At 40.1% G+C, this 144179-nt stretch overlaps 7 protein-coding genes across 12 annotated transcripts in view; 5 read left to right on the top strand and 2 right to left on the bottom strand.

Annotated features, from left to right (window-relative positions):
• Positions 1-24394, bottom strand: part of LOC133655504 (transforming growth factor beta-1-induced transcript 1 protein-like) — a 28939-nt gene extending 4545 nt beyond the window's left edge. The window contains exons 1-8 of one of the 2 annotated variants that reach the window (XM_062055732.1): positions 24171-24394; positions 16510-16560; positions 16243-16391; positions 13053-13108; positions 12797-12948; positions 11059-11122; positions 4675-4759; positions 3063-3278 (exon numbers count right to left, since the gene is read on the bottom strand). In XM_062055732.1, the coding sequence (XP_061911716.1) occupies positions 3063-3278; positions 4675-4759; positions 11059-11122; positions 12797-12948; positions 13053-13108; positions 16243-16391; positions 16510-16560; positions 24171-24183 (786 nt within the window). In that variant the 5' untranslated portion in view covers positions 24184-24394. The remainder of the gene's footprint in view (positions 1-3062; positions 3279-4674; positions 4760-11058; positions 11123-12796; positions 12949-13052; positions 13109-16242; positions 16392-16509; positions 16561-24170) is intronic. The other variant, XM_062055733.1, reaches the window with a different exon arrangement.
• A 6472-nt stretch (positions 24395-30866) lies between these two features.
• Positions 30867-56444, bottom strand: LOC133655496 (elongin-B-like). Of its 2 annotated transcripts, none has more exons than XM_062055723.1 (4): positions 56267-56444; positions 36827-36961; positions 36654-36762; positions 30867-31711 (listed from the first exon to the last, which is right to left on the bottom strand). In XM_062055723.1, exons 1-4 carry the CDS (start codon positions 56267-56269, stop codon positions 31599-31601), a joined length of 360 nt encoding a protein of 119 aa, XP_061911707.1. In that variant the 5' UTR covers positions 56270-56444; the 3' UTR covers positions 30867-31598. The 2 variants fall into 2 exon arrangements, with proteins under 2 accessions (XP_061911707.1, XP_061911706.1); XM_062055722.1 differs by lacking the exon at positions 56267-56444 and adding an exon at positions 56077-56151.
• Positions 55940-74524, top strand: pkmyt1 (protein kinase, membrane associated tyrosine/threonine 1). 2 transcript variants are annotated; one of them, XM_062055721.1, is made up of 8 exons: positions 55940-56244; positions 65204-65601; positions 65672-65909; positions 70613-70892; positions 70979-71082; positions 73426-73598; positions 73670-73884; positions 73969-74524. In XM_062055721.1, exons 2-8 carry the CDS (start codon positions 65239-65241, stop codon positions 74294-74296), a joined length of 1701 nt encoding a protein of 566 aa, XP_061911705.1. In that variant the 5' UTR covers positions 55940-56244; positions 65204-65238; the 3' UTR covers positions 74297-74524. The 2 variants fall into 2 exon arrangements, with proteins under 2 accessions (XP_061911705.1, XP_061911704.1); XM_062055720.1 differs by lacking the exon at positions 55940-56244 and adding an exon at positions 56386-56539 and having other exon boundaries at positions 73969-74523.
• Positions 74525-76042: 1518 nt separating this feature from the next.
• On the top strand, positions 76043-91888 carry LOC133654985 (kelch-like protein 7). Of its 2 annotated transcripts, none has more exons than XM_062054865.1 (5): positions 76043-76345; positions 80218-80320; positions 87772-87865; positions 91409-91533; positions 91607-91888. In XM_062054865.1, exons 1-5 carry the CDS (start codon positions 76289-76291, stop codon positions 91621-91623), a joined length of 396 nt encoding a protein of 131 aa, XP_061910849.1. In that variant the 5' UTR covers positions 76043-76288; the 3' UTR covers positions 91624-91888. The 2 variants fall into 2 exon arrangements, with proteins under 2 accessions (XP_061910849.1, XP_061910848.1); XM_062054864.1 differs by having other exon boundaries at positions 76086-76372.
• A 280-nt stretch (positions 91889-92168) lies between these two features.
• On the top strand, positions 92169-114455 carry LOC133655493 (sesquipedalian-1-like). Of its 2 annotated transcripts, XM_062055718.1 has the most exons (5): positions 92169-92267; positions 101066-101147; positions 101581-101693; positions 108678-108981; positions 113721-114455. In XM_062055718.1, the coding sequence occupies exons 3-5, from the start codon at positions 101613-101615 to the stop codon at positions 114137-114139; spliced, it is 804 nt and encodes a 267-aa protein (XP_061911702.1). In that variant the 5' UTR covers positions 92169-92267; positions 101066-101147; positions 101581-101612; the 3' UTR covers positions 114140-114455. The 2 variants fall into 2 exon arrangements, with proteins under 2 accessions (XP_061911702.1, XP_061911701.1); XM_062055717.1 differs by lacking the exon at positions 101066-101147 and having other exon boundaries at positions 92171-92267.
• Positions 114456-116051: 1596 nt separating this feature from the next.
• Positions 116052-121663, top strand: mylpfb (myosin light chain, phosphorylatable, fast skeletal muscle b). The gene is made up of 6 exons (XM_062055719.1): positions 116052-117032; positions 117134-117232; positions 118993-119173; positions 119272-119350; positions 120716-120764; positions 120836-121663. The coding sequence occupies exons 1-6, from the start codon at positions 117030-117032 to the stop codon at positions 120935-120937; spliced, it is 513 nt and encodes a 170-aa protein (XP_061911703.1). The 5' UTR covers positions 116052-117029; the 3' UTR covers positions 120938-121663.
• A 7374-nt stretch (positions 121664-129037) lies between these two features.
• On the top strand, positions 129038-139620 carry pgap3 (post-GPI attachment to proteins phospholipase 3). Its single transcript, XM_062055716.1, has 8 exons — positions 129038-129503; positions 134162-134259; positions 134357-134509; positions 134590-134652; positions 134789-134850; positions 136108-136244; positions 136338-136542; positions 136620-139620. Exons 1-8 carry the CDS (start codon positions 129281-129283, stop codon positions 136681-136683), a joined length of 1005 nt encoding a protein of 334 aa, XP_061911700.1. The 5' UTR covers positions 129038-129280; the 3' UTR covers positions 136684-139620.
• Positions 139621-144179: the final 4559 nt, after the last annotated feature.

Raw genomic sequence — 144179 nt, 5'->3', positions numbered from 1 at the left:
CTCTAAGCAACTTCAAAGCCCTCCATCAACATTTTATACAACACTGCTAGTAAATATATAATGTTGTAACAGACACGTTCATAACAATATGTAATGTGTACAATGTTTATTGTGCAGATCATTGTTTTCTCTGTGTAGGGTTATTTTTGTATCAATTGATGAGCACATAGGTTGATGACCTTGTTCACATTTTCCGGAAGTGCCTCGACCTCAAAACTTTTGGGTCTGTATGAAGACCAAAAAATAACTAGGCAAAAGTACATGAAGATAAGAATATTTCTATTTATTTTTTATATACCAGCGTTTGTGTATATGTCTGTCTTTAAAATCCTGAAATATGAAGTCAGTCTGTAAATTAAATCCTAGTTTTTGAATGTCCTTTGAGGCGACAGCCATAAAGCTCGCTGCCATCATTTGTCACATTTTATTCAGAAAAAAACGATGGTCAGATTGTATCATAGTATAATGTGCAGTTATTCGCTCTATCTAAATGGTGTTTTTATGATGTTTTGTTTTTTTTAGCAATAGATTGTATTTAGATTGCCTTTTCAAAAAGGTAACATCTGTTGAAAACCCCATTTGAAAATTCAAAGAAATATGGACATTAAGAGCTATTTTTCTTGTAATTGTAATGTTGCTACTTTGATAAAAAATTTTAACTTAATTAAAAATCAAAAAAATAACCAATCAAATTAAGCCTGGACCTAGAACATGATGATTTTATATGTTAGACTGCAAAAAAAACAACCTTGTGTCTTCTTGTCTCTCATAAGGATAGGCAAAAAAAAAAAAGTGGCCCTTTTAGACTAAAAAAAGCCTTCTTTCATTTCTGCAAGATCGCAAAAATGTGTCCCATTTTATCCACCAGTAACCCTAACATCATTATTCATGCGTTCGTTACGTTTCGTCTCGATTACTGTAATGTATTCTTTTCGAGTCTCCCTATGTCTAGCATTCAAAGATTACAATTGGTACAAAATATGGCTGCTAGACTTTTGACAAAAACAAGAAAGTTTGATCATATTACGCCTATACTGTTTATACCTTTATTTATATATATATACTAGCTCACCTGCACTGGCTTCCTGTGCACTTAAGTTGCGACTTCAAGGTTTTACTACTTACGTATAAAATACTAAACGGTCTAGCTCCATTCTATCTTGCTGATTGTATTGTACCGTATATCCTGGCCAGAAATCTGAGTTCTAAGAACTCCGGCTTATTAGTGATTCCCAGAGCCCAAAAAATGTTTGCGGCCGTTTTCTATTCGGGCTCCAGTACTCTGGAATGCCCTACCGGTAACAGTTACAGATGCTACCTCAGTAGAAGCCTTTAAGTCTCATCTTAAAACTCATTTATACACCCTCACTTTTAAATAGACCCTTTTTAGATCTGTTGATCTGCCACCTCTCTTTTCTGCTCTATCCCCCTCTCCTGCATGGAGAGATTATCAGGTGGCCACGGATCAGTTTCCACGGAGGATCCAAGTGGACCACTCCTCTGTGCATCAGTTGGTGACGTCTCTGTGCTGCTGACTTGTCTCCACTCAAGATGATCCCCTGCTGACCTCCCAATGGACTCGACTCTCACATTATGAAGTTGGGACCAGGGGAGGACCACTTCTTTATGCATCAGTCTGTGACGTCTCGGCGCCCTGACTTATCAAGAGGATCCCACATCTGCGGTCTCTTCCAAGGTTTCTTTTTGTTCTAATTAGGATGAGTTTTTTTCTCGCCCAGATGCGGGATCAGAGCCGAGGATCTCATTGTGATTTGTGAAGCCCTTTGAGGCATTTGTGATTGAGGGCTATATGAATAAACTTTGATTGCCTGATTGATTTATAATTAATGATTGATTGATTGATTGAGACTTTTATTAGTAGATTGCACAGTACAGTACATATTCCGTACAATTGACCACTAAATGGTAACACCTGAATACGTTTTTCAACTTGTTTAAGTCGGGGTCCACGTTAATCAATTCATGGTTCATTCATACGTTGCGGAAATTGTCCGGACCCAATTAACAACAATAAACAAGGGATTATTGTACTTCTATCCCAAATATACATCAGATATTGATTCTATTTTGGTCAGTATGTTTGCACACATACATTTTGAATATAAAAAAACAATAGAACCAAACAAAGCAGATACATTTTGCTGCATGGTTTGAAAGGGAAAATGTTGCGCCCTCTGGTGGAAAAATACAAAATTAATTTAAAAAAAAGAAAGCCAACAGTTCAGATTGCAATCTTAACATAAATGATTGCATTAGTTTATGTTGCGATAAACTTGGGATATAAAAAATGAGCTTTTCAATGGAATACTTTTGGTCACAAAGAATAAATATGTTGCTTTTTGTGTAGCTTTGACATTGATAATAATAATATTTTTATATTTAGAAGGGCCTTTCCAAAAACTCAAGGCACATTAAAAGGTTCATTGAAGGAACACAGATGACAATTCGAGAATTCTTTAAAAAATAAATATCCTCTGCCAGCCACAATTGCATGAAAATGAAAAGCGGAGTGGCACTGCCAGGATCAATATTAAATAGGGCTGTGAATCTTTGGGCACTGCACGATTCGATTCGATTCTTGGAAATTAACGATCGATTCAAAACTATTCTTGTTTCAAAATCTATACTTTTTATTTACATTGGGTGCCAGTTATGTGGTTAACTACATTCCTCTGTAAAATAGATCAACAGCTGTGGTACATTTATATATTACTTAAAAAAACTGGTTTTGTTGAATAAAATTCTACCCAAACATTTAAAAAAGTCAAATACAAATAAGGCAACATGAGAAGTATTCCACACTTCTCTTTTTTAAAGTAAATCAACAAAAATGATTTGCTTGAGTGGCTGGACAGAACAGGTTTAAAAAAAGATACAAATGAAATAGTTTTTATTTTTTAATTTTTTTAATTGATTAAGAATCGTTACAAAAAAGAATCACGATTTATTCAAAAATCTATTTTTATTGACATCCCTAATAATAAAGCCACTATAATAAACTGCTGCAGGTATGCCTAATGTTGCAGCATGTGCACACTCACCTGTCCCACGACCGGCTTCTGACAGGCTGAACAGTTTCCTTTGGAAGAGGTTTGAACTCCTTGCCTTGTCAAATCTGATTGGAGGAGCCCCAGCATGCTGTCCAATGAGCCGCCTGATGAAGACTGTGGCGGGACGGCCGGCTGCTGTGGGGCTGCTGCTGCTGTTGTTGTTGTTGTTGTTGTTGCTGTTGCTGTGATGACTGGACTGACAGTTGGCTGCAGCGAGACAGTTGGACAATTAACTGTTTTTAAAAATGGTGAGGGAGAACATTTTGCATTATTCAGGACACGCAATCTAAAAAAAAAAAAGAATACTTTCTTTAGTGCTGGTTGGCCCCTTGATTAATAACAATGTGGATGCACATTGTCTGAGACTAATTGCTGTCATCTGACACTGTCTGGTGACAGTGAACGCATCGCGAGGTCAAGTGAGGGCCTTTACCAGTCTCACAACCTTGACTGGAGGGACAGACAGATTTATCCAGATAATTATAGTATCGATATAAGGGGTAGTATCACTATCACATTGATACTACTTCGATTTTCAGTTCATCATTGTACTGTTTGTACTCACAAATATCTATGTTTTTTGTGTGAATGGGGAAAACAGTGAATACCTTTTTGGACATTGGAGGCTTTTGAGGGCAAAAAGCAATTTAATGAGAGTAGTTTCTACTTTTGTTTACTTAATATGGATTTTTTTCCCGGTCAAACAGTTGTATGTAATGAAAGGGAATAATGTAATCATTGTATAATCGTGATGATATAGTTACGTTGTTCATATTGTTTCCCACGGGACTGCAATCTATCTGTGGCTGTGGGTGGGTGCACATTGGCAATGACACATATCATGTTTATAGATTTTACCTGTCAACATTTGCATTTGAAAATAAAGGAACTTTTTTTGAAAAATTGAGAATTCTCAACAGGTAGCGACAAATCTATTTGGTGGTTAAATAAATGAATGTGTGGGAAATACTACTAAATAAATAATGTTTGTTCATCAAAACATGTTTGCTTAAAATGTAAGGCAAAATCATTCAATGATCCTGAAACATTATCGTTTTAAAACCCGTGGAGACCTGGCATTCCAGGCTATAGCTCCCAGACTCTGGAACAATTTGCACCAGTCCCTCTGTGATCTTGACTGTGTTGAAACTTTTAAAAAACATTTGAAAACTTATCTTTTTTAGTAAAGCTTTTAGTTAATGCACCTTTTAACTATTCATTTTAATCCACTTTGTATCGTTTTTATGATGTTGCCCCTGTTGTTTTACTTGAATTGTTGTTTTACTTCACCTATGTTTTGTACAGCGCTTTGTGATTTTATCTGTGAAAAGCGCTTTATAAATAAAATGTACTTACTTACTATCACATCAGTATCGGTATATCAGCAATACTGGCTCTGGATTTGTTTGGTATCAGATCAGTACTAAAATTAGCGGTATCGTCCACATCTATTTGACTGACAATGCAATATAATGTATTTGCTGTGATACTAACAGTGTTACTATTCTGGTCTCTGAATGGAATCCACTTCGATGCAGAGAGAGTACACACCCAGAAGATGCAAACAAAGTTATATATATAATCTAATTATGGCATGCCTTACCGTGCTCTGAACTCGGAAGTCGGACAGCGACGCCATCAGTTTGTCCAACTCCAGCGTGGCGGTTGTTGCGGATGGCTTTGCAGAGCTGAAAGAAAACACAAAACTACAATAACAACCAGACATACACAGGTTTTCTTCAAACAAACGTTATGTGAAGGAAAAGGGTCAAAGGTCGTGTTAGCATGTGTTCCTTGTTAGCATCCATCATGACAAAACCAGTCTTCCGATGTTAGGTAGCAAGAAACACTGTTTAAACCTGATTGATTTAAAGGATATCTACCCTGGAATGATTTTGAATGACAAGGTCAAATGTCAACAAAACAATGGTGACATCATATCTGCAGTAGTTTACCTAAATATAATGGTAATGGACTAGAAAGTGAAATACAGCAAATTTTCCAATTAACTTCTTCCTCTATTCAATTAAGTATTCTATAGTCACTAGTGTGTGGTGTCGTCAAAAAAATTGATTAAACACTAGGTAAAAAAACTAACAGCTGTGGCTGTAGGCAACCCCCCAATTGTAATTTTTTTTTGTATGAACACCGCTAGATGACAGTAGCTGCATGGTCAGCGCTAACATCCTTAGCTACCTCTGCATGCACTTTAAAATGTTGTCAACTCTTGAATTCATCTGCTGTATTAATGCTGGCTCAGCAGTTTGCTCCTCATTTCCGGGCCCTAAATGGCTGTCAAAGTGTACCAACTTGTCGGAATACCTCCTCAGACTTCTTCTGTCCAGGTGAGACGCAGGATTTAAACAGAATAAACTTCCAAGGAGCAAGGAAACGAGAAAGCAGCAGACCGCTCAATGATGTAAACCAGGGGGCTCCAAACTGGCGGGCCGGACAACGTCCAAAATGCGGCCGGCGTCCAAAATCCGGCTGGCGGGAAGTCCCAAATTTTCTATTTATTTATTTTTTTTTTTTTAAATCTGTCCTTTTGTAATCCATTTTCTACCGCTTGTTACTCCCGGTGTTTCTTAGCCGCTCAGGCAAATCATATTGTCTAAAAATGCATTTTCCCATCGATAACGTGTAATACTTGGTTTATATTCATGTCACGAAAATGTAAATTGAGTATTGTTGCTGGTTTTTGAATGGTTATTTATTGGGTTTTAGGAGCGAAATAGAGGACCTCCAATTGGCTCCGCTGTAAGTGGACTTTTATTGATGTTTATTTAGAAGTTAAAATGCATTTTAAAAAATCCATCTGTTGTCATGTCTTTCACAATGATTATGAACAATAGGAACATTTCCAAAAGAAGCACAGTTCCCCTTTAACCTAAGCCCTCGCCTAAGTAATAGATATAAATAATTTGAGGTTCTTACTATAAGGTCGGTTGCACCTTCACCGCTCCACCTGGCTGTTATATACCGCCCCTCTGGACATTATTCAGACTTTATCAACAAATTATCCAAATTTGTTGCTAACCTAGTGACTTATGCATATAATATATTTACCATGCGCAGTTTTAATATACACATAATTACCCATTAGACCAGCTCTGTGCAAATTAAGGCCGGGGGGCGGCATGCGGCCCGTTAAGCTTTTCAATCTGGCCCGCCGGACATTCCCAAATATTTTTTTTTAAGATGGAAATTGTAGCTGCCTTTATGATGTGCAGTAATGTTTTCAAATTACCGTAAGTCTTGAACTATACAAAGTATTTCAATGGTTGGAATGTGCGCTTTTGCATCATATACTAGTTACTATGGTAATCTAAGTCACAGCAGCTCAGACTAGGCACCAAGCAGTGTGGGTGGGGAGTGTTTCCACAGAGTGTTTCCAGAGCAGCCAGCCTGAGATGCGAATGTCAGGGACAGACACAGAAGGAGATTTTTACAACCAGTTCTAAAGCCCAGTGATGTATCAGATATATCAGATTGTAGGTTGTTTTTTTTAACCTTCACGTTCATATTTGGCTATTTGTTGCATTTTTGTTGCGTTTCGCTTGATTGTAAAATATTTTGTTCATATGTTGTCGATATTCAGTGTTTTATCGTTCATAGTTAATAGTGTGAATCCCACATTCTTTATTTTCATGTACATTCTGGGTGTCTCATTCAGTAGAAAATTTACAATTTCATTCCTTTTTTTAAGGCGGTCTGTCATAACGTTTTTAGCATTCAATCAGACATTATAGTGAGGTTTTGCATTAGTGTTCCTAAAAATAAATATACCGGCCCCCAGACACATTTGTTTCTCTAAATTTGGCCCCCGAGTCAAAATAATTGCCCAGGCCTGCATTAGACCCTTCGAGCGTGGCACTCCAAACTATAATCGACAGTTGTGGTCTCACACAACGCATCGTAACGGTAATAGGATCGAGTTATTCCTTGTCAGGAGTATCACCGCCACTAAAGTTATACTACTCCAGTGCACAAAAGTAATGTCAGATCACTACTTAATAAAATTTGCAATTCCATTTGTCAACAAATTGTTATTAACAAATGCTTTATCAGCCATAATATTAGCGATGCTACAGCTATGACTCTCTCCGGCCTACTGCCCTCAGTAATGGCGGCGTTCCCAAATTATGCGGGCTCAATTGACAGCCTCACTATCAACTTTAATGACACCTTGCGCAACCCCATTGATGGGAAAGCACTGGTAGTCTAAAAAAGGCTCCTGAGAGACACATCCCTTGGTTTATGGAAGGAACCAGAGCTCTTAAACAATCATGTATAAAGGCAAATGGCGTACGACTAAACTAGAGCTCTTCCATCAAGCAATCACGGAGTGATAGTTTAATAACCTATAAACCTATGCACGCTCTTACCTTAGCTACAACTAATTACTTTTCTTATCCTTTTCGCCACAGAAAAACGATCCTAAATATTTGTTTAACACCGTAGAATTGCAAACCCAACCAGGGTCTCCACCCACACAGTTGATGACTGTATACAATTATTTATTTAAAAAATGAAGCTTATTAAAAAGGAGGTTAAAGACATCACGTCCCAGCTCCAACTGGGTTCCATAATATAAATATATGCATTACGGCAAATGCTTCCAAAAATAATCTCTCATTTTAAAGAAGTAACATTAGAGGAACTCTAGTTAATGGGACAAAATAAGCATCATGTCTACTTGAACGGCTTCCTGGGAAACTTAAGGCGCTGTTTGAAATATTAGGACCATCAGTGCTAAATATAATTAATCTATAATTCTCTTCTGGTACTGTTCCCTTAGCATTCAAAACAGTGGTTATTCATCCTCTCCTTAAAAGACCTAACCTCGATTCTGACATCCTGCTGTACAGGCCGCTGTCGCACCTCTCGTTTATCTCAAAAATCCTAGAAACAATTGCTGCACAGCGGCTACATGAATACTTAGTGTCTAACAATCTTTGTGAACCCTTTCAGTCAGGGTTCAGGGCAAATCACTCCACTGAAACGGCCCTCGTAAAAGTGACTAATGATTTGTTGTTAATAGGGATGTCCGATAATATCGGACTGCTGATATTATCGGCCGATAAATGCTTTAAAATGTAATATCGGGAATTATCGGTATCGGTTTAAAAATTATCAGTATTGGTTTCAAAAAGTAAAATGTATGACTTTTTAAAACGCCGCTGTGTACACGGACGTAGGAAGAAGTACAGAGCGCCAATAAACCTTGAAGGCACTGCCTTTGCGTGCCGGCCCAGTCACATATCTACGGCTTTTCACACACTCACAATTGAATGCAAGGCATACTTGATCAACAGCCATACAGGTCACCCTGAGGGTGAACGTATAAACAACTTTAAGACTGTTACAAATATGCGCCACACTGTGAACCCACACCAAACAAGAATGACAAACACATTTCAGGAGAACATCCGCACCGTAACACAACATAAACACAACAGAACAAATACCCAGAACCCCTTGCAGCACTAACTCTTCCAGGACGCTACAATATACACCCCCCGCTACCCCCTAACCTCCCCCCACGCCCCCCACCTCATCCCCGCCCCTCCAACCCCGCCCACCTCAGCCTCCTAATGCTCTCTCAGGGAGAGCATGTCCCAAATTCCAAGCTGCTGTTTTGAGGCATGTAAAAAAAAAATGATGCACTTTGTGACTTCAATAATAAATATGGCAGTGCCATGTTGGCACTTTTTTCCATAACTTGAGTTGAAGTTGTTCTCTTATTTTGGAAAACCTTGTTACATTGTTTAATGCATCCAGTGGGGCATCACAACAAAATTAGACATAATAATGTGTTAATTAACAACTGTAAATATCGGTATCAGTTGATATTGGTATCGGTAATTAAGAGTTGGACAATATCGGAATATCGGATATCGGCAAAAAAGCCATTATCGGACATCTCTAGTTGTTAATTATGGATGCTGATGCGTCATTCGTGTTGCTGCTACTTGATTTTAGCGCTGCTTTCAATACCGTTAATCATAACATTGTATAAGAACGCATCAATTCATGTGTTGGTATGTCAGACTTGGTCTTTTTTTGGTTTAACTCCTATCTCACTGAAAGGATGCAGTGTTTCCCATAATAACATGACCTCTGTATTAGTTTTCATTGTTATGATGATGACAGCCAACTGTACATGACCCTAAAGCAGACCAACATGCTAGATTGTAGTCATCTGGAGGCATGTCGTAAATTAAATCAAACAATGGATTTCCAGCAACGTCCTGCATCTCACCGCTAGGAAAAGAAAATGTTGATAATCGTTCCTGCAAGACTCAGGCACGTGTTTAAAGATACCACACTGAAATTTGATAATAAAACTGTCGCACAAAGCAACTCGATGAAGAATTACTGTATTATTTTCGACCCAACTCTCTTGTTGGAGCTGCACATTAAAAGTTTTACGAAAACAGCCTTCTTTTATTCCCGTAATATCGCTAACATCCGTCAAATTTTGTCCATCAGCTACGCTAAGATCATTGTACATGCATTCGTTACATCTCGTTTCGATTACTGTAACATATTATATTCAGGTCTCCCCAAGTCCAACATGAAAAGATGACAGTTCAAAATGCGGCTGCTTGACTTTTTAAAAAAAAATTTAATTTTAATTTTTTTAATTTAATTTTTTTAAATTTTATTTTAATCAACATAAAAAACATAAGATACTCTTACCATTTGTGCATCAACCCCCAAAAAAACTCCCTCCCCCATCCACAGTCATCCACACTCATTTACACAAAAAGGGCTGTCTCTTTCCGTTATTAAAAACTTCTGGTTCCTACAATATAGAATAATATAGTCTGCAGGGGTTACAGTCCTTAAAGTACACCTGATTGTGTGTGCTGCTGGTCCACTAACATTTTCATTAATTACTATTTTTTATGTAATTTTTTAAATATTGTTTTACTTTCTTTTTTATTCAAGAAAAAGTATTTTTTTAATCTATTTTTCTTATTCTGCTGCTTGACTTTTGACTCGGACAAGAAAGTTTGATCATATTACGCCTATATTGGCCCACCTGCACTGGCTCCCGATACACCTAAGATGTGACTTTAAGCTTTTATTACTTACGTACAAAATATTAAACGGTTTAGCACTATATTATCTTGCTGATTGTATTGTACCCTACGTTCCAAGAACGTCAGTTTATTAATGATCCTCAGAGCCCCAAAAAAGTCTGCAGGCTTAGAAAACTACTCTGGAATTGGCAACAGTTAGAGATGCCATCTAGGTAGAAGCATTTACGTCCCACCTTAAAACTAATCTACTGTATATACTGTAGTTTTTAAATAGACTCTGTTTTAGACCAGTTGACCTGCCGCTTCTCTTTTTTGCCCCCCCTCTCATGCAAGGAGAGGTTACCAGATGGCCATGGATAATCCCTGGTGAGTTACCAGTCTAGAGGAGGTACTGGCTGTTCTAAGTCATGACCAAGTGTAAACCACTCCTCTATGCCCTGAATGGAGATCTCCTACGACCCTCTGCTTGCCCCAGTGGACTGAACTCTCACATTATCATGAATGATGTCATTGTGGTTTTTGTGCAGCTCTTTCGAGACACCTGTGATTAAGGGCGATACAAACAAACTTTGATTGATTGACTGATGAACTACTATAGTTGTTAGTAGTAATTCTATTTTTTTTTTCAAACAATATTTCTTGTGTCAAGGTTTTCTTCTTTTTAATATGCATGTTACATGTTAAAATTGTTCTGTTTTCAGGGGCAAGCAACAATTAAATTGATTTTGATTCATTTCAGTGGGAGACGATTATTTGAGATAAAAGTGTTTAAAGTTAAGAGCTTTGTCACAGAACCAATTAAGACCATAAATTGACGTACTTCTGTTCTGAGTTAAATGTTTTATAAATAACCTCTCACCAATTATCAACTGCTTTTGAATAACAATGAATTACAATTTGAGTATTATTGGTCCATATAAACATGCATGTGTTGTTACTTGGAATCTTTATCCTTGGTCCTGTCATCTTTCTTAGATGTTGGAAACTGGGCCAAGATTTCATCTGAAAGCAAAACAAGGTGATAAGAACAGATTAGCTCATCTCCACGACTCACACACACATACACACACACATTCACCAAACACACACATACTGGTTATCATTTGGAATGGGGACCAAGTTTTTGATCATCACTTGTGGGGACCACCCTTCCTACAGGTTGTGGAGGCATAAAAAAAATTAAGTAAAATGTAGGGATGTCCGATAATGGCTTTTTGCCGATATCCGATATTCCGATATTGTCCAACTCTTAATTACCCATACCGATATCAACCGATACCGATATATACAGTCGTGGAATTAACACATTATTATGCCTAATTTGGACAACCAGGTATGGTGAAGATAAGGTCCTTTTTAAAAAAAAATTATAAAATAAGATAAATAAATTCAAAACATTTTCTTGAATAAAAAAGAAAGTAAAACAATATAAAAACAGTTACATAGAAACTAGTAATTAATGAAAATGAGTAAAATTAACTGTTAAAGGTTAGTACTATTAGTGGACCAGCAGCACGCACAATCATGTGTGCTTACGGACTGCATCCCTTGCAGACTGTATTGATATATATTGATATATAATGTAGAAACCAGAATATTAATAACAGAAAGAAACAACCCTTTTGTGTGAATGAGTGTGAATGAGTGTAAATGGGGGAGGGAGGTTTTTTGGGTTGGTGCACTAATTGTAAGTGTATCTTGTGTTTTTTATGTTGATTTAATTAAAAGAAAAAAAACAAAAACAAAAAAGCTCATACACGTCTTTAAATCTCTGGATTGATGAAGTAATGTGCTGATCATTCTTACTGGGGGCCCTGGGGAAAAAGAGTTAATATAGTTCATGGGGACCAAATTTAAATAATTTTGCATAATTCACGCACATTTGTAGGTGACTACTGAGGATCCTTTAAAAAAAAAAAAAAAAGTTCAAATTAAATATGACATGATCCTCAGAATACAGCACTACAGCTGTCCTCTTATAGGAAGTTTCACCAGGTGGAAGTGATTAACTATACACGGAAGAAGTGTGAGCAGAGCAGCGAGTGCAGTACTAGCTACAGCCCGATGAGGGGGCTGCTGTGCAAATGTCTCACACTCAAACTAACCAGTAAACATGTTTTATGGGCCAAAGCTTAAAAATCACTTAGGCATCTTCAGAATGGATCTGACTATCATTTAAAAAGGTTTCCCTTTAGGGGACCTGTTTTTTGGTCCCCATACCGTCAGAGGTCCCCTAAAGGTGACTGTGTAAACAGAGCAAGTAAATAAGCATTGCCAGAACGCACGCACACATACACACAGTAGTACATTTTAAATGTTTTAAATTTTTTTGTAATTGGTTTTTAATCTTCATTATTTACTTCAAGATATTACAGTATGTCTCTATATACTGGGTGCATTTCAATTTCTTACACACACTTGTTATTACATGTTTGCCAGAGGGGGAGCACTTTTAAAACCGACACATAGTCAATTTGAAAAATCCCTACTTTTTGTGACCACCCTAATTTTGATAGATTTCACCACCAGGGGTGCAAATGAGAAATTCTCTATTAGATGCAATGGTTTTCTGTATTGGGACCATGATTTCGATCCTAACTTGTCCTCATATGGAAGGTGCTTTTCCTCGTTGATGTCTAAAGAAGGGTAGAAATACAAGAACACACACGCACACACCTGTGATGTTGAACTGGGTGGCATTGAGCTCCTGCAGGAGATGGTCCAGTTCACTCAGACCTCCCCCTAACAACGAGGAAGAGGAGAAGGCTGCAGGGGCCACATGTGGAGGAGGATCAGCTGAGCGGGGAGAGCGTGATTTACACACTGTGCTGGAGGAACAACAAGAACACTTCATGAGCACATAAATGAAGACACGTTGCAGGGAAAAAATGTAGAAAAACAGAGCATGCACGAGTCCACGAATGCAGATTACCTGTATAGTTTGTCTGGGTTGGAGTTTTGGGACGACTTCATCGCTGCAGAAACAGTCTAATACAACATGATATCATTAAAGATAGTTATGAATATACACTGGTGGGTGACAAAATACTGTAATGACCCGGATATAAGACTCTTTTTCAAGATCTGTTTTTGGGAAACATTTTTTAAATAAAAACTTGAAAAACTGATATTTCTTAGACGCTCATAAGTGTTATTATTATTATATATGTATGTAAGTACATATATTATCTTAGAATTAGCATCATAATGGCAGCGCTCCAATAATTTCTTATCTGTCAAACTCCGCTATCAAAGTCAGTGGGCGGGGCTAACTGGGATCTAGTCCAATGATTGCTTTGGTCTGACAGGCTGCCAGGAAGTCACCACTCAGGTGATAGGATCAGTCCACAGACTTTGACAGATAAAATTAATTCATGAAGCGCTGTCGAACAGGTTCATGAAATAAATCATTAAATAATACATTAAATCATGAACCAATGAAATCGTTAATATATTAAATAATTGATAAAATAATTAAACAATTAAATGTGTTTATAAATTGAATAAATGAATGAAGCATTTAGTAACGTTTATGTACCTAATACCAATTATAATGAATTAATGACACATTTAAGTTATTATTTGAAGATTTTGTCATGCTCTGATCATGTTTGATCACAATAAAGCGTTCTATTCCATTCTATTTATGTATTTAATTTTGTCCCATTTCACCCTCCATCCCATACTGACACACATGTTCATGTAATAATTAATTAAATTGTGAAATAATTAACTACATCATTAAATAATCAATTAAATCTTTTAATCAATAACTAATTAAATTCTTAAATCATTATTTAAATATTTGGAATAATTAAATGATCAAATAATTAAATGTACTTTTACAAAAAATAAACAATAGCACATGCATATATTTATGACATATTTAATTCCAATTATAAATAAATAATAACAAATTCAACAAATTATTTGAAGATTTTTTTTTTTTACAATTTGGTCCCATTTGACCCTTCATATGCATACTGTCACACATGTTCATTAAAATAATTACATCATTAAATTAATAATTAAGTAAACCACAAATTACCTAAATATTTAAAAAAAATAGTTAAATAATAACATTTACTTTTACATTAAATAATTAATGTAAATCAAGGTCGTGACACAGTGAGTTATATATTTATACTATTCAGCATTATTCAATTATAATTGAATAATGACACATTTAAGTAAATATTTAAGAAAATATTCAATCATATTATTTAATTTAATTAAATTATGTCCCCAATTGCCTACTACACTCTCGGTTTTCTCTTTTTTTTCTTTTTTAAAGGTTACTAACGCATCTCTCGGGGTCACGGGTATGTGTGAGCGACAGGAGGAAAAGCTCTGATTCGCTTGATGGAAATGTCATTTGGCATCACCTTTTGGTACAAATTGCTAAAAATCTCAGAAAATAAGAAGACACATTTTATCCAAATTTTGTTAAGTCGTTTGGCACCACCTGGTTTTTTTTGCATGTATAAATTGCTAGAACCTTAGTCTTAAGGTTCTAGCAATAGTCTTGAAAAGTCATTTCGTCTTATAGTCTTATAAGACGACATGACTTTTCAAGACTATTTTTTTGTCGGGGAAAAACAACATCTTATATTCGGGTCAATATTCTGCAAATATGTGTGAAATGGGCAATGACAGTGATACTTGGCCTGCGTGATTGGGAGGAACGGTCTCCCTGATCTGAACCTGAGTGGTGGATTGTTATTGGACTTCTGTGCTCGTCATGGACTTATGGATAACAAACACCATGTTCAAGTATAAGGATGCTCATAGGTGTACCTGGTACCAGTGCACACTAGGCCAAAGATCAATGATCGATTTTGTTATCGCATCAGCTGATCTGAGGCCGCATGTTTTGGACACTCGGGTGCAGACAGGGGCTGAACTGTCAACTGATCACCATCTGGTGGTGAGTTGGGTCAGATGGCCGGGGAAACCTCTGGACAGACCTGGCACACCCAAGCGTGTAGTGCGAGTGAACTGGGAACGTTTGGAGGAGTCCTCTGTCCCGAAGGACTTCTCTGCCATCCCTGTGGAGGTTGGGGACACTGAACAGGAATGGGCAATGTTCAAAGCCTCTATTGCTAAAGCTGCAGCTGCAAACTGTGGCCAGAAGGTCTTAGGTGCCTCAAGGGGCGGTAACCCTCGAACACCCCGATAGACAGTGGTGGTCAGGGAAGCCGGCCGACTGAAGAAGGAGTCTTACCGGGGTATGTTATCCCAGGGGACTCCGGAGGCATTTGCAAGGTACCGACAGGCCCGAAGGGCAGCGGCCGTGACTGTGGACGAGGCTAAGCAGAGGGTGTGGGAGTAGTTCGGGGAATCCTTTGAGAAGGATTATTGAGCGGCACCAAAGCTGTTCTGGATGACCATACGGCACCTCAGGAGGGGGAAGCAGGGAACCATCCAAGCTGTGTTCAGCAAGGATGGGACTCTGCTGACTTCAACTGAGGAAGTCGTAGGGCGTAGAGCATTTTGAGGAACTCCTGAACCCAACTACATCAGACACAGCCTCCCTGACAGGAGCCGAGCCTGAGGATGATGGGGGATTGATGTCGATCTCTCGGAGTGAAGTCACTGAGGTAGTTAGACAACTCCACAGTGGCATATCCTCTCTGTCCTGGGAACGCTTTGGGATCCCCTAGGAGGAAGTTGCTAATGTTGCTCTGGAGAGGGAAGTCTGGGGGTGTCTGCTGGAGCTGTTGTCCCCGCGACCCGATTCCGGATAAGCAGTTGAAGATGGATGGATGGATGGACATTGTTTTTGCACCTCCTAATTCTCGATCTACCAAGATCGGCCAAAAAAAAGGCCACCAATGGAATTACTGTACTAAATACTAAAATTGGGAAAAAACAATCCACGAGTTAACTTTGTTATAGGCTTTAAAGTCATTATTATGTTTAATAGTGAAAGTGAGTGCATAATAAGAGGAAAATATGCTTTGTAAGAGAGACTGTGGAACAATGGAAACTTGTCATGTGATCCGGAAAGAGGAGCATATGAAGAAAAGAGATACTTCCTATTATCATCTGGTAGTTATGGATCATGTAGTTATGAATGCAACATGAAGTCAGTTGAAGAAATGGCAAAGAGTGGACATTACCTGTTGAGGGGTGTAGGCTGGCGGCGGCGGTCGGGCCTCAGCGGGGATCTGTGAGTCCGGATCAGCTTTCAATGGTGGATCGGATGTAAGGAGGACGGGACACCGAGCCAGAGGTGACCCTGTGTTCTCCAAATCTGCGAGGAGGGCGTCTGTATATGGTGGTGACGAGAGGGAAACAGTTTTAATAGACGAATACCAGGCCATGCAACATACTGCAGACAGGAAGTAGTGGGAAAAGAAGAAGCACATGCACAGACAGTTACGTACCAAAGACAACAATACGAGGATTGAGAGGGTAGTTAAGTGTCTCAGGCAATCCTGAGGAGAAACGACACATATATAGAGCAGCTATAAGAGGTCACACATATTTCATAATCCAGACATGCCAGCGTGGAAAGGATGCAGAGGAGGAAGCGTGTTGGCCAGCTGATATATTTTAACCCCACCCACTTTATTATTTTTTTGCTTTTGTTTTATCAGCAGCTGCATGACATCATCCCTGTGAACGAATGCTTTGAATTCTCAATAAACATCATTACAGTCGTCAATAAAAGTGTCATCGTCTGCTCTAAAGAGAAGAACACGAGTCATCAGCATATTTTTAATATTGTGACAGAATGAAAGCCGTGAGACATGAAAACAGTTGGGATGGTTTATTGTCCTGATTAACTTCGCATCCAGCAAAAAAGTAGCCAAGATGGAATGGAGCAAAAAATATCGGTATTTTTTTTCACTTAAGAAACTGTGTAAAAAAGATTGGCTTGTTTTATGTTCAAACAGAGCCTTTCTTCCTGTCACTCAGACAAACAACAGTGGATTTAGGACTGCATGATTTAAAAGAGATCAGTGGTTCTTAAACTGTTTTCCACCACGTACCACCACAGAAAACACTTGGCTCTCCAGCTACCGCCATAACGACCAACATTAAAATACAGTAGCGTAGAAAGCCTAAGTATTCATCAATAACAAGGCAGGTGTTTTATTGAACAAGTATGTTTAATATTTTTGTCAGTGATTCTCTATAAGACAGGAGAGCTCTGCTGTTTTAAGGACCTATGGCAAAAATCTAAGTCAAAAATCCTGTATAGGACAAGTGTGCACTGCTGTTTTTGAGGACACACTAAAAAACACCATTTAAAGATTCTCTATAAGACAGGAGTTCTTTGCTTTTGTTGAGTACACGCTAAAAAACACCATTTAAAGATTCGCTATGAGACAGGAGTTCTCTGCTGTTTTTGAGGACACGCTAAAAAAAACACCATTTAAAGATTCTCTATAAAACAGGCGTTCTCTGCTGTTTTTGAGGACCTATGGAAAAAATGCTGGTCAAAATCCTGTCAAGAGTGCTCTTCTGTTTTCGAGGACACGCTGAAAAAACACTATTTAAAGATTCTCTACAAGACAGGAGTGCTCAACACGCAAAAAACCCCACAATTTAAAAATCACCTAACTGACACGAGTGCATGCTCCTATGTTTTTAAGGACATATGGCAAGAACACTTGTCAAAGATCCTTTATATAACAGGAGTGATCTGCTGTTCTTGAGGACATATGGCCAAAACACTAAAAAAGATTCTCTCAAAGAGAAGACTGCCTGCTGTTATTGAGAACCTATACTGTGAAAAATCTAATCAAAGATCCTCTTTTTAAAAAGAGTGCTTTGCTGTTTTTGAGGACGTAAGGGGAAAACTATAAAATATTCTCTACATGACAGGAGTTGCTCTGCTGTTTTTGTGGACCTTCTGCAAAAATGCTAGTTATAGGACAAGAGTGATCTGCTGTTCATGAGGGCACGCTTGAAAAAACACTATTTAAAGATCCTCTATTTGACAGGAGTGCTCAGCTGTTTTTAAGGAGCTATTGAAAGACATAGTCAAATATCCTATATGACAGGAGTTGGTCTGTGGTTTTTGAAGACATGCTTAGAATCACTAATCAGAGATTCTCTATTGGACAGGAATGCCTGCTGTTTTTGTGGACCTGCTGCAAAAACACTAATATAAGATTGTCTATTAGACAGGAGTGCCTGCTGTTTTTGTAGACCTGCTGCAAAAAGGCTAGTTAAAATCTTTATGACAGGAGTGATCTGCTGCTTTTGAGGGCAAACTGAAAAAACACTAAAGTTTTTTATATGACAGGAGTGCTCTGCTGTTTTAAGGAGCTATGGAAAGAAATAGTCAGAGATCCTATATGACAGGAGTTACTCTGCTGTTTTTGTGGACATGCTGGTAAACATAATCCAAGACTGACTATAAGACAGGAGTGCCTGCTGTTTTGTCAATCTACTGCAAAAACACTAGTCAAAGATCCTCTTCATAATAGGAGTGTTCTGCTGTTTTTGAGGACCCTCTGAAAAAACACAAAGAAAGATCCTCTTCAAAACAGGACTGCCTGATGTTTTTGAGGACCTACTGCAAAAATGCTAGTGAAAGATACTCTATATCAGTGGTCCCCAACCTTTTTGTAACTGCGGACCGGTCAACGCTCGAAAATGTGTCTCACGGACGAGGGCGGAGTTTTATTTTATTTTTATTTTTTGTCATAAAAAAATACAATGATGTGTGCTTACGGACTGTATCCCTGCAGACTGTATTGATCTATATTGATATATAATGTAGGAACCAGAAATATTAATAACAGAATGATTTAATAAAAATAAAATAAAAGAAATATAAATTAATTTCTTGTGCGGCCCGGTACCAATCGATCCACAGACCGGTTCCCGGGCCGCGGCCCGGTGGTTGGGGACCACTGCTCTATATGACAGGGGGGCTCTGCTGTTTTTAAGTACATACAGCAAAAAGGCTTGTCAAAAAGGCTCTATATGACAGGAGCCGCCTGTGGTTTGTAATTACCTTTTGCAAAAAGGCAAGTCAAAGATCCTTGATATGTAAAGAGTGCTCTGCTATTTTTGAGGACAAACTGAAAGAAGAGTAATCGAAGACTCTGTAAGACTGCTGCTTTTGTGGATCTACTACAAAACTGTCAAATATCCTCAATATACACAAGGTACTTACTACATAAGTACTATATGAGTACTTTGCAGTTTTTCAGGACCTACTGAAAAACAATAATCAAAGATCCACAATGTGACAGAAGGAGTGTCTGCTGTTTTTGAAGACCTACTGCTAAAAACACCAGTCAATGACGCTTTACATTGGTGTTTCTTAACCGTAGGGCCGCTCAACTATGGGCCCCTTGGAGGGCCACCAAAAATATCTGTTTCTGGTCAGTTGCAATACACTCTTCCACCATTTGTGGCAGTATTGTCTCAGTCAGTTGAATAAGTCGGGGATTCTCAAACTGTGGGCTCCATCTAGTGGTAAAGAATCACTTGATTAAAGTACAATGTTTTATTTTCCTATATTCAAACTGTGTGTAGTGTTACCGCGGCCAAAAATATGCCTTGTTTTTCCCATGAATACTTAGGCCTACTACGCTACTGTATTTTAAAGTTGGTCATTATGGTGGTACTTGGAGAGCCAAGTGTTTTCTGAGGTGGTACTTGTTGAAAAAAAATTGAGAACCACTGGAGTAAGTGATACATGACAAGCTATAAACAATCACAAGAAGTCTGGTGCAAAAAATCATAGTTTCTTTTAAGCGCAAAAATTATGACTAAAGCGATGACAGAGTTCATGTTTACTTGTCACATAAATTACGAACAACTTTTGGCTCTGACATGGAATAGTTCAAACTGGTTTGAAGGGTAAATTTGGAGATTAAAAGGCTGCGTTTTCATTTTCATGTTGATTTTATCTAAATGTTATTGAAGAACCATTTTCATTATCTACTATTATAATTTATTATTAATTTTGTTAATTTATTGAACTGCTGCAAAATTGTATGTTAATTTATTTTATAGGGATTTATGAGTTTAATTAAGTTTTTATGTATTTAATAGAGGGACAGTTAGCTATATAGAGCTCATTTTCCACTGTAGACCCTGGGCAAGGTACAAAAGTCTCTTTTGTATCTCTTTTGCAAAACATTTTAAAATGTTTTTATTTTTATCATATCATATCCTATTATTTTATAATAACAATAATCAACTTTTCCAGCAGAGGAAACTCGTATTTGTAATCATATTCAATAACTCAAAAAGTTTCGGAACACCTGTTATACATGACAGTACTCTGCTGTTTCGATGACCTAATAAAAGTCAGAGATCTATACAACAGGGCTATTCAACTGGGGGCCCGGGGGCCAAATCCGAGTTCAGTTCAAAACATCGGAGACAAACATTTTTACATAACTGAGGCGTTCCTCAAGGCTCCCCTTTAAGTCCTCTATTTTTTGCTGGTTACAATTTTTTTTTCATATTGTAATTTATATAACTAAGGTGCTGCTGTAGCTTGTTTACTTCCGATGCAGTCGTTTGATCAATTTCTTTAGTTATGCTAGTGGTGTTCCTCAAGGTTCCAATTTAGGTCCTCTTTTTTCCATCATTTGGGTTATTTAACTGATGGCCCGCGAGTGAAGTTGGAAAAACTTGTGAAAGACTCACATTTTAGCAGCGGATTCTTAAAAACATGAAAGGAAAACACCAGAGTACTCCTGGAACAAAATAAATAGGCCAACATGAAAGGACGCTGGTTCTTTGAAATATACACAAAACAGTGAAGGGAGAAGTCCGGCCCTCAGGTCCTTACTGGAAATGTGGCCCCTAAAAACATAACTACATAAATATTATATGAGTACTTTGCTGTTTTTCAAGACCTACTGACAAACAATAGTCAAAGATCCACAATGTGACAGAAGGAGTGTCTGCTGTTTTTGAGGACCTACTGCTAAAAACACCAGTCAATGACGCTTTACATTGGTGTTTCTTAACTGTAGGGCCGCTCAACTATGGGCCCCTTGGAGGGCCAGCAAAAATATGTTTCTGGTCAGTTGCAATATCTTCTTTCACCATGTGTGGCAGTATTGTCTCAGTCAGTTGACTAAGTCGGCCAACATAAAAGGACGCTGGTTATAAATAAATGATAAATGGGTTATACTTGTGGTTCTTTGGAATATACACAAAAAGTGAAGGGAGAAGTCCGGCCCTCAGGTCCTTACTGGAATTGTGGCCCCCAAAAATATTTTAATTAACGATCCCTGTTTACAATAAGGCTATGTCTACACTAAGCCGGATAACCCCTTAAACGAATAATTATTTAGCCTAATCCCGGTTTCAGCCACACAACATCAGCGTTTAAGGTCCCCCTCCTCGGACAATTTTTTACACGGGCAAGTCAGCCGTGTATTTCTTCAATCTCCGGCTCTTAGCTTTGTATGGACTCATTTATCGTTTACAAACTGAGTCCGGAGAGGAAGTGACGCCAGGAAGGCTGCGCCCCACACAGGAAGTGACATCAGAAAGAACGCGCCACAGCCTGCTTCATAATAAAGCGGTTTCGTAACCACTGGAAATATGGAGGCGAGTCATCCAGACATGCCCATGTTTCTCCTTCTTCTACATGTACAGCTTGTGGAAATCACACATGAATACCTTAAGAGAAAGCAATTGCAGCTATTTCAGATACAACACTTCTCAGACGGCAAGAGAACTTTCGAATGTCCGGGTCAGCCGTGATTCTACTTACCGAAAAACTTTGTCCATTTGTCTAAGGAGAGACAAGGAGAATGCAGGCTCCTGTGGACGTGATTTAAAAAAAGGGTAGCGCGTGCTTTGTATTACCTGGCCATCGAGGGAAGACTACGGAAAACGGCGAATGCTTTAGGACTGGCAAAGCAGACTGTTATCAGTTATTTTCAGCCATGTATGTCGTGGAATCAACGTCTATGTCCAGAGTATATAAAGTCACCAAAAACGAATGGACAATGAAGGTGAAGGCAAAAGAGTGAGGAGTGTCCTGACCAGATCTTAAACGACCATTGTGTGTGTGTGGACAAGGATAAGGTTGGGTGGGATTTACCCTGGATAATAGGTGACTGGCAACACTAAATTAGCCCTAGTGAGTGAATGTGAGTGTGAATGTTGTCTGTCTTATCTGTGTCGGCCCTGTGATGAGATAGCGACTTGTCCAGGGTGTACCCCGCCTTCCGCCAGAATGCAGCTGAGATAGGCTCCAGCACCCCCCGCGACCTTGAACGGGACAAGCGGTAGACAATGGATGGATGGAACCTTAGCCGGCTTAGTGTAGAAGTTAAAGTTAAAGTTAAAGTACCAATGATTGTCACACACACGCTAGGTGTGGTGAAACTTGTCCTCTGCATTTGACCCATCCCCTTGTTCACCCCCTGGGAGGTGAGGGGAGCAGTGGTCAGCAGTGGCGCCGCGCCCGGGAATCATTTTTGGTGATTTAACCCCCAATTCCAACCCTTGATGCTGAGTGCCAAGCAGGGAGGTAAAGGGTCCCATTTTTATAGTCTTTGGTATGACTCGGCCAGGGTTTGAACTCACAACCTACCAATCTCAGGGCGAACACTCTAACTCAGTGGTTCTTAACCTTGTTGGAGGAACCGAACCCCACCAGTTTCATATGCGCATTCACCGAACCCTTCTTTAGTGAAAAATTAAAAAAAAAAAATTTCTTAAATTCAAGACGAAGTTATATGTTTTTTTTTACTGGTGCACAAAATGTACCGTGCATGAACATCATCTTGTTCAAAGAACAAAACCAACACAGTGCATGAACTCACAACAAATTACACACCTGCGAATCAGATGGAAAATTAGAGGGAACATTGTTTGGGGGTATCCATAATACGGCGATAGGGAGAAGTTTTTATCTACACGATGAGTCGGGTGTGTCTCGACCTCCGCGGCGGACGCTCCGCCGAAACCCTAGGGTTCGATCGAACCCAGGTTAAGAACCATTGCTCTAACCACTAGGCCATTGAGTAGGTTAGGTTAGAAGGGGCCTAAGACTAGTGCTCTGCTGTTTTTGAAGACCGGCTGCTAAAACACTGATCAAAGATCCTCTTTCTGTCCCGAGTGCTTTGCTGTTTTTCAAAATCTGCCACTTGACATCGGGACTGATGTCATGAATGTGCCCCCATATGACTTCTTACTACATAAGTACTCTGTATGAGTACTTTTCTGTTTTTGAGTACCTACTGACAAGCAATAGTCAAAGATCCACAATGTGACAGAAGGAGTGTCTGCTGTTTTTGAGGACCTACTGACAAACAATAGTCAAAGATCAGCTATAGATGCCGAGTACAGCGTTACTTCGTGTAACGTTTCCATGCCCTCGCTGTGTCACTTTTGGTGAACATTTGAAGCGTAACGCTGGCTTCTATAAACAACCCGGGTGATGATTCACAGTTGTGGTGAAGATCATCTACAACTCAGCCCCCTCTTCCTCAGGCCCTACACTTAGACTGCTCATATAAGGAGGTGTTTTCCTCCCAATGGGAATGATGACCATATTTAGAGCGAGTCCGTCTTGACTGTTTGCGTTGGGCCTCCTGGTTCTCAACACACTTCCAACGTACGACAAAGAGCCTTAAAAAAAAAAAGAAAAGTGAAGCGAACATGGCCACTGCATCAATCTAATCCAGATGTGTTCCAAGTTTTGCTTATGAATCCCACACATTTTGCTGGAACCAGCAGCATGGCCTTGGGCTATTTGAGGGCACAATCTGGCAAGGTTCCTCCCAAACATAATGTGTTTTTTTTGTAGGAAGAGGAACACGTAATTATCATAGGAGTGTGCTCCAACTAAACTTGTTGGTATCAAAGGATTCCACAATCGCATGCTTGACAAGCCCTTAAGGCAGGGATGAGTGTTCACAAGCTATCAATAGACGGACTTATGCAGTCACTGTTAACTCTCAAACACGCAACATCGCTGTCCTGCATGGAAAAAAACAGCACAGAGCCAGCAGAGAGCTTATTTCCTGCAGCACAGAAGCCCTTCCCATAAAAAAATAAAAATAAAAACATCCCCCCTCATGATTCCTCCCCCTATACTCACCCAAATCCTCCATAGTGGATTAGCCCAGCCTGGGTGTGATGTACAGTAGTCCTCAATATGAATGTATGGACTAGCTGCTATTGTCTGGCTGCAATAACTTCTCCAGCGCCGTTATTCGCCCACACGGGAGGGAGGAAGAGGAGGAGGGCGTCCAGTCTCCTTTCCCCCCCTCCCTCCTTCTTCTTCCTGTGTAATGCCTTCTCTCAGTAGGGAAGGAGGAGGGAAAAGAATGCGGTTCCATGCCCGCATTCCCTGGACATGTGACGTCACCAGACATTCCCATGTTAGTGAGATAATTGTGTTTTAAATGAAGTACCTCCAAAGGATGAATACTGGATATATGTTTTTAAGTCATGGTTTAAAAAAATGTGAACGTTTGATGTAAAACAAACAAATTGACGTACTTTGATTATTTTTATTTAGCATTTAAGTCCCATCATAAAACTCATTTGTATACTCCAACCTTTAAATAGACCCCCTTTTTAGACCAGTTGATCTGCCGTTTCTTTTCTTTTCTCCTCTTCCCCCTTCTCCCTTGTGGAGGGGGAGTTACACAGGTCCGGTGGCCATGGATGAAGTGCTGGCTGTCCAGAGTCGGGACCAGGGGTGGACCGCTCGCCTGTGCATCGGTTGGGGACATCTCTGCGCTGCTGACCCGTCTCCGCTTGGGATAGTTTCCTGCTGGCCCCACTATGGACTGGACTCTCACTATTATGTTGGATCCACTATGGACTGGACTTTCACAATATTATGTCAGACCTACTCAACATCCATTGCTTTGGGTCTCCCCTGGGGGGGAGGGGTTACCCACATATGCGGTCCTCTCCAAGGTTTCTCATAGTCATTCACATCGACGTCCCACTGGGGTGTTTTACCTTGCCCTTATGTGCGCTCTGTACCGAGGATGTCGTTGTGGCTTGTGCAGCCCTTTGAGACACTTGTGATTTTAGGGCTATATGAATAAACATTGATTGATTGATGTTTTCTAATCATCAATTAGCCTTCTGAGCCAATGAGCAAACACATTGTACCATTAGAACACTGGAGTGATAGTTGCTGGAAATGGGCCTCTATACACCTATGTAGATATTGCACCAAAAACCAGACATTTGCAGCTAGAATAGTCATTTACCACATTAGCAATGTATAGAGTGTATTTCTTTAAAGTTAAGACTAGTTTAAAGTTATCTTCATTGGAAAGTACAGTGCTTTTCCTTCAAAAATAAGGACATTTCAATGTGACCCCAAACTTTTGAACGGTAGTGTATGTCCCGCCCCCCTGCAACTTAGTGAACTGATTTAAGTTTTATCCGTACAATTTGTGGAAAAGGCATTTTTTTTAAAAATCGGCTTCAGATAGACTTTTGGAAAAGTTGAAAAAAAAAAAACGCTGTAAATGTCGCTAAAATCCAATATGTACTTTGTATATTGTTAAAAATAATGAGTTATCTCGCGATGAAGCACAAAAAAAAATCACGTTAATTATCCATCCATCCATCCATTTTCTACCGCTTGTACCTTATGGGGTTGGGGGGCGGGGGGGGTACACACAGGACAAGTCGCTACCTCATCGCAGGGTCACGTTAATTATATACATATACAAACCCCGTTTCCATACGAGTTGGGAAATTGTGTTAGATGTAAATATAAACGGAATACAATGATTTGCAAATCATTTTCAACCCATATTCAGTTGAATATGCTACAAAGACAACATATTTGATGTTCAAACTGATAAAAACATTTTTTTGTGCAAATAATCATTAACTTTAGAATTTGATGCCAGCAACATGTGACAAAGAAGTTGGGAAAGGTGGCAATAAAGACTGATAAAGTTGAGGAATGCTCATCAAACACTTATTTGGAACATCCCACAGGTGAACAGGCAAATTGGGAACAGGTGGGTGCCATGATTGGGTATAAAAGTAGATTCCATGAAATGCTCAGTCATTCACAAACAAGGATGGGGCGAGGGTCAGCACTTTGTCAACAAATGCGTGAGCAAATTGTTGAACAGTTTGAAAAACCTTTCTCAACCAGCTATTGCAAGGAATTTAGGGATTTCACCATCTACAGTCCGTAATAATGTCTAAGGGTTCAGAGAATCTGGAGAAATCACTGCACGTAAGCAGCTAAGCCCATGACCTTCGATCCCTCAGGCTGTACTGCATCAACAAGCGACATCAGTGTGTAAAGGATATCACCAAATGGGCTCAGGAACACTTCAGAAACCCACTGTCAGTAACTACAGTTGGTCGCTACATCTGTAAGTGCAAGTTAAAACTCTCCTAAGCAAGGCAAAAACCATTTATCAACAACACCCAGAAACGCCGTCGGCTTCGCTAGGCCTGAGCTCATCTAAGATGGACTGATACAAAGTGGAAAAGTGTTCTGTGGTCTGAGGAGTCCACATTTCAAATTGTTTTTGGAAACTGTGGACGTCGTGTCCTCTGGACCAAAGAGGAAAAGAACCATCCGGATTGTTATAGGCGCAAAGTTGAAAAGCCAGCATCTGTGATGGTATGGGGGTGTATTAGTGCCAAAGACATGGGTAACTTACACATCTGTGAAGGCGCCATTAATGCTGAAAGGTACATACAGCTTTTGGAGCAACATATGTTGCCATCCAAGCAACGTTACCATGGACGCCCCTGCTTATTTCAGCAAGACAATGCCAAGCCACGTGTTACATCAACGTGGCTTCATAGTAAAAGAGTGCGGGTACTAGACTGGCCTGCCTGTAGTCCAGACCTATCTCCCATTGAAAATGTGTGGCGCATTATGAAGCCTAAAATACCACAACGGAGACCCCCGGACTGTTGAACAACTTAAGCTGTACATCAAGCAAGAATGGGAAAGAATTCCACCTGAGAAGCTTAAAAAATGTGTCTCCTCAGTTCCCAAACGTTTACTGAGTGTTGTTAAAAGGAAAGGCCATGTAACACAGTGGTGAACATGCCCTTTCCCAACTACTTTGGCACGTGTTGCAGCCATGAAATTCTAAGTTAATTATTTGCAAAAAAAAATAACGTTTTGAGTTTGAACATCAAATCTCTTTGTCTTTGTAGTGCATTCAATTGAATATGGGTTGAAAAGGATTTGCAAATCATTGTATTCTGCTTATATTTACATCTAACACAATTTCCCAACTCATATGGAAACAGGGTTTGTATATATATATATATATATATATATATATATATATATATATATATATATATATATATATATATATATATATATATATATATATATATATATATATTTATATATATATATATATATATATATATATATATATATATATATATATATATATACATGCAGATTAATCACACAGTTTTTGTTTTCCGCTTATGGAACTGTTACAAAGTTGTGATGGAATAAATGACGCACAACAAACATTTGGAAAATGTTCCTGGATGCCATTCGGACAGTTGTATCGCATGTTTCCAAATATTAGATACTTTATTGATTCAGGATTTAATATTGGGGTCTTTTTTGAGTTAACTGAAATTTTGCAAGGGAGTGGTTGCAATGAATCACTTACCTGTGATTAATAAATAATCCGAATTTGAGTGTAATTAAAAACCGTTTGCATTTTACACTCAGGTTGAATATTTTTTATAACACTCACATGCATAACAATTTAAAAATACACAAATGTTAAAATATAAACGTATATAAAATGTAAAAAAAATGTTATATGAAAATGTTAAATATATAGATGTTAAAAAATGAATATAAAAATGTTATATACACTACCGTTCAAAAGTTTGGGGTCACATTGAGATGTCCTTATTTTTGAAGGAAAAGCACTGTACTTTTCAATGAAGATAACTTTAAACAAGTCTTAACTTTAAAGAAATACACTCTATACATTGCTAATGTGGTAAATGACTATTCTAGCTGCAAATGTCTGGTTTTTGGTGCAATATCTACATAGGTGTATAGAGGCCCATTTCCAGCAACTATCACTCCAGTGTTCTAATGGTACAATGTGTTTGCTCATTGGCTCAGAAGGCTAATTGATGATTAGAAAACCCTTGTGCAATCATGCTCACACATCTGAAAACAGTTTAGCTCGTTACAGAAGCTACAAAACTGACCTTCCTTTGAGCAGATTGAGTTTCTGGAGCATCACATTTGTGGGGTCAATTAAACGCTCAAAATGGCCAGAAAAAGAGAACTTTCATCTGAAACTCGACAGTCCATTCTTGTTCTTAGAAATGAAGGCTATTCCACAAAATTGTTTGGGTGACCCCAAACTTTTGAACGGTAGTGTATATACTGTATATATATATATGTTAAAAAGGAATATTAGTCAAATTAATCATATTAGATTAACTATGATTAATCATAGGTTATTGATTACTTGCTTGCATAACTAAACTTTGCTAAAGAAAAAAAATATTGTACACAAGTGCAATTTAGTTATCAGAATGTCATCCAGGGATAAGTTAAACTTGAATGCATGTAAAAAAAATGTTTTACCAATATTTGGTAACAGTTTTATCTGAAGTTTTAGCAGGCCATATTTAAGAGTGAAATTTGCCAGCGAGCACACCAGTCGGAGTCTCCTCGCTATACTGACGTACAGTCGTGCTCATAAGTTTACATTTATGATTTCTTGGCCATTCTTCAGAGAATATGAATGATAACACAAAAACCGTTCTTCCACTCATGCTTAATGGTTGTGTGAAGCTATTTATTGGCAAACAACTGTGTTTACTCTTTTTAAATCAAAATGACAAAAGAAAGTACCTAAATGACCCTGATCAAAAGTTTACATACCCCAGTGACTTTGATCTGATAACATGCACAAAAGTTGACACAAACAGGTTTGAATGGCTAATCAAGGTTCCAATCCTCACTTGTGACATGTTTGTTTGTAATTAATGTGTGTGTATAAAAGGTCAGTGAGTTTCTGGGCTTCTGATAGACCATTGCATCTTTCATCCAGTGCTGCACAGATGTTTATGGATTCTGAGTCATGGGGAAGGCAAAAAAATTGTCAAGGATCTGCGAGAAAAGGTAATTGAACTGCATAAACAGGAAAGGGATGTAAAAAGATATCCAAGGAATTGTGAATGCCAATCAGCAGTGTTGAAACGCTGATTAAGAGGAAAATGAGGGATTCAGGTAGACCAGCAAAGATTTCAGCCACAACTGCCAGGAAAATTGTTCGAGGTGCAAAGAAAAATCCACAAATAACTTCAGCTGAAATATAGGACTCTCTGAAAAATTGTGGCGTGGCTGTTTGAAGATACACAATAAGAAGGCACTTAAAGAAAAATTGGCTGCATGGTCGAGTCGCCAGAAGAAAGCCATTTCTGAGCAAATTTCACAAAGTATCCTGCTTACATTACGCCAAACAGCACAGAGACAAGCCTCAAAACTTCTGGAACAAAGTAATTTGGAGTGATGGCTTTCTTCTGGCAACTCTACCATGCAGCCCATTTATCTTCAAGTGCCTCCTTATTGTGCATCTTGAAACAGCCACACCACAATTTTTCAGAGAGTCCTGTATTACAGCTGAAGTTATTTGTGGATTTTTCTTTGCACCTCGAACAATTTTCCTGGCAGTTGTGGCTGAAATCTTTGCTGGTCTACCTGAATCCCTCATTTTCCACTTCTTAATCAGCGTTTGAACACTGCTGATTGGCATTCTCAATTCCTTGGATATCTTTTTATACCCCTTTCCTGTTTTATGCAGTTCAATGACCTTTTCTCGCAGATCCTTTGACAATTATTTTGCCTTCCCCATGACTCAGAATCCAGAAACATCTGTGCAGCACTGGATGGAAGATGCAAGTCTGTCAGAAGCCCAGAAACTCACTGACCTTTTATACACACACTTTAATTACAAACAGGTCACAGGTGAGGATTGGAACCTTGATTAGCCATTCAAACCTGTTTGTGTCAACTTCTGTGCATGTTATAAGATCAAAGTCACTGGGGTATGTAAACTTTTGTTTAGGGTCATTTGGGTACTTTCTTTTGTCATTTTGATTTAAAAAGAGTAAACAGTTGTTTGCCAATAAATAGCTTCACACAACCATTAAGCATGAGTGGAAGAAAGGTTTTTGTGTTATCATTCATATTCTCTGAAGAATGGCCAAGAAATCATAAATTCTCCCAGGGTATGTAAACTTATGAGCACAACTGGAAGTATTGATCTGATCACTGACCGTACAGCTGTTAAAATAAAAAAAGCTTGTACGGTCAAAATAAATTGCATGATTAATGCGATAATTCTGTGTGATTAATCATGAGTTAAAGTGTTAATTTTGACAATAATTAAAACATATGTAAAATTTAAAAAAAAAAATATATATATATAAAAAAATAAAAAAATTCATGATTCAACCTGCATCCCCAGTTTATAAACATTTAGTACATAGTTGTAACAAACAACCCGAATAGGTCAACACATTTTAAATTGTCATTATTTTTTAAATTAAAAATAGGCAATATATTGAAACTTAAATGTAATTATGGGCTATACCAATTATCACAAAATTGGATGTACTTTTGAGGACAAGGACGTGCAGAACATTTAACATTTAATCAAGATTGGTTGAAAAAAATTAGCGGCCATTAATGGTTTCCTATAGTCTGGATGCCCATTAGTGGATTTTCTACAGCAAATCCGGATGAGAGTAAAAACCCGTTTGAAAAAAAAAAAGGGAGAAGTGTAAAAAACTAAAAAGGAAAACCTTTAATTAAGCAAGCTCACAGTTACAGGGTATTATGTGGATTTCAGGGGCTTACAATGGTGCTAAAAAGGATGACTTGTGATTGAAAGACTTTCGAAAATAACTTTCCTCTTGGGTCCGAGGTGTACCTGGCTTTGGCCTCGGGTGGGGAAATGAAACAAAATAACTGACGCAGTGATGACACAAAAAGACAACAATAACTTGAACAAAAGTATTTTTTAGACATGTACCACATGACGTATAAGGAAACTATAACATGTGAAGATAAAGCCCTCTCGGTCATGCAGTACCCACCCCCACCCCAACCCCCATTTACACACCACACTGCTTACCCATGCATTTGACTTCTACACTACTACACCTTCACTTTTTCCAAAATATTAATGAAAATAATTATAACAAGTCTCACACACACACATACATACACACACACACACTCACACTTTCAAAACCACTCAAGAGATTGGAGCCAAAGTGGAGGAGGAGAACCAAAGTGGAAATTTACTAAAAAAAATAAAATAAAAAAGACCTGACGTGTGAAGTAAATGAGGGACTGCTGCGGTGATAGCATGAAGGTAACATGGACAAGAGTGGTTACCCATAATGTCCCCATCCATCAAGTGAAATGACACTACATATCCTCCACCCACTATTCCTTCAATGCAGTTAATCCACATACACACACACATTCTTCCAGGACTCTGGGCAATCACTGCACAGCTTGTTCATTGGCAGTGCTACTCGAGTCCTGAGGCTTCATCACATCGGGGAGTTCAGGGGGGCTGGAGAAGGCCTCGATGTGCAGCTGCTCAAACATCTCATCTGGAAGGGAGAGGAGACCCGGTAAAAGTTCTGATATATATCAGGAGCCCTCACTGCAAAAAGACAAGTCAAAGACCCACTATATTGTTCATTGATGTCGAAGCTCCGACTTGTCTACATGCATTATTACCAAACCCACTCGGCATCCATTCCTCACATCTGCAGTCCCACCAAGGTATCTCATTGTTCCCATTGGGTTGAGTTTGTGGGATCAGATCCAAGGATGTCGTTGTGGTTTGTGAAGCCCTTTGAGGCATTTGTATTTAAGGGCTGTATAAATAAACTTTCATTGATTGATCGATTGATTGAAATATGACCGGACTACCATGCAGGTTTTAAGCTAACGGCTGCAAGAAGACTAGTCATAGATCCTCGATATGACAGGTGTGCTCTGCTGTTTTCAAGGAGCTACCGCGAAAAGGCAAGTCAAAGATCATTGATATGACAGGAATGCTCTGTTGTTTTTTTAAGGACCTACTTCTAAAATGCAAAGTCAAAACCTTTTTGAAGATGCGGACCGGTCAACGCTTGAAAATTTGTCCCACGGACCGGGGGAGGGGGGTCTGTCATAAAGAAATACAATCATATGTGCTTATCCCTGCAGACTGTATTGATCTATATTGATATATAATGTAGGAACCAGAAATATTAATAACAGAAAGAAACAACCCTTTTGTGCAAATGAGTGTGAATTGAGTGTAAATGGGGGAGGGAGGTTTTTTGGGTTGGTGCACAAATTGTAAGTGTATCTTGTGTTTTTTATGTTGATTTAATTAAAAAAATAAAAAATGTTTTGTTTTTTTCTTGTGCGGCCCGTTACCAATCGATCCACGGACCAGTACCGGGCCGTGGCCCGGTGGTTGGGGACCACTGCTCTATAAGACGCTTGCTGTTTTTAAGAACCTTCTGCAAAATGAATCCTTTATTTGACTGAGGTGCTCTTTGGTTTTTCTGAACCCGTTACAAAAAGGCAAGTCAAAGATCCTGAAATGACAGGACCGCTTTGGTGCTGGGGGATCTGCTAAAAAAAGAAAGGCAAGTCAAACATCCTCTATATGCTCGGAGAGCACTGCTGTTTTTAAAGGCCTACTGAAATGATTTTTTTTTATTTAAATGGGAATAGCAGATCCATTCTATGTGTCATACTTGATCATTTCGTGATATTGCCATATTTTTGCTGAAAGGATTTAGTAGAGAAAATCGACGATAAAGTTGGCAACTTTTGCTCGCTGATAAAAAAAAAGCCTTGCCTGTACCGGAAGTAGCGTGACGTCACAGGAGGCAATATTCCTCACAATTTTCCTTTGTTTACAATGGAGCGAGAGAGATTCGGACCGATAAAGCGACGATTACCCCATTAATTTGAGCGAGGATGAAAGATTCGTAGATGAGGAACGTTACAGTGAAGGATTAGAGAGGCAGTGATGGACGTATCTTTTTTCGCTCTGACCGTAACTTAGGTACAAGCTGGCTCATTGGATTCCACACTCTCTCCTTTTTCTATTGTGGATCAGGAATTTGTATTTTAAACCACCTCGGATACTATATCCTCTTGAAAATGAGAGTCGAGCACGCGAAATGGACATTTAAAGTGACTTTTATCTCCACGACAATACATCGGTGACACACTTAGCTACTGAGCTAACGTGATAGCATCGTTCTCAAATGAGGATAGAAACAAAATAAATAAATCCCTGACTGGAAGGATAGACAGAAGATCAACAATACTATTAAACCATGTACATGTAACTACACGGTTAAAAATTCTCAGCCTGGTAAGGCTTAACAATGCTGTTGCTAACGACGCTAAGGCTAATTTAGCAACTTAGCAACCGGTGTTGTGCCTGAAACCTCACAGAACTATGATAAAAACATTAGCGCTCCACCTACGCCAGCCAGCCCTCATCTTCCCATCAACAGCCGTGCTCACCTGCATTCCATTGATCGACGGCGCGACGAAGGACTTCATCCGTGGGTTTGGCGGCAAGCATCGGCTAGGCGTAGTAAGTAGTCCTTGTTGTGTTGCTGTAAGTATTGTACTTAGCCGCTAATACACCGATCGATCCCACCTACAACGTTCTTCTTTGCAGCCTCCATTGTTCATTAAACAAATTGCAAAAGATTCACCAACTCAGATGTCCAGAATACTGTGGAATTTTGTCGAAGAAAACAAGAGGTTTCTGTATCGGGTTCGACGGGGTACAACCACTTCCGTGGATTCTGTGATATCACGCGCATAAATCATATCCAAAGGAGTTTTTCAACCGGAAGTGTGGCGGGAATTTTAAAATTGCACTTTATAAGTTAACCCGGCCGTATTGGCATGTGTTTCAATGTTAAGATTTCATCATTGATATACAAACTATCAGACTGCGTGGTCGGTAGTAGTGGGTTTCAGTAGGCCTTTAAGGGCCTTGTGCATAAAGGCAAGTCAAAGATCATTGATATGACATAAGTGCTCTACTGTTTTTAAGGACCTACTGCAAAAAGGCAATTCAAAGATTCTCTAAATCAAAAGTTCTTAACCTTTTCGACCTCTGGGCCCAACTTTTCCACTACAGAGGGCCCTGGGACCTAATCAAATGTTAATACTGAATTAGTAATAATAATAATATATATATTTATGCATCACAACTGAGTACTGCTGCGATCCATACAGACCACAGCTGAGAAAGATATTTTTTGGCGGCCCTCTAGGGGGTGCTCGCAGCCCAATAGCGGGCCCCGGCCCTATGGTTAAGAAACTCTGCTCTATATGAAAGGCCTGTTATACTGTTTTCAAGGGCCTTCTGCTAAAAAAGGCAAGTCAAAGTTTCTCTAAACGACAGAACATTATGCTGTTTTAAGAACAGACTACAAAAGGGAAGTCAAAGATGCTGAATATGACAGGAGCACTCTGCAGTTGTAAGGACCCACTGCAAAAAGGAGTGCACTGCTGTTTAGAGACCTAAACTACAAGAGCACTTCTTCTTTAAACCCAGTTTTAAAAGACAAGCCAAAGATCCTTTATGTGACATGAGAAGTTTACTGTTTTAAAAGGACGCAGTATAAAAACATTTGTCAAAGAGCTGAAGGTCTTGTCACAAGGCCTCAGCGTGCTTCACCACACAACATACAGATCCACAAGCAAGACTAGATTAACTTTGCCCTATTTACGCTTTTTCTTTGGGTGTTTTGTTTGGTGACAATAACTTAATATACAGACTTAAGTTATGACATCCCTTATCAGGCATGTAAGGCAGAATTTTTAGCACATAACTTTTTTTACATTTGCGTGGCAAGCAATTTTTAAATTTGCTTAACGCTTTTATCATATAAAGCTAAAACTCAAGTGTTATTGTTATTAATAAATACCAACTTTTTTTCTTCATACATGTATTTCACTTAAAGGCCTACTGAAATGATTTTTTTTTATTTAAACGGGAATAGCAGATCCATTCTATGTGTCATACTTGATCATTTTGCGATATTGCCATATTTTTGCTGAAAGGATTTAGTAGAGAAAATCGACGATAAAGTTTGCAACTTTTGCTCGCTGATAAAAAAAACCTTGCCCCTACCGAAAGTAGCGTGACGTCACAAGCGGTAGTGCTGCTCACAATTCCCCGTTGTTTACAATGGAGCGAGAGATATTAGGACCGAGAAAGTGACGATTACCCCATTAATTTGAGCGAGGATGAAAGATTCGTGGATGAGGAACTAACGTGATAGCATCTGTCTCAAATGCAGATAGAAACAAAATAAATAAATCCCTGACTGGAAGGATAGACAGAAGATCAACAATACTACCGGTACTATCAGGCGACACCGAACCAAACACTGGACATGTAAATACACGGTTAATGTGTATTCGACGCCTGTCGAAGCCCAGCAATGCTGTTGCTAACGACGCTAACCTAACAACGGGACCTCGTCAGAGCTATGATAAAAACATTAGCGCTCCACCTACGCCAGCCAGCCCTCCTCTGCTCATCAACACCCGTGCTCACCTGCGTTCCAGCGATCGACGATGCGGTCGGCGGCCCGGAGACGTAGGAAGTCAAGGTGAGTTTGCCGCTAGCGCGTCTGCTATCCAAGTCAAAGTCCTCCTTGTTGTGTTGCTACAGCCAGCCGCATACACCGATCCCACCTACAACGTTCTTCTTTGCAGCCTCCATTGTTCATTAAACAAATTGCAAAAGATTCACCAACACAGATGTCCAGAATACTGTGGAATTTTGTCGAAGAAAACAGAGCTCTGTGTATTGTGTCCAAAAGGGTCCAAACACTTCCGTGGACCTCGCGACGTCACGCGCATACGTCATCCTCCAAAGGCGTTTTGAACCGGAAGTTCCCCGGGAAATTTAAAATTGCACTTTATAAGTTAACCCGGCCGTATTGGCATGTGTTGCGATGTTAAGATTTCATCATTGATATATAAACTATCAGACTGCGTGGTCGGTAGTAGTGGGTTTCAGTAGGCCTTTAAGAATATATTTTCTGATAGTGACAGTTTGACTGTGGAACAGATTATTTTCATTTCAATTATTTACAATAGGTAGAATTGCTTAAAATATATATATTTTAAAAAAAACAGCATCACACATATTGACCGAAGGAGCCTCCACAACAGCGCAGGCTGCACCATTTTGCACCCAACAAGTTTGCTGCCTAAACAGGCTGCAGAAATGTAAACAAAGTAGACTGGAAGTCAGACACCCCCCCCTAACAAAAAAATTGCACATTTTCTTGTAAATACCACAACACACTATACAAAAAAAATCTATTTGTGGCGGTCCAAATTTTTTTGTGGCGGGTTGCTACAAATAAATGAATGTGTAGGAAACCCAGAGGCAAGTGAAAGTAAATGGAGTGAGATTCCCCAGACTGGTTAAGCTAACATGTCAGCATTCTCTCAACTTTTTGAGGGGTAGTTTGCAATCTCTACAAAATGTTTACTTGCCGTTGATTCGGAAAGCCAGACCAACTGTAGCTGGGGCCTGTGGTCTGGCGGTCTGGTTGGTAAATCCACTGTCACCCAGAGTTTTGCTGTCCTCTAGCAACTTGTCATCCTGTGAAACAACTGCTACATCAGCCACAGACTTCTTACAAATTCATTCTTTTCAGTTAACTCACTTTGTAGAGCCGCTGGTCCTCGGGCGGTCTCTTAAGAATTCCCTCGACAATACGCTTTAGTTCATAGACTGTGGTGGACTCCTTGGCATCTGTGAAGATTGTGGTCTTGTGACGCCGGATCATTAAGAACACATCCTGGAAGAAAAAGCAGAAGGGTGAAAGGCGACAGGATGGAATATTCATGGGGATAGAGCCATAATCTGGATGTAAAAGGAGGGATTAAGGAGGCCCTGGGACACAGATGGACATTTTGTGTCATCTAGTTTTTCATTTTCAAGCTATGTATATGCAAGGTGGTAATTTATTTTCAAAATTGAGCTCTTTAGATTATTATTAGTCGAAACAGGCAACACTGCACACAAACGTCCCATTAAAATGCATTTTTAAAATCCCACATTCATCTTCAACTGTTACAATTAAAGCTGCAGCTATCGATTATTTTAGTAATCAAGTAATCTAACGGTTTGTTTGATTATTCAAGTAATCGGATAAGAAAACTTTATTTTCAATCCGGGAAAATATTTGAAATAGGAATGTAATGATATGAAGATTTCACAGTTTCACAGTTATCGTGACCAAACTTATCACGGTTATCATTATTATAGTGGTATTGTTGAATGTGTACAAAAAGTACTTATAAACACACTGAAATCTTTTCAAAGTTTTTTTTTTTAGGTTAAGCCTAACCCTAAATAACAAATAAATTTACACACTATAAAAAAACAACACTAGTTTGCATGTTTTCTGTTTTTTTAATGATTCACTGATAGTGTTTTAGTCTTAGTATCACATCTGTTTTATGGCTAAGCCTTTATCATTTCAAATATTGGTTTGTACTGTAGCACTATAAGATTTATTTCAATGAAAAGTGCGTAGAAAATAAAATCTATTAATTATAATTTCCGGCAGTTGTTGTGGCATCCTACTCTGTCCAGCGGTCCTTGAACGCACCCGAAGAACACCTCATTCTTGTATTCTTCCAAGTATAGAACGATCGCTCTCTACTAAAAGAGCACAGCTTGTAGGTTTAAAGAGCAAAACTGAATATCTAAGTTGCTCAGGCAGAAATGTGTTCATAAAAGTAGTAACATAAGTTTAGATTGGGTTATGTCATTTCTTAATGGGGAAAGACGTTAATATCTCTTGTATTTATGTTAGCATTTAGGCTAGCATGCTGGCTCGAGTCAATCCGTGAGTTTGTCAAAGTGCAGTTATCATTCACGGTTTTTCGATGATTTTCATTTAAAATGGTAACACTAACCGTCAGGACTTTTACCGTGGTTATCATTATTACAGTTTATCTTTACAACATTTTCAGCTTACCATGACCTTCATTCTTTTCTTAATAAATGCAAATCATCAAAATTTAAATTGCACTTTTTACATGTGTGCAGTAATTAAAACCCCCCAAAAATCCGCGACTCAGATTGCGGCAAATAGGGCCGTCTTAACCTGAGAGAGGGCCCCGGGGCTAAAGGGGGATATGCTAATTAGTTAATGATCACATCTACTTTGCGACGGACGCATGCACATGTGTGCGAGTGTAATAGATCTGGGAGACTGCCTGTGCTTTTAGCTCAGTAGTAGTACACTGGCCTTACACACCAACAACCTGGGTTCACGCCCCGCTCGGAGCAGAAAGAAAAACAACGCAGCCGAGAGAGCTGAGCTGTTTGTGATTGACACCTATGAACACAAATCATTGCATTCCGCTGTCAAAATCGGGGGCCCCTGATTGGGTGGGGCCCCTGGGCTTGAGCCCAAGTCAGGGTTGCACGGCACCCACACACCAGCAGAGCGCTCTATTGCAGCAGGAAATTATGTCCAAGTATTTAAAATGCCAGGTTTCAATAATGTTTATTAATTACACTAGTTAAACAATTAATCAAAGCAATAGAATATAAATTAAAGCTTTTTTTATTTGAATGAATCGGTTAAACGTTGCAGCTAGGGCTGGACGATATGGCCTTTTTTTAATATCTCAATATTTTTAGGCCATATCGCGATACACGATATATATCGCGATATTTTGCCTTAGCCTTGAATGAACACTTGATGCATATAATCACAGCAGTATGATGATTCTATGTGTCTACATTAAAACATTCTTCTTCATACTGCATTAATATATGCTCATTTTAAACTTTCATGCAGAGATGGAAATCACAACTAAGTCAATTTACCAAAACTATATTTATTAAACAGTTATTAAGCAGTGGCACAAACATTCATGTCATTTCAAAACAGAACGTGCAAGATTGTCAGAGACATTTTAAAACAAGCTATAAGTGCACTTTTGTGCATGATGTCCTCAAGATGATAAATCAAAACAACACTAAATGAAAGTGCACTTTTTGTACAAAACGCCACTACAATAGTTTAAAACAAATAAAGTGCACTTTTGTGCATGATGTCACACAAGATATTTCAATAACTGTCAAATAAAAATTAACTGCATAATAGGAAATCAAATTGTGTACGTCCTTCGCTTTGTGGTAGGTTCCTGCGGACGTTATCTCCTTATGTCATGGACTATTTTTTTCATACCGTGTTAATGTGGAAATGGTTGCCTCGGCATTTTGTTGGTGTGGCACCGAACGGAGATGTTGACGTGCAGAGTTTCAAGCACTCTTCATTCTCTAGCGGGTGACTTTTCAAATGATGCTACATATTACCAGTAATGCTACTTTTTGTAGCAACGCTTTCGCCCCAAATTGACAAATTACGGTTGTCTGTTTGACATATTCCCACTTGAAGCCAAACCACCGCCAGACCATGGACCCCGTGCTGTTTTTCTTAGGAATTAATTCTTCCTTCATTTGTTACCAGATTCGCAACTTCTTTCTCTCGTATTAGCCCTCGCACCACAGCTAACTTTAGCCATGCTGCTACCTCTCTGCTCAGCGAGGGCATATACGTATGTGACGTATGTAAGAAGGTGCGCTTGTTTATGTCTCTGTGAGAAGGAGAGCCTAGAAAGAGTGAGAAGAGCCTGTAGTGTAATGCCTACAGCTAAAAGCAACTGCGTGAGAACGTATACTCAAATATCACGATATAGTCATTTTCTATATCGCACAGAAACAAACCCGCGATATATCGAGTATATCGATATATCGCCCAGCCCTAGTTGCAGCCCTAGATAGAATGCATTAGGTTAAGATTTTACGTCTACTTTTTTCCATTCAAAGCGTGCAGTTAATTTCCAGTTCTGTTGCTACATTTTGCACATGTATCTGATCTTTTAATGTCCACGTGAACAGTTCAATTCTGTATTTTTTTCAAATCCGACCCATGTCTCTTTTTTAAGTAGATATAAACTGTATATGTATCTGACGGCAGTCTAAACATTCAGGTCATGTTTATCTGACCTATATGTCATCAAAAGGTGACAACACAATTATACACCAAAACAAACAGGAACAAATATAAATGCTGGACAAAGAATCCGAAAACACTCAGTGGCGAAAAGATGATGCTTTAAAAGTGATTAAAACAAAGAACATTGTCAGCCTGTTCCACCGCTCTGTCTCCTCATCCACACACTCCTAGGCACAGATGCCGCAACAAGAAAATACCATTGTTAAAATGATTGCCCTCTTTCCTAATCTCCTACATGAAAGAATAATGGTTGACACCGGTTGCACAAACTCTTTAAAGGCCCACTGAAACCCACTACTACCGACCACGCAGTCTGATAGTTTATATATCAATGATGAAATCTTAACATTGCAACACATGCCAATACGGCCGGGTTAACTTATAAAGTGCACTTTTAAATTTCCCGCGGAACTTCCGGTTGAAAACGTCTATGTATGATGACGTATGCGCGTGACGTCAATCGTTGAAACGGAAGTATTCGGACACCATTGTATCCAATACAAAAAGCTCGGTTTTCATCACAAAATTCCACAGTATTCTGGACATCTGTGTTGGTGAATCTTTTGCAATTTGTTTAATGAACAATGAAGACTTCAAAGAAGAAAGTTGTAGGTGGGATCGGTGTATTAGTGGCTGGCTGCAGCAACACAACCAGGAAGACTTTGACTTGGATAGCAGAAGCGCTATCCGACGCTAGCTGCCGACTGCATCGATGATCGGGTGAAGTCCTTCGTCGCTCCGTCGATCGCTGGAACGCAGGTGAGCACGGGTGTTGATGAGCAGATGAGGGCTGGCTGGCGTAGGTGGATAGCTAATGTTTTTAGCATAGCTCTGTGAGGTCCTGTTGCTAAGTTAGCTTCACTGGCGTCGTTAGCAACAGCATTGTTAAGCTTCGCCAGGCTGGAAAGCATTAACCGTGTATTTACAGGTCCATGGTTTAATAGTATTGTTGATTTTCTGTCTATCCTTCCAGTCAGGGGTTTATTTATTTTGTTTCTATCTGCAGTTAAGCCAGATGCTATCACGTTAGCTCCGTAGCTAAAGTGCTTCGCCGATGTATTGTCGTGGAGATAAAAGTCACTGTGAATATCCATTTTGCGTTCTCGACTCTCATTTTCAAGAGGATATAGTGTCCGAGGTGGTTTAAAATACAAATCCGTGATCCACAATAGAAAAAGGAGAGTGTGGAATCCAATGAGCCAGCTTGTACCTAAGTTACGGTCAGAGCGAAAAAAGATGCGTCCTGCACTGCACTCTAGTCCTTCACTCTCACGTTCCTCATCCACGAATCTTTCATCCTGGCTCAAATTAATGGGGTAATCGTCGCTTTCTCGGTCCGAATCGCTCTCGCTGCTGGTGTAAACAACGGGGAAATGTGAGGAGCCTTTCAACCTGTGACGTCACGCTACTTCTGGTACAGGCAAGGCTTTTTTTTTATCAGCGACCAAAAGTTGCGAACTTTATCGTCGATGTTCTCTACTAAATCCTTTCAGCAAAAATATGGCAATATCGCGAAGTGATCAAGTATGACACATAGAATGGATCTGCTATCCCCGTTTAAATAAAAAAATTCATTTCAGTAGGCCTTTAAAGGCCTACTGAAACCCACTACTACCGACCACGCAGTCTGATAGTTTATATATCAATGATGAAATCTTAACATTATAACACATGCCAATACGGCCGGGTTAACTTATAAAGTGACATTTTAAATTTGCCGCTAAACTTCCGGTTCGAAACGCCTCTGAGGATGACGTATGCGCGTGACGTAGCCCGGGGAACACGGGTATGCCTTTCACATTGAAGCCAATACGAAAAAGCTCTGTTTTCATTTCATAATTCCACAGTATTCTGGACATCTGTGTTCGTGAATCTGTTGCAATCATGTTCATTGCATTATGGAGAAAGAAGCTGAGCAAGCAAAGAAGAAAGTTGTCGGTGCGAAATGGACGTATTTTTCGAACGTAGTCAGCAACAACAGTACACAGCCGGCGCTTCTTTGTTTACATTCCCGAAAGATGCAGTCAAGATGGAAGAACTCGGATAACAGAGACTCTAACCAGGAGGACTTTTGACTTCGATACACAGACGCCTGTAGAGAACTGGGACAACACAGACTTTTACCAGGATTACTTTGATTTGGATGACAAAGACGCAGACGTGCTACTGTGAGTATGCAGCTTTGGCTTCTAAACATTTGATCGCTTGACCGTATGTGCGCAACTTTTTTTTGCGTATGTACGTAACTTTTTTAAAATATATAAGCTTTATGAACCTTGGGTTAGGTGAACGGTCTTTTGGGCTGAGTGATTGTGTGTGTTGATCAGGTGTTTGAATTGTATTGGCGTGTTCTATGGAGCTAGGAGCTAGCATAGGAGCTAGGAGTTAGCATAACAAAGACTTAGGTGTTTTTATGCAGGATTAATTTGTGTCATATTAAATATAAGCCTGGTTGTGTTGTGGCTAATAGAGTAAATATATGTCTTGTGTTTATTTACTGTTTTAGTCATTCCCAGCTGAATACCAGGTACCGTGAGTATGCAGCCTTGGCTGCTAAACATTTGATAGCTTGACCGTACGTGCGCGTCACGTACGTAACTTTTTAAAAATATATGAGCTTTATGAACCTTGGGTTAGGTCAGGGGTCGGCAACCTTTACCACTCAAAGAGCCATTTTGGCAAGTTTCACACATTAAAGAAAGTAATGGGAGCCACAAAAAAAAAAATTTAATTTAAAATGAAAAACATCGCATACAAAGCTTACATGCTTTGTGCTATGTTAACCAGGGGTCTCCGACACACGCACCGGCACGCACTTTAATGTGGAAATTTGATGTTAGTGCAGCCCGCGAGTTTTGAATGAATGTCGCTTGATAGCGTCACACTTGCCAACCCTCTCATTTTTCCCGGGAGACTCCCGAATATCAGAGCGTGATGACACTGCATTTGGCGCCCTCTACAGTCTGCCCAATCAGTGTACCTGCTCGGCCACAAGTGGAATGTAGCTTTAGCTTGCTCACGTAAGAGACAGCAAGGCTACTAACTCAGCAGCCACACATCTTACACTGACGGTACCAATACCCAGAATCCCATGCAGCCCTAACTCTTCCGCTCAACCAACGCACGGAGAGGGGGGGGGGGTTGATGTGTGGGGGGATTTGGTGGTAGCGGGGGTGTATAATGTAGACCGGAAGAGTTAGGGCTGCATGGGATTCTGGGTAATGGTTGTGTTGTGTTTATGTTGTGTTACAGTGGGATGTTCTCCAGAAATGTGTTTTTCATTCTTTTTTGGTGTGGGTTCACAGTGTGGCGCATATTTGTAACGTAACAATGTTAAAGTTGTTTGATACGGCTACCGTCAGTGTAAGCTGTGTGGCTGATGAGTAAGTATGCTTTGCTGTCTCCCACGTGTGCAAGTAATAACAACATGCAACATGTGGCTGGACTGGCACGCTGCATGTAAATGCTATAGAGGACAATTACTGCAGTGCAATTAGGGCACGCCCTTTATATAGTAATTAGAGTGTAAATAGGATTATTTGTCCCTGGGAGTAGTCTATGAGAGACACTGACATCCATAAGTCTCCTGGGAAAATCAAGGGGGTCGGCATGTATGTAGCTGAGCCGCATCAGAGTGGTCAAGGAGCCGCATGCGGCTCCGGAGCCGCGGGTTGCCGACCCCTGGGTTAGGTGAACGGTCTTTTGGGCTGAGTGATTGTGTGTGTTGATCAGGTGTTTGAATTGTATTGGCGTGTTCTATGGAGCTAGGAGCTAGCATAGGAGCTAGGAGCTAGCATAACAAACACGCAGGTGTTTTTATGCAGGATTAATTTGTGGCATATTAAATATAAGCCTGGTTGTGTTGTGGCTAATAGAGTAAATATATGTCTTGTGTTTATTTACTGTTGTAGTCATTCCCAGCTGAATATCAGGTACCGTGGGTATGCAGCCTTGGCTGCTAAACATTTGATAGCTTGACCGTATGTGCGCGTCACGTACGTAACTTTTTAAAAATATATAAGCTTTATGAACCTTGGGTTAGGTGAACGGTCTTTTGGGCTGAGTGATTGTGTGTGTTGATCAGGTGTTTGAATTGTATTGGCGTGTTCTATGGAGCTAGGAGCTAGCAGAGGAGCTAGCATAACAAACACGTAGGTGTTTTTATGCAGGATAAATTTGTGGCATATTAAATATAAGCCTGGTTGTGTTGTGGCTAATAGAGTATATATATGTCTTGTGTTTATTTACTGTTGTAGTCATTCCCAGCTGAATATCAGGTCACCCCCGGCTCTCACAGCATCTTCCCTATCTGAATAGCTTCAACTCTAAGGCTGAAACGACGCGTCGACGTAGTCGACGTCATCGGTTACGTAAATACGTCGACGCCGTTTTTGTGCGTCGACGCGTCGCATAATGACGTCACACTACCGTCATGGCGAAGCGCAAAGCAGACGATCAAAGAAGACGATGCGAGCGGTGCGAGCGAGGGGGGAAAAGCATGCCAAAAGTGGTCAAAAGTGTGGGAGTATTTCAATAAACGGCCTAATAATGTTGTTGTATGCACACTGTGTCGAGCGGAAATGGCCTATCATAGCAGCACAACGGCTATGAACGAACATTTGAAAGAAAACCATCAACTAGTCAATCGTCCGCGCGAGCATACGTTGTCATCATTACACAAAAACATGAATGTGTCATTTGTATCTGCTAGGGGTGTAACGGTATGTGTTTTGTATTGAACCGTTTCGGTACGGGGGTGTACCGAACGAGTTTCTAAGCTAAAGTCTTAGCAAGCTGCTTTGCTCCGTCTGCCTCTGTCTCAGCACGCAGCATTGTCCCACCCACACAACCATCTGATTGGTACACACGCAGCATTGTCCCACCCACACAACCATCTGATTGGTACACACGAAGCATTATCAGCCAATCAGCAGTGCGTATTCAGAGCGCATGTAGTCAGCGCTTCAGCGTGGAGCAGATAGGTCAGGGGTGTCAAAGTCAAATGGACGGAGGGCCAAATAAAAAATTTAGCTACAAGCCGAGGGCCGGACTGTTCGAATGTTCATTGAAAAATTTTTAAATGACGCATATAGTCTAGTGAACCTAATTGAACCTACTGAAAACCTAACAAATATATTCCAATATGATCAGATAAATAAAGCAATATTTTCTTATGGCTCTGTCAGTAATCTTTAATTTTCAACAGACACAAAAGACAAATTTCCTTTATATAAAAATCCCCATAACATGAACATTAAATGAAAGAAACCGGTATTCAAGGCACCATCAGTAGCCTATATTTTCTATTTTAGCAAAAGTGGGCTAAATTTACTTCAAAGAAAAAAACAATAATAGCAATTTTCTATCATCCACTCAACTGAAATATTTTTAAAATATAATTAAATTGAAATACAATAAAATAAAGTGCAAAAATCTATAAATCAAAAACAACACTTTGTTTAAGGAGAAGTAACATGCAGTGAAAACAAATATTAAACTTTAACTTTTAAACTTGAATTGAGTAAAAACTCTAAATATGTGATTGCACAGTAATGTTCACATTAAACCCCCCTCCTCCCTCCGTGGGAGGGAGGCGAGTTGGGTGCCCGAAACCCCCCGCTGGTTTCGGCCCGCCCCTTGGCGCGCGTGGCACGGCGGGCTCCGCGACCCGACGGCTGGCCCTCGTGGCTTGACGGCGGGCGCGTCCCGACGGGCCGCGCGTAGGGGTCAAACGCAGAAGTCTCAGGGCCTCGTGGTGAGGGGGTGGCCTGCGGGTTTCGGCCCGCTTGACCCCCCCGCTCCGCTTGGCGCGCGCGGCACATGACGGGTTCCGCCACCGACGCTCGGGCTGCAGCCCGACGGTGGTGCGGGCCCGGCGGTGACGCGCGGTTTGGGGAAACAAAGCAGAAGTCTCAGGGCCTCGGGGCCGGGTTTCGGCCCGCCCCCTTGGCGCGCGTGGCACGGCGGGCTCCGCGACTGACGGCCGGGCTGCAGCCCTTCGGCCGGCAGGCGCGTCCCGGCGGGCCGCTCGCCCCCTTTCGGAACCTTGGACCGGCATCCGCTTGGTGCGTGTAAAAGATCTGCGGTCTGCGGGCCGGTTCTAATAATAAATCAAGATCATCCCAAGGGCCGTAAAAAACCTTCTCGCGGGCCGGATATGGCCCGCGGGCCTTGACTCTGACATATGTGAGATAGGTGTTTAGCAGGTGAGCATCAGGCAGCGGACTCTCCCCAAATGATAATAAACACCTCCCAGTCAACTACTAGTAACATCACTATGAGCCCGTTGACCTTCTAGAAACTTAAACTGCAGCTCAGCTCACTCGCAGTCCTGGCTTGAGGTGAAGGCTAATTAGCTCTCAGTTCCAGCCACATCGACCCCTTCTGAGCGCCTATTTTCAGCTGCTGGGAATATTGTAAATAAGAAAAGAACCAAAGCATGTAGACATGCTAACCTTTCTTCATTACAACTGTTAGACACTCACTGGAATGAGTAGAATTGGTTATTGTGTACTGTGTTGGACTGGATGTTTATTTTGCACATTTTAAAAGCAATACTTAATGTTTACAGTGCTCCAGAATATTTAGATTGGCACTTTTTTGTATTGGATGTTTATCTTTATTTTTGCACATTTTAGCAAATAAGCAATACTTTCACTTTTGTTGAAATGTTTACACTGTTGTTACAGAATATTTCGTTTTGCACTTTTTTGTATTGGATGTTTATCTTTATTTTTGCACATTTTAAAGCAAAATAAGCAATACTTTTACTTTTGAAATGCTTATACTATTGCAGAATATTAAGATTTGCACTGGATGTTGACTCTTATATTTGCACATTAAAAAGCAAATAAGCTACTTTTAATTTTGTTGAATTTTAAAAGTTTTAAATGTTTACATTGTTACAGAATATTTAGTCATGTTGTTGTCAATGTTGACTGGGTGGCCATACTTCTTTTTTTTTGTAAATAAAAGCCATGCCTTTTGAAAAAACGGGCCTACATTTATTTTTTCATCTTCATTTTGAATAAAAAAATAATCGGTAAAAGGAAAAATAATCTATAGATTAATCGAAAAAAATAATCTATAGATTAACCGATTAATCGAAAAAATAATCTATAGATTAATCGATAGAAAAATAATCGTTAGCTGCAGCCTTATTCAACTCCCCACTAGTCCTTCACTTGCACTTTACTCATCCACAAATCTTTCATCCTCGCTCATATTAATGGGGAAATTGTCGCTTTCTCGGTCCGAATCTCTCTCACTTCATGCGGCCATCATTGTAAACAATAGGGAACTTTGCGTATATGTTCAACTGACTACGTCACGCTACTTCCGGTAGGGGCAAGCCTTTTTTTAATCAGATACCAAAAGTTGCAATCTTTATCGTCGTTGTTCTATACTAAATCCTTTCAGCAAAAATATGGCAATATCGCGAAATGATCAAGTATGACACATAGAATAGATCTGCTATCCCCGTTTAAATAAAAAAAATTCATTTCAGTAGGCCTTTAAAGTTGCCATAAATGTGCAAGGACTGACTCCAACAGGAATCGGGGCCATGTTGGGGCCCCGCGTGCGACACCATTTTCATGCACATGTGTACAGGTTTTACGGATGTATTTATTTCACATTAGACATATGTAGAAGTAACATAGTTTTTCGTAAACCACATCAAAAGATTGGATTGAACAAAAATATGAATTGGGCCTCAAACACTGCAGTGTGAACATAGTCTAAGTCGGGGGCCAGAAACCTGCGGCTCTAGAAGCGCCTCCCTAGTGGCTCCCTGGACTTCTTTCAGAGATGTATGAAAATGGAAAAAGATGAAGAAAAAAATGTATTTTTGGTTTTAATACATTTTATGTAGAACAAACATGACACATACCTTGCTAATTTACACTTTTCAACCGATTCAAACAATTCCACCTTCAACATATTCCACTCCTCCTGGACATCCAAACTATTATTTTTCCAAGTTAAAATAAATTCCAGGAATTCCTAGAATTCCCGTTTTTTTCAAACCCTTTTTTGAACCGTTTTTCAACCCACTTCAACCGTTCCACCGTCAAATAATTTCTCTTAATCAGGACAAAAACAAAGTTGTTTTTTGAACTGGAAAAATTCCTGTTTTCACGAAATTCCGCAATACCATTTCTCATTTAAAAATGTTACTACTTCAGCAGTTCTCAACCAGTTTGAAAAATTCCAACACCAACCATTCAGAACATTTAATTTTTTAGCATTTTCAAAAAAATTCCCACTTTTCCCGAAAAATTTCCATGAAATTCCCTTTGAAAAGAATGGGACATTTTTCAAAGTTCTACAACTCCCACATTTTTTATCCGATTCAAACCGTTCCAACTTCAAAATAATCAGCCTGTCCAGGAATTGCTTGCTCCATTTCAACAATTATTAAAAAAATTCCCGGATTTCATAGAATTCCCAGTTTTTGAGGACATTTTCCCCATTCAAAATGAATGATCAATTTTTCAAACTTCCACTATTCCCAAATTTTTCAACCGATACAAACCATTCCACCTTCAATTCATCCTGGAAATTCAATTTTCCACGTTCAACAAATTTCTAGGAATTTCTGTTTTTTTCTAATCTTATTTCCAACCTTTTTAGTGCGATGACTCCTTCCACATTTTTCAACCCATTTCAGCCGTTCCACTGTCAAAACATTCCTCTTAGTCAGGACACACAACCAAGTTGGTTTAAGAACTTGAAAAATTCCCGGTTTTCCCAAAATTCCGTAATACAATTTTTTCTATTAAAAAACTGTTAGTACGTCAACATTTCATGACCGATTTAAACAATTCCAACACCAACCAATTCAGCTCATTCAGGAAATTCATGCTCCTAATAATTTTTTTTTTTAAATCCCTCTTTTCCCAAAATTCCCAAATTTCTAGGAAGTTCCCATTGAAATGAGTAGGACATTTTTCCAAATTCCACAATTCCCACATTTTTCAACCTATTCAAACCATTCCAACATCAACACATTCCACTCATCCTAGACATTCAAACTAACACTTTCCCAAGTTCTAAACCAAATTCCGGTTTTCCTAGAAATTCACGAATTCCTGAAATTCTGTAACACTATTATACATTTCTTCATCGATTCAAACATTCCAAAACTAACCAATTCAGCTAATTTAGGACATTCAGTCTATTTAACACTTTCAAGTAATTTCCGCTTTTTCTGAAATTCCCAAATTACCATGAAGGTCCCATTGAAATGAGTAGAAAATTTTTCGGTGGCCACGGATGAAGCGCTGGCTGTTCAAAGTCCGGACCCGGGATGGACAGCTCGTCTGTGCATCGGTTGGGGACGTCTCTGCGCTGCTGATCTGTCTACACTCGGGATGGTCTCCTGCTGGCCCCACTATGGACTGGACTCTCACTATTATGTTAGATCCACTATGGACTGGACTCTGGGGGGGGTCCCCAAATCTGCAGTCCCCTCCAAGGTTTCTCATTGTACCATTGGGTTGAGTTTTTCCTTGCCCTGATGTGGGATCTGAGCCGAGGATGTCGTTGTGGCTTGTGCAGCCCTTTGAGACACTCGTTATTTAGGGCTATATACCGTATTTTCCACACTATAAGGCGCACCTAAAAACCTCCAATTTTGTCAAAAGCTGACAGTGTGCCTTATAATCCGGTGCGCCTTATATATGGACAAATATTTAGCCACAACAAACTTCATTTTCATAAAGTTTAGGTCTCGCAACTACGGTAAACAGCCGCCATCTTTTTTAAGCAGCTGCCCCCGTAGAAGAAGAAGAAGAAGCGCGCGGTGCATGCTGGGATATATGACGTTTCATTTCCATTTGTGTGTTTATGTAAAGATCCTAAAATGGCTCCTATTAAGTGTGTTGTCTGTCTAACTATAAATAATGCAGACGAGGCGTGTTGGCTGAGTTTTCAACGTTTAGTCACAGCGTGCTCATAACCACATTCTAACTGCCGGCATGACGACATACAACAACGCTTCTCAGGGCTACCGCGCATGCTCGTCACTCACGTTGCATGCTGGGTAGTGTAGTTGTTATATTCGCTAGCTCATAACATCACATTAAGAGACACGCTTACGCACTTAATTCAATACTCGCCGTCATTCCGGGTGGATTGACAAAAGAACTCCAGCCGCTAGATTTTGGTGTCAACAGGGCATTCGAAGCTAGACTGCTAACTGCGTGGGAACAGTGGATGACAGAAGGCGAACACACGTTCACCAAGACGGAGACAGCGCCGGACGACATACGCCACTATCTGCCAGTGGATCGTAAATGCCTGGGCTGATTCAGTGTCAACTGTGGTCCGAGCTTTCAGGAAGGCAGGAATTGTCACTGAATTGCTAGACAACAGCAGCGACACTGACTCCATTAATGACGACTTCGACGAGACGGAGCCGGCCATTTTGGATGCCGTATTCGCTCAACTGTTTAATTCGGACACTGAAGAAGAAGAATTCGAGGGATTCGTGGATGAGGAATAACTTCATAAAGTGAGCTTTACATGTTTATTTTGTGTGTTGTGTTGTGTGACATTAACGTTTGAGCAACGTTGAGTTATTGATATATTGTTATTGCTCTGCACTATTTCCAGTGTTACTATATTGTGATTGCACTAACGTTCGATTTACCGTAATACGAGTAAATGAGCTGTTTATTCATTTTGGGAGTGAACAGAGTTGTCAGAACGCTGGTTTGTAATCTATTAATAAAGTTTGACTGACCTATCTGACTGTTTTGTTGACATTCCCTTTAGCACAGTTCCATCTAATGAATGCATAGGTGCGCCTTATATATGAACAAAGTTTTGAAATATGCCATTCATTGAAGGTGCGCCTTATAATCCGGTGCGCCTTATAGTGCGGAAAATATGGTAAGTAATAGAGATGCGCGGTTTGCGGACACAACTGCGGAGTCCGCGGATAATCCGCGGGTCGGGCGGATGCATGACGAAAAAAATAGATTTTAAATAGATTCGGGCGGGTGGCGGTTGAACCAATTCGGAAATGTACACTACCGTTCAAAAGTTTGGGGTCACCCAAACAACTTTGTGGAATAGCCTTCATTTCTAAGAACAAGAAAAGACTGTCGAGTTTTTTTTCTGGCCATTTTGAGCGTTTAATTGACCCCACAAATGTGATGCTCCAGAAACTCAATCTGCTCAAAGGAAGGTCAGTTTTGTAGCGTCTGTAACGAGCTAAACTGTTTTCAGATGTGTGAACATGATTGCACAAGGGTTTTCCAATCATCAATTAGCCTTCTGAGCCAATGAGCAAACACATTGTACCATTAGAACACTGGAGTGATAGTTGCTGGAAATGGGCCTCTATACACCTATGTAGATATTGCACCAAAAACCAGACATTTGCAGCTAGAATAGTCATTTACCACATTAGCAATGTATAGTGTATTTCTTTAAAGTTAAGACTAGTTTAAAGTTATCTTCATTGAAAAGTACAGTGCTTTTCCTTCAAAAATAAGGACATTTCAATGTGACCCCAAACTTTTGAACGGTAGTGTATATACATAGTTAAATGTTGTTACCCACATACGAAAAACGAGCAGCGCTCTTTGAAACAGGCAATTCATCAGGCACTGCTGCAGCTGTCACGCCAAATTTCTTCCCCCTACAAAAGCCTTCCCCCCATTTACTTCCGGGGCTGCGTCCAATAAAGTCATAAAGTTGCCGGGGGTCCTTAACCCGCACGTGACTGTCCTGTTTCGCGCCTGTACAAAAAAAAACAATCGATTTCTACAGATTCCAGCAGCTGTCAAAGACGAAGTATCCTTCCAGCGACGGGTAGTCAAAGCTGAAGTGCTATCGATCGCTGTCAATGACGTAAGAGGAAACATGACCACGGAAGTAAATGGGGGGGGGGGGGGGGGGGGGTTTGTAGGGGGAAGAAATTTGGCGTCACACAGCACACCACAACACAACACAACAGAAGAAGAAAAAAATAAAAAGATGGCAACGCCGGCAGCAAACGTGGTACGCGACAAACTAAAAAAGGGAATACTAAAGACCAGGGGAAAAAAATAACAATAATAGTCAACACTTTCTTAATGGAAATGACAATAATATTATAATAATGATAAATAATATTATCACGCATTAATATCTCTTAGCCTCTAATGCGTGGCCAAGAGATATTAATGCGTGGCACGCATTGAATGTCTCTGCTGCATTGGATCAGTCTCCTTACTTTAACAGGAATGCCTTGCATTGTCTATATAAGATATATAACAACGGGTGGGTGGCGGTGGCGGGCGGTTGTGGTTTTGATAAAATGTTAGTTCGGGTGGATGGCGGGTGGATGACGACTTTTGTGATGCGGTTGCGGATTAAATAATTGCCTATCCGCGCATCTCTAGTAAGTAAACATTGATTGATGATTGATTGATTCTATTTCAACTTTCAAACCATTTCTAAATTTCACTAGTATTTCAGTTTAGCGTAAGCTTTTCAATATTTTAACATTCAAACCATTTCTACATTCAAACTATTCTTACCTTCATACTAAATTCTATCAGCATTTCAGTTCAACTTCAGCATTGGAGCGTTCACACGCAGTTCCTTCAGGAATTGCCTCATCTACTTAAATAATTGAGGGTTCAATGTAGGGCTGGGCGATATATCGTTATACTCGATATATCGCGGGTTTGTCTCTGTGCGATATAGAAAATGACTATATCGTGATATTCGAGTATACGTTCTTACACAGTTGCTTTAAGCTACAGGCATTACACTACAGGCGTTTCTCCCTCATTCTTGTCTCTCCTTCTCACAGAGTCTTAAACAAGCGCACCTTGTTACATACGTCATGCGTGCAACGTCACACGCCCTCCCCGAGCAGAGAGGTAGCTACATGGGTAACATTAGCTGTGATGCTAACGGTGCGTTGCGAGTGGTAATACGAGAGAAAGAAGGTGTGAATCTGGTAACAAAAGGAGGAAGAATTAATTCCCAAGAAAAACAGCACGGGCTTCAAGCGGGAATATGTTGAACAATTATGCGACAAAAGCGTTGCTGCAAAAAGTAGCAGCACTGCTAATTTGTAGCATCATTTGAAAAGTCACTCGCTACAGAATGAAGAGTGCTTGAAACTGCATGTCAACATCTTCATTCAGTGCCACACCCACAAAGTGCCGAAGCAACAATTTCCACATCGACACCGTATGAAAAAAAAATCAACAACAGAAGTAGATAACGTCCGCAGGAACCTACCACAGAACGAAGGACATATACTATTTGATTTCCTATTATGCAGCTTATTTTTATTTGACAGTTTTTGAAATATCTTGTGTGACATCATGCACAAAAGTGCACTTTATTTGTTTTTTCAACTATTGTAGTGGCGTTCTGTACAAAAAGTGCACTTTTATTTAATGTTGTTTTGATATGTCATCTCAGTGACATCATGCACAAAAGTGCACTAATAGCTTGTTTTGAAAATGTCTCTGACAATCTTGCACTTTCTGTTTTGGAAATGACATGAATGTTTGTACCACTGCTTAATAACTGTTTAATAAATACAGTTTTGCTAAATTGACTTAGTTGTGATTTCCCTCTCTGCATGAAAGTTTAAAATGAGCATATATTAATGCAGTATGAACAAGAATGTTTTAATGTAGACATATAGAATCATCCTACTGGTGTGATTATATGCATCAAGTGTTCATTCAAGGCTAAGGCAAAAATATCGCGATATATATCGTGTATCGTGACATGGCCCAAAAATATTGAGATATTAATAAAAGGCCATATCGCCCAGACCTAGTTCAATGTGTAAGTTTTAAGTGTTTGCCTAAAATTATGTTTACAAATAAGGTTGTTGACTAGGTATGCAGAAGGTAGACTTTTTTCAGAGAATAAATAAGTAATGTGAATTAGGGCTGGGCGATATATCGATGTACTCGATATATCGCGGATTTGTCTCGGTGCGATATAGAAAATGACTATATCGTGATATTAGAGTATACGTTCTCCGGCAGTTGCTTTTAGCTGCGGGGCATTAAACTTAATGCGTTTCCCACTCTTTCCTGTCTCTCCTTCTCACAGACACTTAAAACAAGCGCACCTTCTTACATACGTCACATACTGTCACGTGAGCAACGTCACACGCTCCCGTGGAGCAGACAGCGACATGGTAACGTTAGCTGCGATGCTAACAGCTAACGGTGTAGTTTGAGTGGTAATACGAGAGAAAGAAGGTGCGAATCTGGTATCAAATGGAGGAATAATTAATTCCCAAGAAAAACAGCACGGGGTCCATCGTCTGGCGGTGGTTTGGCTTCTAGCGGGAATATGTCTTTACATGTCAACATCTCCGTTCGGTGCCACACCAACTAAATGCCGAAGCAACTATTTCCACATCAACACCGTAGGACATATACTATTTGATATGCAGCTCATTTTTATGTGACACTTATTGAAATATCTTGTGTGTAATCATGCACAAAAGTGCACTTATAGCTTGTTTTGAAAATGTCTCTGACAATCTTGCACTTTCTGTTTTGGAAATGACATGAATGTTTGTGCCACTGCTTAATAACTGTTTAATAAATACAGTTTTGCTAAATTGACTTAGTTGTGATTTCCCTCTCTGCATGAAAGTTTAAAATGAGCATATATTAATGCAGTATGAACAAGAATGTTTTAATGTAGACCAGTGGTTCTTAACCTTGTTGGAGGTACCAAACCCCACCAGTTTCATATGCGCATTCACCGAACCCTTCTTTAGTTAAAAATAAAATGTTTTTTTTTTTTTTTCAAATTCAAGACAAAGTTATGTTTTTTGGTAACACTTTAGTATGGGGAACATGTTCTAAGTAACAAAGACTTAATTTAGAGTGTTTTGGACACTAGGGGAACATATTCTAAGTAACAAAGACTTAATTTAGAGTTATTTGGTTAGGGTTAGGGTTAGAGAGTTAGGGTTATAATAAGGCCATGCGAAATAAGGCATTAATAAGTACTTAATAATGACTAGTTAAGAGCCAATATGTTACTAATTTGCATTTTAATAAGCAACTAATTAATGGTGAATATGTTCCCCATACTAAAGTGTTACCATGTTTTTTTACTGGTGCACAAAATGAACCGTGCATGAACATCACCTTGTTCAAACAACAAAACCAACGCAGTGCATAAACTCACAACAAATTACACACCTGCAAATCAGTCTGACTTCTGCTGTTGCCGTATTCGTAATACGCTGATAGGGAGAAGTTTTTATTTACACGATGAGTCGGGTGTGTCTTGACCTCCGCCGAACCCCTGAGCCCGACTCACTGAACCCCTAGGGTTCGATCGAACCCAGGTTAAGAACCACTGATGTAAACACATAGAATCATCCTACTGGTGTGATTATATGCATCAAGTGTTCATTCAAGGCTAAGGCAAAATATCGCGATATATATCGTGTATCGTGACATGGCCCAAAAATATCGAGATATTAATAAAAGGCCATATCGCCCAGCCCTAGTTCAATGTGTAAGTTTTAAGTGTTTGCCTAAAATTATGTTTACAATAAGGTGGTTGACTAGGTATGCAGAAGGTAGACTTTTTTCAGAGAACAAATAAGTAGTGTGTATTAATACATTCATACCCGTGACAAATCTGCTTACCGGAAATTACGGTTTCTGGCATTATTCCAAAAGCTAGCAACAGTGAGCTAATGGTGACAAGCAGCTGACGCAAAATGCAAACTTGAGTCCTACCGGGGTGATGTTTCGCGGCTAAAAATACATTTTATGACAGCGAGAGTATAAAGTTAGTCTATTTCCCAAAGATGAGTGTCTAACTTGAGTGAAATTATATCACCCCCAAGGTTAGCCAGGCTAACTTACCTCGCTGTTGGTTGACGGGAAGGCGAAGCTAAGATAGCCAAACTTAGCACAAGCTCGCATTTAATTACTTATTTGCCTGTTTTTATGTGCCGCTCGCGTCGTTGTTTGGACACCGACCACTGAAGGTTAACGCCGGGAATCTATCCATGGTACTAATATGACACAAAAGTGAGTAAAAACATGCACTTACCATCTCAAGTAGTCAGCTAGCTAGCCCGATGCGCCAGCCCAGTAGTGCAGCAGAACCCCCCCAGACTGCGCCGGCGCGGCTTACGGCGATTGCGCAATTGAAATGAGCACGCTGTATTCACGAAAGACCAGAGCGCGTCCACGTACGATTATTTTCAGAATTTGGCGCGAGCGCGCTTTGATGCGTCACTCCGGCAGAAGACGGGATGATTGCTCGGTGGGCGCCACTGTCTTGGAAGACGCCCTCGCCTGTTGTGATTAATGCTGGATTATGGTCAGTGTGAAACGTCCTTTACTTGCACACATACACTTAAAGTAGGTATAAATGTGACTTACTCGTGGGCGGAGACTTTAAGATAATATGTTTGCTACGTGACGTGTTGACTGTACTTTGACGTGCTAGCGCCGCGGTTAATGTTTTTGAAAACGGCCGCGGCTCAACGTTAGCTTTTGCGCGCTATTTTACTTATTCGGACAATTGTCAAGTTCTTCAACCGAAGCGTTGACATTGAATTCGGTGACGTCATATTGCTACATCATTGTTTTTTGCGCCAATATAAATACAACAGATGCTAGTAGAGTGGTTCTTAACCTGGGTTCGATCGAACCCTAGAGGTTTTTTGATTGATTGAAACTTGTATAAGTAGATTGCACAGTGAAGTACATATTCCGTACAATTGACCACTAAATGGTAACACCCGAATAAGTTTTTCAACTTGTTTAAATCGGGGTCCACTTAAATTGATTCATGATACAAATATATACTATCAGATATATACTATCATCATAATACAGTCATCACACAAGTTAATCATCAGAGTATATACATTGAATTATTTACAATCCGGGGTGTGGGATGGGGAGGGGGGGGGGGGGGTTAGGTTGGTTGTTATCACTTCAGTCATCAACAATTGAGAACAGAGAAATGGACATTGAAACAGTGTAGGTCTGACTTGGTAGGATATGTACAGCAAGTAGTGGACATAGAGAGAGAGAGAGAGGGAGATCAGAAAGCATAAGAAAAAGTATCTACATTTGATTATTTACAATCAGGGGAGAGTGTTACTTTGGGGTTGAAGTTGCCTGGAGGTGTACTTTTATTGCGGTTTTGAAGGAGGATAGAGATGCCCTTTCTTTTACACCTGTTGGGAGCGCATTCCACATTGATGTGGCATAAAAAGAGAATGAGTTAAGACCTTTGTTAGATCGGAATCTGGGTTTAACGTGGTTAGTGGAGCGCCCCTTGGTGTTGCGGTTATGGCGGCCATTTATGTTAAGGAAGTAGTTTGACATGTCCTTCGGTATCAGGGAGGTGTAGCGGATTTTATAGACTAGGCTCAGGTTCGGTGAGTCGGGCTCAGGGGTTCGGCGGAGGTCAAGACACACCCGACTCATTGTGTAAATAAAAACTTTTCCCTATAGGCGTATTACGAATACGGTAACAGCAGAAGTCAGACTGATTTGCAGGTGTGTAATTTGGTGTGAGTTTATGCACTGTGTTGGTTTTGTTGTTTGAACAAGGTGATGTTCATGAATGGTTCATTTTGTGCACCAGTAAAAAAACATAGTAACACTTTAGTATGGGGAACATATTAACCATTAATTAGTTGCTTATTAACATGCAAATTAGTAACATATTGGCTCTTAACTAGTCATTATTAAGTACTTATTAATGCCTTATTCGGCATGGCCTTATTATAACCTTAACTCTCTAAGCCTAACCCTAACCAAATAACTCTAAATTAAGTCTTTGTTACTTAGAATATGTTCCCCTAGTGTCCAAAACACTCTAAATTAAGTCTTTGTTACTTAGAACATGTTCCCCATACTAAAGTGTTACCAAAAAACATATAACTTTGTCTTGAATTTAAAATAAAAACAAAACATTTTATTTTTCACTAAAGAAGGGTTCGGTGAATGCGCATATGAAACTGGTGGGGTTCGGTACCTCCAACAAGGTTAAGAACCACTGTGATTGTATCAATATTCTGAACTTGTCAGTATCAGAAGTGTTTACATGCCTGAAGAGTGCATGTAAACAACCTGTCCAGCATGATGGTTAGGTAGGGCAGTTTTTTTCAACCTTTTCTGAGCCAAGGCACATTTTTTTCATTGAAAAAATTCTGAGGCACACCACCAGCAGAAAACACAAAAAAATGAAACTCTGTAGCCGATATTGACAGTAAAAAGTCGTTCTCGCAATTGTTGGCTTTGAATTCAAACCATAACTAACTATAGCTCTAGTCTCAAATATAATATCACTATAGCTCTTGTCTCAAAGTAGGTGCACTGTCACGACCTGTCATATCACGCCGTAACTTATTTTGAGTTTTTTGGTGTTTTCCTGTGTGTAGTGTATGAGTTATTGTCTTGCGCTCCTATTTTTGTGGCTTTTCCTCTTTTGTTGGTATTTTCCTGTAGCAGTTTCATGTCTTCCTTGAATGCTATTCCCCGCACCTGCTTTGTTTTCGCAATCAAGACTATTTAAGTTGTGCTGACGCAATCCTTCTTTGTGGGGACAATGTGGATTGTCATGTCATGTACGGATGTACTTTGTGGACGCTGTCTGCTCCACACGCTGTAAGTCTTTGCTGTCGTCCAGCATTCTGTTTTTGTTTACTTTGCAGCCAGTTCAGTTTTAGTTTCGTTTTGCTTCAATGCCTTTTCGTAGCGGCACTTGCCTTTTGTTTATTTTTGGTTTAAGTGTTAGATACCTTTTTACCTACACACTGCCTCCCGCATATTGTGATCACGACAAACCATGTTCCAGACATCTACAAAGCAATTAGCTACCTGCTGCCACCTACTGATATGGAAGAATATTACACGGTTACTCTGCCGAGCTCTAGACAGCACAGACACTCAACAACGGCACATTTGCGGATTATAATTACTGCTTTGCACAAAATATTTTTAACCCAATTAGGTGAAATTACATAATCTCCCACGGCACAGCAGACTGTATGTCACGACACACGAGTGTGCCGCGGCACAGTGGTTGAAAAACACAGAGGTAGGGGATATACAAAGGACGTGAAGTGTACTTACTTAAACAGTTCTGTAATGGTGTAATGTAGTGGTTTTACACCAGATAACGACCAGAAGAAAAAAGTTTTTTTGCTCCTGCAATGTAATATACTGTAGTGTTGCTAGGAAGTACTTTCCGGTTTTCATCATGCCTTGCGGTGCTTATTAATGAGGTGTATTTGAAGCACCGTTGCCTCCTGAATGTCCCTCTGTGTGCCCTTTTTGATGATGTGCCTTAGATATCAAGGTGTTTTTTCTGGTTTGTCATTGCATCTTAGTGATGATGCAATAAAGAGTGGTCCCTTACAACAGTTTTTTTCAACCTTTTTTGAGCCAAGTCACATTTTTTGCGTTGAAAAAATCCGGAGGCACACCACCAGCAGAAATAATTAAAAAACGAAACTCGGTTGACAGTAAAAAGTCGTCTTTGCAATTGTTGGATATGACTTTAAAACATAACCAACCATTCATCAATATAGCTCTTGTCTCAAAGTAGGTGTACTGTCATGACCTGTCACATCAGGCTGTGACTTGTTTTCTGTTTATTGCTGTTTTCATGTGTGTAGTGTTTTAGTTCTTGTCTTGCGCTCCTATTTTGGTGGCTTTTTCTCGTTTTTTGGTATTTTCCTGTAGCAGTGTCATGTCTTCCTTTGAGCGATATTTCCCGCATCTACTTTGTTTTAGCAATCAAGAATATTTCGATTGTTTTTATCCTTCTTTGTGGGGACATTGTTGATTGTGATGTCATGTTCGGACGTACATGGTGGACGCCGTCTTTGCTCCACAGTAAGTCTTTGCTGCCGTCCAGCATTCTGTTTTTGTTTACTTTGTAGCCAGTTCAGTATTAGTTTCGTTCTGCATAGCCTTCCCTAAGCTTCAATGCCTTTTCTTAGGAACACTCACCTTTTGTTTATTTTTGGTTTAAGCATTAGACACCTTTTTACCTGCACGCTGCCTCCTGCTGTTTCCGACATCTACAAAGCAATTAGCTACCGGCTGCCACCTACTGATATGGAAGAGTATTACACGGTTACTCTGCCGAGCTCTAGACAGCACCAACACTCAACAACAACACATAATTTGCAGACTATAATTACTGGTTTGCAAAAAATATTTTTAGTAGACTCATTCATTAGAAGCTGTAAATCAGTGGTCCCAAAACCCAGATACAAGGCCGGCTCTAGATCATTTGATGACCCAGGCGAAAGTTGCTCCCCAAACCCCCGGAGAAATGTTTATATGCAGCATTACACAGTTGGTAATTTTTTATTTTACTTTTCAAGACAAACAAATGCAATCTGAAGAAAAAAATTAAGCCATTTAATTAATTAGTTAATTAGATAAGATCATAACACACCACCTACAAATGTAGTGCAAATGGCATGGGGGAAAACATGAGTCATGTTCTCTTAATTTTCTCTCCATTCACTGAATATTTAGTACGCGCTTCTCCTGACACACAACAACACTTCCTCATTCTCTGCCAATCACCTTTAAAGCACGGACGCTGTGTTTGCAAACATGGGAAAAACTAACATCAAATCCAAACCACACGAACATAAAACATTAATACCAGCTGGTCAATACAGTATGAATCGATATAGGGCTGAGCAATTATATGATCGTGATCGTTGACCGCGATTTATTTGAGTTCGATCACGGTGATCAGCTGTTAGTAGGGTTGTAACGGTACACAAAAGTTTAGGTTCTGTACGTACCTCGGTTTAGAGGTCACGGTTCGGTTCATTTTCGGTACAGTAAGAAAACAACAAAATATACATTTTTTGGTTATTTATTTACCAAATTTGTAAACAATGGCTTTATCCTTTTAACATTGGGAACACTATTATAATTATGCCCACGTTAATCAACATTGCCTCAAGTTGTTGCTCAGATTAAATACAATGACAAAACTTTTCTTCTACATATGAAAAATGCAACATTAAACAGTTTCAAGTCAACTCATCATGCTTAATTTATTACAGCATTTGGGAAGCCTGTAGTTGATTTTTATTATGTAAATGTTATATTTTTATCAACATGTGATAGCTGGGACCCTGCCATTCAAAACTAGGCTGCTGCATTAATCTAATGATTAATGTAACTATAGCCGAAAAAATGGTACAATAGCAATAGGAGAGACTATTCATTCCTGAACACCATGGAGTTCATGTAGGCTTAATGATGCAGTTACATTATCATATCAACTATCAGAGACAGAAACTCTTCATAATGTCCTTTTTTGCTGCTTCAACACAGAAAAAGTTGAAGTGAAATAACAGACAGACAGGGCTTTGCTGTCCGTAACACACACACGCACACACACACACACACTACAAAATGAGCTAACGTTACGCTAAAAGCGAATTATCCTTCACCTCAAGCCAGGACTGCGAGCGAGCTGAACTGCCTTTTATACTTCTAGAAGGTCAACGGGCTCATAGTGATGTTACTAGTAGTTGACTGGGAGGTGTTTATTATAATTTGGGAAGAGTCCGCTGCCTGATGCTTACCTGCTAAACGCTAAGCACTGACTACATGCGCTCTGAATACGCACTGCTGATTGACTGTTACTGCTCTGTTTGTAACCAATCATATGTTTGTGTGGGTGGGACAATGCTGGGTGCTGTGTAGAGTACTGACAGAGGCAGAAGGAAGCGGAGGCGGCTACTTAATATGTTCGTGTGGAAACTCGTTCGGTACACCTCCGAACCGAACCGAAACCCCCGTACCGAAACGGTTCAATACAAATACACGTACCGTTACACCCCTAGCTGTTAGCATATTTCCTCGATCAAACATGGCGGAAATGTCTTTTCAAAGTCACCACAGTAGGGAAGCAACAATGCTTGGTATAATCTTGCACGGAATAATCCACCTTTATTGACCGTGATCCTCTGTGTGAAAGTGTGTCCGTGTGCACGAACATCACGTTCCACCGTTGCAAAAGTCGACGTAATTAATTTTAATTACACAGCTGAATGTGCGAACCAAAAGAACAAAATGAAGAAATATGACTAATATTAGCATGGAAATTGAAACACAACATTTAAAAGGAGCAGCGACTTCAGTTTCACTATCTGCTGCAGCTCCCCAGTAATCCTGCCCCGAATGCAGACTTGCAGGCACTCCGAGAACATCTATATGACTGTATTGGTCCCGACTGGGAGAATTAACTCACCCACTAATTTAATCTGTAAAGGCATTTTTATATATCAATATTTTTCAATCAGACTTTTTGTTTAAGTGTCTGCAAACATTCCACTTCTCTGATATAACATGTACTAAAAGAAAGGTGTCCCTGCTGTTGGAGTAACAGGCACAATAGTACCCGTATACCGGTATAAAAGAAAAAGTCTGCAGACACTTTGTGTTCTTTTTGTTTGTTTGTGGATAACAAACTTTTTTTTCCTGACATTATCATTAAACTTGTTTTATGTGTTTGTACATATTATTTTACAGCACTTAAATTTAAATCTGCACTTTAATGTATTTTCATTCAATATAAGATACAAAATTTGAATTTTAAAAACTCCACAATGTGGGTCACTGCTTGTTGTTTGCCAAAGCACTGGTGAAAAGCACTGATGTGTACAAGTAATTAAAGAATACAAATAATAATAAACCGTTTGAAAGTGTTGTTTACTAAATGTTAACTTGAAATAAAATTATTTTAGTATTCACTACAGCAATCGTACTTAAATAATACTTCCATCGATCCATCCATTCATCCATTTTTCCGCCACTTATCCAAGCCCGGGTCGCGGGGGCAGCAGTCTAAGCAGAGATGCCCAGACCTCCGTGTGCCCGGCCACCTCCTCTTGTTCCACAGTGGGGGATTCCGAGGCGTTCCCAGGCCAGCTGTGAGACATAGTCCCTCTAACATGTCCTAGGTCTGTCCCAAGGACTCCCCCCAGCAGGACATACCCGAAACACTTCACCAGGGAGGCGTCCAGGAGGCTCCTCTCGACGTGTGTCTCCCGTATGACCGAGCTCTTCACCCTATCTTTGAGGGTGATCCCAGACATCCTGCGGAGGAAACTAATTTCTGCCACTTGTATTCGTGACCTTGTCCTTTCGGTCATTACCCAAAGCTTGTGACCATAGGTGAGGGTAGGAACAGAGACTGACCAGTAAATCAAGAGCTTTACCTTCTGGCTCGGCTGCTTCTTCACCACAACAGACCGGTACAATGACTGCATCACTGCAGTCACTGCACCAATCTGTCTGTCAATCTCTCGTTCCATTCTTCCCTCACTCGTGAACAAGACCCCGAGATACTTGAACTCCTCCACTTGAGGCAGAACTTCGCTCTGGACCCGAGGGGTGCAGTCCACCCTTTTACGACTGAGAACCATGGCCTCAGATTTGGAGGTGCTGATCCTCATCCCAGCAGCTTCACACTCGGCTGAAAACGGCCCCAGTAGACGCTGAAGGTCCCAGCCTGTTAAAGCCACCAGGACCACGTCATCTTCAAAAAGCAGAGATTCGATCCTCTGGCCACCAAACTGGAAACCCTCCACACTCTGACTGCGCCTAGAAATTCTGTCCATAAAGATAATGAACAGGACCGGTGACAAAGGGCAGCCCTGACGGAGTCCAACATCCACTGGGAGCATGTCTGACGTACTACCGGCAATGCGAACCAGACTCCTGCTCCGCTTGTACAGGGACCGTATGGCCCGTAGCAACGGACCCTGGACTCTGTGCTTCTGGAGCACCCCCCTCAGGACACAGCGCAGTACACGATCAAATGCCTTTTCCAAATCCACAAAATACGTGGACTGGCTGAGAAAACTCCCATGCCCACTCCAGTACCCTAGCGAGGGTATACATCTGGTCCTGTGTTCCACGACCAGATTTTTGAAATTACAATAATACTTAATAAACAGAATAGCTTTGAGAGGAAAAGAGCCTTTTCTCTTGACCCCCACAAAATGTACCATAAAAGAAGCAGAACCGTGGCCCTAAAACCAGGTACGGACCGTAGGGTGGGTTACCTGTTCTGTTGCACCTCTGTTAAACAGCTGTTGGCATATGTCACCTCAATCAAACAGGAGGAAAGTAGTAAACAGTAAGGATGCAGTACTGGGTATAATCCTGCATGATACAATCCGCTTTAATAAAAATTAAAAAAAATGGTGATATTAGTCAAGATCGGATGATATGAATATATTAATTGTGATCTTCTTTTTTTTTTTTTTTGCAATAGCGCTCAGCCCTAGGTTAAGACACGATGTGCCTGTCTTCTTGTTAAGCTTGTGAAGTCTTGCTAGTCGCACCGAAGACGCCAGTGGACCAAATGCGGCTGGCGGGCCGTAGTTTTGACACTCCTGCACGAGACGCACTATCTGTTATATCTTTGGTACATGGGACAATGCACATTAATGACCATATAAAATGTAAATGATGTACCAGATTGTAGTGAAAGGCTAATTTCCACTGCAGGCCCATGAAAAGTTTATGTTAGACAGCACCAACATCAGACAAACAGTATAATAAAACACAGATATAGTAATACAAATTAAATAAATTGGATACCCTTATAAAACAGTAGGTTGGTGCATGACCTCAGCTCAGGACATATCATGAATAAAGTCACTGCAGGTGTTATTCTGCACAGATAAATTATATAGTGTTAAAGTGCAAGTGTTGCATATAAGAAGTAGGCTGAAAGAAAATGCACATCTCCCTTGCCCTAGTCAATTAAAGTGCTGTGCTGTTTACTGTGTTGTCAACTTGTCCAACATACTTGTTAATAAATATGACACTGGATGGAGCCAGTGTATCACCAGTGGTACTCAAACCACAGTTTGAAAATCAATTTTGTAATTAATTCTCTTTAATCATTGATTGTGTTTCCCAGGGTTTTTCTGCTCAGTAACATTTGTGTGTGTGTCGTCTGTGACAGATTACTGCCTGCAAAGAAAGCAGCTGAAGGATACAATGTCGGTGACAGTGGAGACAACAGTGTCCAGCGTACTCCCACTCCCAACCCACTTCGCCCAGGCCGAGCAGTCCTTCTCCTTAAAAAAGCGCCGCCTGCCCTTCTCCTCCTCATCGACGTCCAATTCGTCCATATCATCCCCTGCTCACTGTCCTCAGATGCTACCACTGTCTAAAGAATGCCCTTTTGTGAGACATGTGTTCCCCCAGAAAATGACCCCCTGGACGCCGCTGTCCTCCTCTCTCAGCCAGTCGCCTCCCCCGGAGTCTGTGTATGACCCCAAAAAGCAGCAGTCATATTTTAATCAGTGCTTCACTACTTTGGGCATGCTTGGAAGGGGTTCTTTTGGTGAAGTCTTCAAGGTGAGGTTTGGTAGAAAATCTAGCATCGTCATAGCTGTCAGACACTAATGTTCTGTTTTGTTGTTTCAAGGTGCAAAGCCTCCAGGACGGATGCCAGTATGCTGTGAAACGCTCTGTCAATCGCTTCAGAGGCAGCAAAGACAGGAACCGCAGGGTAAAGGAGGCAAGGGACCACGAATGCCTCTGTCCACACCCTCACATCCTCAACTTGGTGGCAGCTTGGGAGGAGAGTGAACGGCTGTACATCCAGACAGAACTGTGTCGCAACAGTTTGCTGCTTCATGCTGAAAATCAGCCCCCCTGCCTGGGTAAGCGCCATAATGCAATGGGATGTATAGGGTTGGCTGCTGGGCATCAAGCATCGGACATCTATCTTTATATCTTCATACACTGTGTGAAGGCGCTCCCCTAAGTCAATAATCCTCTATTACGGAAAATAAACAAACATTTTTACACGTATCATTATCACTGGGGGACACAGAATAATCACAAGCAGGACTAGGCAAGCTAATAGTTAAACTAGCCGCTAAACTAGCTTGAAACAACACAAAAAATAAGTGCTTAGTTACAACAGAAAATAAGCAGCTATTAACAGCAAATTAACAGGTAGATTATTAAGAATCAGAAAGCGGATAATATAACAACTGTTGGGCACCTTTGTTACTGTTTAGCAGGAACTGCCAGGCATACCTATAAGAAGAAGACGAATCGATCCATAAATTGGTAGTGTTGATACCAAGAGTAGTATCAGTATATGATAAACACTGGAGTGATTAGATTGATATTTTTACTATTTCAAAATATTTTTGTTGTTGACATGTATAGGCTCCAGCACCCCCGCGACCCCGAACGGGACAAGCGGTAGAAAATGGATGGATGTTTACAAATTTATGGAATAAAGCCTTAGACACAGGAGAATATTGAGGGTCAAAACCAAAGGATTTAAATGAGTATGGATTTGTGCTTAGTGCTTACTGTGCAGTGTTTCCCATAAATTGCCAAGATACCTGTGGCGGTGGGGGCGTGGCTATGGGCATGGTCACCATGACATCGTCGAGTAATTTGCATAATTTACTACAATGATTTGATTTTCTCTAAAAAGGCTCAAAAAATGTATACTTACTAATTAATAATAACAGTTTTGTTTTAAACGTCCACCATCCATCCATTTTACAATTTAATTACAACACTTTATGTACATATTTATATACAGATTTGAACAATAAGTTATTCACTGAAATATATTTATTAATTGTGGTTCTTACAAAAAATATATCTTATAAAATATAAAAGCTAAAATGTCTCAAAGCTCTGCCCCTTTAATTAGTGCATACTAAATAATTTAACTTTAGCCTACTACTACAACCATATTATTTACCAGCAACATAAAGTGAAACAGAGGCAGAGGTGTCCTGCCACAGTCAGTAACAAATAAACAGAAAATAGTAGTGGTGGTAGATAGACACAGAGCTTCATCAAACATCTGATCCACTGAACAAAGAGCTCCAAAAATCTTGAACTTTAGACTGCCATCAGTTTTACTCCCTACACTTAACCATGTGTTTCCTACTTCCTGCAGACTTTGCACCCTTTGTACACATGTTGTGTTTCTAATATAAATACATTTAATAAAGTCAAATACAAATAAGGCAAGAATCCTACACTTCTCTTTTGTAAAGTAAATCTGAACAGCCGATATGGGCATCTACATCAACTATATGATTTGCCTGAGAAGCTGGAGAGGACAAAAAAAAAAAAAATTTTTTTTATATTATTTGTGGCGGACGTAATTCTTTCGTGGCAGGCCGCCACAAATAAATGAATGTGTGGGAAACCCTGCTGTGTACTATTGACTTTATTTTGCTCTATGAGTTGTATGGAATAAAATAAAATAAGAAAGTAGTTTAAATATCATGTTGATATTAGGGCTGGACAACAAATCAAATTTTAATCTGGATTATGGCTTCTCACAATTAAGAAAATATAATAATCGAATAAAAATATGAATGGGCTGTGCAACATGCATGCAAATTTCAGGGCGTGTGACGGTGAAACAGATGAGGAGCGAATTAGTGAAAAAAAGAGCATGTTTACGAGAAGTTTGAGATCTCACCATGTTTGGTATTTTTTATTTGACACAGCGCTAGTATGCCTAATCAATAATCACTGAACTCAACAAAAATATTAGTCATATGTTTTCCGTGTTCACATGATCGCAAATGGAGTCACATAATTGGCCAATAAAACTTAATCCGCTGATAAACGCAAAATAATATCAGGGAATTTGACATAAAAGTGAGTAAAATGTTTTCATTGTGATGAGAAGAAACATATGTTTGGGAAAATAATGTTTCCGGTAGCGCTCATTTAACCCCGACACACTCAACTGCCCCGTCCTGAACCTAACAATCAATGTCGAGACGGCCACTTGAAACAACATCGAAACTACTACAAAAACGATCCATACACCCACAACACATGACATCTGCTTGTGTTGTCAACGACATCATCAATGTAACTATAATGTAAAAACAGTGGTCGCAACTTGAGAGGCGCTCTCTCTTTTTTTTTTAACAGCCTCAAGTGAGTCGCCTCTTTACTCGTCAAGCTGAGAACGGCACAGCACAGCACACTTCCACCCTTTACAATAATAGTGCAGTGTGCCATATCTGGTCTGACTGCTCTAACAAAACTAAGGTTTCAAAAAAGTACATTGCACAGGCATAATGTACTTAAAGCACTTATTCAAACATTCACGCAATTAATATGATTTGACCTAAAATACTGGTCAAAATTGTCCAAAGGTGTATTGCACCAATAAATGTGAGAATTTTTGCATTTAATTAAAGCAGCACTAAGTAACTTTTCAGCCTTCATAAAATATTTTTATAACTTTTGGGATGATACATGGACTTACAACTAGTTGACTGACACCTCTGTCATGGCTTGAGGGGGTCTGTATCACTTTTTCTGGCACTAAGCAACTTTGAGGAGGGTGGCAGGAACCCTGCCACACAAAAAACTACAAATGTGCTGACTTCCTTTACGGCCTACGTCACTCCCCCATTCATTAAAAAGATGGAAGTCGATGCCAACGCCTACGTGCCGCCAGAAAACTAAAAGAAGAAGAACGCCTTTGTGCAATTACTGCTATAATGGCAGAAGCTACAAAACAACCAAAGAAACGAAAAGTTTAATCTAAGGAGACGAGGAAAAAAAAAGGGATGTATTGTCTAATAAAAAAGGCTTTCACTCGCTGGCGTAAGCTCAAAGACGAGGGATTTTCGACCGACGCTGCCTTGGCTCTGTTCCTGCTGAACTAGTAAGTGACTTTCGATGCTCAAATCAAAATGATAAAGCTAATGTTAACTATCACACATTTGCGTGGTAGCAATAAGTAGTCACCAGATTGATAGTTTGCAGTACTAGTGTCAATAGTACTTGCCATTAAAAAATGACAGTTATTACATGTGATCGGTATTGGACAATATCACTCATTGATGATCGGATTCGGCAGCATTAAAACCCTGACCAGCACAACCCTATCTCTAACACATAAACAACAGGATACTGTATGTGTAAAAGGTATATTTTCTGAGGTTTTAAAAAAATTAAGTGAAGATTTTGTGAAAGTACTCTTGTGGAAATAAACTTCATGACATTTACATACAAGTTTAAATAATTGATACAGTATTTATACACTGGTTGAAAACAGCCTCGTCAGAAATTCAGAGTAAATTCTTGACCCTGCCTATTAAAATAATCGGAACTGGAATTGAAATGAGGAACTGGAATCATAATCGGAATCGGTTATGATAATATGGTTTTCCCTTGAATAATCTACTCTTTCATCAACAATATTAAAATAAAGCAGCATTATTTCTTTATTATTAATCTTTTCTATTTTTTTCAAATATAATCGTTTTTATTATTGAGAAGCAGTATTAATTAAGTGTGTCCCGATCTGATATTGATATCTGATTCCCTTCTGAAATCAACAAAAAAACAGTATCGAATGATACCAGCTTGCATCTAAAATCTCCGCTATAAACTCCGATACGAGCAGTCCTGCAGCGCAATTAACATATAAATGTTACACAAAGTTGGGGTTATCTTGTATTTTTGTCGTCATTTACAAAATGTAAACCTGGTAGGCTATAGGCTACAAGGAGTTACAGCTATTACTGCCTATTAAAATAATCGGAACTGGAATTGAAATGAGGAACTGGAATCATGACCGGAATCGTCCAAATTTAAACAATGCCCAACCCTAGTTATGTGCAGCATAAATTATATTTGTACGCTTATGTTGATGCCGCTCGAATTGGGGGCTGGGTATTTAATCTAAATTTTAATACATTTAATTCAACAATATTCATTTAACAATTTCATAACATTGCAACCGGTCACCCTGGAAGTGGGGTCCCTGACTCCCTACATCTGCCATCCCTTCTCAAGCATTATTCTTTTTCACCATCTTGGTTTTTTTTCTTTTCCTTGCCCAGGTGTGGGTGTAGAACAGGGGATGACTTTGTGAATCCCTTTGAGGCACTTGTGATTAAGGGCTGTATAAATAAAATTTGATTGATTGATTGATTGACTGGCTGACTGTCGGCATATACTTGTCAACATAACCGAAACTAGCCATGACTTGCACATTGACTAGAGACTTTGGCCAGAGACATAAGTAGAACGAGCAATGATAAATTATTATTTTGACTACGATAGTTTGTTGACATCAATTTTTCTTCATATAGACAGGTTGTTGACATAAGCAGGACCGACTTATGCGGGTTCCGATGTATGTACCGTAAATGCTCAAATGTAACGTTTTCTATAATCGGCAGGTGCGTGGTCTCTCTAAGTAAATTACTGTCGGGGTCAAAAAACATTGTGTCTGTCGGAAACTTCCTGATTGTAGTCTTTTTGAACGCCACAAGATAAAATTCATCTTTCAAATTGTCGCCTGTGTTGGTTTAAGTTGATCTTTATGTCCTGTTGTTTGACACAGATGAGAACACAGCATGGTCCTACCTGTGTGACCTTCTCTCAGCGCTGGACCACCTGCACTCTCACGGTTTTGTTCATCTAGACCTCAAGCCTGCCAACGTCCTCATCACGGACTCGGGGCGTCTCAAGTTGGGGGACTTTGGGCTTCTGCTGGAAGTCAAGGGGAACAGCTCAGATCGATTGTCGGAGAAGGCGAGAGAAGTCGACCAAGGAGGAGATCCCAGGTACATGGCGCCTGAGCTGCTGCGGGATGAGTATGGACCTGCTGCAGATGTTTTCAGGTACAACAGCCGTCAATGACTAAAAATTAAGTCCTACTTTTGTTAAATTAATGTGTTCCTACTGTCGCTGTAACACTCTCTTTTAGTTTGGGTGTTTCCATTCTGGAGCTCGCATGCAATGTTGAGGTTCCCAATGGTGGTGAGGGCTGGCAGCAACTCAGACAAGGGCGCCTCCCTCAGGTCACAAAGGGTAAGTGTGTTTATGAGAACTGATATTAGAAATGGGCAAGACTTTGTAAAATATAGCATGTATTGCTGTAGCTAAGGATGTAATGATATGAAAATGTCATATCACTGTTATAGGTAAAATTGCATAAATCAATTTTGCAACATGACTAGCTTTAAAATATAAAAATATTTTCTTAAAAATTTGTATTTGTCATTTTCAAGCTGCTGCATCTAAATTCCTCAGGTGCTCCTCACACACTTTTGTCATTTGGTACCACAATCCAACAAAAGATGACCTGAGACCCCCAAATTGTGTCACCTCTGCCTAGTGCATCATGTTTATTTATATCTGCATGGTTTTGTAGCAAAAAATCCTATCCTCTAACTCTCACATCTGCTTCTTGGTTCATAGCAATGTTCCCTCTAATTTTTCATGTGTGTGAGCAAATGCAAAAACTCCTTGAGCATTCAGTGGAGCCCATGTGAGCAACATCAGATGTGCACACTGTGGCTACACCAGCAGCACACCTGTCCCAAACCTGACTAAATAACAAGTTCAATCTCCATCCAACCATCCATTTTCTACCGCTTGTCCCTTTCGGGGTCGCTGGAGGCTATCTCAGCTGCATTCAGGCGGAAGGCGGGGTACACCCTGGACAAGTCCCCACCTCATCGCAGTGCCAACACAGATAGACAGACAACATTCTCTTATTATTATAATCAAATGACAGCAGCCATTTCCATTTCTAATATAAGTGTTTAGGCCAACTTACAATGACAATAACAAAAAGTATTGTTTTTCATGAACTGTGTACTTGTATTGTTTGTCTGGGTCAGGGGTCGGCAACCCGCGGCTCCGGAGCCGCATGCGGCTCTTTGACCACTCTGATGCGGCTCAGAAATGTGTTTTTCATTCTTTTTTGGTGTGGGTTCAAAGTGTGGTGCATATTTGTAACATAACAGTGTTAAAGTTGTTTTATACGGCTATACCGTCAGTGTAAGCTGTGTGGCTGCTGAGCTAGTACGCCTTGCTGTCACTTACGTGAGCAAGCTGAAACTGCATTCTACATGTGGTCGAACAGGTACACTGTTCGGGCAGGCTGTAGAGGGCGTCAAAAGCAGTGCCATCACGCCCTGATATTCGGGAGTCTCCCGGAAAAAATGAGAGGGTTGGCAAGTATGACGCGATCAAGCGCCATTCATTCAAAACTCGCGGGCCGCACTAACATCAAATTTCCACAATAAAGTGTGTGCCGGTGCGTGTGTCTGAGACCCCTGGTTAACATAGCACAAAGCATTTAAGCTTTGTATGCGGTGTTTTTCATTTTAAATTAAAAAACATTTTTTGTGGCTCCCATTATTTTCTTTAATTTGTGAAACTTGCCAAAATGGCTCTTTGAGTGGTAAAGGTTGCCGACCCCTGGTCTGGGTGGAGGTCCTGCTTTGGAAATAATTTGTACCCTTTCAGACATTGCATTTAGTTCCCATTAAAACATTCACATGTTGCACAATGAGAAGTAAGCAGGGGATCATGTGTATTCCTGCAACTTCCTGTTTGTAAAAAATATATTTTTATTAGAATTTATTTAATATACTAACAGCATTTCATGATTAATATTTATAAATTAAGATTCCTAATAAATGACACTAGAAGAAGCACACATAGTGTAACGACCTGGAATGACACTTTATGTGGTGTTGGAGTTGTCCGACTTTTTGTGTGGCTGTAAACGCATCACTGGCTAAGTGCCATATGTGCATGTGTTGGCGCAAATGAGAAAGAGCGAGCGGCTGCTGTTGATATAACAAAGTTGCTTTTGGTCTGGTTTGTACTGCAGAAAATGACCAGTTTTTCTAGATATAATTTTTTTACTAATGTTTTGGTGATGTGTTTATGGCCGACAATAAAGAGTTTTGCTCAGTAAAGTGATAGATGGAATTAATTTCCTCAAAGCGTCTCGACAGACGTTACAATATTTGAACAATGATGACGAAAACTGTTTTCTCTGTCGTGTCCGTGTGTCGAAAATTGTTATGCGCTTATTTTTTTATTTGATTTTGTGCTTGGCATAGATTTGCCGTGCGCAGAGGACGCTTGAGCAGTGCGCAATTGCACAGGCGCGCACCTTAGAGGGAACGTTGGTTCATAGGTATTGCCATAATGTATTGTAAATAACCCATTATATTCAACAATTTTAAAAACTATATGGCATAATTTTTGTTATCAGATTTGAACCAAGTTTGTGCCATAAGCTTGGTTGGAAGCTGAAAAGCCTAAATCAAGTGATTTAGGCTTCCATATTCAAAATGTTCATCACATAGAGTTGTAGTTCATTATTAAATGTAGTTCCATTTGTACGTGCAGAGCTTTCAGCAGACCTCCAGAGTGTTCTCCAGATGATGCTAGCTCCGGAACCCTCTGACAGGCCTACGGTGTCTCAGCTTCTCGCCCTCCCCTCAGTGAGGAAACGCAGGTGGAAGAGACGCCTTTATCTGACGTTTGCCGAAACCGTGCAGAATTTGGGGCTCTTCTGCCAGGTAATTTGTCATCACAGTCTCTTAGTAGGATTAGATTAGTCTTTTAATTGTCTCTTTTGGTTTGGTTGTAGCTGCTGATTAGCTTTGGCCGAAGACTTTTCTTCTCCCTTCATTTGCCGTTCCTCTTCGGGTGGAGCAAGCCGGCGCCCTGCACTCCTCCCAAAGAGCATTGGGACAAGGAGGTAATGCTGCTCCTCAGCGCTGCCCACTCCGACAGCTCAGATGACGACGCCGTGTTCCCGATAGAACCCGTAGGACCGGAGCTTTCCCCCACATTTTCACACAGGTGAGGCGGTCCACACCTCGTTTTTTTTTCTCTTCTTTGTGCCAAGATTAGTTTGTTGAACTCATCACAATTTTCCTCCTGCAGGATGAAAAGCACATCCACTCTTCTCCCCCGTTTCCCAGGACTAGATCATCTAAGTCCACCCCAGACCCCGAGTCGCCTGAGTCCCTTTGAGTGGGCTCACTGTAACGGTGCACACACCAGCATCCACTCCACTGACTGCCACACAATGACGCCTTCTTACAGCCCCTGTCTGTCAGACACGCACATTTCCTCAAGGCAGATCAGGCGTTCCTCACAAAGGCGAGATCGCAAGTGGATCTGCTCAGAAGACGATCCGTCACGAGCCAGCTTTAAACCAAAGAACCTTCTGTGTTTCTTTGAGGAAACCAACACGGAGGGACAGCCGTGACTTCTAAAGACTCTGTACTTAGGGAGTGCAATTGGACCTATTAAGTTCACTTCTTGCTGCTTCTTTTAGGAAATCTTTCTTTTTTTTCTTCTTAAAAGCATGCTTTGTGTTTCTATGAGTGCAATAACACACTAGTCAAGATGTGTTTCATGAGTGATATTTGAGTTCACCTCTAAAAAATAAACTGTTGTTAATGTTAAGCAAACTTGGACACATGTTGGATGTGTTAATTAAAAAACATTTAGCTACAGATTTGGGTGTATATATCTTTCCCAGTTGGTGGCAGCAAAAAGGAGCTAACGCCTTATTAATAGCTACTGTACAGAACAACGGCATTATTTGCTTACTTAAAACTTGCCGTGAAATGCCTTCACAAACATTAGTATTTCCGGTCAGCTTGCAAACTAAACACACTGTCTCAGGCCATACATTTTAAAAATATTACTCATTTAGTCAGTGGTTCACAAACATTTTTCACCAAGTACCACATCAGAAAACACTTGGCTCTCCAAGTGCTAACATTAAAATACAGTAGGATAGAAGGCCTAAATATTTCTTAAAAACAAGGCAGATGTTTATTTAACAAATATATATTTAATATTTTGACATCTGTAACGTTACACACAGTTTGAACAGTAACTGTTTGAATATAGGAAAATAAAACACTGTACTTAAATAACGAATCAAATAAAAGTAAAATAAGCATTGTACTAAAATAAATATGAAAATAGTTTTTAAATGAAAATGTACCTAAACCGTAGAAGTTAGCGTAGAAGGCCTACATATTTCTTAAAAACAAGGCAGAGGTTTATTTAACAAGTATATATTTAATATTTTGACATCTGTAACGTTACACACGGTTTGAACAGTAACTCTGAATACAGGAAAATAAAACACTACTTAAATAATGAATCACATACAATTAATTGCACATAAAAGTAAAATAAACCCATCCATCCATTTTCTACCACATTGTGCTAAAATAAATGTAAAAATACAGTTTTTAAATGAAAATGTACCTAAAAGCACAGGTATATAGTATAATGAATTTGGTTCTTTGGCGTACCACTAGTAGTAGCACAGTACTACTAGTGGTTCTACTAGATACAGGACGGTATAGCTCGGCTGGTAGAGCGGCCGTGCCAGCAACTTGAGGTTGCAGGTTGCAGGTTTGATCCCCGCTTCCGCCATCCTAGTCACTGCCGTTGTGTCCTTGGGCAAGACACTTTACCCACCTGCTCCCAGTGCCACCCACACTGGTTTAAATGTAACTTAGTTATTGGGTTTCACTATGTAAAGTGCTTTGAGTCACTTGAGAGAAAGCGCTATATTAATGTAATTCACACTTCACAGTTTGAGAATCCTGCATTTCATTATGTATCATTCATTTTTACACGGAGTATAAAAGCATAAAGTTAAGTCACAATTATTTCGTCCACTGATACGGTGGTATTTTTGTACAAACTCAGATAATGAACTTAAAAATATTTTTATGACTACTTTATTTATACTTGAGACACGGAAGTAACCTTTATTCTGAAAGCTACCTCTCAAAACATTTTCCGGCGATTACTACGAAAGTACGCAGTTTTATACACAACTTTTATTAAACAAACATACGACAAATATTGCATGACTATCCACGTGAAATAGTTTTCGAAAAGCTCCAGCTTCAGTTCGATAATGATATGAAGCAGATCACAGCTTTTTTTTTTTTTAATCCAAAAATGTTCCCGAAAAAAATGGCAGGGTTCAAAGTGACGAAAGACTACTTTGGTTTTTTTTTTAAATACTTGACGGGACGTGTTTCTATGACGCTTGAAAGACAACAAAGCAGAAAGCTGTGCACGGCTTGTCTTTGCACTAGTTGGAGATAGCGAACACTGAATTCATGTTATCCGTTATATGCTAGAACTAGAAGTTATTTAATGTATGTGATTCTGTCAATGACAAATACGCAATAATTAGCTAAACGAATAAGCATATTCAAAAATGGCGTCAAGATCCAAGACAGATGATGTCGAAGATGGACACTTTGACAGCATCATGGTAGGCATGAACAATCTAAGAAAACAGGTGAGTAAAAGCTAGAAATGTGCAAACTGGTTGGAAATTTGAATTTGCCAATGGAATGTGCTATTGTGCTGTCGTGTTGTCTACAAGTATCGCGATATTTGGTGGAGTTGCGTGCTTTTCTATTAAATGTTCAATACCAACAAAAAAAACGGCACTTTCTTTCCAGTTTGCCAATTTTCATTATGAGCGGTTTACATAGCAACGTAAAAAAATGACAACCAGGTAAGGTATATCATTTTGGAGAGACAATACAAAATGAAAAAAAGGAATAATAATAAAATAATACTAACTATACATCAAACTAGGATTGTTTAAATCAGGCGTCCCCAAACTGTGCATCCGGCCCACGGGAAGTCAAAGTTAATAAATAAAAAAAATGTAAAATGTTTTTTTTTTTTTTTTAATCTGTCCTTTCTAATCCATTTTCTACCACTTGTTACTCTCGGTGTCTCCTAGGCAAAATCATATTGTCTAAAAATGCATTTTCCCATCAATATTGTGACTACTCAGTGGCCTAGTGGTTAGAGTGGCCGCCCTGAGATTGGTGATGGGATCGGCAGTTCTTTTGACTGTACTGAATCACTAGAATCAGTTCCTTAAATTGATTCGTTCAAAAAATTTGTTCACCGAATCACAGTGCAGACATTCGCGCACTGCGTAGGGACTCGCGTTAATCTAACAACAACAACAGTTGCAGTAGAAGGGATGATAATAATAATATGAATCAGAATTGATCCCCAAAGAGAAATTTATTTTTGTTACAATAACTCTGTAAATAATAGCCTATGTATGTGTACATACATTAGTTATTATTTTTATTTTAAATCTTCTCAAAACAGCCTGCTTACACTTTACCCCCGCCCCTTCTTTCTGTCTCTACTAGTCTACTCTCATTTTGTTTTCATGTGGCTTGTTTTCATGGGATCGGCAGTTCTTTTGACTGTACGGATCACTACAATCAGTGACTGACAACGCCACACGGTGGCCAGTTCAGTACGTGTACCGAATCTCTTCTGCAGTTCTTTTGACGGTACGGATCACTAGAATCAGTGACTGACAACGCCACACTGTGGCCGCAGTTCATTACGTGTACCGAATCTCTTCTGCAGTTCTTTTGACAGTACGGATCACTAGAATCAGTGACTGACAACGCCACACGGTGGCCAGTTCAGTACGTGTACCGAATCTCTTCTGCAGTTCTTTTGACGGTACGGATCACTAGAATCAGTGACTGACAACGCCACACGGTGGCCATGCAGTTCAGTACGTGTACCGAATCTCTTCTGCAGTTCTTTTGACGGTACGGATCACTAGAATCAGTGACTGACAACGCCACACGGTGGCCATGCAGTTCAGTACGTGTACCGAATCTCTTCTGCAGGTCTTTTGACGGTACGGATCACTAGAATCAGTGACTGACAACGCCACACGGTGGCCATGCAGTTCAGTACGTGTACCGAATCTCTTCTGCAGTTCTTTTGACAGTACGGATCACTAGAATCAGTGACTGACAACGCCACACGGTGGCCAGTTCAGTACGTGTACCGAATCTCTTCTGCAGTTCTTTTGACGGTACGGATCACTAGAATCAGTGACTGACAACGCCACACGGTGGCCAGTTCAGTACGTGTACCGAATCTCTTCTGCAGTTCTTTTGACAGTACGGATCACTACAATCAGTGACTGACAACGCCACACGGTGGCCAGTTCAGTATGTGTACCGAATCACTTCTGCACTTCTATAAAAATAGGACCCATTACCTCCCTTCTTGGCACTCAGCATCAAGGGTTGGAATTGGGGGTTAAATCACCAAAAATGATTCCCGGGCGTGGCCACTGCTGCTGCCCACTGCTCCCCTCACCTCCCAGGGGGTGATCAAGGGTGATGGGTCAAATACAAAGAATAATTTCGCCACACCTAGTGTGTGTGTGACAATCATTGGTACTTTAACTTTAACATCATCGCACTCGTGCCGCGACAAGTGCTTGCTCTTTCAGTCCGGCCCCCGGCCAAATTGTTTTAACCCAATGCGGCCCCCTGAGTCAAAAAGTTTGGGGACCCCTGGTCAAAATGAAATCCAAATCCATCTAATAAACCAATTTGCTTTTAACCCTCCTGGTACATTCCATTTGAATTGTTTTCAAAGCCAAACAGGGACATAAAAGTCATAGAAACATTAGATTTTGATTTTTTTTTTTTGATTAAGTTTCTTCATCAACTTCAGTCCTAAACAAATATCAAACATTTATTTACTCTTTTTTTTACTATGTTGGCCCTTTTTAAAAGCATTTTGATCAGTTATCACATATTTAAATAGTAAAATAACTCATGGTATGTAAAGTAGCTGATTGAAAACAAACACAATTTGATCAAAATACCTTCAAAGGTTTAAAATAAGATAAAAACATTGGGTATTTTTGTTTAGGGCTGAAGTTGATTGATGGATTTGACCAAAAAAGTAAAAAAAAAAATTAGAATCCAAAATGTTTTTGTGCCATTTGAAAAATAAAGGACTTTTATGTCAATAAAAGTCCTTTTGGTTGGCTTTGAGGTATTGTCGGTTGAAAAATGATGGCTAAAATACAGCAAGAGTGTTCCGAAAAGACAAAAAGTCAGCTTTTTTCCCCCGAAAGGAATTGTTTTTAAATCATTAGCCCAATGTGAGTAATAAGGTTTTGCCTTGTATAATCTACTCTTTCCATCAACAATATTAAAATAAAGCAGCATTATTTTTCGATTATTAATCTTTTTTATTTTTTCATATATAATTGTTTTTATTATTGAGAAGCAATATTAATTAAGTGTGTCCCGATCTGATATTGATATCTGATTTCCGTCTGAAATCAACAAAAAAACAGTATCGAATGATACCAGCTTGCATCTAAAATCTCCGATATAAACTCCGATACGAGCAGTCCTGCAGCGCAATTAACATATAAATGTTACACAAAGATGGTGTTATCTTGTATTTTTGTCGTCTTTTACAAAATGTAAACATGGTAGGCTATAGGCTACAAGGAGTTACAGCTACACAACAATAGCACACAAGCTCGACATATGTCCTTAACCAATATTAAAACTGAAACATCACATTTGTCGGTATAAACAGGTCTCAAATATTGTAATTGCATATTATTTACACAAACAGAGTCTACAAGGCAGAAAAGTATGTCAAAGTGTCCAGTAACAAAAGTGCCTGCATCTTTTAACCTACAGTGTCATGAGCTTAATTTAATGAATTATTGTGACCACTAGGTGTCACCAAAAAGAAATTACCACTCCCACTTCAATTTGTAGACAGCATAAAAGTCCATTCCAGTTAAAAAATAAGATGGGGTTTTTTCATACTTACCATTGATTTAGCTGTAATTTCACTTGATCAAATCTTCTTAACATTTCACACTACTGCAGTATGGACTATGATTGGTGCTGATATCATATCAGAATAATATCTGTAGCCGCCAGTACTCAAGACGCCAATGTCAGTATTGTATCGGGAGTGAAAAAGTTGTATCGGAACACCCCTAATGTTTGTCACAAAAGTGCATGTTGTCTGTTGGCGTGACCCCAAGACGCAGAGATGGTAGGCGACATGCGGGTAAAAGGGCAATTTTTTTTAAAAACGACCCAGAAACTGAAGGTGCAGCAGAACAAAGAATCCAACAAGATGCGATACAAAACACAGGAAAATCGTAAACAAAAGTCCAAACTGTCATTAAGCGTATTGTTTGTTGTTTTTATCATGCTGGCATTATTATCACAACATATAACATACCAAAGAATGAACTATAACACAAGTCATGTATCTTGTGGAGTTTTGACACGTGTTTGTGTTTTGTTACAGGGAACTCTGTGTGATGTGTGCTTGGTGGTACAGAGCAAACAGTTTCCTGCCCACAGAATAGTGCTGGCAGCTGCCAGCAAATTCTTCAAGCTCATGTTTACCAGTACGTTTTCACACGTGCATGTAGACCCAGACTCAGTACTCTACCACTACTTTAACGCAGGGTTACTTTCCACACCCCTTTTCGTGATTTATCATTTTTATAAATGTTACCGTATTTTCCAGGCTATAGAGCCGATGTTTAAGTTACACCCACCAAATTTTAGAATAAAGAAATATATATACATATATTAGCAACATTAGCCGCAGATGTGAGGTGGCGACTTGTCCAGGGTGTACCCCGCCTTCCGCCCGAATGCAGCTGAGATAGGTTCCAGCACCCTCCGCGACCCCAAAAGGGGCAAGCGATAGAAAATGGATGGATGGACACCGTAATTTCCGGACTATAAGCCGCACCTGACTATAAGCCGCACCAGCTAAATTTAGGGGAAAATACAGATTGCTCCATATATAAGCCGCACCCGACTATAAGCCGCAGGGTTTTGATGTGTAATTACCGTAGTATATAGGGGTTCCTGCTACCACGGAGGGGATTGTCGGGACAGAGAGGACTGTTTGGGAACGCAAAGCGTCCCATTTATTAACTATAAATCTTTCAATCATTCAATCAAACTTTCACATCTTTGACATGGCGAACAGCATTCTTGCAGAGTACAAATAATACAACGGTGCGAAGTAATACAAAGTGCTCGCCTGTACGTTATCAAAATAACCAGCCTACCGGTATATGAAAAGTCAGTCTTTAATCATTGTGTCATCGTCTTCCTCCTGCATACTAAAACCACCGAAATCCTCTTCGTCTGTGTCGGAGAAGAACAGGCCGTAAATAAGCCGCACCGTTGTATAAGCCGCAGGGACCAGAACGAGGGGAAAAAGTAGCGGCTTATAGTCCGGAAATTACGGTATATACCGGTATGCAATATTTTGTAAATGTTTATTTACATACCTTAATTATTTCCAAACAGTGCCTGTAACACAGCAGTAAAATGGCTGATTAAAGGCCTACTGAAACCCACTACTACCGACCACGCAGTCCGATAGTTTATATATCAATGATGAAATCTTAACATTGCAACACATGCCAATACGGCCGGGTTAACTTATAAAGTGCAATTTTAAATTTCCCGCTAAACTTCCGGTTGAAAAAGCCTTTGGAGGATGACGTATGCGCGTGACGTAGCCAGGGGAACAGAGGTATGCCTTCCCCATTGAATACAATACAAAAAAGATCTGTTATTATTTCATATTTCCACAGTATTCTGGACATCTGTGTTGGTGAATCTTTTGCAATTTGTTTAATGAACAATGGAGATTACAAAGAAGAAAGTTGTAGGTGGGATCGGTGTATTAGCGGCTGGCTGTAGCAACACAACAAGAAGGACTTACTTGGATAGCAGATGCGCCAGCCGATGCTAGCCGCCAACCACATATGTGTTGGGGTGAAGTCCTTCGTCGCGCCGTCGATCGCTAGAACGCAGGTGAGCACGGGTGTTGATGAGCAGATGAGCGCTGGCTGGCGTAGGTGGAGCGCTAATATTTTTATCATAGCTCTGTGAGGTCCGGTTGCTAAGTTAGCCTTAGCGTCGTTAGCAACAGCATTGTTAAGCTTTGCCAGGCTGAGAATTATTAACCGTGTAGTTACATGTACATGGTTTAATAGTATTTTTGATCTTCTGTCTATCCTTCCAGTCAGGGATTTATTTATTTTGTTTCTATCTGCATTTGAGACAGATGCTATCACGTTAGCTCATGCTAAAGAGCTTCGTCGATGTATTGTCGTGGAGATAAAAGTCACTGTGAATGTCCATTTCGCGTTCTTGACTCTCATTTTCAAGAGGATATAGTACCCGAGGTGGTTTAAAATACAAATCCGTGATCCACAATAGAAAAAGGAGAGAGTGTGGAATCCAATGAGCCAGCTTGTACCTAAGTTACGGTCAGAGCGAAAAAATATATGTATTTCACTGCATTCTAGTCCGTCACTCTAACGTACCTCATCCACGAATCTTTCATCCTCGCTCAAATTAATGGGGTAATCGTCGCTTTCTCGGTCCGAATAGCTCTAGCTGCGTTGAAAACAATAGGAAAATATGAGGAAGTGAACAACTGACACCGTCACGCTACTTCCGGTAGGGGCAAGGTTTTTTTTTTTTTAATCAGACGAAAAGTTGCGAACTTTATCGACGTTGCTCTATACTAAATCCTTTCAGCAAAAATATGGCAATATCGCAAAATGATCAAGTATGACACATAGAATGGATCTGCTATCCCCGTTTAAATAAAACAATTTCATTTCAGTAGGCCTTTAAACAAAACAGAAGTCATCATCATAGACCCAAGAGCTGCGGAAGCTAGCTCTCCAATCAGCTAAACAAACTCAAAAATTTCACAGTGACGTTTTGGGGAACTTACGAAACTGAAACAGTACAAAAAGAATGCCATTGGAAATTAATAACGCTAACACAGACACTTTTAAACGTGTTAGCATATTCGCTAATGCTAACGACGCTAGCTTGATTACATTACAATAGTATGTTCAAATATGCATGAAAACACTCCTACAGAAATTACACACCGTACAGTTTAGTCAGTATGAATTGTTTTAGTTATATTGTAAAACTTACAAACCTTGCTTGGATGAATGAAGAATCATTTCGAGCAGAAACGCTACGGACGGTTGTAGTTCCGGTAGAAGGCTCGAAACAGGTAATACACTGTCAAACTAACAGCACCTGCAGCGAGTGAAGTGAATTATATTTACAGTATATAGCGCTTTTCTCTAGTGGCTCATAGCGCTTTTTACATAGTGAAACCCAATATCTAAGTTACATTTAAACCAGTGTGGGTGGCACTGGGAGCAGGTGGGTAAAGTGTCTTGCCCAAGGACACAACGGCAGGATGGCGGAAGCGGGGATCGAACCTGGAACCCTCAAGTTGCCGGCACGGCCACTCTACCAACCGAGCTTTACCGCCCCAAAAAGCAAACTTGTCCAAAAGATGGCGCCATAGCACAAACAATAACACACTATTCAGTGTCCGTATGAAAACTATTTGTTCAATACTAAACATAATGGACGTTTGGGAAGAAAAATGCATAAACTAGCTGCGCCATTTTATAAGCTGGGGGAAGGTTCAAAGCGTGGGGAAATAAGTCCGGAAAATACGGTTTTTATGCATATAAAATCTTTATAAGCCCCTCCACACAGCTTTCACACACACTTATAAACACTTTCTATGCTCTCTTCATACACTCTAAAACTTACATAATTTTTACATAAAAACTTAAATGTGTACTCACATGTCAATGTACTCAGTTGTACTATAAAATGTGTAATGCACTGAGACTCTGAAGTGGCGAGGGAACATTGTTTATACTGACGACATTGGGCCTGATCTACTAAGTTAAAGTTGAAGTACCCATGATTGTCACAGACACACACTAGGTGTGGTGAAATTTGTCCTTTGCATTTGACCCATCCTCCTTGATCACCCCCTGGGATGTAAGGGAGCAGTAGGCAGTAGCGGTGCCACGCCCGGGAATCATTTTTGGTGATTTAACCCCCAAGTCCAACCCTTGATGCTGAGTGCCAAGCAGGGAGGTAATGGGTCCCATTTTTTTTATAGTCTTTGGTACGATTCGGCCGGGGTTGGAACTCACAACCTACCGATCTCAGGGCGGACACTCTAACCACTAGGCCACTGAGTAGGATCAAATAGTGTGTGAAAACGTTTGAGCTACTAAGACTACATTTAGAATCGATAACCAGTACAAAAGTGGTGCAGACCGCCTTATTTAAACAAGGTTTTTGCATGTATTGTAACGGCTGTCACCATGGAGACACTCATTCCCCTCCACATTTATGGCATATCATATTGTCCAACCTCATGAAGCACACAAATATAATATATGAGTTGTATAAAGTGTGATTTAGACCAGGGGTTCTTAACCTTTTTAACCTTGGGGCCCAACTTTTCCACTACAGACAGCCACTCAAATATTAACACTGAATTAATACCCTTACTCTTTATTTTGATTGTATTCAATAATTATATCTAACTTACTCACAGTTTAACAAGATAGACCTTGTCAAATGATATGAAAGCATGTTTTAATCACAGATTTAATTAGGCTTAGGTCAGGATGAATACAAACAAATACTAATCAAATATACTGCAAGAGAATGGACTCCTAAAAACTGATGAAGAATAAATGTACATTGTAATGCGGTGCTAAAATAAATACATTCTAACTAAATTAATCATGAATAATAACAATAATATATATTTTTCTGAGATTAACTGTCGATAAAATTACAGTGCAAATGAAAATACAGCTTCACCACGTCAGTCATAATGTTTGCGCTTAAGAAACTCCTCTGACTTCTTCTGTCTGTTTGAGATTGTCATTACTGCCACAAGTGGTGGAAAGGTGTATTACAACCGAGTACCGCTGCCGCCCATACGGACCACAGCTGAGAAACAGATATTTTGTGGCGGCCCTCTAGGGGGCATTCACGGCCCAACCATGGTTAAAAAATACTGATATAGACCAGTGGTTCTCAACCTTTTTTCAGTGATGTACCTACCCCCTGTGAACATTTTTTTAATTCAAGTACCCCCTAATCAGAGCAAAGCATTTTTGGTTGAAAAAAAGAGATAAAGAAGTAAAATACAGCACTATGTCATCAGTTTCTGATTTATTAAATTGTATAAGAGTGCAAAATATTGCTCATTTGTTGTGGTCTTTATTGAACTATTTGGAAAAAAAGATATCAAAATAACTAAAAACTTGTTGAAAAATAAATAAGTGATTCAATTATAAATAAAGATTTCTACACATAGAAGTAATCATCAACTTAAAGTGCCCTCTTTGGGGATTGTAATAGAGATCCATCTGGATTCATGAACTTAATTCTAAACATTTCTTCACAAAAAAAAAAGAAATCTTTAACATCAATATTTATGGAACATGTCCACAAAAAATCTAGCTGTCAACACTGAATATTGCATTGTTGCATTTCTTTTCACAGTTCTTTTTGACAGACATTTTAAAAAAATCTCACGTACCCCTTGGCATACCTTCAAGTACCCCCAGGGGTACGCGTAACCCCATTTGAGAACCACTGATATAGACAACAGAACCTAACTTTAGTAGATTAAGTTGCGCTCTGGAATGCATTGCGGTGTAGTGATGATCCAGGCGGAAGAAAATGCATAATGAAGGAAGTTATTCCATATGTGAAAAAACGAACATCATTAAAAACAAAAAAAAGTCATCCAGCAACTATGAAATTACAAAATGTTTGCTGAATAGATGATATACTTTATTTCTGATGGTCCAAATATTTTGATGCGCACACAGACAGAATATTTTCTCCATTAATCGTCTTTTTTTTCTCAGACATTTGTGCGCATAAATGTGCTCGTTTGCACACACATTCCAGATGTGCTGAATATGGACAAAAAACAGTGACTGCAGAACAGTTTCAGTCTTACTAGATCACATTGCGAGTGCTAAATGAATATATTTGCATGCCCCCCCCCCCCCTCCCAGTATTGCGGGCGTTCTGATAATCAGCATATATTCTGCATATACATGAAGAAAGACACGCTAATTGAATCGCGCTCTCTATTTTGCTCATGTAAGAGATATCGCAACAGACACAAGACATTAAAACAACGTTGAGAACTTGTTGAATAACGTCCTGACGTTCAGCAACGCAAACATAACGTTGAAACAACATGCTTTTTGACGACGTTTAATTTTGTCATTTCCCAACCAATATTCTACAACACAAATACAACGTTGAAACAACATGCTTTTTTGACAACATTTATTCAATGTCAGGTTTTGACCTTGATTTGACCATTGAAATTTAGTCACTTCCCAACCAACAACGTGGATCCAACATTAGACATCAACGTTGTCTCAATGTACAAATACAACTATTTTGCAATGTTGTTTCAAAGTCACTTGTAAAAGATACGCATAATCAACGTTGTATCAATGTCTTGTGCCTGCGGGGACTCTTTGGTGCACAGGCTAGTAAATCAGCTTTGCATGCACTATCAAGTTTGCACATGTTTTAATTAGAGATGTCGATAAATGCTTTAAAATGTAATATCGGAAATTATCTGTATCGGTTTCAAAAAGTAAAATTTATTACTTTTTAAAACGCAGCTGTACGGAGTGGTACACAGACGTAGGGAGAAGTACAGGGCGCCAATAAACTTTAAAGGCACTGCCTTTGCGTGCTGGCCCAGTCACATAATATCTACGGCTTTTCACACACACAAGTGAATGCAAGGCATACTTGATCAACAGCCATACAGGTCACACTGAGGGTGGCCGTATAAACAACTTTAACACTGTTACAAATATGCGCCACACTGTGAACCCACACCAAACAAGAATGACAAACACATTTTGGGAGAACATCCGCACCGTAACACAACATAAACACAACAGAACAAATACCCAGAACCCCTTGCAGCACTAACTCTTCCGGGAGGCTATAATATACACCCCCCGCTATCCCCAACCCCGCCCACCTCAACCTCCTCATGCTCTCTCAGGGAGAGCATGTCCCAAATTCCAAGCTGCTGTTTTGAGGCATGTTAAAAAAAATAATGCACTTTGTGACTTCAATAATAAATATGGCAGTGCCATGTTGGCATTTTTTTCCATAACTTGAGTTGAGTTATTTTGGAAAACCTTGTTACATTGTTTAATTGCATCCAGCGGGGCATCACAACAAAATTAGGCATAATAATGTGTTAATTCCACGACTGTATATATCGGTATCGGTTGATATCGGAATCGGTAATTAAGAGTTGGACAATATCGGAATATCGGATATCGGCAAAAAAGCCATTATCGGACATCTCTAGTTTTAATACACACAAACCTTCAGTAGATCAGGCCATTTGTTTTTAGCAGACAGTGCATGATAGAGACCATCATTTTTATTAAATTTTTCGCCATGTTTACTCTCAATTTTGAAGGTCTAAATGAAGAATATCCAAAGTTTGCACAGCAAAAAATTCCATCCCGGAAATTATGTTTGGACTGGCCATTTTAGGTTGTAATCTGACAAACTCCTCTTAATGGGCGATGATAAACTGGGATAGGCTCCAGCACCCCCTTTGCCCCTGTAAGGGACAAGCGGTAGAAAATAGATGGATGTTTTTTAGGCTGTCCAATAAGATGTGGGCAGAGCCTTTGTCGCTAAGTAACGTGAAACCCAAATAACTCTGCTCTGTAAAGCAATTGGTATGTATGATGAAGAGGACACCCTGGAGAGATTTGCATCTATATTATTTAATCATTAATTAGATATATAATTTAAACAAAAAATAATAAATTTGTGTGATTTGTATGCAAATGCAAGTGCCCATTTGTTCATTTGTATTTTCATATCGGTTTCTTTATTACTTATTTAACTATTTATGTTTCGCTCTTTTTCTAACTTTTAATTTTTCTCTCACTTGCAGCCAGTATGTTGGAGTCCAAGTCCTATGAGGTGGAACTCCGTAGTGTCGACCCCGAGATCATTGAACTGCTGTTAGAATTTATCTACACCTCTCAGTAAGAACACACAACACTTACAGATGTACATGAGATGTATTAGTACATATTATATCCTGACCCCTGCACACTAAACCTATATGGAACAAATCGGGTTATCGTTTGTTTATTTGAATTCAATCTATTTCAACCATGCATGATATGATAGTGTTACGATCTGTTAGGCCAGGCCATTCTTTGTTTAGTTTTTGGGTGTTTTTTCCTTTCTTGTGCTCTTATTTTGTATCCACTTCCTCTTTTGTTTGTGTTGTCCCTGCACTGGTTTCATACTGCTGCCTGGCGCTGTCTTCATCACCTGTTATTAGTAACAATGTTTTTAAGCCAGTCACTTTTCTTTGTCGGTGTGGGATCATTGCCTATGGATGTGTGGCGTCACCAGCACAGTTAGTGGATACTTAAATCTTGCTAAACTACTTTTGTTGGTTATTAGCTCTACGTCAGCTGGATTTTTTTTCATGTGTTTTCTGTGCTTTTTTTTTTTTTTTACCCCCGCTGTATTTTAAGTTTTATTCTGGATTTATGGACATAAATACCCGCTAACTGCACGTTGCCTGCTGTCTTCTGCTTTTTGAGGTCACGACCCCAGCTACAAAGAGCAGACCTAACATAATGATCCCACCAACAAATTGCCGTGCGGTTCACGCTCACCTGGCATCGGTGTACGCAGCTTGAGCTGTCACCCAGCGTAGCCTTGGCTCAGAGCCATCTCATTTCTTTTACGGTACACCGCAGGCACACGCACATCAGACGACAAGCCGCGGATGCGTGAGGAGGTGCGCGCACGTGAGGTGCTCAGTTTGGACAATTTTTCTTTGCCTGGAACAGCCAGTCGGCCACAATTGGCCAGGGGTCAAGCTCCTCCCACCTCACCCGCTTCACAGTTTTCCTGGTGTGGTTCCAGCATCCCGGCGACCCGGCTTCCCAAAACTCACCCACTCTTGGCTTCTGCCTCAGTTGAGTTTGTGGATCAACAGCTCCTCCCTCTAGCTTGAGACAGCATCTGGAATACGCTTCTTGGGCGAGAGGCTAAGACTCGCAGCTGTGCAACTGGGGATGCACAGCTCCTTCCATCAAAGTCGCCTTCCATCTCTTCACCAGCGAGGGCGCCGTCAGCTTCACTTCCGGAGATAGCGCTACCGCCAGTTCTGCCTACTGTCAATCTGCAACATCCTGAAGGTCTGCGTCCTCCTACGAGGGACTCACCGCATAAGTAGTGTGGCATGGATGGATAAGTGGTACCGGAAGGCGCTGATGGAGCTGGAGATGGAGGATCAGCTTCTTGTCTCAACGCCCACTCAAGTCAAGCTCGCTCCAGCTCTAAAGCTTTTACGGTCTGTTAGGCCAGGCTTTGGGTGTTTTTGGGTGTTTGTTTCCTGTTTTTGGTTGAATTCCTTTCTTGAGCTCTTATTTTGTTTCCACTTCCTGTTATGTTTGTGTTGTTCCTGCGCTGTCTTCATCACGTGGGGGTGATTAGTAATAATGTTTTTCACCGGCTGTGCACATGCTCCTTTAACCTTAACTGTGGATGGTTCCCTGAAAGGCAGCGCTGGTTGTTGTATAGGTTTTGATCAGGTCAATGCATACGTCAGTACAAAGATGAGTATGGACAGGGTTCCCCAACCTTTGTTCAACCAGGTACCGGTTTAATGCGTGCATTATTTTCATGGACCAGCTTCTTACGTGTGGCAGATGAAAAAACAGCAAAAAAAAAAATTGCATGAAAAATGAGCTTTTGGCTACAATCTGGCACATTAAGATTTTATATGTCCATTAATGTGCATTGTCCTATGTACTATAACAAAGGAGTTGTAATCTATTAACAAGCTTATTGGTGTGTTCAGTGGGACAGGCGAAAGTTAAGTCGGAGAAAATGCGGTAGTTTGTAAATTATTGTTTCTGTGCGGCCCGGTAGCAAATGCGTCACGGCCGGTCCCCGGACCGGTGTTTGGGGATCACTGAGTATGGAGACTGACTGGTAATTTCACATTAATAAATGCACATCATAAGCATTGAAAAGGTGATATTAGCATGTGTGCATTCATTTAAAAAGAAAATAAACAACTCTGCTGTTCGCCTTAGTTTGCATATTCAAAGTTGTAGTCACTCCATGCAGTCCAGATTTCATCATTTTAATTTATATAATTTATTTTATATAGTTGAAGTATTTAAATTACTAGTCTGTTTAACCTCAATGTCACAAATTGAGAAAAAGGATAAAAATGTTTTTGTGGTTTGTTTTTTTACAAAAATGTGCATGTGTTTTCTTTAAGTTAAGGCATCGTTTGAGCAATGTTTTTTAAATGCTGATTTAGTACTCGTATGGGTTGAAATGTAAACGATATGGTCACACCATCATATGACCAATAAAAAGGTTTCCAACATATTGTTCATAGGAGGCCCCCACCAGATTGAAGCTGTGTCTTAACCGAAGAAAAAAAAATTGCAACAGTTTTGCTAGCAAAAATGCAACCAACCAAATTTTTGGATTGCAAAATTTTGGGGGGGGGGGTTGCAAATTCGTTTTTTTGTGTAGACATTGTTTTTGGGTTATGACTTGTTCAGAGAAGGCTGCACCCACAAGGTTGAAGTTAAGTCTTAATCAAAAAAAATTTGCAACAAATTATTTTCTTGAATTTTTATACACTGGATTTTTATACCCTGAACGTTTTCACACTGAATTTTAAAGCACTGTAATTTAACGAACCAAATCTTTAAACACATCAATGTTGCTCATTAATTTTTGTTTATACCATGAAATTGTCAGCATAATTTGATGTAAAAATGTTTTTATAATCAGTTCACTAAATTTAAACTTAAAAAATGAAGTTACACAAATTCAGTGTCCAAAAAAAAAGCTTTTGTAATAAAGACACAAATTAACCTCCATAACACACAAGTGTAAGCCGCCTGTACATTTGGCACTATGTTACATTCAATAACCTGTGTATGGGTATCATGTGTATGATACCTGTGTATGGGTATCATCACACTGCCTTTTTGTCATCACAGGTTGACTTTAACGTATGGTATGTTTTATTTGTTTTAGACATGCTTTAATTTAAAACCTCTTAAGGCCAAGCTGTTTGTTTACATACTTTTTTTTATTTCTCTTTGCTATTTGGGCTTATTGGACCCTAATTAGAATAAAAACTTAGAATCATCTTTTGATATGATGTACTTATTCCATAAGTAACAAACGTGTACTTCATGTTTAGTGACATAATAATTCTTATTTTTACACTTTTTTTTCCAAATTCCATTATATACAGTATGTTATACTCTTCTGACACCACCAGATGGCAGTATAAGTGTCCACATAAGCACATAGGACCCTAATTCAGTAGTGTACACAATTTTGGAAATAAGAGGTTTTAAGGCCTAACAAATGACACTCTGGTTACATTTGCAAAATTCATGTTCACAAATGAGTAGGAAAGAGTAGAGCTTATTTAAATCCCACAGTGTATATATTTAGCACACCAAAAAATGATGTGTGAAAGTTGAATGTTTTGTGAATTGTAATATTGTTTGTGTGAATGCCAGGGTTCCAGCGGATATTAGCAAAGTCCAGTCTCTGCTGGAAGTTGCCAAACAATACCAGATTAAATGTCTCACGAAAGTGTGTGTGAAGGTCCTCAAAAAACAGACGGCTGCCAGTCGGCGCTCAGGTCAGAGGTCAAATTTGAACACATCTTCTGTATTTGTAGGATTCAACGATTAATTTATTGTTCTCCTCCGCAGGTGTTGGAATGGTTTAAGTTGAATTTGTCTCTGGAGACCCTGAAGGCATTGACCATCCCATGATCTGTTCCTCTCAACGAGTCGGCGTTCGCTTCTTCCTCAATTAGACAGTCGCCCCTCGTCAGTGAAGAGGTAGCAGCCATCAGGGGACAATCACCTCCACGTGATGACATGCCAGCTGTGTTTATGCGCCCATGAGACTAAAGCATAAACATCCTGCTCATCATATAAACTCTTTGCTCAACATGGTTTCTTCATTAATAAAGAGTTGACAAAAGTGAAGCTGACGTCGACTTATTGTTGAGGTGTGCATGATGAGGCTCATAACCTTAAAACACTTATTTTTTATAACAAGTATGGATCAGGAGTCCTTACAAGAACTGTATCCTTTCAGATTTTTGATGATGCAATCTCTGGCCCTATCAGAGAGGCATTATTTATACACTATATTGCCAAAAGTATTTGGCCACCCATCCAAATGATCAGAGTCAGGTGTCCTAATCACCTGGCCCGGCCACAGGTGTATAAAATCAAGCACTTAGGCATGGAGACTGTTTCTACCAACATTTCCGAAAGAACGGGCCGCTCTCAGGAGCTCAGTGATTTCCAGCGTGGAACTGTCATAGGATGCCACCTGTGCAACAAATCCAGTCGGAGAACGGTACGTTTCGGACTGCGTTGTGCCGAGTGTGAAATTTGGTGGAGGGATTATGGTGTGGGGTTGTTTTACAAGAGTTGGGCTTTGCCCCTTAGTTCCAGTGAAAGGAACTTTGAATGCTCCAGGATACCAAAACGTTTTGGACAATTCCATGCTCCCGACCTTGTGGGAACAGTTAGGAGCGGGCCCCCTCTTCCAACATGAGTGCACAAAGAAAGGTCCATAAAGACATGGATGGCAGTCTGGTGTGGATGAAATTGACTGGCCTGCACAGAGTTCTGACCTGAACCCGATAGAACACCTTTGGGGTGAATTAGAATGGAGACTGTGTGTGACTAAACCAATGCGCTTTTGGAAGAATGGTCGAAAATTCCTATAAACACACTCTGCAACCTTGTGGACAGCCTTCCCAGAAGAGTTGAAGCTGCAAAAGGTGGACCGACATCATATTGAACCCTATGGGTTAGGAATGGGATGGCACTTCAAGTTCATATGTGGGTCAAGGTGGCTGGCCAAATACTTTTGGCAATATAGTGTATGAGGGTGATAGGATGTGTTCATGATGTGTCCAACATGAAGCATGCTGAGGCCTCCCTTCAGCATAATCGAGAGTGCCTCAAAACCATCAGTACGCAGAAGAACACAATGACGCACAAAAAAACACATTTAACAATTGCGCACTATAGTAAATGCTGTATCGAAAAAAACTGCTGTTGAACCAAAAGTACTAGAAACACCTTTTATTGTTATGGCTGATCTGTATTTTCTCATGTTCCAATTTAGTTGTCAATATAAGTGCATGACAACTAGGGATGGGTACCTTTTACATTTGAATCAATACGGTACCAATTCTTGGTACCTGGGAATCGGTGGTCCCAATGATATTGTTTTCTGATTACACTTCTGAGTGTCATTTGCAAGTATTATTTAGTAGACATTGCGTGCAGTTGCAATTTTTAAAACCTTAAGACTGCAGTAGTTCAAAAGCCCCTCACGGGACTACAGGGTGCCATGTATGGTACCAACTTTGAGCTGGCCATAGTTGGAGCTATGCATACAACGCACTCTCATTGGACTTCTTTTTAAAATTTGAGGGTTTTTTGCTGCGTAAACATGCTCCGTTATGCAGCGTGGGGCTGCTCCACTCCCTTCGGGAAGCATTTGCATCACTTTCCCTGCAACCCAGAAAGAAAAGTATGGAAAATGAAGTGTCACAAAAAATCCATACACATTTATTGATATATTTTATTGATATTCATGATTACAAACATACAACCAAATCAACAGTCAATCATAGATTGTACATGGCAAAAATCAAGCACAAAAATATATAAATTATATATGTATGTTTATAATATATATATATATATAAATATATGTATATGTGTACTGTACATGTATGTATATACAGTATGTATGTATATGTATGTAAATCTACTGTACAGGCCAAAAGTTTGGAAGCACCTTCTCATTCAATGTGTTTTCTTTATTTTCATGACTATTTACATTGTAGATTGTCACTGAAGGCATCAAAACTTTGAATGAACACGTGGAGTTATGTACTTAACAAAAAAAAGGTGAAATAACTGAATTGATTGATTGATTGAGACTTTTATTAGTAGGTTGCACAGTGAAGTACATATTCCGTACAATTGACCACTAAATGGTAACACCCGAATAAGTTTTTCAACTTGTTTAAGTCGGGGTCCACTTAAATTGATTCATGATACAGATATATACTATCATATATACTATCATCATAATACAGTCATCACACAAGATAATCACATTGAATTATTTACATTATTTACAATCAGGAGTGTGGAGGGGGGGTGGGGTGGGGGGTGGGGGGGGGATATGGACATCAAGTAGTGGACATAGAGAGAGAGAGAGAGAGAGAGAGAGAGAGAGAGAGAGAGAGAGAGAGAGAGAGAGAGAGAGAGAGATCAGAAGGCATAAGAAAAAGAATCTGCATTTGATTGTTTACATTTGATTATTAGCAATCCGGGGAGGGTGTTAGTTTAGGGTTGTAGCTGCCTGGAGGTGAACTTTTATAGCGGTTTTGAAGGAGGATAGAGATGCCCTTTCTTTTATACCTGTTGGGAGCGCATTCCACATTGATGTGGCATAGAAAGAGAATGAGTTAAGACCTTTGTTAGTTCGGAATCTGGGTTTAACGTGGTTAGTGGAGCACCCCCTGGTGTTGTGGTTATGGCGGTCATTTACGTTAAGGAAGTAGTTTGACATGTACTTCGGTATCAGGGAGGTGTAGCGGATTTTATAGACTAGGCTCAGTGCAAGTTGTTTAACTCTGTCCTCCACCTTGAGCCAGCCCACTTTAGAGAAGTGGGTAGGAGTGAGGTGGGATCTGGGGTGGAGGTCTAGAAGTAACCTGACTAGCTTGTTCTGAGATGTTTGGAGTTTAGATTTGAGGGTTTTGGAGGTGCTAGGGTACCAGGAGGTGCATGCGTAATCGAAAAAGGGTTGAACGAGAGTTCCCGCCAGAATCCTCAAGGTGCTTTTGTTGACCAGAGAGGAAATTCTGTAGAGAAATCTCGTTCGTTGGTTAACCTTTTTGATTACCTTGGTTGCCATTTTATCACAGGAAAGGTTAGCCTCTAGAATGGAACCTAGGTAGGTGACCTCATCTTTCCTGGTGATGACACTGTCACCTACTTTTATGGTGAAGTGATTGACTCTCTTAAGTTTGATGTGGGACCCAAACAGGATGGATTCTGTTTTACCCAAGTGGATGGATAGCTGAAAACATGTTTTATATTCTAGTTATTTCAAAATAGCCACCCTTTGCTCTGAATACTGTTTTGCACACTCTTGGCATTCTCTCGGTGAGCTTCAAGAGGTAGTCACCTGAAATAGTTTTCCAACAGTCTTGAAGAGGTTTGCTCATCGAGAGAGAGTGCAAAGCAGGAGGCTGTGGCATGCGGGCCGGTTCTAATACTAATCAAATATCATCCGGGGGGCCATAGATAATCTGGCCCGCAGGCTTTGACTTTGACACATAGGCATTAGAGGGTTAAGCCAAAAGAGGTATTTTTGGTAAAATGTATAGTTTAAAAGTTGAATACCCTGGTTGTCAAACGACTGACTGAAGTCATGCATTACATTCTGGAAGTGGTGAAGGCGAACATATGAGAAAACTCCAAGAGTCGGAAGTCTGCTGGAGATACAAAGTAAGGATCTAATAATGTCTTTTGGTGGAGTTATTCAGGAGCGTTTACCTGCTACCTGCTGTCCTGATATTCTGCATGTCCATTGGATGTATAGGGCCTCACACGAGGCCTCGCAGACTCAAGAGCATAAAAACCCTGACCCTGCAGGGTGAAAAATTTGCTGCTAGTTAATTATCCAAGCACACTCTATGCTCAGTGGCCTTGTGGTTAGAGTGTCCGCCCTGAGATCGGTAGGTCGTGAGTTCAAACCCCGGCAGAGTCATACCAAAGACTAAAAAAATGGGACCCATTACCTCACTGCTTGGCACTCAGCATCAAGGGTTGGAATTGGGGGTTAAATCACCAAAAATGATTCCCGAGCGCGGCCACCGCTTCTGCTCACTGCTCCCCTCACCTCCCAGGGGGTGAACAAGGGGATGGGTCAAATGCAGAGGACAAATTTCACCACACCTAATGTGTGTGTGACAATCATTGGTACTTTAACTTAACTTTAACTTAGCTGAATAGAACTATGTCCCAGAGGATTTAAACAAGACTGTACAATAAATCAACATTTATACCCTGTAGACTCTTGGTGCAACAGTCAGGTATAGCAGAGAGTATGAATAGTTATTTGCTAGGTATTTAAGAAATTTAAGCGGTAGAAGATGGATGGATGGATGGAAATTTGACCCCTGGTTTACATGACCACTGAGCTACAAGTAAAGCCCATATGATAGTCAGGTTTCACTTGATTGTAACATCATGGTTTAAGTTTATTTCGAACATGTATACAGTTACATTATGATATGTCACACACAGGCCTGGCCCTAACCAATCTGGCGCCCTAGGCAAGATTTTAGGTGGCGCCCCCCCACATCGGCAGTGAAGTGTATATACTCACAAGAAACCGAATAGCTTTGTCTTTGACCTTTTTTTTTACTTAAAGAAAGCAAAATAACATATTATATGAGAATGTTATGTTATGATTATCTTTAACCGAATCACAGCAGTGCTCAAATAAAAAAAAACAGCATTCCCTCTCATGTGATATTGCTTAATTAACATTAATGATGTGCACTTTACCAACTAGGCTTACAACTATACCTAATATATAAAGGGGTGGAAAAGTGACTATTACCTGCAGGGCAAACATTAGCTAACCAGAAGGCAATAACAATGTAAACAGAAAACACCTGCTTAAAAGATCTAATATAAATGTCCCTGAGGAATGTAAGGTGGGAGTACTGTAATTACCTAACGTTTCATTATTATTTTCCATAACAATTTAGCCCCCTCCACAATATTAACCCGACGTTAAAACAGAACTAGCTATTTATTGATTAGCAATTGCCGAATCATGTAACATTAGCTTAATGCTAAAAAGCCAGGTTACTATCACATTCTGTAACAGACAAATAATTTCATGTAGGCTAACGTTACCTCCCTGCTACCTTTGTCTTTTTCTCGTTTCGCCTCCTCTTCTTTTCTCTTTTTTCTTCCCTGGGCACCTGACAATTTTGGCCGTTTTGACATCTTGTGTTGATTTTGATGTGGTGACGTCCAAAAAGAGTCATGATACGGGAAGGGAGGGGGCGCACCGTGCGGGGGGAGGGGCGGGGGCTTAATGTTGTAACAAATAATATTTCTATTAAATAGGCTTTATTTTGCATTTTAATTAACGTGGGATTATTTTTTGTATTTAGAAATAATAGTACAAACTCTTTTTTTTTTTTCTCCAACATTTTGGCACTGGCGTGGCGCCCCCTGATGGACGGCGCCCTTAGCATTTGCCTATACGGCCTATGCCACGGGCCGGCCCCTGGTCACACATTTTATATATTTTGATTTCTCCTTACAATATGTCCAAAAAGAAGTAGATAGAAGTTGTAGCAAAGATTATTAGAAGCATTTAAGTCCCATCTTAAAACTCATTTGTATACGCAAGCCTTTAAATCAGGGGTCTCAAACTCAATTTACCTGGGGGCCACTGGATGCAGAAACTGGGTGAGGCTGGGCCGCGAGAAAAGATTTCTTTAAAAAAATCTAACATGCACTTTTTAATGAATTCTCCTTCTTTGAATGGCTTTCCCGCCCTAGCAACCATCTCACTCACCATGTAGCTAGCTTTGACTGCTGCATCGCTCTTTTCGCTTGCTTTCTTGACGAAATCTTGTTGCCTCAGTAGACTGGTTTTAAAATTTGCAACCCGGTTCACTCTCTCATCTCCCTGGTATTTTGCATACTCCTCAGCATGTCTAGTTGTATAATGACGTTTCAAATTGTATTGCTTGTGCACTGCAACTTTCTCTGTATCAACTACAGAAAAGAGCTATAAGGATTATTCATAAAGTAGATTACTTAGGACACACTAACATATTTTTTATTAATTCCGGTTTATTGAAATTACAGGAGCTAGTAAAGTTACAGACATTATGTGTCATGTTTAAGGCTAAAAGTAAAACATTACCAGCAAATTTACAAAAAAATGTTTGTCATCACTTCTGAGAATATAGAACAGAAGAAAAGGTCATTTCCAACATCAGTATTCAAGGACAACTTTAAAACAAATGTGCATATCAGTGGTGGGGGTTAAACTATGGAATTCTCTTTACAATGAGATAGAAGATTGTAAAAATATATTCCAAATGAAAAAATATATAAAGACAGAACAATAAAATCATATGGACAGCCATAAGTGTTTACATTTTGCTTTATATTTATTATTTTTTCGCCTGGTTTTGTATTTGTTTTGTATCATCCCTTGAGGTGTATATTATTTATTTTGTTTTTTTTGTTCGGTTTGTACATCATGAAGTTTTGCACTTGTGTTTTTTTGTGTGTTTTTTTGTTTGTTTTCGTTATATTTGGATGTAATTGTTGGTTTATATGATATCATTAAGTAAGACTACGTATTATGTTGAAGGGGGCAGAAAAATATCAGATTTTTCTTCATCCTGCTCCTTCTCAGGCATTGGTGTGTAAATGTATAATTGAATAATTGAGGTATAATTGTCTATCGATCAAAGATGCACATCAATGACGGAGATAAATAAAAATGAAATGAAATAAGACACGTCGGGGTGCCCCTTGTGCTCAACAAAGAAATATTGCATCAAAAATCGTCTCTGTCTGGAGCCAACGGGTGGGGGAGGGGGAGGGAAAGGAGGGAACGGGGCGGGGCAGCTCATCGTGGAGTTTACAGTTATGGGAGCACAATTAGCCCCGAACGGGCTAACATCACCACTAACGTGTTACACGTCTGATTCGCCCAGCGCTGGGGTCCAGTGCACCACACTTTTTGTATTGTCGCTCGCTCCTTCGGCGGAGTGCTTTGGAATATCTGATAGTATATATCTGTATCATGAATCAATTTAAGTGGACCCCGACTTAAACAAGTTGAAAAACTTATTTGGGTGTTACCATTTAGTGGTCAATTGTACGGAATATGCAAGTGACGTCAATGCCTACTTGCCAACCTTGAGACCTCCGAATTCGGGAGATGGGGGGGGAGGTTGAGGTGTGTGTTTTTGTAGCCCGGAAAAGTTAGTGCTGCAAAGGGTTCTGGGTATTTGGTCTGTTGTGTTTATGTTGTGTTTAGGTGCGGATGTTCTCCCGAAATGTGTTTGTCATTCTTGTTTAGTGTGGGTTCACAGTGTGGCGCATATTTATAACAGTGTTAAAAAATAAATAAAATAAAATATGACCAACTTGCATGTGTCTGCAGAAGCCTCATACAACATGTGTCTAAGCAAGCACGCTGTTAGTAAGCGGATGATTTAGCTCTCCTGTCTCCTAGCAGTTCTGGCTTCCAACAGCTGCTGAATATATGTACAGATTATGGTTTAAAATATGATGTGAAATATAATGCCAAAAAGAGTGTCATCGTGATATGTAGAACAAGAGAGGACAAGGACCTCTCTTTTCCTTCATTCTATCTGTCAGGACAGGTGCTGAGTGTGTGTGATAAAACTAAGTATCTGGGGCACATCATTACTGATCTATTGGGTGATAATGATGACCTATACAGACAGCGGCGTATGCTGTATGCCCAAGCCAACATGCTGAGAAAGAAATGTTATTATTGTACATATGATGTAAAGATAAACTTATTCAGAGCCTATTGCACTCCCCTGTATACTGCCCCCCTGTGGGTAAAGTATACGCAGAAAAGCATACAGAAACTGCAGGTTGCTTATAATGACTGTATGAGACTTCTCCTGGGAATTCCAAGAAGATCCAGTGCAAGCCAGATGTTTGTTAGTGTTGGGGTGCCCACTTTTTCAGCGTTGCTACGCAACATTATATATAAGTTTATGTGTAGGGTATCTGAGTCTGAAAATAACATAATCTCTGTGTTAACGAACTTTGGCCGCAGTTCTGTTAAGTACTCATCTGGACTGTGGAATCATTGGCACACATGTTTGTATGTCAGAAACTGACATTTGGGTTTTATGTTTTTATTATTTTTATGTTTTATTGTTTTGTTTTTTAATGTATGTTTTATTGTTTTGTTTTTTAATGTATTGTATTCTGTTTTTATATGTTTAAATGGATCTTAAGGTCTGCAATAAAGATTGATGATATAGAGAAAAAGGTGACGCGGTGACGGTTTCTAGAGGATACTCAAGGCAGTGCCATCATGGCACGCCCTCGATATTGTCGAGAGCCTCATACCACGCTGTGATTGGTAGACTCCATCAGCTCCGCACACAACGCTGTTAAGCGCCATTCATTCAAAACTCGCGGGCCGCATTAACATTAAACTGTCATATTAAGGCGGGGGCCGCACAATAACGTCTCGCGGGCCGCAATTGGCCCGCGGGCCGCATGTTTGAGACCCCTGCTTTAAATAGACCCCCTCATAGACCAGTTGATCTGCCGTCTCTTTTCTGCTCTGCCCCCCTCTCCTGCGTGGAGAGATTATTAGGTGACCACAGATGATGCGCTAGCTGTTCAAAGTCGGAACCTGGGGTGGACCGGTTGGGGACGTCTCTGTCTGACTTGTCTCCACTCAAGATGATCTCCTGCTGGCCCCACTATGGACTGGACTCTCACACTATTAACTAGATCCACTAGAAGTCCATTGCACTAGTCGCCTTGGGGGGGAGGTCCCGGGGGGAAGGGGTCCCCACATCTGCGGTCCCCTCCAGGGTTTCTCATTGTATTCAATTGGGTTGACTTTTTTCTTGCCCTGATGTGGGATCTGAGCCGAGGATGTCGTGGCTCGTGCAGCCCTTTGAGACATTTGTGATTAAGGGCTATATAAATACACTTTCAATGATTGATTGATTGATTTAATACACATTTTCCAATTCATCGCAATTACTAACACACATGTTCACTTTCTGTTCACATTTTTTAACACAATCTAAATCAATGAATTCTAAATACAACAGTTGTCTTAAATAAATAGCTTAGTCAGTTAAGATTTTCATAATGAGATTAAAAAAAAGATCTCAATTTCAATAAGGTTCAAGACGTTTATCAGAATTCGTTACTCAGTAGCCTTGTTTGGATACACATTAGTCCAAATATTAGCAACACCTTAGAAAACATATTGTTGAATCAAAACATTTCATAATCATCCATCTTTTTAAAAAAAAATATTGTGGCGCTTAATTTTTTTAGCCACGCCCCCACCCCGGGCACAACCGGAAGTGATTGGCACACCTTTGAAGAAACTAAAAACACACTTTGACGCTTCCCAAAGGTGAGTAAACAACAACGGACAAGTGAACGTGAAAGAGCATAAATAGTTGTTATTGTTAATTATTGTGTCAAGAAATGTGTTACATTAGAATTTAAAGATACTATGTATTTTTACAGACACTTGTTTTTACGTCCCTCTTCCACAGTGATACTCGGCTTTTTCACTCCTTTGGCGGTGCTTTAAACTCACACAATCCCTGTCTTTTCTTTTTAAATACTCATTAAATACCAAGTTGACTTGTTTAAAAGTCCAAGCATTACGTTTTATACTTTTCAAACGGAGGAGCGTTTTCTTCCGTGCAACGCGGAAAAAAGCGCCACTTCCGGTTTAAACACGACTTTGACTTTCACTGCTTTTGCAAACACCAAATGACATAACTACTTGTGGTGAAAATGGACTCAAGGTTTGTAACAATTGCTGGATGTTGCTACAGGTTCCGGTTTTGGAGCGGCCTGGGATGTTGAAATGAAGATACATGAGAAGGTTGTCTCCTTTTTTGAAGCCAGCAGCACACCTGTGGACAAAGAAGGATATCTCTTTAAGAAGGTAAGGTAATATAGGTGAAGTACAATTACAGTACAAAGGTAAACAATTCTACAGTAATGAGAAACACAAGTTTATATAATTTTAAATGGTTATGTGCATTAATATCATATATTATGATTGCATTACATTATGACTGTATAGTTTTTTTTATAGATTATTTATTCAGTTTAAGAGCATGATGTGGACAAAAGCTCTGAGTCTGTCTGCATAAAGCCAAATATTTTTGCATATTCTCATGTGTGGCACCTTGACACAAGAATATGTGGAATGACAGTCTGAATTTAAAAGTCTAAAAGTTTCCCTTCACTCCTTATATTCCCAGTTTTTGTTGCATTATTATGTATAAAATAAAAAAATGGCAAATCGAATCGCAATTGTAGTTTTGGAGAGAAAAATTGCAATTATGTTTTTCTCAAAATTGTGCAGCCCTTTTGTTATGTATATTACAGACTGAATTAGTGAGAATTCGAAATCCATGTCTGTCTAATATTGATTTTCTGAGATTTTGTCAACTGGTTGTACAACCTAATAGGTAGGTATTTTATTGTCATTGCACAAGTACAACAAAACTTTGTTTTCAGCACAAACCCGTTCAAGATTACACAAACAAACAGTGTACAGGGTTACAGAACAGGACTGCTGATGGGTAACCCAAGGCGCCCCGTAAAAGATGGGAGAAAAGGAAACGCTGGGGAAGGATGAGTAAAAAAAATACAATCTCGACTGGTCTCCTAAGGGGGCCCAGTCAGGAGTGGGAAAAAAAACCTCCATAGCAAAGCACATCTACATATTACAACGTACATCTCGAGATATCGAGCAACAGAGCGGAGGGAGTGGGGAGCCATGGTGGCGGGCTGCAGCTCTTTGGGCGCTGCCCATCCGTCCATCACCCCTATGGGATCTGCGTCAAGGGCGTTGGATTGGGGGTGGGGTATGTGTGTGTGGCGTATATTTTTTGTGGATGCATGTGTGTGTGTAAGCCTGCAGTGTGTCTCTGTTCCGCGGCCTTGATGTTGTGCAGCCGATAGTCAGTCCAAAGTCAACAGGTGTGTATCCATGAGAGACAAGAAGGGAGTTTGTTGTGTCTTTGCTGCACTGTCCTTCGGGAGAGTCTCGAAGCTAGGGAAACAATCCAAGTTAGAATGTTTTGGATGAGAGTGAAAATAAAATTTGCTTTTCACTCTAAATTGTCTATGACTGATCCTCAAAATTCATCCTGCGGGGCAGACAGTCCGATGTGATCCAAATCACAAGTGTGTCCACAGTTCTTCCCACATCCTCCAATCATTTGTGGCAGCTTTGGGGTACTTTAAAGACTGCCAGCAACTTCCAATTTGTCGACAAACCAGAGCAACGCTTACTCCAATCAGCAGATGTCCTGTTGTCATAATTCCGAATAGGTAGATATCTTCACGTCCTCGACTGAAAGGGTCGCCAGGCACGCGGCACTCCTTCTTCTCCCAAGAGTCCGTCGTGTGTCCAGCAACAACCGCTCCGTCACAACAAGCAGGTTCCCCCAAACCCAAGATCTTGTCAATTTCGTTGAGGCCAGTTAAATAGTTCCAATGTTTAGATTTGGAAAGCAGTGCAAAAAGAGGCAACAAAAAAAGTTAAGACAAGACAAAGAAGCAAGCAGGCGAGATAAGGGAGAGGAAAGGGGAGTGTCCACCCTCGATGAGTGCCAGTGAGAAAGCCATGTCCATGTATAAGTGTTGAATATAATTTAAGGGTTGATTGTAATTGTCCTCATATCTACAGGTGTTCATCTTTAAGCAACTGAACTTTATTGTTGAATTTTACATTTATTATGTCTCTTAAAACCAATTGTTTAACTGACTATTTAGATTTTAGTCCATATGAAAGGGCTGTGAATCTTTGGGCACCACCAATTCGATTCGATTCTTGGGGTTAACGATTACATTAAGGATTCTCTATTCAAAAGCAATACTTTTTTTTAGTTCTGTTGGGTGCCAGTCCTATGATTAACTACATTGTTCCTTAAAATGGATGAACAGCTCTGCTACATTTCTAAATTACTTAAAAGAAAACTGGATTTGTTTAATAACATTTTACCCAAACATTTAATAAAGAGGCTAGACAACGCAGATAAAAAAAAATAATATATATATATATATATATATATAAATTAATTTAAAAAATGTTTTTAGTTTGATTAAGTATCGTACCAAATAGGAATCGGTATTCATTCTAAAATTGGTTTTGTTTTGTTTTGACACCCCTACCATATGATATTGATGATAAAGAGAGGTCATTTAATGAATCCATGGATATAAATTACAAAAAGTCTCAATTTAACATCAAATAGTATTTATACTACAATGAAACAGATTTCAATACTTTATATGACATTTCTGGAGCAGTTTTTGGGAAGCTGACATTTTTTGTCAGAGTAAAATGTGTGAATTAATTTTAAGAACCTCTTAAAGGGAATTTTGTATATCATTCATAAACCTTATGTGAGATAAGCACACGTTTTTGTTTTTTTTTGCATTCTTAAGCGTAAATAAAAGCTAGCAAAAGTCAGCTAACAATGGGGGTAATCAAAGTAATTGCGTCAATGTGTCTATTGCGCCCATAAAACACTCTAAAAACATCCGAAAACCTCTATCAATGTTTTATATACATGCTGTAAGTGTATATGTAATGTAGTAACAGGCCCATTCATAATGTCCATAGAGTGGGGTGTCCATCGGTTTTGACATATCACAGACATGAGTAGTCTAAGAGATTCTGAGGCACATGTTGGCGAGTCTTTTGGGAGATCTTTTGTGTTTAGCTCTTCAAATCCTCTCGCCACTAGCCTTGCTTTTGGAACTATGCCGTTTGGTGTGTCTTTGATTGTACACACCCATCTTGTGGAAATGCATTTTTGTCCCATGTTTTTTACTTCATCAAACACACCGTGTTTCTCCCAGTTACTGATTTCAGTAAGTTTAGCTGATTCAAATGACACATCCTTTGTAACGAGTACATCCTCGTGATCAGATGGCTGTTCCACCTTGTCCAATGACTGAATCTGCAGTGTGTCAACCTGTGAAAGGTCAGCTGACCTTGTTGTGCCAGTGAGGTTAACTGGCTCAGTGTACTCCAGATTGTACCAGTTCTTGTGTTTTCCAGTTGCCTTTCCCGCTCGACCTAGTACTTTTGCTGTGTGTGAAATTCCAGTGTCTCTTTCCACATACTTAATGAATTGTCCTGCCTTTAGATTCATACTATGATCTGTTCTTATGATAGAAGGTTGTCTGTCGGATGGATCATTATCATGCTCATTGCTGTCTCTGTCATTATTAGAGCTCCCTGCCGCATTCTCTGTGTCAGGCACACTGTCTCCATCACTAGATACAGTATCGGGTAGATCTTCAACATGTTCAATGCCACATTCTGCTGCATTAAGTTCTGTCTGGCTTTCTTGGCTGTCACGAGACGTGTCAGTGTAGTGATCTGTGGCCTTGCGCAGTCTACAGCGATGCACCCGGACATAGGAGCCTCCATGTCTAACAAATATTACCACCCCGTCTCATCCAATTACCACCCCAGGGCCTTTCCATTCATTGCAGTCCATTCTTTTGTAGTACACTTTATCTCCAGTTTCGTAGTATTCATCTGTGCTGCGAAGCTGTGTGCGCAGAGCACTCTGCCTCAGTAAATGCTGTCCTTGCTTCATGTAATGCTGAAATGTGCTGTCCTACCCATTTACTCATGGTAGTGCCCTCCAGGGCAGGCGGTTTATCAACCAGCACAGAAGGTAGGTTCGGGTGTTGTCCAAACACCAGCTGGTATGGACTAAATCCATGCACATTGTGCATTGTATTCTTTGCCATCAAGGCCCAATCTAGGGCTGTTTTCCAGTCACAAACACTGCTTTTCTTCACTTTTAACAGGATCTCTGTAAGGGTTTGGCTATGTCTTTCCATCAATCCATTACTCCATGGACTGTAGGCAGCAGTGGTTTTCACTTCAATATTAAAGTTCTCAGCCATGTCTTTCATTTCTTCATTATTGAATTCACCTCCATTGTCACCAAAAATCTTAGATGGGGCTCCATGAACACTCACCCAGGAATGAATAAAGTGCCTCACAATTTCACTGGATTTTTTTGTGGTAACAATGCTACCAGCACTGAACCTGGTGAAGTGATCAATCATGTGAAGGTACCACACATTTGGTTTTAGCTCGTGTAGATCCTATGCCACAGTTTCATTGTATGTTGAAGCCATTGGTAGACCAACTGATGGCTTTGGTTTTGGCTTGTTGTACTTGAGACATGTTTCACAGCTGCTTACGATGTCCTTCAGAATAGAAACACTCATCATCATTACTTCCAGCACTAATTAGTATTTTTTTTTAGTTTATCAACTGAGGCATGTCCAAACTGCTTGTGAAGTTTCACCAATACTTTGTGTTTTTCATCTTTACTCATGCCATCTCTTATGGCCAGAACTTCATCAGTTTGGGGTTCATTCTCACAAGTGGCTGTGCAATCTCTGTCCACTATGTTTACACAGTAGTGTCCTGAGGATGTAATCTCAAGAGGCACTGGTTTCTGAAACATTGTGGCTTTATCATTCTCAATGTCAAGCACTGCTTTTGCCCTTTTAAGTGACGTTTTACTTAGTAGTAAAGGAATGTTTACTGAGACCACCTCAGTCTCTATGTGGCACCTGGTTTGTCCTATTTTTGCTGGGACTTTTACTTTTTTTATGGAATGAACAACTTGTCCATCACCAAACTTAAAAGCTCTTCTACTCTGTGTATTTTCCATTTTTTTCTTGTCACTCTCCTTCAGTGTATGAATGTAATTCTCCAGCCATTTTTCACCACAGACTGTTCTGGTGCATGCAGTGTCAATTACAGCTGAACCTAAGGCTTCTACCATGAATATTTCAGCATCAGAAACTGACTCTTTAGAAAACAATGTAACATTGCACTCTTCAATTGCTTCTGTCTCTGCATTTTCCTCTGTCATTTTTACATGTCCAGCCTTATTTGGGCAGGTCTTAGCCCCGTGAAATATACTCTGGCAAATAGCGCACTTAGATCTTCTGCCGAACCTACCCAGTGGGTTTGAGCCAGTCAATGGCGCCCTCTTTTGGTCGGGTTAGGAACGAAATTTCCTTCCGTCTCTTTTCCTTTTGATCCACATAAAAAGCAACATCTTTGCGCATGTGAATTCCCCCGCTGCATGTGGGCGGCTGCACATTGTCTCCAAAAATCCTTTTTAAAGCTGACTTCATACTTGCAAATGTAAGTGTTGAACAAGCTGTAAGCGCAAGCTGTTTATCTTTAACATAGAGACTGGCTGTATCCAACAACTTGAATGCCAAAACAGCGTCGGGAAGAACAATGTCAAATTTGCGCATTTTGTTGTACATCTGCTCAAACTGAACGATGTAATCCACCATGGAAACTTCGTTTTCTCTCCGGATCTTGTCAAAGTCTGTGTATGCATCATAAGCTCTGTCCTTTTCTTCTTTTAAGAATACATTATCCAATGCTTTTACAAGGGTCTTCATCCCGTCATCTTTGTTCAAATCATCCGCAGGTATTTCCAAAGCTGTATCTCTAGCTCTCCCCCTCAGTGAGAGAGCAACAGCTAATGCTTGTTTCTCCTTATCCAGATCGGTAACACGTATCCACATTTCAACCTCATTTTTCCAGCTCTCATATAAATGATAAATGGGTTGTACTTGTATAGCGCTTTTCTACCTTCAAGGTACTCAAAGCGCTTTGACAGTATTTCCACATTTACCCATTCACACACTGATGGCGGGAGCTGCCATGCAAGGCGCTAACCAGCAGCCATCAGAGGCAAAGGGTGAAGTGTCTTGCCCAAGGACACAACGGACGTGACTAGGAAGGTAGAAGGTGGGAATTGAACCCCAGTAACCAGCAACACTCCGATTGCTGGCACAGCCACTCTACCAACTTCGCCACGCCGTCCCTTTGACTTCTTTTCTTCAAACGCGGGGGGGACTCTGTAGTTAGCGTTGTTAGACATCCTCTGCTACCATTGATAACTCAATGACGACAACCTTCTTCTTTTTATACGTATACTTTACTGAGGGAACACAATAACAAACCGGCCACTGCCGTTCACATAACCGACTAAACACCGGAGCCCGCGCATAGAGCAATGCATGCTGGGAATTACCGTAAATATCTGCTCTCACTGGGATGCTGACTGATGAGATGTTTATATCTTCCCGTTTAAATGAAGAATTAGTCATAATCCTCATGCAGATAAAAAAAACCACAATACGAAACAAGCATCTTTTTGTGTCTTTCTCGCCATCTCCAGGTCTAAGTTGAATGTCACAGTAGAAAAACTTTTCGGTTAATAGCCACATTCTTCGACTACAGAAGTGAGAGACATCACTTATAATCTAGAATTAACTTTTACCAACTTAGAGGCAATGCAGCATATCACTGTCTCAGTTTGTCAATAGCTACATAAGCTTACCTCTGTGTGATCACGGCGCTGCAAAAAGTAGTTCCTCGGCCTTAGCGCTTATAATAATATCGCTAATACTTGGTTAATGTTCAGGTCACGCGGTAAATTGAGTATTTTGGGCGTTTTTTCAAATGTTTTTTGGAGGGCTTTATGGGCACAATAGCGTTAGTTCGAGTTATCCGTATCTTACGAATTACATAAAACAAAATGTGTTCTTGGTAGGGATTGTGAATGATAGGAAAATTCCAGAAAAGTGCTGTTCCTCCCTAAGGTTTCTTTTCACTAAATAAAACCTTCTGTTGTAAAAAAAAATTATAATATGTGTATTTTTCCACTATATTTATACAGTATTGTATTATATAGTTTTTGTTATATTGGCTAAACTACGGCAATAGAGTAAAACCCAGCGAAGCTAATATTCATTTTAGGAGCTTGAGCAAATCCTGCAACATTTAATGTCTTAACTTCCTGTTGTGTAAGCCACAGAGTGAAAACCCTCTATTTTTAACCAGGGCGACATCAGGCCTTCCTACCACAAGCGCTGGTTCATTCTGAAGGGAAACCTCCTTTTCTACAAAGACCACCCGGATGACCGTGACCTCATCGGAGTCATTGTTCTGGAGGGCTGCACCGTCCAGCTGTGCGAGTCCGACGAGCAGTTCGCCTTCTCGTTGGTGTGGAGCGAGCAGAGTCTGCGACCCTACAAGTTCGCCGCAGAGGACCAGGCCGGCCAGGAGAGCTGGATAAAGGCCTTGCTCTCGGCCAACCACGGCTACTTGGCCCTGCTGGTGATGGACCTGGAGAAGAAGTACAGAGGTAAGATACTCAAAAGTTGTTGTTTGTCAGACTGAGTGACCATTGTTCTGCAGGGCGGCTGCAGAACGCTTCGATACACAATTGTTACATTGTCTCAAAATGAAACGAAATATTACACAATATCTAATTGTGTGTGTGTGTGTGTATACATATATGCAGTGTAGGGTTAGTTACTGAAAACCAGTAACTAGTTACAGTTACTAGTTACTTTATTTCAAAAGTAACTCAGTTACTAACTCAGTTACTTACACCAAAAAGTAATGCGTTACTGTGAAAAGTAACTATTTAGTTACTTCTTTTTTTAAAGCTACCATTAATGCCCTTTTAGCCTTCATTTCAGTACTGTTATCGCACTGGAGAATAATACAATCTGTTGATCAACTTGACATGCATTTGCATCACTGAACTCTGCTAAGCAATGTGGTCTACATACAACACACAAAGACAAAGATATGTTTCAAAGGGCCAACTTATTTCAGGCCAGAACAAATTGGAAAAACTATTTTAAATAGCTGCAACATAACATACATAAGTAACAAACAGCATAATAACAACATAGCTGTAAACGAAATACGTACTTTAACTTTATTTTTACATACCAATGCCTAACCAGGCTTTTTTTTCTCTCAAGGAATTCTGAAATAAAATCATGTCTGAAGCCCAGAACACTCTACACATTTCCCCAGTTTTAGTTTAGAGATAAGGAAATATTGGCCTGGCCCACTAGGGTCCCTCTTTATGTTTGTGAACTTTATTTTTTATACATTTAGAGTGATGTGATAATCAAACACTCTAGAAGTCTAGAATGAAAGAGTATATAAGAGAATTGACAGAGTGTGTGTACTATAATTCATAATAACATTGATTTTGATTCAATATTATGTTTGGAGCAATGACAGTTTGAAAGAAAAAAAAACAGCTTTGTTTTATTAGTCAACATTGTAACGTTTTCTAAATTACATTTCACCTTTAAGCTTTTTTTATTTCACTTTTGTTATGTTTTTGTTTATTTTAACAGTATTTTTAGAAAGTGCTGTGGGCCTTTAAAACATTAGCTGTGGGCTGCAAATGGCCTGCGGGGCACACTTTTGACACCCCTGCTATAGATAATAAAAAATTAAATCTGATAAATCTATCGATAAAAAGCTGAGCCTGGCGACGCATGCGTGTTAACAACTCTCTCGCTCTCTCTGTCTCCGCCCCTCCCTCACGAATGCTGCTGCGCGCACCCCTCCCCTTCCCACACTCAGACACACACACAGCGCGGCTCCTCCGTGTGACACAAGAGATTCAGAAGAACGACACCGTAGCGCTGCCACAAAACACACTCAGATCTTCTGTTTCAAGCCAATACTACATACAAAGTAACGTAAAATAACGCAGTAACGCATCATGTAGTAACGGTAACTGAGTTACTGAATATAAAAAATAACGCGTTAGATTACTAGTTACCGCCGAAACTAACGGCGTTACAGTAACGCGTTACAAAGTAAGTGCTTATCATAGTCAAGCATTATCAATATGAGATTATGGTGCTACAAATGACTTGCTGTTAAGTCAAAATGAGTGTTATAAAATAATACATTATTCAAAATTGTTTAACTTTTATACTAATTAAAAAATACAGTTAAAAATTCATTAAAAAATAGGTTACTGGAGAATGGTAACAAAGTGTAGTTTAAAAAATTGTCAAAACTGTTTTATATAGATACAAAATTTTGTATTAACCTCATTTTCAGTAACCTCAGAAAGACAGCATGATGTCATTAGCGCCAAGTAGCGTTCAGACCGCTACTATGCTGTCAAATCTTGTCTTTTTAGAGGGAAACCGTCTTTATTTTTCAGCGATAATGTAAAATACATTACTGCAGTATGTAGGTAAGGCATAGTTTACTATAAACATTTACAAACATTTTCTGAGTGTACCTAATATTTTTAGTTCGAAATGTTAGCATGTTAGCGAATGAGCTAGTATGGATGTGAAATATTTTATTTTTGGAGGGAAACTGTCTTTATAATTGTTGATAGGGTAAAACAGGTTACTGCAGAATGGTATGTTGGATATATTTCAAACATTTTCTGTATATATTTTCTTTAACCCTTGTATTATGTTGAAAAAAAATAACATTGATTATGTTGCGGGTCATTTTGACCCGTACTGTGTAAATGCACTCAAAACAGTCAAGAAAACAGGTTAAACCAATAACAACTTTATTTTAGGTTATATAAACATTTAGAAAAGTGACATACAATACATTTTTAATTCCAACACTATATTTAAGAAATACTTTAACTTCAACTTTAACTTCATCCCAGCGAACTTCAACATTTTCAATGTTCTCCAAATTTTCTTCAACATTTTCAATGCTCTCCACATGATGGACAGAATGTTACTGTGTGCTTTCTGCAGATGTAATTCTTGCATTTCACATAAGAGGTACTTGTTTTACTGTCCTCTCGGGGTAAGCAGACACGTCCACAATGTTGTAGAAAATCACCAAAGGCCAACGGGCTGTCTTGCGCTGGCAGCTGTATGTTGCTGTGACTTTGTCCAGATTGTCAACTCCTCCTTTGGTGGAGTTATAATCCAGGATCATTTGTGGCTTCATGTCTTCTCTTGTGCTCAGAGATGCATCTGTGTGCATTGTACTCGTTAGAAGAACATTCGTGTTTCTCTTTGGGCAGTATGAAACAACTGTTGCTTTCTCAGTGAAAGCAAATATTGAGGAATGCAGAGGTCTGCCCTGCATCTTCAGAATTTCGGTGGGAAGTTCTGGCTTATTTTTTCTGACTGTTCCCAACATGGTCAGCTTTCTCTTCGGAAGTGCATCTCCAAGGTGGTAGGATGTAAAGAAATTGTCACATGTGATGTTATGACCTTGTAGCCCTTCACTCATTTCCAGCACCACACGCATCCCCTGATTCTTCTCAGATGTTCCTCCAGGTAGCTTTCCAGTGTATACTTGCATATTCTATGCATAGCTGGATTTTGCATCACAGGCTGCCCATATTTTGATGCCATACTTGGCGGGCTTGTTGGGCATGTACTGTCGGAAAGGACAGCGCCCCCTGAATGGAACAAGGCGCTCCTCTACAGTAACATGGGGACCAGGATAGTACAACAAAGGTACATTTTCAACCCATTTATCCCACACATCTCTGATCGCAGCTAGTTTGTCTCTTTCACGTCGACCAGCTCTGGTGTCGTGGTTGTCAAAGCGGATCACACAAGATATCATGTGGAATGTCTCCAGAGACATTGGCCTTCCATTCTCTTCATTCCATAGACTTGCAGTGGCTTCTCCCTTTGACCTGTACACTCCAGCTAATAACACATCTCCAATGTAAGCATGCAAGTCAGTCTGATCCAGTGGCTTCCATTTCTCTTGAAACACGCGTCTCCCCTCCAAGTTGGTCATTTCCAGTATAATCCTCTCTATTGGTGGGGATATGAAGAACTGAAATGCTGATTGAATCTCATCAACTCGTGTGACAGCAAATCTTGTAGGACCGGGAGTCATTTTGATCACATTGGAAGATGATAGTCTGCCTCGGCTTGGGTGTGGTGATGTTGACCATTTTATATTACCGTCCTTAGATGCCCATGTCCCCTCTGTGGATGATGATTGCTGCATTCCTTGGTTTTCATCTGTTGGAGGAACAACAGCAGACTTGTCCTCTGAATCCTCCTCATTGTAGGAAAATTGACAATCTGGATCAGCAATAACATTGTCCTCTGTCTCTGAAAAATTCTCTGTTTCTGAAATCTCTTCCTCTACATCACTATCCCAGTTAAAAATCAGTGATAAAGCCTCCTCAGATGTCATCATTCTGGAGCTCATTTTTGGTGAGTTTGTCAAAGAGATGACATGAGAACAGTGACAAGGACAAGTGTGAGAAAGTTCCCTCTCTTCACACACCTGACTCTGGGTCTCAGAGGTAATCAAACTACAAACAATTGTACATCAAAGTAAAAAGTACATCATAGAGACATGTTTATTTTGGATCTGAACAGCTGTTTACCCACATCAAAGCGTCTGGGTCAAAATGACCCGCAACATCATCTTTGTATACAACTCTAGAAAGACATTCCACTACACAAAGTGTCCAGATTTTACACACCAGTTCATGATCCTAGATGAGGAAAAGTCACCAAATTTCAGCAAGAAAAAGAAAGGATAACCAGTACTTTGATCAACACAAAAACTGAAATGGGTCAAATTGACCCTTAACATAATACAAGGGTTAAGACCAGAATGTTAGCAATTAGCTGCTAGTTTACGTGTAACAGAAAACCTGCCATTTAGAGTGAAATCAGTCTGTCAAAAAAAATAAAAATCATTTATGCAGGGTAAACATTTAATTTAAACTTCCCATAAAAATACGGACCGTGGCCCGGTACCGGTCCGTGGCCCGGTGGTTGGGGACCACTGCACTACATGATGGCGCTATTATTAAACATCAAAGTTTGACGTCAAAGGGTCATATTGACTTGAAATTTCTCACGCAGCTCAAGAAACTCGACAAACCACCCATCGTAACTTTAATGTGTTTATAGTGTGGTCACCACAAAATGTGATGCTCACATTGAGGGGACTGGTAAGCATATGTGTGTAAAGTTTAAGAAAGATTGGTTAAAAAACATCGCCGCCATCAAGCAAAAATGTTCTTGGAGCATCTGTCTTCCTGCTCATGTAAATGTTTTTTTTTTTTTTTACATCTGTTTCCTGTTCCCGTAGAGACGTTAGATGCGTTGTTCAGTGACCCCGCCAACAGTGTTGCCACACCAAACCTCCTCACGACAAAAGCCGACCGTCAATCGAACCCGCGGTCGTCCACATGGCACGCAGCAGCCGCAGCAGTGTCCTCAGGCCCAAGTGTGAGCTCCAACAGGACCCTCCTAACCCCGTCCATTCCCCCCAAGTCAGCCAGCAGGAGGTCACCTAAACTGTGGCCCAAGAGGACCGCCAACGTGACGCCTGTCGACGAGCCTGCCCCGCCTGCCGGGGACTGGTCAGCGGTGTGTTCAGGGACACAGGAGGATTTTGGAAAATTGCACGAGGACTTTGGAAAGGAAGTAAGGGACCTTATCGCCGCCTGGTCAAGAAGCGGACAAGTCGGCAAAGCCGCCCTTGAAGAGAATTTGATAGATTTCTAAGTCTCCAAATATATTTTTCTAAACCTTATTTCAATATTAGTGACAGCAGTGCAGTAATTTAAAAAGGGTTTTATTTTGCTTGCATGTACACTTCAGCACGCACCGTGGACATATTTCCAGGTAAAGTGACATTTTTACTTACAGAACGGTGCTTAGTTATTTGTACTGGAATTTTTAGATATTTTATTTGATATTTGATCTTTTTATTCAAACAAAAATGCCCAAAATATTCATATACCTGTTATACGTGTATAGGAGATTAGAATATACAACATGACTATTTACAGTAAATGACATCAGACCAGCTGCCAGAAGATTTTTGACTACCTAGCTTTTTTTTCCAATAGGTCCTTAAAAAACAGCAGCACTCCTGTCCGATAGTTTCTTTGACTATCATTGGTCTTTAAAAACAGCAGAGACCTCCTGTCATTAAGATTAATCTTTGACTAGCATTTTTTTTTTTGCACTAGTTCCTTAAAACAGCAGACGATCTGTCATATAGAGGATCTTTGAGTAGCTGTTTTGCAATAGGTCCTTAAAAAACAGCAGCACTCCTGTCCGACAGTTTCTTTGACTATCTTTGGTCTTTAAAAACAGCAGAGATCTCCTGTCATGAATAGAATCTTTGACTAGCATTTTCTATATTTTTTGCAGTAGATCCTTAAGAATATCAACGAGCTCCTGTCATATACTTTCTTTGACCAGCGTCGATCCTTAAAAACATCAACAGAATCTTTGAGCAGCACTTCTTTTTTACACTAGCTCCTTAAAACAGCAGACGACCTGTCATATAGAGGATCTTTGATTAGCTTTTTTGCAATAGGTCCTTAAAAAACAGCAGCACTCCTTTCCGACAGTTTCTTTGACCAGTGTCGATCCTTAAAAACATCAACAGAATCTTTGACCAGTACATTTTTTACAGTAGTTCCTTAAAACAGCAGACAACCTGTCATATAGAGGATCTTTGAGTAGCTGTTTTGCAATAGGTCCTTAAAACACAGCAGCAGTCCTTTCCGACAGTTTCTTTGACTATCTTTGGTCTTTAAAAACAGTAGAGACCGCCTGTCATTAAGAGAATCTATGACCATCACTTATTTTTTTACAGTAGTTCCTTAAAGCAGCAGACAACCTGTCATATAGAGGATATTTGACTAGCTTTTTTGCAATTCGTCTTCAGAACAGTCTCAATTAGAGGATTTTTTACAAGTGTTGGTCTATAAACACAGCAGTCCTCCTGTCACGCAGAGAATCTTTGACTAGTATTTATGATTTTTTTTACAGTTAACGTTCACGTTCACTTAAAAAAACAAAACAGAGTGCTCCGATCAGATGGAGAATATTTGACTAGTGCTTTAGGCAATTGGTTCTTTAAAAGAGCAACGCACTCTGGTGTCATGTATTGGGAATCTTTGACCAGCACTTTTTTTTTTGTACAGTAGTTCTTTAAAACAGCAGACGACCTGTCCTATAGAGGATCTTTGACTATCTTTCTTAATAGGTCTTTAAAAATCAGCATCCTCATAGCTTAAAAATACAACAAAACTGGAACATATTGTTAAAGCAGAAGTCTTTTGCCACCTTCATTGTCATTTTTAGCCACAACAAACAAATCCACCAGATAAAAACATACTTTTTCTGAAAATGTAACAGTAATGTTGGACTTATTTGTGTGATGGATGCACATCCAGCTCAGTCGAGATGACTCCAGTGCTGCATTGAAGCCAATTAAAGATTAGTAGTCCACACAAACTACTAACATGGCCTCTGAATTAATTAATGGTCAGACTGATCAACTCTTGTATTTTCTGTTACTCGAACTCTTTTAATGAGGGCGGTTGGTTTAAAAGGGGACTGTCGGGTCAAGGCAACAAGGCAGAATTTTAAGAAGTAAGCGAAAATGGCTGAGAAAGAGAATGGTGGCGAGGTTGGGAGGCTAGGGCTATTTCAGTCAGTACAGCTGTCTGGTTTTTATGGTCTTTCTCTCTCTCTTTTCACCTTCACCACGCTTTCCTCTGCCGGTGACCTTATTCAACAGACTCTCCTGAAGGTGCTTGCCACCATTTAAAGCAAACCAAAGTAGACCCCCTATGCAATGGGCAGTAAAAAAAACAAAAAAACAACATGGATATTGATCCAATTAGAAGTAGCTGTGATGGCCTATATCAGTTCCCCTCTGACATGCCTCATGATTGACAGCAGCCAATGCAGCTCATATATGGAGTTAAGTGGGAGGGCCTCTTTTCTTGCTGTTGGAAAGCGACTATAACGGGCACGACCCAAATTAGTGCAACTGCCAAAAAAAACAACAATCATTGGGATAATGAAGCACTTTAATGATATGCGATCGGCTTCCTGTCGGAGTATTAAATACATCCGCCTGCTTCAGTGTCATGTTTACATTTCTCGCTCATATCGCAGGCCGTGTTGTCGCGTGCCATCCATCCCCTGGACTGGACCCAAAGCCCATCTGCCAACTGTTTCCAAGTTTCACGGCTGTTCATACACCCGAGTAGTCATCTACACCCCTGAGGCAGGTGATGATGGCGGGTTATGCCACTTAGGACGGTGGGCAATAGGCCGCCTCAAAAAGCGGCCTATTCGGCCATATTAGTACGCACACGTTGTGTTAAATTCGCCTCATTCCAAGACTCCTCATGCCTATTTTGGATGGTCAGTAAGGCGATACGGCCCTTGTCACCTCCTCGCTCCGCCCTTTTTTCTTTTACTTTTCCCTTAGCTCTGTTTTCCTGCCAAACCTGATGCGGGGGCTAACTTTAGCCCCCCGCGGACCGGTATATAATGCCCCATGGGTGCCTTGCTTGCATGTCAGTCACATCGGTTTGGCGTAGGCTTCTCTTCTTGACCAACAACATCCCAACAAACTTGAGAAATGGTGAGTTTAGTTTATGTAGGGGTTGGCATGAAATACTTTTTTTTTTCCACACATTTCCCAAGAATTCCATTCTCATGTTTTTTTTTAACCTTCCGTCTCAGGCACCCAAGAAGGCCAAGAGGAGGCAGCAGCAGGGCGAGGGTGGATCCTCCAATGTGTTCTCCATGTTTGAGCAGAGCCAGATCCAGGAGTACAAAGAGGTAAAAAAAAATCAGAGCCTCCTGGGTGACCCCACTGGAATTCTGCCACACAGCTGGTGGGATCAATAAACTGCATTGGAAACTCAAACTTTGCGCTATAATACAAGGGTGTTCAAAGTGTGGCACAGGGGCCAGTTTTACTGTTTTTTTTATTGGCCTTTGACATGTTCTAAAAAAAATTGTTATTAAACTTTTTTGGGGATATAATAAGCCAAGATTGCAATGTTTAAAAAAAAAAAAAAAAGCTTAACATATACTGATGTCTATTGAATTTGTTTTAGCAGATTTAATGTACAAAACGTATCAAAGTGGCCCGCGCATTAAGTTTTTCAGTATGCTGCACACTAAAGGGTAAAAACGTATCAAAACATACACCTCTACTGCGGTGCCTGTGCTATTATTTTCATGACCAATAAATACACAACACGGTGCCACTTTTATTAAAACCCCTCAGGTCAAACTAGAAAAAGTAGACTGTTGTGCAAAAGTGCATTCATGTCAGCAATTCAAATTTCAAATGTGAAACTCATTACGTGCAACGTGAGATATGTCAAGCCATTATTTGTTATAATTAAAATGTTAATGATCATGGCTTACAGTTTTTGAAAACCCCAAATTTTCCGGGGTTTTTAATTTGAGATTTTCATAAGCTGTAAACCAAACTACGGCCGTAGTTTGGCTGAATACGGCCCACGGGAGGTCTCGTTTTTTAAAAAAATTTGTCTTTTCTAATTTATTTTGTACCGCTTGTTACTCTCTGGGTTTCCAAGCCGCTCAGGCAAATGATAAAATTATATTGTCTAAAAATGCATTTTCCCATCGATATCGTGACATCATCGCGCTCGCGACGCACTCTTTTAGTCAATTAGTGCGTGAGGAATATATATATATATATACATACACATACAGCCCGGCCCCCGGCCAACTTTTTTTTAACCCAATGCGGCCCCCGAGTCAAAAAGTTTGCTGCAAGCCATAATCATCAAAATTATATCAACAAAGGCTTGACATATCTTGTGTCACATATTAGTTTCACCTTGTAAATTTTATTGCCGGAATAAGCAAACCTTTACACGATATTCAAATTTATTGAGTTTCATCTGTCGGTGTACTTGAAATTTCTCACACAACTCAATGCGATCTGTGCTGTAACTTTGAGGCGTTTTGTTGAATCACCACAAAACCTGGTACATACCTTCAAGGGACCGACAAGCACATGTGTGTAAAATTTAGACAGGATTACTATAAATAAAAAAATCATGGCCGCCACAAACAAATCAGTGAGGGTTTTGTTCGATTGTAAAACTATATATATTACATGTACAGAGCATGGGGCGCCGCGGGTGTGTTGTTTTTTTTTTACGTGATATTTTAGTCCTCGCATAGCTCCAGAAGTGCAAAGGTGATGGAACATATTGCAGACGGAGGAAGAATAGTCACGAGGCCCAGTGGGAGTGGGGGTGACAGCTGTAATCAATACCCTCTGCCTAAATGCAACGCAATGCAACGGGCTTGTCCGGCATTCCGAGACCGTTTTAACACCTCAGGAAGACAAGTGGCCGACCAGCTGCCAAGTCCCGGGAAGGTTTCCATCGCCATCTTTGGTTTCACTGCGGAGAAGTGCAACATTTACGCGTGCCAATCATCACTTTATTCTGTTGTCATGTGCACATGAAATAATAGTAAGCGAAGAGGAGCTGGCAAAAACGAAGAAAAAAGTTGGATTTATGTCATGTGAGGACATGTTTTCTCCCCGGCAGGCTTTCACAATCATCGACCAGAACAGAGATGGCATCATCAGCAAGGACGACCTGAGGGACGTGCTGGCCACCATGGGTCAACTCAACGTGAAGAATGAGGAGCTGGAGGCCATGGTGAAGGAGGCCAGCGGCCCCATCAACTTCACCGTCTTCCTCACCATGTTCGGCGAGAAGCTGAAGGGTGCGTTAAAACATCTCACTTGGCACCCAGAAATGGGATGCAGGTCCATTTTTATGGACAAGATATGTTTAAATAATGACAATTGTTTTTTCATATAGGTGCTGATCCCGAGGACGTTATCGTGAGCGCTTTCAAGGTCCTGGACCCCGAGGCCACGGGCTCCATCAAGAAAGAATTGTAAGCTTATGATATTATTTTTTAAAAATCTTTTTTGAATAAGAGTCTTTGCGTGTCTATTGAGCTGTTTTTGTCCACGCCAGTCTGAGCGTGTTGTGTACTGTGTGCACTTGTCCAATGTAATAGATGTCTTTTATCACATACAACAGGGAAACTTGCGGCCCCCCGGCCCATATTTTGTGGCCCTCTACTTAACTTCCCGGTTTAGTGGAGTGTTTCTTCACCATTGTTGGGCCGCCGAAAAATATCCGTTTCCCAGCTGTGGGCCGCAATATTACCCTTCGAGTGCAATACATCCGACACTGATTGTTATTTATTACTCCGGTACTCTTGTCTTGTTCTGTATATTGTACAGTATTTTGTATTTCTATAGTGTTTTGTATATTGTACAGGATTGCTTATTATTTTTATTGGATAGTAGTCTGTTTATTTCAATTGTTAGTTTTTTCTTTGTTACCTCTTGTGTAATTTATTTTTACCCCATATTTGTTCTCACTACCGCACCTTAAGTTGGAGTCCTTAATCTCGTTATATGCAAATATAATGACAATAAAGTCCATTGTATTCTATTCTATTCTATTCTGTGGGCCGTAGTGGTACTCAGGTGTAATACACTTTTCCACCACTTGTGGCAGTAATGACAATCTCAAACAAACAGAGAAAGTCATAGAAAAGTTTTTGCACGTTTTTACTAAAGTGCTGACGCTGTATTTTCATTTGTTTTTTTTTTAGTTTCATTGACTGTGAATACTTATGTGCATGAGATTTCTTAGTTTTAATTTTTTTTTATAAATTTGCAAAAAAAAATTAAACGTTTTACATTGTCATTATGGGGTATTGTGAGTAGAATTTTGAGGACAAAACATGTTTATTCCAGTTTAATTAAGAAACATATTTATGATTATTTAGTTGATTCACTTTAGCACAACGTAATTGTATGTAAATGTATTTTTTGTCAGTTGTTTATGAGTTCCTTCTTACGCAGTATATTTGGTAAGTACTTATTTTTCTAATCTGCGGCAGCCGGACCTGAGGCTAAAGTTTATGTGTTAAATAAATAATAATCTTTGTGATTAACACATGGTCGACAAGGTTGTAAACTAGGGATGTCCGATAATGGCTTTTTTTGCCAATATCCGATATTCCGATATTGTCCAATGCTTAATTACAGATACCGATATCAACCGATACCGATATATACAGTTGTGGAATTAACACATTATTATGCCTAATTTGGACAACCAGGTATGGTGAAGATAAGGTCCTTTTTAAAAATACTAATAAAATAAGATAAGATAAATAAATAAATAAAAAATATTTTTAAAAAGTTGTTAAAATATTTCTTTATCTGTTTCCCTTCTCTAGCCTTGAGGAGCTCCTGACCACACAGTGCGACAGGTTCACCGCTGAGGAGGTGGGCTTCATCGCCAACACATTATGTCACAGGCGCATCATTTACAAGCTTCTCTTTCATGTGCCCTCCAGATGACCAACTTGTGGGCCGCCTTCCCTCCCGATGTAGCCGGCAATGTGGACTACAAGAGCATCTGCTACGTCATCACACACGGGGAAGAAAAGGAAGAGTAAAAAAAGTTGCCTTTCTGCCGAGCTCCCGCCATACCCGCCCCACACGCCGACCACCACCAACTCTCTCCGACGCACACACACGCGCCCACCCGGCCTGCTCCTTTCTTCTCGCCGGCTCAGAAAAGACTCCTTTTATCGAGGACTGGAAGGCTGCGGTGGGTGTTTGTGTGTGGGAACCGACAGGATGATTATTTTCTAAATAAGAAATAATCTTGTGACAATTGAAACAAACTCTCTCTCCATCGCTGTCCCGTCACCTTTCCCCCTCCATTTTGTGCATGTGCGTTGAGGCCAGCAGTGCGTGCATCATACCTACGAAATGTCTTTTTGAATCTCGGGTGCTGTGATGCATGCAAAGTCACTTACTTGAAACAAGTAAGACGCCTGACCCACCCTGGTCTGATAGCCTCAACCTTGCATACGGCGCCTAATGGATCCGTCTTTTTTTCTTTGTAACGGAGAAGAGTGGGCACTAGAATAGTCTGCCAACCCCTCTCCTTCACACAGTGAAAGCTGCGGGGAGTTCATTTGCGGCTTGAAAGCTGCATGTAGGACAGAGATGGCGAAAGATGAGGAGGGGGGGGGGCGGTGAAGGATAACTTCCTGCTCGCCCTCTCGCTGCTGTTTCCCTCCTGTCGTTGTGACTGTCTATATCATCACTGTAACAAAGAAAGAAGTACAAATAAAATCCACTATCTTTCGTATGCGACTGTCTTGTCTTTTGCCTTAATTGGGGCGTTGTGGGGGGGAAAGTCTTAGAATATATAGGGCGGTATAGCTCGTTGGGGCGGTTTAGCTCGTTTGGTAGAGTGGCCGTGCCAGCAACTTGAGGGTTCCAGGTTCGATCCCCGCTTCCGCCATCCTAGTCCCTGCCGTTGTGTCCTTGGGAAAGACACTTTACCCACCTGCTCCCAGTGCCACCCACACTGGTTTAAATGTAACTTAGATATTGGGTTTCACTATGTAAAGTGCTTTGAGTCACTAGAGAAAAAGCGCTATATAAATATAATTCACTTCACTATAGCATTTGCTACACATTGACTGCTGTATGCATCTCAATGATTTTCACACTAACTTATGGGCCTTTGCATTGAATTATGTCTGTACTTTTTTCAACTCCAAATCTGATAAAACATATATTAAAATGTGCATTGGCCCATTTCGGGAAACTGCAAGGTCCATGAATTGATTAACGTGGACCCCAACTTAAACAAGTTAAAAAACTTATTCGGGTGTTACCATTTAGTGGTCAATTGTACGGAATATGTACTGTACTGAGCAATCTACTAATAAAAGTTTCAATCAATCAAGTCTCTATGGAGAATACAATGTATCCAAAAAAGTATTCACATCACTTCACTTTTTCCACATTTTGTTGTTACAGCCTTATTCCAAAATGGAATAAACACTTTTTGTCCTCAAAATTCTACACACAATACCCCATGATGATAATGTAAAACGTTTTTTAAGAATTGTTTACAAATAAAAAACTAAGAAATCTCATGCACATACTGCAAGTATTCACACGGCACAGATTTTAGTGCATGTGCCTCACAATACGAAGGTCTTGGGTTCGATCCCCCGGGCTCGGGGTCTTTCTGTGTGGAGTTTTCATGTTCTCCCCGTGACTGCGTGGGCTTCCTCCCACCTCCAAAAACATGCACCTGGGGATAGGTTGATTGGCAACTCTAAATTGGCCCTAGAGTGTGAATGTTGTCTATCTGTGTAGGCCCTGTCATGAGGTGGTGACTTGTCCAGGGTGTACCCTGCCTACCGCCCTAATGCAGCTGAGATAGGCTCCAGCACTACCCGCGTCCACAAAAAGGAACTATCGGTAGAAAATAGATGGATGGAAAAGTATTCACAGCCTTTGCCTCAAAGCCTAAACGTGAGCTCAGGTGCATCCTGTTTCAACTGATCATCCTTGAGATGTTTCTACAGCTTAACTGGATTCACCTGTGGTAAATTCAGTTGGTAGGACATGATTTGGCAAGGCACACACCTGTCTACATATAAGGTCCCACACTTGACATGGCTGAGCACAAACCAAGAATGAAGTCGAATTAATTGTCTGTAGACCTGGGGAAGGGTATAGAAAAATATCTGCCACCTTTTTAAAAAAATAACATTTTTATATTATTATTATGGGGTATTGTGTGTAGAATTTTGGGGACAAAAAAATAATTTATCCGATTTTGGAATAAGATAACATAACAAATTGTTGAAAAAGTGAAGCACTGTGAAATAGGGGTGAGTTTTTTGGCATATGAATTTGCAAATACATGAAATATTGCTCTGTGGCACCTGAATGATAAGCAACTTACTTGACCATGTTAATTGTGGAATATTGTAAGCATTTCTACATGTTTTTATTGTGTTAGGGTAACATAATTGAGTGAGTGAAAACGCAGAGACACAACTAAAGTGTGAAATGCGATTATTTTAAAAGAAAATACTGTAAACAAGAAATAATAAAACACAAACTCTTATGAGGGATTTACATGGTTATATTTCATGATAAATGTTAGAAAGTGGCAACAGCAGTGACATGCTGTCAGGGGGGGGAGTATGGAAGTAGAATTGTCTCACATCAACTTATGTATATCAATATGATATTAATACATATGCATATATTAAGCAACATACAAATACAAATTTGATATACGAATAAATAAATAATTTGTATAAATAAACACGTATTTGTAAATATATTTTTGATATTTGAAAATATATACAAATAAAATTTATAAATATAAAAATGTGACATACAAATAAATCAAGAATGTGTATAAATAAACGTGTATTTGTAAATGTATTTTTGAGATTTGAATATAAGTATGCTATTATGTATTTGCATATGTGGATCGCTTTTTTGCTTTTGTGTCGATGAGACATTCCTCCCACAAACCAGATGCACAAATAAATGTGACCTACACACTCCCCTGAACAACCAGCAGAGGGCCCTGCAGCCAGAGCGGTCTGGGTCACAGAGCATTATATGCATTATATGCAAAATGCCCGGAGTTCTCTGCACAAAAAAAATCCACGTCTTTACAGAGAGAACGCACAACGGGCCTGAGCTTGCTAACGTTAGCGTTGTATTAGCTAATGCTAATTTATCCAGTTAATCTGAAAGACCGCGTTAGCTGCTTATTTTATTGTATCAATGCCGTTTAATGACCTTGTCCCGATGTAGATACTGATCTCTTATCAGTGCAATGTGTGTCAAATCATCATCATATATCAATCATCATATGACCCTCCCTAGTATGCCTCTGATTGGCTCGCCAGTGTTTGACCATGTCTATGACCGAGACCGCTCTGGCTGCAGTGCCCTCTGCTGGTTGTTCAGGGGAGTGTGTATTTAATAACAACTTTATTAAATACTTTTTGGACCCATTTATCATATCATAATATCATTATGATAACATTTTTATGAAAGCGAATAACTCCCTTCATTTTCCGGTTACTCTAATGTGCAACCTAAATCAACAATGATTAGAGCTGCACATATGAATTTAAGTTAAAAAAAAAAGAAGAAGAAAAAAACCTCCAAAAGTATCTATGCCTCACCTGGTGTTTAGTTCACCGCACGTCACTGGGCAACAGGGACCAACTGCTTATTTTCTAGTGTGCAAGGTGCAGTGTTTTAAATTAATCTTTTTTTAATTTTTTATAATATTTATTAGATTTGCAATCAGATCAATTTATAGGACATTTATTTGCTTTCCTAAAAAATTCCCCATTTGGTGCCCCTAAGACATGAGGTAAATCATAATATTTAAATATAAATGGAGGTCAGTTAAAAAACAGCATTGTAATAAGTAGAGATGTCTGATAATATCGGACAGCCGATATTATCGGCCGATAAATGCTTTAAAATGTAATATCGGAAATTATCGGTTTCAAAACGTAAAATGTATGACTTTTTAAAACGCCGCTGTACGAAGTAGTACACGGACGTAGGGAGAAGTACAGAGCGCCAATAAACCTTAAAGGCACTGCCTTTGTGTGCCGGCCCAATCACAGAATATCTACGGCTTTTCAAACACACAAGTGAATGCAAATCATATTTGGTCAACAGCCATACAGGTCACACTGAGGGTGGACGTATAAACAACTTTAACACTGTTACAAATATGCGCCACACTGTGAACCCACACCAAACAAGAATAACAAACACATTTCGGGAGAACATCAGCACCGTAACACAACATAAACACAACAGAAAAAATACCCAGAACCCCTTGCAGCACTAACTCTTCCGGGACGCTACAATATACACCCCCGCTACCCCCTACCCTCACCACTTCCCCCACACACCTCAACCCCACCCCCCCAACCCCGCCCACCTCAACCTCTCTCTGAGGGAGCATGTCCCAAATTCCAAGCTGCTGTTTTGAGGCATGTTAAAAAAAATAATGCACTTTGTGACTTCAATAATAAAAATATGGCAGTGCCATGTTGGCATTTTTTCCATAACTTCAGTTGATTTATTTTGGAAAACCTTGTTACATTGTTTAATCCATCCATCCATCCATCTTCTTCCGCTTATCCGAGGTCGGGTCGCGGGGGCAGCAGCCTAAGCAGAGAAGCCCAGATTTTCCTCTCCCCAGCCACTTCGTCCAGCTCCTCCCGGGGGATCCCGAGGCGTTCCCAGGCCAGCCGGGAGACATAGTCTTCCCAACGTGTCCTGGGTCTTCCCCGTGGCCTCCTACCGGTTGGACGTGCCCTAAACACCTCCCGAGGGAGGCGTTCGGGTGGCATCCTGACCAGATGCCCGAACCACCTCATCTGGCTCCTCTCGATGTGGAGGAGCAGTGGCTTTACTTTGAGCTCCCCCCGGATGGCAGAGCTTCTCACCCTATCTCTAAGGGAGAGCCCCGCCACCCGGCGGAGGAAACTCATTTCGGCCGCCTGTACCCGTGATCTTGTCTTTTCGGTCATAACCCAAAGCTCATGACCATAGGTGAGGATGGGAACGTAGATCGACCGGTAAATTGAGAGCTTTGCCTTCCGGCTCAGCTCCTTCTTCACCACAACGGACCGATACAGCGTCCGCATTACTGAAGACGACGCACTGATCCGCCTGTCGATCTCACGATCCACTTTTCCCCCACTCGTGAACAAGACCCCTAGGTACTTGAACTCCTCCACTTGGGGCAGGGTCTCCTCCCCAACCCGGAGATGGCACTCCACCCTTTTCCGGGCAAGAACCATGGACTCGGACTTGGAGGTGCTGATTCTCATCCCAGTCGCTTCACACTCTGCTGCGAACCGATCCAGCGAGAGCTGAAGATCCTGGCCAGATGAAGCCATCAGGACCACATCATCTGCAAAAAGCAGAGACCTAATCCTGCAGCCACCAAACCGGATCCCCTCAACGCCTTGACTGCGCCTAGAAATTCTGTCCATAAAAGTTATGAACAGAATCGGTGACAAAGGGCAGCCTTGGCGGAGTCCAACCCTCACTGGAAACGTGTCCGACTTACTGCCGGCAATGCGGACCAAGCTCTGACACTGATCGTACAGGGAGCGGACAGCCACAATCAGACAGTCCGATACCCCATACTCTCTGAGCACTCCCCACAGGACCTCCAGAGGGACACGGTCGAATGCCTTCTCCAAGTCCACAAAACACATGTAGACTGGTTGGGCAAACTCCCATGCACCCTCAAGGACCCTGCCGAGAGTATAGAGCTGGTCCACAGTTCCACGACCAGAACGAAAACCACACTGTTTCTCCTGAATCCGAGGTTCGACTATCCGGCGTAGCCTCCTCTCCAGTACACCCGAATAGACCTTACCGGGAAGGCTGAGGAGTGTGATCCCACAATAGTTGGAACACACCCTCCGGTTCCCCTTCTTAAAGAGAGGAACCACCACCCCGGTCTGCCAATCCAGAGGTACCGCCCCCGATGTCCACGCGATGCTGCAGAGTCTTGTCAACCAAGACAGCCCCACAGCATCCAGAGCCTTAAGGAACTCCGGGCGGATCTCATCCACCCCCAGGGCCTTGCCACAGAGGAGCTTTTTAACTACCTCAGCAACCTCAGCCCCAGAAATAGGAGAGCCCACCACAGATTCCCCAGGCACTGCTTCCTCATAGGAAGACGTGTCGGTGGGATTGAGGAGGTCTTCGAAGTATTCCCTCCACCGATCCACAACATCCGCAGTCGAGGTCAGCAGAACATCATCCGCACCATACACGATGTTGACAGTGCACTGCTTCCCCTTCCTGAGGCGACGGATGGTGGTCCAGAATCGCTTCGAAGCCGTCCGGAAGTCATTTTCCATGGCCTCGCCGAACTCCTCCCATGTCCGAGTTTTTGCCTCCGCGACCGCTGAAGCAGCACAACGCTTGGCCTGTCGGTACCTGTCTGCTGCCTCCGGAGTCCCATGAACCAAAAGAACCCGATAGGACTCCTTCTTCAGCTTGACGGCATCCCTCACCGCCGGTGTCCATCAACGGGTTCTAGGATTACCGCCACGACAGGCACCAACTACCTTGCGGCCACAGCTCCAATCAGCCGCCTCGACAATAGAGGTGCGGAACATGGTCCACTTGGACTCAATGTCCAGCACCTCCCTCGTGACATGTTCAAAGTTCTTCCGGAGGTGGGAATTGAAACTCTCTCTGACAGGAGACTCTGCCAGACGTTCCCAGCAGACCCTCACAATGCGTTTGGGCCTGCCAGGTCTGTCCGGCATCCTCCCCCACCATCGCAGCCAACTCACCACCAGGTGGTGATCGGTAGAAAGCTCCGCCCCTCTCTTCACCCGAGTGTCCAAAACATGAGGCCACAAATCCGACGACACAACTACAAAGTCGATCATGGGACTGCGGCCTCGGGTGTCCTGGTGCCAAGTGCACATATGGACACCCTTATGCTTGAACATGGTGTTCGTTATGGACAATCTGTGACGAGCACAAGTGTCCAATAACAAAACACCACTCGGGTTCAGATCCGGGCGGCCATTCTTCCCAATCACACCTCTCCAGGTTTCACTGTCGCTGCCAACATGAGCGTTGAAGTCACCCAGTAGGACAAGGGAATCACCCGGGGGAGCACTTTCCAGTACTCCCTCGAGTGTATCCAAAAAGGGTGGGTACTCTGAACTGCTGTTTGGTGCGTAAGCACAAACAACAGTCAGGACCCGTCCCCCCACCCGAAGGCGGAGGGAGGCTACCCTCTCGTCCAACGGGTTGAACTCCAACGTGCAGGCTTTGAGTCGGGGGCAAACAAGAATTGCTACCCCAGCTCGTCGCCTCTCACTGCGTGCAACGCCAGTGTGGAAGAGAGTCCAGCCCCTCTCGAGAGAACTGGTTCCAGAGCCCTTGCTGTGCGTCGAGGTGAGTCCGACTATATCCAGCCGGAACTTCTCTACCTCGCGCACAAGCTCAGACTCCTTCCCCCCCAGCGAGGTGACGTTCCACGTCCCAAGAGCTAGCTTATGTAGCCGAGGATCGGACCGCCAAGTGCCCTGCCTTCGGCTGCCGCCCAGCTCACAATGCACCTGACCTCTATGGCCCCTCCCATGAGTGGTGAGCCCATTGTTTAATGCATCACAACACAATTAGGCATAACAATGTGTTAATTCCACGACTGTATATCGGAATCGGTAATTAAGAGTTGGACAATATCGGAATATCGGATATCGGCAACAAAGCCATTATCGAACATCTCTAGTAATAAAGCAATGCTTTATTGCATTGCAATATTTCAAACAGACCGTTTTAAATTCCATATCATCGAAAATGAGACGCTATAAAAAAAAAACAATAATAATTGATATATTAGTGTTTGTTAAATTTTAAAACTCAAAACTCCTTAAAATGATAGATTTTGAATGGCGTACGTAATAAAGTGGCTGTTTTCATGTGTGCGTTGTCGGGTACTGGGTCATGTGACTATCAGGAAGTAAACTTCTACCAGGAACAAAACGAGTTGCCTCTTAAAAATAAAACAATCATGTTTCTTTTCAGCCAGTAAATACATGACTATATACATTTTGATTATTATTTCTACATGTGTGTAGCAATAAAAAGCTGAATTCAGGTTAATATATAACACGTTAGCAACAAAAAAAGGGCGCTCTCATACAAAATACATTTAATTTGGAATTAAGACCGGAAGTGAAGGTTGTGCATTAATTTTGACCACTTCCAAAAGAGTAGGGGGAGACTGTGGGTATCCAGTACTCGAACAGACTATTAACCCGTAGAAACCAGACCTCAAACCCAAATGTCGGTTTGGTGATGTGGACCGTCGGTACCGGACTTCCTCTATACCGTTGTCGCCTCGCCGTGCCTTCGTGAGTACTGACGGGCCGAGACCCACCATGGCCTCGCCGTCACTCCGCTGCACATCTGTCAGACCCGCCGCTGTGACGCCGGTGGCGGTCGTCGTCGTGCTCCTGATGTCGGCAGCTACCGTTCAGTCTTCCCAGGGCGACAAAGAGCCGGTGTACCGAGACTGCGTGAAGCAATGTGTCCAGACCAACTGCACCGGACCTCGGCTACGATGGTACCAGACCGTCCAACCGCAGTACATGGCGCTAACAGGTGGGCTGCCATTGTTATTGTTGTTAGCAGGTGTGTTTACTAGCTAAATGCCGACACTTGCTAAATTAGTATTAGCTAGACAAACAGTTCTCCTTGCTTTATTTATTTTCTCACTGGAATTAAAGAAAGTTGTGAGGCTGTTGAGAGTCTTAAATGTATATAAATGTAGAATGGAAAAACGAACATGAGCAGAAACTAGTTTTTGTTAACAGCTATCAGCTAATTATCACCCCCTTGTGTCAGTCGAACGAGATGTAAACCGGTTTTTCTTGCCTATCCTAGTGCAGTGTTTTTCAACCTTTTTTGAGCCAAGGCCCATTTTTTACATTGAAAAAATTCTGAGGCACACCACCAGCAGAAATCATTAAAAAAATGAAACTAAGCAGCCGATATTGACAGTAAAAAGTCGTTGTCGCAAGTGTTGAATATGACTTTAAACCGTAACCAAGCATGCATCACTATAGCTCTTGTCTCAAAGTAGGTGTACTGTCACCACCTGTCACATCACACTGTGACTTATTCTAAGGTTGTTGGTGTTTTCCTGTGTGTAGTGTTTTAGTTATTGTCTTGCGCTCCTATTTTGGTGGCTTTTCCCGTTTTAAGGTGTTTTCCTGTAGCAGTTTCATGTCTTCCTTGAACGCTATTCTGTGCATCTGCTTTGTTTTAGCAATCAAGAATATTTAAGTTGTTGCTATCCTTCTTTGTGAGGACATTGTTGATTGTCATGTCATGTTCGGATGGACTTTGTGGACGCTCAACACGCTGTAAGTATTTGCTGTCGTCCAGCATTCTGTTTTTGTTTACTTTGTAGCCAGTTCAGTTTTAGTTTCCCTAAGCTTCAATGCCTTTTCTTAGGGGCACTCACCTTTTGTTTATTTTTTGTTTTAGCATTAGATACCTTTTTACCTGCATTCTGCCTCCCACTGTCGTCTACATATTGGGTTCACGACAAACCATCGTCGTCTCACACGTTACCGACCTGTTACCGACATCTACAAAGCAATTAGCTACTGGCTGCCACCTACTGATATGGAAGAGTATTACATTGTTACGCTGCCGAGCTCTTGACAGCACCGACACTCAACAACGGCACATTATTTGCAGACTATAATTACTTGTTTGCGAAAAATATTTTTACCCCAAATAGGTGAAATTACATAATCTCCCACGGCACACCAGACTGTATCTCACGGCACACTAGTGTGCCGCGGCACAGTGGTTGAAAAACACTGTTCTAGTGTATAGTAGCCACTCTGGTTTCATCACCCACACAGTATTTTGAGGCATCTAAATCCAAATGATACTGAAGGTCAAGAACAAAAAGTGGGCCTTGGCTGAGTTATTATTGTTCATTATGTTGTGGTGTCAAAGGTCCGGCTCAGGGGCCGTTTGTTTGATTGATAGATTGAAACTTTTATTAGTAGATTGCACAGTACAGTACATATTCCGTACAATTGACCACTAAATGGTAACACCCGAATAAGTTTTTCAACTTGTTTAAGTCAGCGTCCACGTTAATCAATTCATGGTACAAATATATACTATCAGCATAATACAGACATCACACAAGTTAATCATCAGAGTATATACATTGAATTATTTACAATGCGGGGGGTGGGATGAGGAGGGCGTGGGGGGGGTTAGGTTTGGTTGATATCAGCATTTCAGTCATCAACAATTATATCATCTAAGAAATGGACATTGAAGCAGTGTAGGTCTGACTTGGTAGGATATGTACAGCGAGCAGTGAACATAGTCAGCTCAGAAAGCATAAGAACAAGTATATACATTTGATTATTTACAATCCGGGGAGGTGGGATGTGGTGGGGGGAGGGTGTTAGTCTAGGGTTGTAGTTGCCTGGAGGTGCCCGTAGCTCGTTTATTATGGGCCAGTGGTGTTACAAGGAAATGTTGTTGTTACACGTATGTACACATAGGGGGCGACAATGTCGAGCACCTACGGCAACTTTCAATCTTTAAAATCATTTTTGAAAAATCAATCTTGTTGTAATTAATTTTGTGGCGAGTTTGGTCTGTTTAATACAATAATAAAGCCACAAATCGTATGGGATACTAACTTCGCTGAACATAAATGGTAAATGGGTTATGCTTGTATAGCGCTTTTCTACCTTCAAGGTACTCAAAGCGCTTTGACACTATTTCCACATTCACCCATTCACACACACATTCACACAATGATGGCGGAAGCTGCCATGCAAGGCCCTAACCACGACCCATCAGGAGCAAGGGTGAAGTGTCTAGCTCAAGGACACAACGGACGTGACTAGGTTGGTAGAAGCTGGGGATTGAACCAGGAACCCTCAGGTTGCTGGCACGGCCACTCTCCCAACCACACCACGCCGTCCCCGTCTATTTTTTTTTTAATACATACACACCGAGCACCCACTGGCAGAAATGTAGATCGGCGCCTATGTATGTACATTGCCACACATTTTAACACTACAAGAGAATATCAACAAAATAAAATAGTATTACTTTATTATAAGACATGCATCAAAGCCATGTGCAGGTGTATATTTTTTTTTCTTTTCAATCAATCAATCAATCAAAGTTTATTTATATAGCCCTAAATCACAAGTGTCTCAAAGGGCTGCACAAGCCACAATGACATCCTCGGCTCAGATCCCACATCAGGGCAAGAAAAAACTCAACCCAATGGGCTACAATGAGAAACCTTGGAGGGGACCATTCTTTAGATAGATAGATAGATAGATAGATAGATAGATAGATAGATAGATAGATAGATAGATAGATAGATAGATAGATAGATAGATAGTTAGTACTTTATTGATTCCGTCAGGAGAGTTCCCTCAGGAAAATTTAAATTCCAGCAGCAGTGTACAAAATTGTAAAAAAAAAGTAAATAATGGGGGTATAAATGGAGACAAAATAGAAAAATATTACAATAGAATAAAAATAAAAAGCAACGATGAGAATAAAAATATAACAGTAAAATAAGAATATAACAAGAGAAACTAAGCAGTAGTGACCATGTTATGAAAAAGTATTTCACTGTTATTGTTTTGCATCCCCTGTCATCCTAGTACCCCCCCTCCGCTTTATTGACAAAGCATAAGCATCCCTCGTGTGTTGTGTGCATAAAATGTAATTGCATCTGCTATATTTGTATGGTCTACTCCTGTTTAATGTAAATAATGCAACTGATTGTATTTTTATTGTCTTATTGCAACTTGTAGAAATATGAGTAAAATGCTGCACATTCACTAAATATTGTTTCACTTTTAAGCTATCTGTAGGAATACAGCAAATTTAGAGCTAAATAGATAAATGTGGCCGCCATACATGTCAGGAAGTAATTGATAGTATTTTGCACTTTGACCCTGGATTCTAGAAGTGGGAGTGACTCCTGGGATGAAAGGACTTTATTCTTCCTACTTCTACTACTGCTTTGTCATCCATGAAACAGTGAAAGGAAAAGGAGGTGCCGCATAAGTTACGGAATAATTTGACTTCCCATCAGATGCAATTTGAAAGTTAATTTGGTTGTTTTTTGCAGTTTTACTGTGTTTTTAAGTGATTAAGTGATGTGATTATATTGGATCTGTTAATTTTCTCTTCCAAATTTGCTTAATATATTTTACACAATGTCCAACTAGCAAGTGCACATGGTTAAAAACTACATCCAAAAAATATTTGTACAACATTTCTGATGCACCAGATGTAATGAAAATGAATTTGTAAGAAATGCTTAATAAAGTGTAACACAATAAGTGCAAAGTGTGTAAATGTAAATAGGAAAACCTCTGAAGAACTGTTTTCTGCAGGTTTACTGCAAAGACGTTAAGTAATCTGTGTAACATCTGGTTGGTGGTCTGTTATTCTTATGGAAATGAAAATATGTTATGCAGTAATTAGTATTTAATAAATATTAATGTACCAAATTATTGTTTTAATGTATCACATTTGTTATATTATGTTATTTGTTTTAGTTTTACAGTCCTGTACTTTAGTTCTTAGCTGTTGTTTCTGTTTGGAACGGACGTGAGTTAAAAAGAAAAGATGAGCGTGGCGGAGGGCTACGGTGCGTTTGGGAAAAGAAAAAAAAAACTGCCATACTATCGAGGTAACTTTTCCTGTTTTTTACACAATTTCTTCACTCTCTGCAGCACTCATCTTTAATTTATCTTCTCACTCCGTGCATAAAAGCAACAACGGGACATCGAGATGATGCAACCAAACATAATATTTGATACTGTTACACAATTGGCTGTTCAGCATGTCCCTCCCATTGCTCACTGACCACTTCCTGTTTAGCAAGCTCAGCATGCTTCATTATTTCCGGTTTATTCCAACCAACAAAAGTATGTATTTATTGAACGTTTTATTGAACGCGTTTTATATTGATATCGATTACACGTCTATAGCGATATGTATTGATATCATTTTATTAGCCTAGCCTTACTGCAGCAACACCTTAGTAACGTCAAGTCCTATACGAAAAAAATGTGTAACTGCCAAAAAAGGAGAGGACTTAAAAGGGAGCTTTGAGGAACTCCTCAGTTATGTAAATACTCTGTATGGACAAATATCACTGTTAAGGCATCATTAAAGTATATTAGGGGATATTTGAAATGTTGAGTCTCCCCTAAATCGTTGCTTCCTTCCTTGTCTTGTAGGTTGGACTTGTCGTGACGACTGTCGCTATGAGTGCATGTGGGCCACAGTGGGTCTTTACCAGGCTGGGGGGTACAGAGTCCCGCAGTTCCATGGCAAGGTTCAAAATCTGTATTATTTTTAACATGAAGTCATATACTGTAGTTTTACGACAAGAAGGGGCAAAGGGAGGTAATGAATCGTGCTTCTCTTCTCAGTGGCCGTTTGCGCGCTTTCTCTGCTTCGAGGAGCCGGCGTCCGCCCTGGCCTCACTCCTCAACGGCCTGGCCTGTCTTCTCATGCTGCTGCGCTACAGGAGCACCGTGCCAAGACAAAGCCCCATGTTCCACACCATCAACGCCTTCTCTCTGGTATTTACGGCTAATCCCAAGTCCTCCGTAATGTCATTAAAAAAAATTAACACTGTTTATTTTGAAATGTATTTCTGCAGGTGTCCCTCAACGCCTGGCTCTGGTCCACAGTGTTCCACACACGGGACACCTTCCTCACTGAGGTAAAGTGTCACTCTTCCTGGTTTCCTTCCACGTCCGCGTGTTTAGAGAAGTGTTTTGCACTTTAATTCACTTAGGAGCTTAGCTAATGAGTAAGCATCGATCTTAAACTGGATCTGGCTTTGTGTTCTCTTGCAGAAAATGGACTATTTCTGTGCTACAGCAGTGATTCTCTACTCCATTTATTTATGCTGTGTCAGGTAATTATTTGAGTAAACTTAGCTTGTGTGTCCACAAACAAAATATTTTATTTTAGTTTATTTCATTGTATATGTTTATGTATATTTACATTTACCTGCATAGATACCTACATACATAACTACCAAACTACACACTAACTGTAATCTTTAATTTAGCTTTATTGTTTTATGCTTACAGACTAATCTTACATACATTATTTAATTTGAATATATTTTAATGAAATACTATGTATTTTATTTTATTTGTTTTTAATTACCTGCGTAATAAATACATATGTAACTGCTAAATTACATACTAACAGTAATCTATGTCCACATATGTAACTTAATTTTATTTCATTCAAATGTGATTAATAGGGATGTCCGATAATATCGGACTGCCGTTATTATCGGCCGATAAATGCTTTAAAATGTAATATCGGAAATTATCGGTATTGGTTTCCAAATTATCGGTATCAGTTTCAAAAATTAAAATGTATGACTGTTTAAAACGCCGCTGTGTACACGGACGCAGGGAGAAGTACAGAGCGCCAATAAACCTGAAAGGCACTGCCTTTGCGTGCCGGCCCAGTCACATAATATCTACGGCTTTTCACACACACAAGTGAATGCAAGGCATTCTTGGTCAACAGCCATACAGGTCACACTGAGGGTGACCGTATAAACAACTTTAACACTGTTACAAATATGTGCCACACTGTGAACCCACACCAAACAAGAATGACAAACACATTTCGGGAGAACGTCCGCACCGTAACACAACAGAACAAATACCCAGAACCCCTTGCAGCACTAACTCTTCTGGGACGCTACAATATACACCCCCCACCCCCACCTCAACCCTGCCCACCTCAACCTCATCATGTTCTCTCAGGGAGAGCATGTCTCAAATTCTAAGCTGCTGTTTTGAGGCATGTTAAAAAAAAGAATGCACTTTGTGACTTCAATAACAAATATGGCAGTGCCATGTTGGCATTTTTTTCCATAACTCGAGTTGATTTATTTTGGAAAACCTTGTTACATTGTTTAATGCATCCAGCGGGGCATCACAACAAAATTAGGCATAATAATGTGTTAATTCCACGACTGTATATATCGGTATCGGTTGATATATTAACAGTTGGACAATATCGGCAAAAAAGCCATTATATATATATATTTTTTATTTATTTTTGTAAGATTGTGATTATATTGTTTCACAATTTTTACCGGTAGTTCCATTTTATATGCCTTTTTTCACCTGCGTCTCTTTGCCAGAACGTTGGGTCTGAGGCACCCGGGGGTGTCCAGCATCGTGGGAGTGCTGCTCATCTTGGCCTTCACATCCCACATCTCCTACTTGACGTTTGTCAGTTTCGACTACGGCTACAACATGGCCGCTAACGCCACCATCGGTATGACGAACGTGTTGAAAATGGCTAGTATGTGTACAGAACTGCACGTCAACAAGAACGTAAAAGGCACTTGGTATTGTCTTCCATTCGAAGGCATGGTGAACCTCCTGTGGTGGCTGTGTTGGTGCTGGAGGAACAGGCGCACGCTGCCCTACTGGTGGAAGTGTGGCCTGGTGGTGCTGCTGCTCCACGGTCTGGCCCTGCTGGAGCTCCTCGACTTCCCCCCGCTGCTCTGGATCCTGGATGCGCATGCCATTTGGCACCTGAGCACCATCCCTGTGCACTTCCTTTTCTACAGGTACTCCCCTTTTCCTTCCTGCTTGCTTTCGTCTTTCAAAAACAATATTCTCAACTGTCCTCGTTCGCTCCCTCCAGTTTCCTGATCGACGACAGCCTCTACTTACTAAACACAGAGAAGCTGGGCGTCAAAGTGGAGTAGGAGGAGATTCACGAGCACCGTTGCACCTGTCCAAACATGGCCGCCGGACACCCCGACATAGAAGTAGCTCCGCTTCCCAGATGACCTGCATGACACCTTCCACTTTCATCAGGCAAAACTTGTGTTTACATTTTCTGGTTTTATTTTGCCTATTTATTTGTGTTGATTTGATCATGATTTAATGTACTTTACATTTGCCTTATCATTTATCATACGTGGACGGAAGCGTAAGAGAACTTTCAAGCTTTGAGAATGAACTCCCACTATTTCTTTTAACCTTGCACGGATGCTGTGTGTCAGTATGTGGCGACAAATTACCTCCAGCATGTGTCATGGTGCCAAAAGGGGACCCCCACAGTACGACGGATGGTTCTAGAAAGAATGGAATAATTTTAGCTGACTGAGCTTTTTCTCCCCCACCTTTTGTTTTGTGCCTCGGTTGCTGCTTTTTCTACACCCAAACTTTTGATTTTAATATTATTTAATCACCTGCTCCCTTAATTATTATCATTTTATGTTTTTTGACTTGGGTGGGACGTGCGTGACGATCATTTTATTCACCTTGGATGCCTTTTAGTGTGAGAAAAACAGGGAAAGTGTTGAAAATGAAATTTAAATGAGTATTTAGATGATAGCTTGATGGTTTATTTTGTATGGATTGAGTTTCCATTGCTGCAGTATCATCCTCCATTTTGGCCTCATATGCTGCTTGTAAATTAGCACATTCCGCTCAGAGCTGTTGTCATACCATGTATGTTTTTCACCCCTCTCTGAGCCCCCTGCCGTACTTTTCCATATGTGCACTTTAGGGATGCACGCGTCCATGGTTTTTTGTTTGGAATCCACGCTCATGCCTTTGTAGCTCTGTTTGACACTGAGGACAATGGCCACTACATAATGTTTTTTGCTGTTGTGGTGCACATTTAGATGGTTCCTAACCTTTCTGTGTGTAGACTAGACGTACACTCACGTGACAGTTTTGAGGTACACATGCATCAAGTGAGTGCAGTTGAATGCATCAGCTCTGCAGCTGAGCCTTCCCAAATGAGTTTTTCAACACCTTGGAAATAATGTTACACTTTTTACCTTTTTAAGTCCTAAAACTGTTCTTCTCATAAAATTATTTTTAAACCATTTTCACCACATCAAGACTTTTCAACAATTTGAGATATTATGTAGGTTTAGTCATAAGACCCCTTATTTTTCGGAGTAATTTAGCTCGATAATTGATAACATTGCCTCAAACCTTTATTAAATTGTCATGAGAGGCATTTGTGTACCTAATATATTGGGAGTTTTTATGTGTGGCTGGGAAAATGTAGCGTTGTCATATTGGGCAATGTGATTGACATAAGAAATTATTATAATTATGGGAGGTGAAATGGGATAACATAAACAAATGGACGCACCTTTATATAATTACTTACATGTCTCATAAATAATTAAATTAATAAATACATCAAATCATATTTATATGATTAACAAATGTATTTTTTATCTAATACATTAATAGCACATTTATTGACACATGTATGTATTAAATTCTAATTATAATTAATTGACACAAGTAATTTAAAAGGTTTTAACATAGTTGTGTATGGAAGTAGAATTGTCTCACATCAACTTATATATATCAATATATTATTACATATGCATTTATTAATAATATACAAATACAAATGTGATATACAAATAAATGATTTGTATAAATAAATGCGTATTTGTAAATATATTTTTGAGATTTGAAAATATATACAAATAAAATGTATAAATATAAAAATGTGACATACAAATAAATCAAGAATTTGTATAAATAAAAGTGTATTTGTAAATATATTTTTGAGATTTGAATATAAATATGCTTGATTTTGTATTTGTATTGAATTTGCCTATGTGGATCACTTTTTTGGTTTTGTGTCGATGAGACATTCCTACAAACCAGATGCATTAATAAATGTGACCTACACATTCCCCTGAACAAGCAGCAGAGGGCACTGCAGCCAGAGCGGTCTGGCTCACAGAGCATTATATGCCATCCATCCATCCATTTGCAACCGCTTATCCCTTTCGGGGTTGTGGGGGGTGCTGGAGCCTATCTTAGCTACAATCGGTCGGAAGGCGAGGTACACCCAGGACAAGTCGCCACCTCATCGCAGGGCCAACACAGATAGACAACATTCACACACTAGGGCCAATTTAGGGTTGCCAATCAACCAAAATCAAGCAAATTTATATTCAAATCTCAAAAATATATTTACAAATACACGTTTATTTATACAAATTCTTGATTTATTTGTATGTCATATTTATACATTTTATTTGTATATATTTTCAAATCTCAAAAATATATTTACAAATAGAAGTTTATTTATACAAGTGATTTATTCATTTGTATATCACATTTGTATTTATATATTTATTAATACATGCATATGTATTAATATCAAGTTGATGTGAGACAATTCTACTTCCATAGTTGTGGCCCTCCACATATGTTCCTATCCACGCAGAAAATGCAGTTTTACAGCAAGAAACTATTTGGGTATACTTAAAATTCACAGCAATCTCCTCTCATTTCCTTGCTTGATTTAATTTTTCATGCATATTCATTATCATTTCCCAGAAAATATATTGTATTGTTCTTTCCTTGTTCCTTTCTGTACAATCTGCAGTTTCCCCTGCATATCTACTGCCCTCTAGCTGCCACCTTGTGCACTACACCACTGCCAAGCAATGCCCCTTTGCTCTCATGTTATACAATATTTTAAGAACCGGAAAGAATAAAACTATTCTTTATTGATAAAACATAAGCATCCCTCGTGTGTTATGTGCATGGAATGTAATTGCATCTGCTGTATTTGTATGGTCTACTCCTGTTTAATGTAAATAATGCATCTGATTGTATTTTTATTGTCTTATTGCAACTTATAAAAATATGAGTAAAATGCTGCATATTCACTAAATATTGTTTTACTTTGAAGCTATCTATAGGAAAACAGCAATTTTAGAGCTAAATAGAGAAATGTGGCCGCCATACATGTCAGGAAGTAACTGATAGTATTTTGCACTTTGACCCTGGATTCTATGGTGGGGGTGACTCCTGGAATGAAAGGACTTTATTCTTCCTACTTCTACTACTGCTTTAATTGTCATCCATGAAACAGTGAAAGGAAAAGGGAGTCCAGCATAAGTTACGGAAACATTTCACTTAAATGCAATTTGAAAGTTAATTTTGTTTTGTGCAGTTTTACTGTGTTATTAACTGATTAAGTGATGTGATTATATTGGATCTGTTCATTTTCTCTTCCAAATGTGCTTAATATATTTTACACAACGTCCAACGAGCAAGTGCACATGGTTAAAAACTACGTCCAAAAAATATTTTTACAACATTTCTGATGCATCAGATGTCCTATTTTCAAGCAATTTCAAACTATCATTTTTGTGAGCATATTTAAAAGTACAAAACAAATCCAAAATTGGTCTCAAGTTCATCAGGACTTGGTAGAGGACACTTTATCAACTCAACTCCAGTAAAAAAAATAAAAGAAAAAAAGTTTATTTCACATCTAAAATATTTATGTATGGTGCTTCTTAGGTTTTGTTTATAACCTTGAATCAAAGAGGGATATCATCAAAATGCTTCTATACTAACTACTGTAAACATTTGGGTGCTCAAAAAATCAATTTGCATTCAAATCGCGATTTTATACATTCCAATTCTCAACCGATTCATAATTTTTGAGAAACGGAAAAAAAAAAGTTTTTCTTTCATTTGGCAATTTTTTTAAAGAATATTTTTGGGGATTAAAACAATAAACAACTATGTTTTTCTTATTATTCATACTGTTGCTTTTATTAATATTCGGCTTTCCTTTTTACAATATTGTATAATAAGTATTTTATTTTATGTCTTCTCAAATGGTAGGTAAATAATTTATATCCTAAGTATTCTAAAGTCAGGAATGGTTTGCAGTTACTTTGGTTTTTTTTTAAAGACTGATTAACATTCTGTGAATTTTGTAAATAAAAAAAGTATACATATTTATTTTATTTATTTATCTTATTCTTTATTATTCTCAAATTTCTTATATAAAATTATTTTTTAAAGACAGTTTTCAGGACAAGACTGTGCGTACTGTATAAAATGTACGTCAGCAGCCAAGGAGATTTTGTAACCTGTAACCTGTTTTGGAAAGGTTTTATTAGAATTTACATACCAAACACAATGTTAAGAGAATTGTGTTGAATCGGGAATCGTTACTGAATTGAATCATCACACCAAAAATTTCAATCGAATTGAATCGTGAGGTGTCAAAAGATTCCCACTTAAACGTAACATTGTTCAAGTAAATAGCAATCAGTATTTGCATCAAAGCATATATTAGAACCAACAATAGATCTTAGATGGGAACAACTCGTGATTCAATTCAATTCTGGGGTGACGTTTCGTTTCAGACACGATTCTTGTATTCTATTATGTGGCGAATAAGCGCGGATATGGCTTAAAAACGGCTTTTTAAAAATGTATTCCTAAAATATAAATAAAAAAATGTCAAAATCAATTTTTTAAAATTATGATTTGATTCAAAACCGTGTTAACTTAGAATCACGATTCGGATGTGAATTGTTTTTTTGTTTTGTTAACCCCCCCGTCCCCCTTGTTTGCGGTCTCTCCGGTCTAAGACATGTACCAATGGTCCTTGCTTATAAATAATATCATTCCCTGATATTTAACCTAGTTTAAGGCAGCTATAAATATAAAACTATATCAAATAGTTTGATTTGCAAGTAATGAATGACATTTAAGTGTGCATTCCTGTAATATTCAATTTATTTTTCATTTGATATATTATGTTTATTATCATGTTCATTGTTTTTATTTTGCAAAGTTTCTGCTGTTGTATCATGCTGTGTACTTGTTTTAATTGTACTATTTGTACTTTAACAATTTGAAGCACTTTGTGAACTCTCTCTGTGAGAAGTGCGATATACAAAACCCAAAACCAGTGAAGTTGGCACGTTGTGTCATTTGTAAATAAAAACAGAATACAATGATTTGCAAATCCTTTTCAAACTATATTCAATTGATTAGACTGCAAAGACAAGATATTTAATGTTCGAACTGAGAAACTTCATTTTTTTTGCAAATAATCATTAATTAAAAATTTAATGGCAGCAACACATTGCAAAAAAGTTGGCACAGGGGCATTTTTACCACTGTGTTACATGGCCTTTCCTTTTAACAACACTCAGTAAATGTTTGGGAACTGAAGAGACACATTTTTTAAGCTTTTCAGGTAGAATTCTTTCACATTCTTGTTTGATGTACAGCTTAAGTTGTTCAACAGTCCGGGGTCTCTTTTGTCGTATTTTAGGCTTCATATTGCGCCACACATTTTCAATGGGAGACAGGTCTGGACTACAGGCAGGCCAGTCTAGTACCCATACTCTTTTACTTCTTGCTGAAATAAGCAGGGGCGTCCATGATAACGTTGCTTGGATGGCAACATATGTTGCTCCAAATCCTGTATGTACCTTTCAGCATTAATGGTGCCTTCACAGATGTGTAAGTTACCCATGCCTTGAGCACTAATACACCCCCACACCATCACAGATGCTGGCTTTTGAACTTTGCGCCTACAACAGTCCGGACGGTTCTTTTTCTCTTTGTTCCGCAGGACACGACGTCCACAGTTTCCAAAAACAATTTGAAATGTGGACTCGTCAGACCACAGAACACTTTTCCACTTTGAATCAGTCCATCTTAGATGAGCTTGGGCCCAGCGAAGCTGGCGGCGTTTCTGGGTGTTGTTGATAAATGGCTTTCACTTTGCATAGTAGAGTTTAACTCGCACTTACAGATGTAGCGACAAACTGTAGTTACTGACAGTGGTTTTCTTAAGTGTTCCCCAGCCCATGTGGGGATATCCTTTACACACTGATGATGCTCTTTGATGCAGTACCGCCGGAGGGATCGAAGGTCCGTAATATCATCGCTTACGTGCAGTAATTTCTCCAGATTCTCTGAACCTTTTGATGATATTACGGGCCGTAGATGGTGAAATCCCTAAATTCCTTGCAATAGTTGGTTGAGAAATGTTGTTTGCTCACGCATTTGTTCACAAAGTGGTGACCCTCGCCCCATCCTTGTTTGTGAATGACTGAGCATTTCATGGAAGCAATTAGCCTGTTCACCTGTGGGATGTTCCAAATAAGCGTTTGATGAGCATTCCTCAACTTTCTCAGTCTTTTTTGCCACCTGTGCCAGCTTTTTTGAAACATGTTGCAGGCATCAAATTCCAAATGTGCTAATATTTGCAAAAATGAACAAAAGGTTTCCAGTTCGAACGTTAAGTATCTTGTCTTTGCAGTCTATTCAATTGAATATAGGTCGAAAAGGATTTGCAAATCATTGTATTCTGTTTTTATTTACGATTTGCACAACGTGCCAAATTCACTGGTTTTGGGGTTTGTAAATAAATGTACTTACTTACCATGGGGAAGACCCAGGACACGGTGGAGAGACTATGTCTCCCTGTTGGCCAGGGAACGCCTCGGGATCCCCCAGGAAGACCTGGACGAAGTAGCTGGGGAGAGGGAAGTCTGGAGTTCCCTGCTTAGGCTGCCGCCCCCGCGACCCGACTTCGAATTAGCGGAAGAAGATGGATGTATAGATGGATACTACTTACTTAATTACAGGTTTTGTCCTGTGCTGGGATAGACTCCTTCGGCCCAAATGAGGAAACAGTGTAGACTCAAAAGGCTTTCTATTGGCTCTCATTTGATGATGGATGATGCGGATGAAAAGAGCACAGCTCCCTCCCCCCATTCCCACCACATTCTACAGCGGCACTATAGAGAGCCTACTGACCAACTGCATCTCTGTCCGGACTGGAGCCTGCAGTGCCTCAGACTGGGAGAATCCTCTTCATCCTATCCGGGAAATCGCAAAAATCCGCTGCCTGACCAGGGCTCAGAAAAATCTGTAAAGACTCCTCCCACCCCCACCAAGGACTGTTTTCACTGCTGGACTCTAGAAAGAGGTTCCACAGCCTCCGTAGCAGAACCTCCAGGTTCTGTAACAGCTTCTTTCCCCAGGCCATAAGAGTCTTGAACGCATCATAATAATCCCCTCAATTCCCCCCAAAAACGGATTAACTCGCTGGAATATAAAGACAATACAACATACATCCATAAATGTGGATGCATATGCAAAAGTGCAATATATTTATCTGTACAGTAATCTATTTATTTATATCTGCACCTTATTGCTCTTTTATCCTGCACTACAACGAGCTAATCCAACGAAATTTCGTTCTCATCTGTACTGTAAAGTTCAAATTTGAATGACAATAATGGCCTTGTGGTGTCCGCCCTGAGATCGGTAGGTCGTGAGTTCAAACCCCGGTCGAGTCATACCAAAGATTATTAAAAAAAAATGGGACCCATTACCTCCCTGCTTGGCAGTCAGCATCAAGGGTTGGAATTGGGGG

The sequence above is a fragment of the Entelurus aequoreus genome, linkage group LG08 (assembly GCF_033978785.1).
Source record: "Entelurus aequoreus isolate RoL-2023_Sb linkage group LG08, RoL_Eaeq_v1.1, whole genome shotgun sequence".
Lineage (NCBI taxonomy): Eukaryota > Metazoa > Chordata > Actinopteri > Syngnathiformes > Syngnathidae > Entelurus > Entelurus aequoreus.
Note: the sequence above shows the minus strand (reverse complement) of the source record. Positions and strands in the feature narration are given on the sequence as shown.

Excerpts from the sequence above, each read along its gene's own strand:
- pkmyt1 (XM_062055720.1), top strand. Across the intron at positions 70,893-70,978 it reads CCTGCTGCAGATGTTTTCAG|TTTGGGTGTTTCCATTCTGG; the intron begins GTACAACAGCCG and ends ACTCTCTTTTAG. Across the intron at positions 71,083-73,425 it reads CCTCCCTCAGGTCACAAAGG|AGCTTTCAGCAGACCTCCAG; the intron begins GTAAGTGTGTTT and ends TTGTACGTGCAG.
- LOC133655493 (XM_062055717.1), top strand. The coding sequence starts at position 92,234 with ATGCCACCTGTGCAACAAATCCAGTCGGAGAACG. Across the intron at positions 92,268-101,580 it reads ACAAATCCAGTCGGAGAACG|GTTCCGGTTTTGGAGCGGCC; the intron begins GTACGTTTCGGA and ends ATGTTGCTACAG. Across the intron at positions 108,982-113,720 it reads CCTGGAGAAGAAGTACAGAG|AGACGTTAGATGCGTTGTTC; the intron begins GTAAGATACTCA and ends CTGTTCCCGTAG.
- mylpfb (XM_062055719.1), top strand. Across the intron at positions 117,233-118,992 it reads AGATCCAGGAGTACAAAGAG|GCTTTCACAATCATCGACCA; the intron begins GTAAAAAAAAAT and ends TCTCCCCGGCAG. Across the intron at positions 119,351-120,715 it reads GGCTCCATCAAGAAAGAATT|CCTTGAGGAGCTCCTGACCA; the intron begins GTAAGCTTATGA and ends TCCCTTCTCTAG.
- pgap3 (XM_062055716.1), top strand. The coding sequence starts at position 129,281 with ATGGCCTCGCCGTCACTCCGCTGCACATCTGTCAGACCCGCCGCTGTG. Across the intron at positions 134,260-134,356 it reads TCCCGCAGTTCCATGGCAAG|TGGCCGTTTGCGCGCTTTCT; the intron begins GTTCAAAATCTG and ends TTCTCTTCTCAG. Across the intron at positions 134,851-136,107 it reads ATTTATTTATGCTGTGTCAG|AACGTTGGGTCTGAGGCACC; the intron begins GTAATTATTTGA and ends TCTCTTTGCCAG.
- LOC133655496 (XM_062055722.1), bottom strand. The coding sequence starts at position 56,136 with ATGCGAGCTTGTGCTAAGTTTGGCTATCTTAGCTTCGCCTTCCCGTCA. Across the intron at positions 36,962-56,076 it reads TCCCGTCAACCAACAGCGAG|GATGTGTTCTTAATGATCCG; the intron begins GTAAGTTAGCCT and ends TTTTTCTTCCAG. Across the intron at positions 36,763-36,826 it reads AGGACCAGCGGCTCTACAAA|GATGACAAGTTGCTAGAGGA; the intron begins GTGAGTTAACTG and ends GTTGTTTCACAG.
- LOC133654985 (XM_062054864.1), top strand. The coding sequence starts at position 76,289 with ATGGCGTCAAGATCCAAGACAGATGATGTCGAAGATGGACACTTTGAC. Across the intron at positions 76,373-80,217 it reads TGAACAATCTAAGAAAACAG|GGAACTCTGTGTGATGTGTG; the intron begins GTGAGTAAAAGC and ends GTTTTGTTACAG. Across the intron at positions 80,321-87,771 it reads CTTCAAGCTCATGTTTACCA|CCAGTATGTTGGAGTCCAAG; the intron begins GTACGTTTTCAC and ends TCTCACTTGCAG.